Below are 120,240 nucleotides of genomic sequence, written 5' to 3'. Positions count from 1 at the left end.
TGTACTTTACCGCATAGTGCGAAGATGAAATACGAGCCTTAAGTTGACTAACTGAATGTCTACTACAATGTACTGTACACACACACTCATGGTCTCATGTCGGCCTTCACTTTTTATTTTATCCACCATAAATAATAAGTCAATGCCACAGGAAGTCACACGATGAGGTGTGAGAAACATCCAGCAAATACTTCATCCAGCAACTCAAGTCTTTAGCACATAAGAGGTGGGGGAAAGGTGTCTTTGTGTTTGTTTCTGACCTTGAACAGAGCTCAGGTCAGACTTGTCCTGGATCTCCAACAGGGTCCCCATCTATTGGCTCCCTCTCCTGCTTCACTGCCCCCTGCTACTAGCCTGACATTGTCATACTCATAATGCTAGTCAGAATATGAGTCTGATAACTCTCCATTGGGCTGTGACTATGGGGCGTGTTTCAACCGAACACATAAAAACAAATGCCTCTTCGCTCAATTGGATAACCTACAACCCATCATAGCAACGTAATATGTTGTTTGTTGAAAACAAATTCAACCCAAGCGCTCTTTCGTGACGTTGTTGATTACGTTACTGTTGATCATCTGTCCATCATCTTATAAAGCTACCCTGGCAATTTCATTGGTCCGACCAGCTCCTGGTTTTATATAGTTTGTCCCCAATACGACCCCCTTCAGACCCAACTTCCCGACCAAATTTTTGTTGTGGGCGGGGTTAAATTGGGCTGGAAGCCAGGCTACCCTGCTACAGCATAGTCTAGTATCCTTCCACTGGGCACTTTCAGAGGATTGGCTCAGAGTGGGAAGACTCCATACGTGTCACACGTAGACACAAAGGTCAAATACCAGCTATTTCTATGATGCTTAGAATGTAGAAGATGTGATGTGAATGCTGGGTAGGGTTGTGTCTGTCATAGCCCGGTCTAATGGTGTAAAGGTTTCACCTGTATATTGGACTCACACATAATTCACATGGATATTAAATGAGTTGGAATAGCATGCCATTTTCGTCAATGACCTTATAACCTGTGTAGTTGAGAATGGTATCGTTTCCTGTGTTTCCACGCAATTTTCATGAGCAGATTGTGAGGTCAGGTCACAAGCCCCCTTAAGCTGAGATCATATAAGTATCACACAGTGTGCAGTGTCCCAGCCAAAACCTGGGAAAACCAGGCTTGTTCTGAGCAACAAACAGATGTTGGGAACAAAAGTGTCATTAATAATTTGGTCTGGATTCAAGTTAATGATTGCTTCATTGTTTAAATCAACCCTTCAAAGATTGAGTCTGGGCTTTTGTGAAATTGTTCAGTTCAGTTGTTCATTGTTGGCTTTTTCCAAATAGTCCCTGTTCATCCACTCAATTTAAAATACTGAGAAGGAACTGGGTTTTTAGATGCGTTAAATCACTATAAGAACACGCTGGCACATACAGTATAAAAATGCAATCTCATACTCTTTTGTCCACTGTCAGTACTGATCCCCCTCACCAGACAGAACTGAGACTTTGTTCCGAAGCCTCCATCAGTGAAACCTTTAATGGAACAATCAAACAGATTATAGTGGGTCAGACTAAACTAGACTGCAGTCTGTAGGAACAAAGACATCAGTGTGAATGTCTCGATTGAGAAACTAGGCCACAAATGCCCAATCTTCTCCGCATGGATTCTCCTTCACAGCCAGGAACCCGCCTGTCCGGTTCTGACCAGAGAAATGCACGCGCTCTAGAGCAACTGTACAGGAGCAACACCAGGGTGCGAATTACGGGGGGGGGGGGGGGGGGGGGTTGGGGGGTCTTACCCCCCTAATTTAGACTTGGACCCCCCCAAAAGATGTAAAAAGAACAGGTCGGGGGGGTCGATACACGCCCTGGAGAAGAAGTTGACCCCCCCGATTGTCAGTGTATAATTCACACTGAACGACACTGAGAATAAATAAAACTTGTCATGGAAACGGAAGCTTAATTTACTGTAGTGGAGTTTGGAGCGGTAGTCTCTAATGGTCTTCCATTGTTGCATGTGTTAATGTTATTAGTTTACGTGCACAAAAGGATTCATGTGAATGCCAACTTAATAGTTTATTTGTCAAAACGGATTTGACTGGCCATATGTGCCTGTTTGGTTGTTAGAAGATCACAGCATTACCATGCGCTCTGAGAGCTGTTAATCAACAGATCTATAAAGCCAGTTTTTTCATGCCACTGGACAAAGATTTCTAATATTGACCCAAAAGCCTGAGGCTGGACATTCATTCGCCTGTGGTCTTTGTTTAGATATTGCCCTCTACATACTGTAGACATAAAGAGGGTTGAACACAGAAACTAAGCTAGTCGTTTAGGAATTTAGGAACTTGTCTTGTGAGATCTTGATTAGCAATTAGGTAAACAATTATTTAAAGACCCCAATCCATGCTTCCCATTCATGTACCATGAAAATGCTCCATGTCTGTGAATTTATCTGTAAGATATTATCCTTCTCACTATTTATAAATCATTTGCTGCAATCATGACAATGCAATCTTTCACACTCAGCATGTTATTGCTATCCACATCTCGACAACACTCGAAAACAATATCAAATCAGAGCTAAATATAATAATCAGTCATCACATCAATTCCAGAGCTCTCAGCCTGGACAGGGTAGTGTAGTGTAGATGGTATCAGAGCCAGGGTTCTCTAGTGTAGACGGTATCAGAGCCAGGGTTCTCTAGTGTAGATGGTATCAGAGCCAGGGTTCTCTAGTGTAGATGGTATCAGAGCCAGGGTTCTCTAGTGTAGACGGTATCAGAGCCAGGGTTCTCTAGTGTAGACGGTATCAGAGCCAGGGTTCTCTAGTGTAGACGGTATCAAAGCCAGGGTTCTCTAGTGTAGACGGTATCAGAGCCAGGGTTCTCTAGTGTAGACGGTATCAGAGCCAGGGTTCTCTAGTGTAGACGGTATCAGAGCCAGGGTTCTCTAGTGTAGACGGTATCAGAGCCAGGGTTCTCTAGTGTAGATGGTATCACAGCCAGGGTTGTCCAGTGTAGATGGCATTAATCGCAGGATTATTGTGTCCTGTCTCTTTTGGGCACCAGGTCAATCACTCCAGCCCCAGGCATGCGCCAGATGGGTTTCTGGGTAATCCCTGTAAGTGTGAGATCAGGAGACATTTAGGGTGTGTGTGTGTGTGTGTGTGTGTGTGTGTGTGTGTGTGTGTGTGTGTGTGTGTGTGTGTGTGTGTGCGTGTGTGCGTGTGTGTGTGTTTGAGGGAGTTTGGGGGGGTGGGGGACGAGAGGCTGCATTGTTTTCAGTCAAATCTGAAAAACATGTTGTAAGGCTGTCAAATACATGACACAGACACAAGCAATGCAGCCAGACAGATTGATGTGGCTGATTGGTCAAGACTTCTCATTACAACAACTTTCATATGGATTATCCACCTGCAAAGATGATGATTGTAGCTTGTTCAAGCTTGTTCAAGTTTATGATTAAAAGTGAAATATTGGCCGCTGTAAATCCCACATACGACACTTAGGATAAGCACAGCAAGTGAAGCCTAGCGTCTGAGTAAATAACCTCATCAGTTTATGGCCTGAGGTTTCTGTGTCTTTGGGACCTCTTTCTCTTTCCTTCCTGCCCACTCACTGTTCGCGTCTCCTCTCACAGAAGAATGACTGACAGTTTGATGGACCTTTGGGAAAGAAGCTATAGGATCTGATCTGGAGGAAAGGGCCCCTCATTCCATTGCTCTTCCAGAGGTTTCTTCTATTTTTTCTCTCTGAGGTTTATGGAGAGATTTACTTCTTCTTCGTCTTCTTTGAGGGTTTAGTTTGGTTATAGGTGCTGATGGGCATCTGTGAAGCCTGATCTTCTGATATTACCTCTTAAAAGGGGCTGCACAAGTAATATTTATTTGATTTAACGCTATGCTAGTATATGTGGCTAAGTTCTGAACAGCAGTGTTTCACAGTTTTCTCCTGGAAACACCTTCAATTGCTTGGTCCAAGTCTCTTACACACGCTTCCTATCACATGATCGAAAGTGTGCTGCAATGTCAGCAATGTTATCTTGGCCCTAATTCCCTTCAGTAAAAGGGGAGATGTTTTCTCACCGATTTAGACCCATATTATCAGAGGCTGTGAGGAGAAAGTATTAGTATTGATCAGAGCTGCTCTCTAATCCTCCATGCCCTCTGGGTAACCTCCACTGAAATCCAACCACAAAAGCATATTAACCCTTACCGCTGACCTCTTAGGTCACCGATTTACTGAACTGCCTGACGGTTGCCGTGGTGATTGGTAATTGAGTCCGGGGCCTGTAAGGGTGTCTTGAGGGGGCCATTCCAAAGTATTACTGCCTTGCTGCACCAGTCATTACCTAAATGAAGGCAACCAACCAAGTGAAATAGCATAAAAAAACGAAAACCAACAATAAATGCTAATCATGCTTGAATATAATTGTCTTCCGATCAATACACACCACTGGTGGATACCAGCTCAAGCGATTGATTCTGTCTCATTTCCAGGTTAACATGAGACACCAATGCCTAGATATCTTAATCTTGCTAGTGAAAATAATCCTTCAGATCAATGTATTTCAATGTAAAATGCGGTGATTTACTGCAGCATCTCTGTAACAAGTCAACAAAGACACTCAAAGCCTATATGTTGAGCTTGTGTGTGTAAATAGTAGAATTGAAGATTACTGGTAACTCAGAGTAACAGTAGGAACACCAGAGAGGGGTTCTGTCTGGTAATAAACCACAGTACCAGGCGTGCTTCATGAATCTAGGGATGCATCTGTTGGAGGGAGATTCCCTGTACGATCTCTCATAACTAGACAGGGAAATACACTGTGTGTGTGTGTGTGTGTGTTTGCGTGCGTGTCAGGGACAGGTGCTAAGATCCACCCCAGGATTCCTTCATCTAAGCATGTCACCAATGTAGCAAGCCCTTTAAGTGTGGTGTTTACTGTAAACACGATAGAACATCCCTGAAGGAGCATGAACCTGCAGTCAGTTATCGCATGGGTCACCAAATGAGTATTCATATTCTCTCTTAGGTGATTGATAGCCCCCATTGCCGAATAATATGTGTTAACTTAGCAGTTTCTCCTTATGATGGTAATTAATTCAAGCTACCAGCTGCTCTGTCAAGATGAGTCCGCAAAGTTACCCTCGAAAGTTTTAATGAGCAGGTTGACATGCATAATGGGGAAGGTGAGATCGTAGAGGTTGCAATCCTGGTGTGTTTTCCTCTCTGGAGGGGCTGCAACACCATAGTCTGCAGTGGCGATTAAAGTCAAGCTAGCGTTGGATGTCCTTGTAATTCAGCAATGCATGACTCATTACCTGTCACATTGTCTCAGAGCCGCATATTGTGTCCTTGGAATACCAACTGACACCCTACCCTGAAACAATGCATGGAATCTAAATTGTTGTTGTGCAAAGGGTAGCGTGTAATCATTGCATAACATCATATTTGGAGTTTAACTAATGAGCGATGGGCTTGTGTTATGGTATCTGAGACAGATCAAAAATGGGATAATTGTAATCTACTGTAAGTAGAAAAACAAAGATGGATTAATGACAAAAAGCATTGGATTGTTTGTAGTCCTGGTGGAATAAGCATTGCTTGATTTCCTTTTCTCGAAATCGGCAGGTGGTGTAGAAACAGACTCGAGCATTCGAACGCTCCAAATTACTTTCAAAACCATTAATTACTTGCAGATAGAACAGATAGACGTGCCCAATGTTCCAACTGCCACATGGATTCGTCTGCGGTTGAGTGCACTCAAACAACAACAACAAAACAGACTGTGGAGAGCGGGACCTGACGAAATGAAGCACATCCTAAACCCAATAACATTTTACATAAGACAACGGATGAATGCATGTTGTAAAAGTAGACATGCATATGAAATCTTCTATGCTGACTACACTGACAGCAGTGTGTGTGTTGGTTGGTTGGTTGGTCGGGGCTCTTCTGAGTTGTATTAACTTTGTATTAACTAATGCTCTCAGCAGATCGTCTTACAAGATCACTTTTAATACATAGATCCTTTCAATACCACCAAAGATCACTGTCCCCTGATTGATCAAGGCCATTTGGCTGTGTCATGATTGACCGTGCCATGCAGTGATTGATGTATCCTGGTCCTGGAACAGTCAGATCGTTTTTTCTATTATTGACCAATCAAAATACATTAGGTGACTTCTTCCCTCAGGCTTCCTGGTTAACAGTTATGTTTTTGTGTGACCATGAGTGATGCTGTCAAAACTTAACTAACTAACCGCACTACTGGATAAACCAGATGTCCCCGGATGTGTTGCTAACAGTTGCACACATCAACTCATGTTTATCATTCCCCCCCAGCTGTGATCCTGTTCACAAGCATGCCACTAATTGATCTGAATACTGATAAGTCAGCAGCTGGCAGAATGGGAGGTGGACGTCAAAGTAAATGGATTTTGAGGGGTTGTGGGTGTGGTTGGGGGGGGGGGGGGATTTCCATATTGTCCCGTTTGCTGACTTAGCAATGATTTGGAGTGAAGGAGACATCAGATACAAAACGGCCCTTTAATATGTTTATAATCTTAACACGAAGCAAGGTGAAGCACAATATAGAAACACTGATCAGGAGCAGCATGGCTCCTCATGTCATGATGTCCTAATAGCCATGTCAATACATCAATGTGTCATTGTTCAGTTTTCTCTGTCCACTAGGAATCATAGCCTCTCATACTGTATACAACTGTTCTTTACTGAATCCTATATGTCATCAACGGTATATGTGATAACACGTTTTTACTGTGCTGGCTCAACTGCTGAAGAACTTTTCATTTGCTCATGCAGTGACTGTTGTGAGGTGATTCCTGCTCAGGGGAAAGCTAGGCCAAGTTCAGTTGATTACCCGAGGGCAGGATTTGGTTTTTGAATAACTTATCTATCACATGGTGCACTAAATACAGCTAACTCAAATTGGATTTCCCCCCAAATGGGTGCTTTGCCATATCCTTAAAAAATCCATTGCCATTTTCTAGTCTATCTAATAAGGGTTCACAGGAATATTGCACCTACAAGCACAAATTTAAAAATCATTATAATCAGATTTCACCTTAATCCGTGTCCAATAATATTGACTTGAGAGAAGAGAGTCGATGAATATTCAATACAGTGTTTAAATTTATTCATTCTTTACAAAAATGTACAACTTGTAGAAACACAATGTTACTGGAACTTCTGCCTCTGTGGTATGAGGGGAATGCACTTAGGATTGTTATTCCAAAGCTAACAAAATAAATAACACTTCAACTGCCTTGGCATTCCATCGTAAGCCAATACCATTCCACTTCATTCATAAAGTAGTTGTTTTCCTACACAAAAACTAGAGTTAAAAGTTCAATTAAATATAATATTTTGTTACGGGATAGTGAGTTGAACTTAGGATCATATCTGTGGCACCTTCATCCTACTTGTCCCATCACATTGTCCTCGGACACAAAGGGCAACTGCACGGCTAGCACAAGTATGAAAGACAGCGTATCAATACTTCATGTCACATTAAGGTCAAATCCATTTCTCCTGACCCCTAGGGGCCATCTGGAATTGGAAGTGGTCCTTTGTTGCCCTAAAATGCCTCCCCTCCTCCATTAAAGGGACCTTGGCTCAAAGTTTCTCAGGAAAAGATCAATCTCCTTAGAGGCCACTGGATGGAGAGCTCATCTTTTCCGGTTTTTGCTGTGTTTCACCGTCTTCTTCCTTTTCAGGATCATCTCGTAGAGTTTCTCCAGACCTGTCTGAAGGCCCTGTCCGTCCACTGCGCTACAGCTCTGAACATGGCGCAGTGTGGAGGCGTTCAGTTCGTGGACAGACAGAACTTTCTCCACCTCGCCCACAGAGAGGGCCGAGGCCAAGTCCTGCTTGTTGGCCAGCACCAACACGGGCACGCCCTGGTTCTCTGAGGTGCGAGTGATCTTGTGGAGCTCCACTTTGGCCTCCTCCATGCGCTCCACCTCGGTGGAGTCCACCACAAACACCATGCCGTCAGTTCGCCTGGTGTAGGACTTCCACAAGGGCCGCAGCTTCTCCTGACCTCCTACATCCCACACCTGAAAGCTGATGGCTCGGGAACTGCCAACCGCCACTTTAATCTTCTCCGTGTTGAAGCCCTTGGTTGGAATCGTCTTGACAAACTCCTTCAGCTTCAGCCTGTAGAGTAAGGAGGTCTTGCCAGCCGAGTCGAGGCCGATGACCACCACATGCAGGGACTGGAAGCCAGGCAGGAAGGAAGTGTTGGGAGCCATCTCGGTCAGCTGGTTCCCCATGGCGAAGGGCAGTTACTCACCTGCTCAGACGAGGTAGCAGATTCAAAGGGTAGTCCCTTTTAATGGTTGTGGCATTTGCACTTTCTTAAAATTTGGAGGTCAGCAGGCTTGAACACACCTTGAACACCCTACACCTTATACCTTAAAACACAAATAGAAAGCTTAGTTAACGTTTCTGAGGAAGACAAGGGGGGGGGGGGGGGCTCCTCCATTAAACTGCACTTGGGGGCTTTGACATGCTATCATTATAGGTGGTCAACTTTAGATAGATAAACCAATATGTCAACACAGATTAATGACTACTGATCAAGACACTGCTCAACACACTGAAACAACTGTGTTTTTAGTCTCATCAGAATAGTCCATGTGAATTCCTCCTTGCAATTAAAGTCCCATTAATACGAGTAGTTATCTACAGATTATATATATCTTGCACATGAAACTGACAACACAGTTGTCAGACTCATTTAATAAATGTATATCTGTATACATGAGTGTTGGTTTTAGTAGCCATCAGGTGTAAGCTCAGTCATGACAGGGATATCATTTTTTAATTAAAAATAAGGAACAGAAATGCTCTGGGTCAGTAATATGAAGCTTCAGTTCACAGCAGCTAATTGGGTGGCCGGACTAGGTTGCTCTCCTTGCACGTTTCCTTCTACAGCATCTAATCCTCTTAAGACTGCTAAACCAAAATGGGCTTCTCAAGGCAGATTGATTTCCAGTATAATATTGTACACGCCATATCTATTCAGTATGTATATATATAGAACGGTATGGGAATTGCTAGAGCAATATGATCCCGTTGATGTGACACAAAAATACAGAAATACGCAGCACATAATTTGGCAAACATAAGACAGCTGCAAGTAAAATCTTGACATGCACTGTTGAAGCCAAAGACTGGTTTTTAATTATCATTCACCCCATAAAAAAGTGACGACCCGATATTTTCTGATATATTTCACTATTATTCTCAAATAAAATGCAGATTATTTCTGCATGAGTTAGCTGTACAATTTCCAACGTCGCACATACCTTTTAGAATGGGTTTTGCATAGACGATAACGGCATCACGCCACTGAAATACAGCGAAACATACTTGCAAAAATAAATGGTTATCCCAGCACGCGAGGGTTCTGTCCGCTGCTGTTGGCCGCACTGACGGAGCATTAGAGTGAGATAGATGCGCACAGGACCTAGAACAACAACTCTTGGTGACGTCACTCAGCAACCCACAAATATTGGCTACTCCCTCTGCTGGTATCGTGCTGGTAGAGTATTTGTCTACAAGGCGCTGTCCAGCCGCCTTTATCGTGCGCGTGAAAGTAGAATAGAGAACTCAGTTAACATCTTACCATGGCAGATGCAATCGACTGATCTTGATATGAAACAGCAAACCAACGAATTTCAAATGTAACTCTTAGATCTTACATAAAAATGTCATCCGTTGATTACCTTGCAACTAATGGTGTTACCAATTATTGAGAGTAATATAATATGTTAAACTATTACTGTGTTAGTCTGTCCTGAATTTCTGAAAGTGACGTAAGAAAAAGTTAACTAATCGACAAAAGCAGTTTTATTCTACACATCACTGATGACCAAGACAAAGCTTGACCAATTAAGCCACCTTCAGCCGCAACTCCATTTGGTTTACAAGACTATGGCGACACTCTGTGGCAGATAACGCATAGGCCTACTCTTGTTGCAGACAACTTGAATTAATCAGCATAAGGCCGTAGCCATGGAGTCAACATGGGACGAAATCTGATGGGGAGTTTGAGGTCCGCCATGAAAACGTTTTACGTTCAGTTATGAATATGATTAAATGTTTTATGATAATTTCGCACAGTGTGCGTGGTTGCCTTTCGTAGAGTAGCACATTTATATTTTATTCAGATTTTTATATCAATATATGGGGGCGGGGGGGGGGGCTATATAATATGATTACGGCCCTGAATCAGCATAACAAAAATCAATCGTGTATTTCGACAAAAAGTCGCAATTCTGTGATGTCACAATCGGTGTTGCAACTGTCTAGACTTGTTTAGACTTGTAACGTGTTCACATGTCTGCGCGAGGCCGGCTGCTGCTTACTGTCTTGTTGAAGCGTGGAGACGCTCACACTTTGGCAAGTACCACCCATTTCTACAGAATAGTACCAAAAAAAACCATCAACTTCGTTTTACAATTTCTTTATTAACAAAGAAGTACTTTCAGTCATAAACATTTATTTTAATAAACTTCATTTCACATGACAAGAAGTCGATTGTCACAGGTCAGATGCAATACTTTTGACCCAGTATAGGATTATCTGACAATTGATACTGTTATGCGGCACCCTTAGCCTCTGTCAAGCATTGTTGCATTACAACGGGCACCGAGGGGTGTGGGCATGATCAATGACTGTGTGGTACCCCCCCCCCAGGGTCTGAGGTCACATCCTGTTCTCTCCACCAGGGGGGGCACAATGACAGCCATGCACTGGGAGGCACGCCGGAGATGGAATCTTGGAGGGCGACGTGAACCCACCAGTCACGAGGTAGGGTAGGTGTTAGGCTACTTCTGCATCATCAGCTATGACATGTGGAAAAGGGGGCGACTGGGACCTCTGATGACTATTGAAGAGACGCTCTCCCACCGCTCTAAATGACACAGCCTAGAAACTCCGATTTTACAGCAGCCAATTCATTCACCCCTAATTCAACAGCGGAAAAAACACATGGTAAAACGAGACGCATCACAAAGCGGTTTGTAGAGGTGGTTGATGAGAACTGTCTTATCAACATACAGGAGACAGCAACACCAGCCACTGTAGAGGAGAGGAAAGCAGTGGTGCCAACTGCGACAGTCTTGCCCCCTAAACCCATAAACTCAGGTAGGACTCATTCATTAACTGGGTAGACTGGGGATTCTTTCATTCATATTCTTTACTAGTAAGTTTTTAATATCAATTCTACAGAGTTCAGGCACATTTATCTAACTTGTCTTTCTAGAAGCAGATAAGGAGGTCAAGTGCTCATGTCAGCATAACATCAAAAAGTCGTACAAAGCCAAGATTGACAACAGATACTCTGTGAGTATTTTTTTATTTATTACACTGAATACTCAATTATAACAATTAAACAAGATTGGTATTTGCATCCGCTTCAATGATTTAAATCAAAAACACAGAAAGTTACCATTGCATAGTAGGCCTATAGCCTAACCAGTTAAACCGGTTCCAAAAGTAATTTGGCAAACAGAAAGTGCAAATGTCTTGGAGACAATCTCATATACTATTCACGTATGTTTGTATCTGTTTCAGTCCATTCAGTACAACCAGCAGTGGTGAGGCCTGTCCAAAACCCTAATACCTCATGACCACACGCTACCTTGTCGTGAACGACTCTCCATGACAATGAAATGCTTACTCTGATTTGTCCGTTGTTTTCTGCCTCACTGACAGGCAGAAAGAATGCCCTCATCAAAGGACAAAATTAAACAACAATGGAAGAAATCTAAACAATGATATTCTTTGGTAAAGAGTCTTCCTCTCACTGATGTGGATATTTCTTGTATCAAGTCAAATTAGACCTAATTTCTTTACCATGTTACAGAGATATTTTCACTGTTATCAGCTTCAAAGAATATGTGGATGTTACCCGCCTATTTTGGTGCTCATTGCACCTGGTCATGAAAATAAAGTGACAGCATTGAAGTGTGCAAAAATACATCATAGACCCAGTTACTCAAAAACGACCCCAAAATGACTGCTAGTGCAAAGTTTAGGCACATCATTTGCTTTTTACCAGAAGCACATCATTGTACATTTAAAACTATTACCTTTAAACTGTATGAAGAACAGTAGTTCAGTAAACATTGGCAAACAGTAAACAATCATTAAGAAAGCATTAAAAAAAATACAGCATTCATTGAAAAAAGTCTAAAACAATATGTTAAAGAGTGGCACACAGGATATAAACTTGGCATAATTGAAAATGCACTGCCTCTCCAATAATACAAATCCAAAGTGCAAAGGGGGCTTCCATTATTATTGCATCCCTTCAACACAACAAATTCCTTTCAGTAGAACACTCAAATAGTTTCACAGTTTGGCATGAAATAAAACTGACATATTTACTCAAAGCTCTGGTTTGTCATTGGATTAGACAATTGATACATTGGGTACACCGCTGACGCAAGACACTAGTTGACAGCTTTCAGTTTCATCAGCTCATTATGGGATGGGGTGTGGTGGTATTGGCTCCACAGTCTACGTACTCGAACGTATCCCTTGACAACTGCTCTGAGTGGGCTAGGTAAGAAACATTCATGGTCATTCTGTGGATGGCAGAGAAAAACAACATGTTAAAGACTTACAATGACCAATGAAACAATAGTTTTACTGCCTGGACCAGGTCAATGTCTGATCCCTATCTAGGGTTAAAAGTATAAACCTGTGAATTGAGTTGGTTTATGGTTAAGATTGGAGGATGTGTCACATTGTGACTAGTTTTACTGCATAGGAATGGCACAGTGCGTCAAAGGGGCGTGATATGTGTGGGATGTAGTACAATGCTCAATAGTACAATAGTACAATAGTTGGTACAACCGATAGCTGCTCAGTTTTGTTTAAATTGTGTGATCAAGTTATAAGAAAATTAGAGCCCAAGAATGTGAAATACTTACTGCAAATGCAAAAACAATGTGTGGATCTTGAAGGAGCTGGACTTGCAGTAATTACTGAAACAGAGATTCATATTATGCATATCATTCTTAAGAGTATTTTGATTTATTCAGTTGGTAGTACTAAAGCAGTCCACTTCTTTTACTGTTGTCGCAGCCAAAAAAAAGCTGTTCATGTCATGGTTATGCGTTTACAATTCTTAGTTTTAGTCAGCTAAATATAATTATATCGATAACTATATTACTATATAGTTAAAATGCAAAAGTGTTCTTACTTCATGCCTGCGTCATCAAGCACAACAGGTATGGTAATTGTATACTGTAGGATAAAATATGGAAATGACAATCTTTTCATCAGAGGTTATAAAGAAAATAATTTCCATAATCTAACGTCCAACTGTTCTTTATTGTTTTTGTTGTGAACATTTATTTGATCTAAACTACTTAGCAATGGTTCAAACGAACCGCTCTTTGTGAAGATGGTTTAAGCGATGTCATGTTAGATATCTTGATCCTTCCCTGAATCATTTTATTAATCAGCACTTGAACGTCAAAGTCAAGGATTTTAACTTCAAGAAAGTTATTGTTGCTGATGTTGAGGACATTCTAGAAAAAAAACATGTTGTTTAGTCACATGATCTTAAGACAAGTAAATACGTTATTCAATTACATCATGCATTAAGGGCTGTGTCCGGAACTTACAGTAACCTGCATTTCCACTGTGTCTGGCGTGAAGTAGACCATCACTGATTTCACAGACACAGGCAGAATGGTTATACTCCGAGGGAAGAGGAAGAAGAGGATCAAAAAACTGAAGAAGATACTCAAGGCCACTGAGATGAACACGTATAGTTTCCTAGGATAGGAGATAAACAAAATAAACAGCTTTTTAACAATAAGCCATATAACACAACTGGCTAAACACACATATGATTTGAATTCGGAGTTGATGTAGACATTGGTGGCAGGCGGTCTCTCACGTGTGTCTTGGTTTCAGTCTTTGGTCACTGCATGAGATGACGGCGACCAACTGGTCCTGATGTCCTGCAAGCACAGTGCAGAAATTGTCAAACATTCTGGGGTTACTTACCAACAAAGAAGTGAAAGTGGTCCACTTTCACTTCTCAATCTGGTTGAAACGCATTCTAGTGCGACGGATGCATCAGACTTAAAAGTAAATAAATAAATAAAAACATTTCAGGAAAATAATACTCAAATCAATTTGAACTAAAACATATAAATACTATTAATCTATACTGAGCATATGCTTTGTGTGATACAGTGTTAAAGTGCTTGCCAGTCTTGTGGATACCACACCTCTTGGAATGCGTCCAATGCCACGACAAGTTGGGCAGGTGTCCCCCGTAATGTCACCATTGATGGCTCCATACGAAGTCTGGTGTCCCATGATGTTCTTCTCCGCATCATGGTCCTCCATATTCCCTGTGTTTCTGGATGAGCTGACACAAACACACCATTATGGGCAACCAAGTACTACAACCTGCCTAACCGTTCTCCTCCAAGAAGAACACTACTTTGCAAAATGCCTTTTTCCTCTTGAAGATCAACGGCAGTTGGCTCAATACCTTATGTTGGAGTAGAAGTCTATCTCCTAACCATGCACAGTTGGTGTGATGTAATCCACTGTAATTGTATATCCATTGACTGGGTCAAAGGGAAGGCGTATCTGCTTTGCTCTAATGTGAGGGTATTGCCCTGCTCTTTATGACGGTCCATCAACCAGCGAGAGAAATCCCTTTTCTGCATTGTGGAAACAGAAGGAGGGCAAACGAAGTAAGATCCACAGACGTAGACAGTTTTGACGGAAGGATGTTGCTTATAATTCATGTAGGCTTGACCCACGGAACAGCTCAGGAATTAGCCGCTAAAATGTATTCCTTAAAATATGTCACTGAAATATTTAGCACATGTATAGGCCATTGTAGCCCTAGGCAATTAGGGAATACGTGTGTTACACTATATTTAGAAAAGACCAACCCGTACCTAAATGTAAAACGTTGACAACATTTTCATGTACAGCATCGACTGCTAAAATACATGGCTGGGTTGAATAATCGATGACACAATAATCGGAAAATCTGCTGACTGAATAAAACTATCGGCCAATGCTTTTGGGATCTGTTCGAAAGTGCGCACTTACCTTCCTTTTGATTCTGGCATCAGGTCTTTATCACAATGACAACATGCATAACAAATGTAGCCTACCATGAAATGACTAAAGTCGGAATAATATACCCGCGCCAATACGAAAACAAACAGTATTTCACATTCGCAACAATTGGAAATGTGCGGATATGGTCACTTCCTACTTCTGATTGTTTTGCGTTTGCATTCCTCAAATAGTTTGTGCTGCCACTTGGTGGTAGTCTTAATAAAATATAGTAATGGCATAAAAATAACCGTTTACATGTTTATTTTACGTCTATATCTAGTATAATCAACAATTTGGTAATTTTGATGCTCTGGTCCACATACATTATTCTGAAACATTTAATTAATATCTCCATTGATTAAGGTTTCAGTCAAACTGTTGATTATATTCTCTGCAAATGCACAAACCTATTTATCCGTCTTCTCAAATTCAGACATTCATCTTACCACTCTCCAACAGTTCTAGTTTTTGCTGATAACGTAAACTAGCTTGTAATATCTTCTTTCAGATCTCATATTCTGTATACATTAACAGGAAACAAGCCAATTCCTTCAAGTACAGAATGTACAGGACCCTATGCAATAAAAACAACTGTGACGGTCATGTAATTTCAGTCATAGAGAAAGCTGTGCAATCATTTTATTGGCTGATTGACAAATGCAGTGTACTTTGACAATCAAAGGAGATCCACTACCAAGCTATGTAAATAAATTCAGCATTTCTCTTAAGCATGATCCTATGAGTGTACTATGACAACAGACAAACAATCACATGTTCCCACTTACAAACCTCCAGTTTCTCTTGAAGCAAGACACACAAACACACACAGGATAATGGAACATAACAGGCATAAAATGGATATAATCGATACACTCACGATTACCAATGCAAAATCACCATACACATTTTTAGTAAGTTTTAATCAGTGACTATATTTTTTAAAAAAAAGAAAAAAAATGACATACATAAAGAAAAACTTGGTTCCTTTAAGAAATTGAGGAATGTCTCTTAAAAGAGGTCTGTGTAGGATTTTAGTGTGGTATCTAAAACATGATTGACTTGAAAAGGTGTATGAAAGATGCAAGCAGACATTACCACCCAGGACTCCAATCCTCCTGACACAACAGGAACATGAATAGTCTCTGTACTTGTACCTGACATGCAGGCGTTTCCTAAAAAGCTGTAGAAAACTTCAGTCAGTGTCAACAGTCAGTTTCTTTTCCTCGTCTGAAGCCACTGTTCCTGATACATTCCACAAGTCGACATCTACGATAACAGTACTTTGATAGATACAAGATTGCATTGTTTAGGCAGATTCACCACTATAGCTATCTAAGAGAGTAATCACAGGAATCAGAAATATCAGTAAATTTCTCATCCCACCTACGTGCTTTCCCTTGAGTCTATCAATCAGAAAACAGAAGTATAGAAGAAGAGACTGTATAAAGCATTTCAGTATAACATTCACCCCCGCTCTCTCTCGAGGAGAGAAGCTAGCTTAGCCCTGTCAACAGGGAGGACAGACACGACACACAAAACTTTGACTTCCTACACACTTCAGCCGAACTATCAGTAAACCCTTCACTGCTACACAGATTTGCCTCCGTGTTCCTTAACAACCTCTATGACCTAAAGCCACAAAAATAAATTTCTATTGAATGCCAACGCTAGTTTGTAGATGTTAGGCCTAAATGAGTGTCCAGATAAGGGGCTGCAGCAGCTGGGTTAGTTTCAGGGGGAGAGGGAGTGTTGGAGGGGGGACCCCCTCAGTACTGCGTGGCTCCTCCCCCCTGGTTCTCCTCAGCCTCGGCCAGCTGGACCAGCGCGTTGACGGTGTGCAGCAGATTGTAGCGGTGCTTCCTCAGGAGACGCTGGTTAAGCCTCTGGTCTCTGAAGCCCATCTCTTGTAGCACAGCCATCATGGAGGGGCTCTGGCTGGCGGGGTCAATGCCGCGCTGGGGAGCAGGAGACGAGCAGTTACAGACACCCCTCTGGGTTATTTACATGTAGTCATTTAGCAGACGCTCTTATCCAGAGCAATTTACGGTAAGTACAGGGACATTCCCCCCGAGGCAAGTAGGGTGAAGTGCCTTGACACAACGTCATTTGGCATGGCGGGGTTCAATCCGGCAACCCTCTGATTACTAGCCCAACTCCCTCACCGCTCAGCCATCTGACTCCCTTATTGCACACTAAAGACTCCTGAACCCATGGGGGATTCAAACGGCTCATTGGTTTCAGAGTGCGGCATGTTGTAAGCAGCATACCAGCTCATTCTCAAATGGCTGAGCGGTTAGGGAATCGGGCTATTAAGCAGAAGGTTGCCGGTTCGATTCCTGGCCGTCCTAAATGACGTTGTGTCCTTGGGCAAGGCACTTCACCCTACTTGCCTCGGGGGGGAATGTCCCTGTACTTACTGTAAGTCTGGATAAGAGCGTCTGCTAAGTGACTAAATGTAAATGTAATTCTTGTCAAATTCACCTCGCCAACACTGACACACGTGACAAGAACACAGTTCATACCTGGGTGGAGCAGCTTGGCCCAGTGAAGAGAGCTTTGTATGCGGACGCAGCCACAGAGAGGGCCCCCTTGACCAGTCCTTCTGTGATTCCCCCCTGACCCCTGCCAAAACACAGGAGGATGTGCTTAACCGCTGTTTCGCACAACAGTAGCTGCAACATGTGATGTCAAATATGTTTATTTCGGAATGCATATCCCCACTGAAGCAAGTGTGTGTTTTGGTTTTGGTTTTGAAGACTGTTTTGGGGAACCAGGGACATGTCAGTGGATTCATACCTAGGTTGCAGGGAGTTGCAGGCCCTGGGGTTGTATGTTTGAAATGCACTGACTGAGCCTGCTGGTCTGGTTGGACCTGATACTGACATTAGGAAAGAAAAGAGACAGAACACACACACACACACACACACACACAGCAGTGAGCAAAGATGTTTTTCTGCGGCAACCATTCTTTAAAGTACAGTGAGTTCCTCTCTACACAAAAAGGATGAACATAGGTTTCATCCTTTGATGCACGCAAAACTGAAAGTACACTGTAAGCTAAATGTAGAAACCGCAAAGAATATGACTTTATTTTACAGTAGGTTGAGGTTCTATTACAGTGGTCAGCTGTTTACATTTTACATTACATTTATTCATTTAGCAGACGCTTTTATCAAAAGCGACTTTCAAGAGAGAACTTTAGAAAGAGCATAGGTCACTGATAATAACAACAAGATAGCCCCAAAGCATTGCGGGTAGCCAAAACAAGAAGCACACATTTCCTTCAGTAAAACTTCCTGTGAGAGGCTTCCTGTGGTCAAACCAAGGCCAACACTCACCATGCAAGTGTACGGCTGGTTGGCATGGCTCAATAGGCCCAGACACTGGCGGACTGGGCCCTGCAACGTACAACTCCTCCGACCTGAGACCAAAAAAACAACATGGCATGACACAAGGCACATGTGCAGGAAGTTATTGAGACTTTAGATTCATGGTTCTAATGGTGAACTCGATCAAAATAAACCCCCCCCGGACTTGACTGTATGACAGTTGTGTCATGATGCCCGTCTTGCAGAACTGACCTGGGTGAGTAGAGGACAGCAGGGGGCAGTAGAGAGACAGGCGGAGGCGCCACCTCAGGGGTGAGGGGAACAGCATCCAGGGTCTGGGAGGCACACAGCATCTGGTTGACGCTGTCGTCCACAGCCGGCGCCGTCGCGGCAACCTCTGACCCCTCCTGCCCCTCCCCCTCCGGCGTGGCCCTATCCAGCTCCTCAGGCTCAGGCTCCTCCCCTTCGGTGGTGGCTGCGGCCAATCCAGAGAGGGAGAGGGCGGAGCTGTACATGGACTCGCCCAATGGCCTGCTGGTGTCGAAGCAGTCGGGCAGGACGATGATGTAGCTGTCGCAGGAGGACGCGGACGAGGCCTGGCTGCTCACCTCGTCCCAGTCCTCAGCCTCCTCCTCCTCCTCCTCTTCTCTCTTTCCTTCTCTTGCCTCCTTCTCTTCTTTTCGCTCTCCTTTCCCCAAAACCTTCTCCTCCTTCTTCAGTGCACTGAGGTCTTTGCGTGCGTCAATCTCTGGGATTAAATGCGCCTCTAACGAAAACAGAACAAGAAAAACCCGGAAGGTTTGATACAGTCGGAACGTCATGTTTTCCAAGTGGTCGACTGTCTTTGTTAACAGCATACACAAGACGTTTCAAGACCAAAGACTCCAAAATAGATGAATACTGTGTCTACATATATAGATGGGTACAATGTGAGGCAGGGGTGGTGTTGTTCTCCCCTACCTGGGACAGTCTCCTGCAGCAGTTGGATCTGAGGAAGCCTCCGAGCTGGCTTCTGGCCTCTCATCTCCCCATCCACCTCCGCCCCGTTCTCCTTCCTCTCCACCACTTTCCTCATGAAGCCTGTCCCCTGTGTTATAGCTGCGAGAGCTTTTCAAAATAAAAGACACTGTATGTTGAGTCTGCCGATGAAACGACAATCACGGCACACAACTCCACCGAATGATCTCTCTGATCTCTGACATAGGTCCGCCGGACAGAAGGTGGGCGTCTGACCTTTGGGCATGCGGAGGCTGGGCTGGACCCTCCGCAGGGGCTTGTGGTCTGGAGCCTCCTCCAGGGTCAGAGAACGGATGATGGTCTCGCAGAGGAACTGGGCTCCGCTGATGTCCTCGTCGACCTCCTCGTGGTTACCAGGCTCACTCTGGGGCCCTGCTTTGGCTCCTGAACACACAGCACAGCCAGGGGGGTAACTGCCGGTTAGAGTTCGGTTGATACTGTTGAAATATAGGGCTTCAACAGGTCATGTTTATTTTGCCAAGTGTATTGGGCTGTCGCCTGCCATCTTACCAAGTAAGTGCTGGACCTCAGAGTCAGCTGTCATCAGTGCAGGGGCTGGTCTCTCCAGCGCAGGGCCATCGTGAGGGAGAGGGGACATGCAGGGGGTCAAATCTAACAATCACACAAACAGACACCATGTTACAAGTTGAAAAACATAGTCAAATGTGTTTATAGCTAAACATATATATATATTGCAGGCATGTATTATGTATTTATATTATTGTGTATTATGTGTGGTATACAGTATCTCACCGACTGGAGTGTTGGTTGGAACCTTCTCCAATTCTTGCACAATATTTATATCCAGTAACTCAAAGGACAGCAGATCCTGAAAATACAATAAACAACACAGTGAGACAGTGAGCGCAGCACTAAAAAACTGCTGTGTATTTCACCATACAGATGATGTTTTGTGTTATTAGTATCTAGTTATGTTTTCAGATAAAACAAACATTTCTGACATAAAAAATCTAAAAACATAACTTGGGTTGACATGGTCAGGGACGGCACCCCTCTCACCTGTGCAGTGAGCAGGTCCACAGAAGGAAAGTAGTAGTCTCTCTGGAGGTTTCCAGACCGGCCCGTACCACTGTCTCTGGAGCTAAGGAGGGGCATGTCTGTCTCCGCAGGTCTCAGGTCCTCCTTCTAGATCACACAACAGCATCTCATGAGCATGTCTGTCACAAAATATGTTACATGCTCATGTAACCCAGGGCTACCCAAACCTGTTTCAGGAGGGCTACAGTCCATTAGCTTTTTGCTACAATCCTAGTAACTATCTGATTCATCTGATTCATCTTATATGTCGTGGTGACCGGCATAAATTATCCCGGTTCAATGTTAACCCCATTTACATTAGAAAAAAAAAAACAAGTAAAAAAAATAAACACTGATTATTTTTTGTGTATCTGAAAAGAAAATGGTTGACTTGCCAGCCTTTTGCTCTGAGGACCGTAGCTGTTGCTACAGCAGGTGCTGGGGTCCACCACGATACTGCACCACACTCTGGGACCAAACTGGCCCCCACAGTGCACTAGACGCCAGTGGGAAGTGTAGGTGCCCTCCATCACTGGGGCGAGAAAGGTCACACTGACCACGCCCATCTGACCTGGCTGCAGCAGGGGCACTGCCACCTCACGCTTTTCCTCTGATGCCAGGCCCAGGTTACCCCACATGAACTTCAGCTAGAGACACACACACAGTACAGATAAACATGCACAAAACAAACACACACACAATGACACAGGCACAAGGACATCGAGCCAAACAGCGGCACTTGAAGAGAGCACTTGGGACTAACATTCTGAAAATGTGTCGGAAAGCGCAAGTGGCGATAGGTAAATAGAATCCTTCAGATTTAGGTGTTAACTTCTAGTATTCAGGTGAGGTGGTAGTGAGGTAGAGACTGACACTGGAGGAACAGTATCGGTTGAAGGGACAGCCTGTCTTCCTGGAAGGTACCTTGGTCTCTGAGGTCCAGCTGATGGTGCCAGAGTTCCTCATCTTCCAGTACTTGATGAACTTGGTGCCAGGCTCAAGACGGGTCCCGTCGGGCAGATTTTCATCCAGAAACAAGGCAGCCATTGTGGGCACCAAGGTGGAGTGGGAGACCTCGGGACCCCTAGTTTCAAGTGTACAGAGCATTGTTGAAAACAGCCCTGGCTTCACACCCACCTCTTTGTTTCGCTACGAATCAAAAAAGCAGGATCCTTTTTTTTGCAGCTCAAAAGCAATTAGAAAATCTATGAAGCAGCAGCAGTTTCAAATGAGGTAGTTCCAAAATCCACCATCAGCCAGCGATAAACTCATACAGACTATTACAAAGATCAGATGGCATTTTTTTTTTTTTTTTTCTTGAGAAAAGACTTTGTCTCCATGCTGGGTCTAGAGCACCCAGCACTCTCAGACGCCTTCCCGAGGTGGCGCTTACTCTGGGCTGGAGGGCTGGGGGTCTGGTGCTGGGCCTGGAGCTGGCTCTGGGGCAGGGTCAAGGGCTGGAGCCTGGGTAGAGGCTGCCATGCTGGGCCTGCTTGTGGAGGTGGTGGGGCCGCTCCACTGCAGGCCCCTCTTCTCCAGCCTCAGTTTCTTCTTGATCTCCTTCACTTCCGCCTTGAGCTGCCTCCTCTCAGCTTTGAGGCGCTGTCGCTCTGCCTTGCGTACTGTCCTGTCTCCTCGCCTAGGGAACCTGGGCCAAAACAAAAGATGTTACAGGAATGGTGAACTCTTTAATTAAAAATAGGGTTCAAGAATGGTTATTGAATAAGGCTGAATGTTGAATAAAGGGATAGATTATCCAATTGTTTTACCTAAATTCTCCTGACATCCCGTGCTCAGGAATGGAAAGCGGGGTCTTGGTTCTCACCAGGTTGTGGCTGGGGTCATGGCTATGTCTACACAACTCGCATAGAATGCAGGATGGACAAACACTGAGGTAAAAAAAGACAAACATGGCAAATACAGATTAGAGACAACGTGAAACACATCACAAATTACATTTTCATGAAAAACATTTCCCTTTTTATTTTTTTATTTTTTATAAAGTATGGTTTGTCTTGATGACAGCATAGTGCAATTTTCTTCTGGCAGCGCAGTGAGCCCTGGTGCTGTGATGCTGTCCTCACCTGCACTTATACGCTCCCTCTGAGGTTAGCTTCTTGCAGCTGCTGCAGGCAGGGGTGTAGCCACAGGCCCCGTTAGTGGACGAGCCAACTTTTAACCCCTGGGCGACATCGCCTCCCACCGCCCCGAGCTCTTCTGAAGGCCCATCAGGGACTTTGTGGGTGCAGCACTGGCCCGAGAAGTCATTACACATCCTCTCCACCACCTCTTTCACCACCTCGTCTTTGAACTGTCAGGGAGGGGACCAGAAACCATGTCACTGACTACACTGACGTGTAGTCGCAGAGCAGATTTTTGTTTACCGCTTCTCAACACATGACTCACCTTCTCCATGTAGGATCTGAACCACACTGGTGGAGGTTCGTCCTCTGGTTTGGTGACCTTGCTGTCCTTTACAGCAACCTAAACAACCAGAAAGTGTTCTCACTCATCTACACGACACAAAAATCCCCCCGAATAATCATTTAATAGCAATTTATCCTCCAACCCCCAAAAATAACTGACCGCATCTTTCTCAGGGGTGACTTGTGTTCCCTTGTCCACTGTCTTGACTCTGGAGGGGTACGGTGGCGCAGGCCGGAGATCCCCCTTGAGCTCCTTCACCTCAGTCTTCGGAGGCCCACCGCAAGCCTGGCCCTTCATCTTGTAAATGTTCATGTGCAACTGGTTCCCCTGCTTCTCAGCACTCTGCAACGATCATGTGCAACATGCCAATGACAGGTCATTTGCAGGTAACCTTCAGGAAAACATCTCATGTATGTTTGCTCTTTTGTGATGTGACTACCTTGACAGCCTCTTCATATTCCTCTGGAGAAAAAATAGACAATCACAAACATAAGTTCTTCTGATTGAGTGAACGTTCCTCTTGGATAAAACCCCATTAAAAAAAACGAATTGTGTAAAGGGAGTGAATACACTGTACACATACCTTGACTGTTAATGGAAATCTGAAAAAGACAATGTTTATTTCAAGACATTATTACAGAATATCTTACGTTGTATCTTAAATGAACAAACTTGACGTTTGAATTTAAAAGTACTTTGTTGTCCCATGCATTTGTATTATAGTTAATACTGTACAAGTGATCTGTCCAAGAGGTGAGAAAACAGTTATGGCAGTTTCATCCATAAACCAGACACTCACCTCCTCGTTGTCTTCATCAAAATATTTCACTTGAAAGTGGCTGATGCCATATGACGCTTTAATCTGAAGATTTAATGATATGTAAACGGTTTTACAGTCCCTCATGCATACCGTATGAGTGGGTCAACAAAAAGAGCAGCAAATACGAGCATACAATATAGCTAGCTAGCTACTAGGTTACGGACTCGAGTAAAGTCGAGATTGGTAAACCGTAAGTTACATCGTTGACCTAGATTGCAAAAGTTTATAAACAGAGATGGATTGTATTGAAATCCGGCAATGTGTGGAAAATGTGACAACAAATAAAATAAAAATTCGAGACACGTCCTTCAATGTTTCTATAGCTTGGGCCTACATGCAGACAACCAAGAGAAAGGCAAGCGTCAAACTGCGCCAGCTCTGCTTACCCAGGCTTCCACCGACTCCCACTCCGATTTGTCCAGATCAGGTGCCACAAATCTTTTTACAATTCCCCTGAAATTTACTTTAATAGTAACGGGAAGCCCCATGTCTGATTGAGGCGCCTAATTAATAGCAATCATTAACGAAAACGGGACAGTTCGATTTTTAACCCACGTCTATCTTTTTGTTTACATCGTCAGCTGCGTTTGAGAAAAATACGATGACGCGATTATTGCACATGGGTGCGCATGCGCATTGATCTCTTGTTTTGTCGCTTATTGATTGTGTCATCTTTAAGCTCACACAAGTGTGGCTGACAAAGTGGGAAAGCCACACACGTTTAGTCCTAGAATTGAATGTTGTGAGGACAATCGTACTTTCCTCGTTTCTGAATATATAAAATGTCTTCTCTTCTTAAGGTGGACAATGAAATCAAAACCAAGGTAAAGGTCTAAACTCACCAGCTCTACAAGGGGTGCGATAGATGTTGGAGGCAGTTGGATAGCAAGCTAGCTACTGTCTGGGAGCCACACTTAAATTAATCAGTTTAAGGCCAGCTAGCTAGCTTGCTAATTTGAGTGACTCAGGATAGCCCTTTTCCCGCCCTCCCCGTCAGAGCTAAGCATGTCAAACTGCCAAATATGTTTCTCACTGAATAAAAGAAACATGTAGTTACTGATTTATTTAAATATAATTTTTCAAAAGCAAGCATGAGAGGAAGCACCCAGCATGAAAACGGCACCATGTTTTAGGCCACATTATTACCTAGCTAGCTAGTAGTAGAACCATATGTAGCTTGCCAATTTAAGAGCCGTTTAGGAGTAGCTGGGACAGGTTATCAAAGCTAGAGCTAGCTAGCTAAGTGTTCTGGTCAGTCTAGACGAGGGTGAGGTGATATCTTGGTGTGTGATATTGTCATCTAACGCTACATACTGTAGATCATTGCTGGTTTTATTATTTGGTGTCAAATGATGCCAATTGTTATTGCAGGTTGACGCTTTCAGGGAGCGAATCACTGGAGAAGTGAGTTTACGTTGTTTTATTTTGTGGAATTGTGTGCTTTTTGGTTGTGTTCACACGGAACCATGATGAGCAGTGGTCTTAACCTAGTTCTACATTTTATACCTCCTCTAAACGGCATCAACCTGAAAACTGTATTTTCCTACAGGCAGAGAACCTAGTTGCAAATTTCTTCCCCAAAAAATTACTGGAACTCGACCATTTCCTTAAGGTGAGCTTGTCCTCCACAACACATTAGTAGCTAAACACTTTTAACAACCTCTATGTAGATCTTTCTTGCACTGTGTTGTAGTTTTGCTTTTCTGGCTTCCTTGGTTTCTGTCCAGCTGGCCACTCACATGTTGTCCTGACCAAAAGGAATTAAATGGAATATGTAATAGTTTGTTGTGTCGTCTTCCAGGATCCCATCTTAAACATCTGTGAGCTAAAGGAGATCCACTCTGAGATTAACCTCACAGTGCCAGACCCTATTCTACTGTCAGACCTTCACGATGGACTTGAAGAGGTGAGAACGGAAATCTGCATTTTTGAAAGCACCCTAGTCATAACATGTGTAAATTGCCTGCGTCCATCAGGGTTGTGAAATTGGAAAACTATTACTGTCCTTGTAGCAAAATGCCAAGAAAAGAAAGATGGGGGATGGACCTGGAGATATGGGTGAGACAACCTTACAGCCATCTGATCATGTTTCCCACACAGACACACCGACGTAATATGCAAAGTTAGCAAATAACTGATTCTAGACTAACACCGTTCTTCTTCCCCCTCCTTGTGTTTAGTGTCTGGTACTAAGGTGTTTGTCATGCCTGGCGGCATGATGAAGAGTAACGCGAAGCTTGTGGACCTGATTGAGAAGGTGAAACCAGAGATCAGGACCCTCATAGAGAAGTGTAATACAGTAAGTATATCTCCCACATTGACGGAGCTCGTATCTGTATGCAAGGTCTGGGTGTGTGCGCACCACATGCCACTTCCTTCCATCATTCCAACAGATTTGTATTTGTTCTTCAGGTCAAAATGTGGGTTCAGTTGCTTATCCCAAGAATAGAAGATGGCAACAACTTTGGAGTCTCAATTCAGGTGCTCCATGCAGCCTTTTGCCTCCGTCAGTTTGTCTGGACTAGATTTCAAACCAGCAACCTCACAGTAATGTCTTTCCCCTCAGGAGGAGACGGTAGCTGAGCTGAGGACTGTGGAGGGAGAGGCAGCGTCTTACCTCGACCAGATATCTAGGTAGCTATGAGACGAGGCAGGCCATGCTAGGCCTGCTAACCAAGCCATCCTTGGCGGACACAGCCTTGCACTCTGCACACAATCCATGGCTTTTAAGACAATTCCTTTTCTCTTCTCCATAGATACTATATTACAAGGGCAAAGCTAGTGTCCAAAATAGCCAAATATCCACACGTGGTGAGTATTGCCTGTGTAATTTCCTTTGTCTTCAGAGAAAAGGTCAGTGTTGGCGTAGTGTGTTTCTTCTGGCTCCTCACCCTTGTGTCTTGCCTCCACGCAGGAGGATTATCGGCGCACAGTAACGGAGATAGACGAGAAGGAGTACATCAGCCTCAAGATCATAGTTTCAGAGCTCAGAAATCAATATGTAAGTGAACGGCATACAATAGTCTCGTGAACCTGTGATGGCATGAAAATGCAAATCCATGAGACGGCAACTCAATTCCGATTTCTTGTCTGACGCAGGTAACGTTACACGACATGATTCTGAAGAACATTGAGAAGATCAAGAGGCCAAGGAGCAGTAACACAGATGCATTATATTAAGACTTATTGGCCCCTCCCACCACCACGATCACACCTTCTCCCTATCCTCTACCTCTCCCTGCCATGCTGTTAAACAAGTGGTCGAAAGGAGCATAGAGCTAGACTTGACTCTTAACTGTTCAGTACAATCCAGAAACCATTGCCTCAGTAGAAGTTAACCCTGACCCTTTCCTTTGTTTGAATTGTAAAATATTGTCCTTGTTTTAAACCCCTATGAAGAATACTCTTAAGGAACTGAGAGGCTCTAGAAAAGCGCTATGTGTTTTTTAAATTTAATTAAAAACATTTTGTCCATTGGACTCCGTTCACTCATTTGTGAAAAATATTTATTCGTATGGTTCTGTTACTGAGTAATCCGATTCTTTGTTAGATTTCTGCATTCATTGGAAGTGTTTTGCAGTCATCTGTGGAGAATTTTTAAGAAACGTTTCTTTGTCAGTTAGTGTTCAAAATGAGCCGTCTGCTGCACCTGGGCTCTCCAGACAGAACATGTCGTGACAGTTTTAGCAGCAGCACCATTCTACCTGAGGCCTATGAAATGCTTGGAATTAATTTACTGATTTGAAGTACATAATTGGTAGACGTTATGCTGGGTGCGAGTAACGTCAGTCTTCACACAGTGCTGTTTATGAAGCAAAGCCTTCACTTCCAGCCAGCAGGGGTCACACTTCTTGGTCAGCTGTACTGCGTACAAGCTGCACAGATGACGTCACCCAATATTCAAAATACCCGTGGTGAAAAGGACACACTTTGAACATTGACTAATGTTCTTGGCAAAGTGTGTCGCTATAGATCTTGGGTAGGACTCTGAAGAGAGATGACCCTTGGATGGGGTGGACACACCTCCTGTCATCCCAAGTCCACGCTCTGGAAGAATGCGGGTGGTAGACTCTCCCCTCATTACAGACTCATGGCAGTCACCTCCCTGGCGTGCAGAACATTCTACCCACAGCGATGTGGATATACTTATTAGATTTGGTGGTTTTATGAGATAAGCACAGGAAGACAAATGCAGGGGAACTTGGATAAGATAAAGGAGACGGGAATTTGATTATTATTATTTTTATTTTTTTTACAATTCATATCATGTATGATAATAGAGTTTTAAGTACATTTAAACTAGTCAAATTGTTTCATAGAATTTGCAGTTGTTTCATTGGTCACCAGTTTGACTAGTGTACATATTTTTTTGCTTGATTAAGGACTTACTCATGACCATTTGCCCATGAAGTACATTTATAGATTTCCCCTTGCAATGCTCACCTCACAAACCACCAATTCAATGAACAGGAGGTGAAAGAGTTTATGAACTGGGGAAAACATGTCAGTCTAGTTAATGTTTAGTAGTTGTCCCAGTAGTTGAATTAATGAGTTTATCATTTTCAACATTTCTGAGAACACCAAACTTTTAAAAAGCGTGGACAGGAATCTTGAAGATATCCTTTGAGAAAAACACCAGACATGGCAGTCTTTATTTATAAATACTTATAATAAGACTATGCTTTTTCAGCCTTTCTGACAGAAATGTTTCACATCTGCTCATGAGCAGACATTTGTATTCTATTGATATCGCCATCAAAATGTACAAATCTTTGATGAGTCAACATTCTTTCATCCTTGCTGGTACTGTACAGTACACTCAGTGGGTATTATATCCATGCTGAGTACATAGTTCAAGACCTGATAGATGACCTTTGTTACAATGTTGTCATTGAAAGAGCCACACAAGCATAATGTGCTGAACACTGTTAACCTCTTTCAGAGATGTACTGATATGAGATGCAAGAGAGTTGACAACAGTAAAAGAAAAGTACAAACGTATAGTACAACCAATGCAACTGGCATGCCAAAAAAGAAACCTCAGTTCCAGAATGTAGGAGATTATGTCTTTCAGAACATTTGGAAACGGCAGAAACTACTTACTCGCGTTCTCAACCTTCTATCAACCAATCATGCGTTCTTCTCAATTCTTCTTCCAAGGAAAGCCCAATGGAGAGCTCCAGGTAAAAGAGCAGTGGTGATGAAGATAGCAGCGGCGCTCTTGCTGAACGACAGCAGGTAAAACTGTATTTGGTTTTTGGAGGAGAAGGTCAACCCATCCAGACACTGGAGGAGCAGCAAGGAACCAACCATACATCCAGTCCTGAAGGTGGCGCTGGTGCTCCTCTTGCTCTCGGTGTAGAGGGGTGAGTGCAGACCCAGTCCCAGGCCAAACAGGGTACCCATGTTGCGGAGGAGGCTGGCAAAGGGGGTGCTGTCCAGGTGGACCCACTCGGCCCTCACGCACCACTTCTGGGCTCTCTCCAGGGTCCACAGCAGGTCCACACCCAGAGCCTTGAGCAGCACGTAGAAGCCCACAGCGAAGGAGAGCAGGAAGAGGGTGGTGAACAAGTACTTCTTAAGGCTGGCGCTGTAGATCCACCGCACTCTTGAAAACATCTCTGCCACAATGATGCCTACCATAACCAGAGAAAATATCCAGGGTGTGTCAGCACCTTGCGATGTGATTCATCACAGTAAAAGCAAGGTCTGCGAGTCAAGAATTTGACAATTAACTAATTCCATTCCCATGGTTGCTATCATGTTTCACATTTATTTTTCAGAACCCGACTCTCCCTTTGCTCAGGTAATCTCAGGTCTGACTGTGGGGCACCTACCTATGATGACCCCACTGATGACCTGGTGGGGGAAGTGGGCAGCCATGAAGACTCTGGACATGCAGACCAGCAGCACCACCAGGCCCAGCATTGACCACAGCGCCACCTGGAGGAACCTGGGGAGAACCATAGGGGTGCAGGGTGGTCGGAATGTCTCAAAGCCTTTAACAGATGACTGAGAGACTGCGGTACTTTTACTACATTGAAATCTTACTTGTGAATTTGCTTTGTAGTACAACTACTGATAACGCACATAGAAAGAATGAAGAATAGTATAAAGATCAAGGATTAGGATTCTTGTGGTCAGTGTCAAGAAGCTAACTGCTGTTCTTCTGCAGTTAGCTGGGGTCTAATTGTTTTGGCTGTCCTACCCACCTGTACAGGAGAGGAGGACTTCTCTCAGCTGCCATTGACAGGAGGGTGGTTACCATCACATACCACACGCCTGCTGCTCCCATTGCATGACCAGAAGGGCTTCCTTAGAAACAACATAAACTCACCCCAATAAGTCGCTGAACCCTGAGATAGAGGGGGGAAATACTTTTGGTGCTGTTACAGTGTAATGGATGGATCTAGTTTGTGGGTCTTTATCTGCTTGCATAATGTTCTCCAGTTTCATTTTGTGCAATTGCTCCTCCATATTTTCTGGTACAATTTGGACACACCCTAAGGTAAGTGCAGTCACCAAAACATTCCTAATCCTGACCTGCTTCCCTTAGCAACTCTGCAGAATGCATGTGGATCATGTTGTGCCCTGTGTAATGGTGTAATCAATAAAGTGATTCCAAAGTTTCTACTTCGGGACATCATTATGATGTCAGGAAATAAAGTCTTGCCTTTTGCTGATTTATTAATCTATAAGTGGGGTCAAATAGCATCTGACTGGATCATTACCTGGCCCAGTTTCACATGTGATGGGAAACTGCTTTAGGGCAGGGGCTTGGGCTGGTCCTATATTGTAAAACCTGGTCTCATGGACCCACCAATAGGGCCTCTCTCCAAAAAGCACCCTGTCAAAAGTAGAAAAAGAAAAGGCATTTTAATATTTTAAGTACATGGACATACATCAAGGATGACAAAAAGGCTATTGAATCCATTCCTCACCACTTCAGAACAAGGTTAAGCCAGTCTCCAATGGTGGCCACCCAAATTAGCTGGACTCCTACATCCCTGCGCAGATGGAACCAGACAGGGAAGAAGCAGAAGAAAGTGGTATGGAAATCAGCCACGGTGGAAGCTAGGCTGAAGCAGCTCTCATACTGGCCATACTGAGTCTGCAGGTGAACCGCCAGCTCTACACCCCAACTGTGGAAGAGATCCATGGCAGCACGGTGAAGTCCTGGCCTGTCCCCAGTAATAAAGCACCAAACCTGGGGAAAAAAGATCAGAGGGTGAACTGGGGGTGAAGTCTGTCAACCAGACTTCAGTCTCTTAGACTCGACTGGTCTGGGCTGATCCAGCTGGATTTTAATCAAGGCTGTCGGATTTGTTTGTTTTTGGGACGTTGCATGTTACGTAAACTTTTCACCCCTGATACTTTATCCTGAAAAGGGATAAAATGTCCGTGAGGTTAGACCTTCAGAGGGGGTTGTGATGTCACTGATGACACCTTCGTTCGACTGAAGTGAATAACATCACATTTATCCTTTGAACTTTGAATGTCACCTTGCAATAGGACAACCTTTTGATCATGATAACCAGTTTCCTCAAAGGTGGTAAAACATTTAGTAATGGGGCTTCTTTTTGGTTCTTTTATTGGTCAGTTATCTTCACAGCTTCTCTTTAGAAAGTCCCAGCTCTTTTTAATGATTGACAATCTTATGTTGCAGGCAAGGACTGGACAAGCAAGAAACTTAAAAATAGATTACGTAAGGGGTAGACTGTTATCCACAGCAAGTCCAAGGCATGCTCTGGTTCTACGTTTTCAATTGGTTTAGCCTGCATATTTGTAGCCTGTTATGTGATGGTTTGAAAATCTCCTATCTTATCGGTGCTGGTCTTGCGAGGATGGAGTTAACTTACCGTACTGTGTTCTAATGAACATAAAACCAACTGTAGGATATAATTTATTTAATCAATAAATCCAGTGCACTGTGCAACATTTGCATTTCAATAGTATACACATTCCAGAACCATGGCAACATTGTTGGCCTTTGGTGACATTTCGAAATTCTTATGTCACAAACTTCTATCCTGTTGGGTTGAATGTGACGCCCAGATGTAAGAAGAAAAGAAAAACACAGTCTGTGGGCTGCTTTGAAGGGCGAGAGACACTCACTGACAGTTCCCTATCATTTCTCTTGTTTGTGTGGTCTCCCCTGTTCCTGGGACAAACCTCCTAAACTCCCCTGTTCCTCTGTGTTTTATTACACATGCAAGGTCCAAAGATCGTCCAGAGCATGCGTTTTGGTGGTGGGTCCCACTGGTATAAAAACAAGGGGTGGCTCTTGTGGACAGTGTTCTACTCACCAACCATATCTCACACAGACCAACAACTACTCACAGGCTTAACAGGGACCAAGTGCAACAATGAACTCGGTCATGGATGTCATGCAGGGCTATGGGGTGAGCACCACCCACTACCTGCAAACCAACTACAAGGATGCCCAAGGTTTGTTCCTGTGGGTGTCCTGGGCAGCTGACCTGAGGAACACCTTCTTCTTCTTTTTCCCACTGTGGTTCCACCTGCGGGCATCGGTGGGCATCAAGCTGATCTGGGTGGCAGTGATTGGGGACTGGCTCAACCTGGTATTCAAGTGGTGAGTCACTATATACCTACGTCCGTAGGCTAGATTCACGGGATTGGAGCAACTGGAATTGGACAAACAATTGATAACTACTTGTTGGGGTTGTTGTAATAAAATCACATTGAATCATATCTAATAAGTAAAGGGGGCAATTTAACATATGATTTAATACAAATCCCATTAGAACATGAGCAACGTTGCTGAACGAGTGTGTAAATGGAGTGTGTCTTCTCTGCTCAGGATTCTGTTTGGGGAGCGACCCTATTGGTGGGTGCACGAGACCCCATACTACAGCAACATCACAGCACCTCAAATTGAGCAGTACCCCATGACCTGCGAGACTGGCCCAGGTACGACAAGCTCTAAACACAGCTCTCTGCCCCTTCACCTACTTCACATAAAGTCTTCTGTTATGATTTGAGATGAGATCAAGTCAATATAACTTACAACCCATTGTGATGTCATTATAAATGAAGATATGCTGGTGAGGATGCGTTTGACTGTCAGTCAGGCTTTGTTGAGTGAAGGCATGCCTGGAATAAGAGAAGGATCATTCAAGCCTGCTTTGTGTTGTTGTGTTTGGCAGGCAGTCCTTCTGGTCATGCCATGGGAGCAGCGGGTGTTTACTACACGCTGGTCACCTCCGTGCTGGCCCTCGTGCTGAGCAAAAAGAAGAAAGCAGCTTCCAAAAACTGGTACGTTGTTCTCTCTATTCATCACAAACTGTACGGGACTGACATACATCAGAAATATAGGACTCTGCCAAGTGTCAACGCATTAAGGGCTATCCATAGGTGAATAGGACATCATGATCAATAGGTAACACAGCACAAAATAAGAGAACTTACATTATTTTTCATCCCCCCTACAACTTGTGATAGATACAGTAGATACCTTATTTTATTTGACAGATATGTACAATTAAAGAAGAAAACCAGATATACCAACACAAATATTCAAAAAGGTTTAGCAGCAGTTCAGATATATACAGGTGTTGTGTACAAGCTTTCTGGTAATATTTCTGTATTAGTATTATTATTTTTTATTACATTTAGTTCACGGGCAGTGCAATGTCAGCAGGCCTTGCGAAAGCAGATGAATTGTTTAGTGTGATGGTGGCAGAAGGATTAACCCTCTGTGTCGCTCCTGTGTCGCTCCTGTGTCGCTCCTGTACACGCTGGTGTTGACTGAGTCTGTTACCTAAGCTGCTCTTCAGCTTGGCTGACATATTGTGTACTGGGTGGGATACGCGTCGTTTACCATTAACTAAGTGCATATCAATATTGCCTTCCTATCTCTGAAAGACTGAGTAAATAATTTACCTTTAGAAACTAGTCAACACTGCAGGATTTAGGTAGTTACAAAGTGGAGTTGTTGAAGAACATAACCAACAATTGATAAGATATGGATAACGGCATGGAAACAGGATGCAGTTAACTGCAATAAACTAGCATTGGGCCACTGGTAGCCAGGGAAAAAGCCCTTCTTAAACAGACATACATCTGCAGCTGTGTCTGTGTTTATGTATCGCCAACCAGATTTAAAAGCATGAAGATCTATTTGCTCATGGCATCTCTTCCGTTGCAGGTACCTGAAGACGACTCTGTGGACTGTCTTCTGGGGGGTCCAGGTGTGTGTCTGTCTTTCCAGAGTATTCATTGCTGCCCACTTTCCCCACCAGGTCATCACAGGGGTCATCACAGGTCAGTAGCCCCTCAAACATGACATGGCGCTCAAACCTTTAATGATTGACTGTATTGCACCCCAGGATGGCCACATTATTGGAAGTATGGGTAAAGTGTGAGTTTTTCCCGTTTGGTTTCCAGGTATGATTGTGGCAGAGTGTTTTAACAGAACCCAGTGGATATACGGCGCCAGCCTTAAGAAGTACTTGTTCACCACCCTCTTCCTGCTCTCCTTCGCTGTGGGCTTCTACGTGCTGCTCAAGGCTCTGGGTGTGGACCTGCTGTGGACCCTGGAGAGAGCCCAGAAGTGGTGCGTGAGGGCCGAGTGGGTCCACCTGGACAGCACCCCCTTTGCCAGCCTCCTCCGCAACATGGGCACCCTGTTTGGCCTGGGACTGGGTCTGCACTCACCCCTCAACACCGAAAGCCGGAAAAGCACCAGCGCCACCTTCAGGACTGGATGTATAGTCTCCTCTCTGCTCCTGCTGCACCTCTTTGACTCCTTCAAACCTCCCACCCACACCGTGTCTCTCTTCTACCTGCTCTCCTTCTGCAAGAGCGCCACTGTTCCTCTGGCAACCGTCAGTATCATCCCCTTTTGTGTGTCCGGAGCCCTGAGCATAAACAACAAGAAGGATCTGTGAGCTGAGCTCTCGCACACAATCTCTAGAGACTCGCAGAACTGTGAACTATGGATGCTTACTCTACTGTACATTCTCGTGTCACTGACTATCCCTCTAAGAGCTCAAGAGATCAACAAGCATTCGTTTCTTTGTCGCACATAAATGTTTTCTTGTTGATGATGAACACTTTGGACACGATGTAAGCACTATCAGGTGTGCACTGAGACTTGTCTTTCCCTGTCATTTAATTGTTTTAATGATCATTTAAAAGCAGTTCTCCGGAGAATCCAGGGTTTGTTCACCTAAAGGGTCAGTTGTTTTAGTCAAGTTTATTTTGACAAATGTTTATGTTAACAGCAATTCTCACTCAGGATTTTTTGTTTGTTGTCCACAAAAATGGTGTTTCAACCATGTTATTGTTTGTTTTGTAATGTTATTTTTCTGGTATATACTATATTTTAACTTCTGTCAGATATTTATAATAAAAACCTAAAAATAGTTAAATTACCATGAGTATTTTATTTTCAACACAAAATGTCTCATCATAAAGGCATTGTTCAAATCTTACATTCAACAAACCTTTCCATTATCAGACAACTGTATATGTATATATTAAAATGTGTTCCACAACTACATAAATATAACTTCAGTCGTTTCCTAACCTGCTGCCTTGTGCAGACGTCACGTGCACTTGTAAAACAGAACACAAACAAGATAAAAAAAGATATTTTTCACGTAAACAGAGCCAAGTTAGAAGTCAAACATAATGATTAACTGTGTAGTGAAGCCCTGGCCTTCAACCTAATGTAGACTTACGACAGATACACACGTCACAAAATTGTCACTTTTACAGATTAACGGTACCTAGTTGACATAAAGCGGGTGAAATACGTATTGAACACGTCACCATTTTTCTCAGTAAATATATTTCCAAAAGTTCTATTGACATTTTCACCAGATGTTGGTTACAACCCAAGCAATCCATAGATACAAAGAAACCAAAACAAATAAGTTCAGAAATTAAGTTATGTGTAATAATGTGAAAAGACACAGGGGAAAAGTATTAAACAAGCTTTCTGATATTTATTTAGTTCTTTGTACAAAAGCTTTTGTTGGTAATGATAGCTTCAAAACGCCTCTTGTATGGAGAAACTAGTCGCATGCATTGCTCTGGTGTGATTTTGTCCCATTCTTTCACACAAACAGTCATTCAAATCTTGAAGGTTCTGAGGGCCTCTTTTAAGAATCTTGATATTCAGTTATTTCCATAGATTTTCATGGGATTTAAGTCAGGTGATTGGCTGGGCCAGCCCAGCTCTCTTTTCTTTCTTTGAAACCTGTCCTTGGCTGTGTGTTTGGGATCTGAAATGTCCACCATCGATTCATCTTCATCATCCTAGTAGATGGAAGCAGATTTTTGTCAAGAATGTCTCTGTAAATTTGCCCATTAATCCTCCCTTCAATTATATGAAGTTTGCCAGTACCATTTGCTGAGTCCCACACCATGATGTTCCTACCTCCAAACTTCACTGTTGGTATGGTGTTTTCTAGGGTGTGTGTGTATTGTTTTTTTTACATGGTGTGTTAAGGCATCCAGACAGTTCAATTTTGCTCTCATCTGACAACACTATATTCTCCCAGTAGCCCATTTCCCTGGCTTTTCCAAATGTTGTGCAGCAAAGTTCAAAATGCTTTTTTCAGCAATGGAGTCTTACGTGGTGAGAGTGCATACAGGTCATGGCTGTATTACTTACTGTTTTCTTTGAGACAACAGTACCTGATAATGGTATTTGAGTGTTTTTTTATACAGTGTCCCAATACTCATTTGGTTAAGAACTGAACGTCATGTTCTGTGCATCAGGGGGAGTATTCCAGAACGCAGGTTCAACAAACTGTGAACCTAACCTTGAACTCTGAGTTGATTTACCCTAAAATGTGAAACTCAGTTCTAGAAAAGCTGGGATCAGATGGCTGAGCAGTTAGGGAGTTGGGATATTAATCAGAAGGTTGCTGGTTCGATTCCTGGCCGCGCAAAATGACGTTGTGTCCTTGGGCAAGGCACTTCACCCTACTTGCCTTGGGGAGAATGTCCCTGTACTTACTGTAAGTTGTTCTGGATGTAAATGTGAAAGTTGATTTGAATTTGTTTAATCAACTCGGAGTACGTCCACTGAGTTTTATGCGGGCATGAGAACTACTGAAAGCCAACATCAAAGGAGCTCCAATACTAGGATTCAACATGGCACCTGGCGACAAAAAAAAACTGTTGTCCCACTGCACAACACTTCAGATAGAAGTGTTAACATGTGTTTATGGTTACCTAGTTGACAAATGTGGTTGGACATTCAATATTTGACTGTTTTTCACTGTGTCCTGATCCTCATTTGGTTTAGAACTTCATGTTCTGAGCAACAGATCGACTGAAAATGATGGGGGGAACATAACTGTTATGCAATTAACAAACAACACAACGTAAAAGAAGAATTTAAGTAGAAATGAAGAATGAAGAGCGGCGCAGAGAACAACTTATAAAATTGTCTTATTTTTACAGTCTGAAGCAGTACATACACAATATACATACCTGACATCAAGAACAAATATTTCCCCTTTTCAATTTTTTTACATATTTCCATTTCGCTACATTACATTTTGTGGTCACCACAAAAACCTTAAAATTTTAACTTTTAAAATCCAAGGTAAGTTAGGCACAGCAGCGTTTTAGCCTTCCAATGATCTCATATTTGATTCTTGGTCGGAACAGGTGGTTGTGCCCTCTCTGGTCCTCCATGACAGGTCACTCCTCCCCTGCAGCATGCTGTCTGCAGCGCTCCTGTAACAGGGCCTCCACATCCCCTCTCCCTGCCAGGCTGGTGGCTTTGCCCTGGAAGCGGCCGTTCTTCCCTGCTCCTTTACCCTGGAGCATCTCCAGCACCCTACAGTGGCCACACAAAGTATGACACCCATCTGATTATGACAGCACTTGACAGATGCTAGGACATAAAGTAATTGTGTGTCAAATGAATGTATTTGATGTTCATGTCTCGTTTCCAATTAGTTGCATTTTCATCCACATTTGTTAGTGTCATATAAATATAATTTGTAAACCAAACATTATACATCCTTTAGTTGTGTGGGTTTACCTTGCTCCCATCTCAGTCACCATGTCATTGGGTCCAGCCAGAAGAAACAACCCTGGTCCTTTCTCCTCTCCAACAGTCAGGAACACCAATGTATCCTGCAGGGCCCAGATGGGACAGGACAAGGCCTAATTTTTGATCCTATTCAATGTAATGTTGGATTGGGTTGTACACTACACATGTGTGGTCTCACCTCAGTGCCTATTTCATTGGCTATGATGTTCATAAACTCATTGTCACCCTCTTTCCTGTAAGTAAGAACAGTAACTATGACTGTATGAAAAGACTGGAATGGTACAGTGTTCTTCCAGTATATAAAAGTCAGGAGTCGCTCACTTGTGTAGGGTGAAGAAGTTGCTTCTCTGTGGGTTGCTCTTGAAGTTCTGGGCTATGAGGACAGCCATGTCCCGCAGCAGGCCCAAGTTACCCTGTCCAAGACACAAGATAGTATAGCTAGTTAGACAACGAAGCGGACCATGGAGGTTCAGACAGTATACAGTTGACAGCTTACTTTCTGGAGCATCTTGACAGACTTCTGCAGCTTTTCAACTGCCTCCACGTGGTCTTCGGGCCCTGTCCTGTCAAAACACACCGGAAGGATCCGTTTGAAAACATCAACTTTAGAAAGAACAAAGAGATCTTGAAGGAACTGAACCTACTTTAGAAGCGATACAAGCGAGCGCTCTGTGCTGTAGCTTTTCTCAGCATACTTCAGAACACGGTTTCCTGCCAGGAAAATCAAGTTTGTTTTGTTCTTTTTTCCTTTTTCCGTCCCCAGCAGTTTAATAACCTGAAACACAACAGGAGTTTACTAAATGCAACACATCACATAAAACAAAATTATTGAATGTAATAAATCCAATTAATAGATGTAAAAACTGGATCAGTCAAGACATTGGGCTGCACTCTAGACACAACTTCAAATATTATACTCCACGCAAATTCAACAGTGTGTTCTGGGTGTATTGTACAGTCTGTGTTCTGGGTGTATTGTACAGTCTGGGGATTTCACCTGCAGGTGACTGAGGTTGGACACATGGGTGCCACAGCACATGTTGGCATCAACACCCTGGATGTCAATGATCCTGACAGGTCCCGCATGGTCGTCAGGGAGACCACGACTCCTCACCTGTAACATTCCGATTCAAATAACGTTCTACACCCACAAAACTCCAAAGTTACTATATCCATTTCTGGTCCAGAAAATGTGGTTGGTTCAACAGTGAGGAGTTACTGTTCCACAGTGAGGAGTTAAAGTTACTGTAGGTTATGGTTGTTGTGAAGGTTATGGTTGTGGTGAAGGTAATGGTTGTTGTGAAGGTTATGGTTGTGGTGAAGGTTACACCTGCTCCACAGCAGGGTCGTCTAGGGACAGCAGCTGCACGGTGACGGGGACTTGGGCACGGATCTTGTCGTTCACTGCAGCCTCCAGGGCCTCCACCTGGGCTGGCTTCATACAGGGAGTGTCCAGCTCTATGGAGCTACGCTGGCGGCCCAACTCCCTGCAACAAGGCAGAGTGAACATTCTGGAAAAACACATAAAACAGTTTTATTGAAGTGAAAACCTTACTTAAGGAATTCAATGACCATACCAGGATGTGGTTTTGAATCCAAACATGGAGTCTGCCATGGCTGTGACCAGATGCTGGCCTGTGAATTGACAGATGAAAGGCACATCAGTAAAAGCTGAAGACATGTAATTTAAATGTATACCATACCATGCCACACGTATGTCACGTTTGTATCTGTGTATCTAAATCACGCAGTTCAGAGATGTATGCATAGATAGTCTACTCAGTCTAATCCCTTACCTGAGTGTTGCTGCATGTGGTCAAACCTCCGCTCCCAATCCACTTTCAGAAGCACTTCCTTTCCCACCTCCAGGGCAGAGCCCACAAAATGCACCGCTTCCGCCCCCTGTCTGGTCACCCGCAACACTGCCACATCCCCTATCAACCCGTGGTCATCTGGCTGGAGAAAATACAATAAGAGTAAACTGTTCTGCACCAAGTTACTTAGTAGGTAAGAACTATAATGAACAAGTCAAATGGTAATCCTCACAGCAATCTTTGTTCATGGTATTTCATATTGAGTGAGTTTATGTTTTTACAAGCCTCCTGTGTGCAGTTCTTACCTGACCACCTCCCTCTGGAAATAGTATGGTGTCTTGGAGTTTGACATTGAAGCCTTTGATGGATTCTTTTTTTCCACTGACTTCCTGTTTCAGTTCTCCAGGTGAGCAGGATACCACTGAGGTAACAAACTGGAAACCAGAACATGACCATAAGGCATTTCTAATTAATTGCTAACCACAGGGAGCACCGAATGAAGTTCCTAGTATTGCATTTAATTACAATGACTCAATATAGTCTGCATTTCAATTATTGTCTTATTTTAGAAGGTTAGGCTCATAAATCAGATATGTACTACTTCACGTCATTCTATACAGTTAATCCTTGTTAAAGTTACGCATGAGTTGTACTATTGGGTTAGTCATGTATGGCGTTCTTGTAGTTAGAGTACCACTAGCTTATAGTAGTAACGAAAACAAATGCATTTCGTTATGTGTTACCGTTAGCTTATGTGTTAGCTAGTCTAGCTACTAACTACCAAGCTAGTAGTAGAACACTATCAAAGTATCAAAGTTGTGCGGTGCTCCTTGGCTGTTTAAACTAGTCTGAGGTTCAATTCTCATACCTCTTGCATGTAGCAATCCCGCTGACACTGAAAAGCCATGTTAACAAGTATTTAGTTCAATCACGGAATTAAAGACAGTCTCGCTTTGCTTTTTGAACAGGCTGTCAGAGTACTACGGATAGTGAAGTGGGACAGATCCAATCGGCTGGATGGTTTTCCCATAGGTCCACATGGGACCGGGTGGTCCACATAAAGGTGTTAAGAATTAAATTATATACAACATTTTACATTATTATTATTATTATTATTACTACATATTACATCATTTTTTCTAATTATAAAAAACAATTTAAAAGATAATTCTCAAAACACCTCTGGTCTGCTATATATATATTATTTTTTTGTGTTGTTTGAATTTAGTATAATTATGCAGGGACAGATTAGAAAATACATGATTTTATTTATTTAATAAATAATATATCATAGAAAATGATACACACACATTAAACAATACATCTACAGATAGGCAGTGTCAAGCAGGGCTTCACTTCACTTTAAGCAATTATTGTCCAAAATAATAAAAATAAATAAACATATGAAACTTTTGTAAGTTCTCCTGAGGAATCTTCTTTTAGTCGTTCTATTCGTTTTGCCAAACGGAAAAATCAAAAAGACGCCTCAGATGATCAGTCATCCTGTGGAAAAATATCAAATCAATTGTTTCAATTGTTGTCCTTTACGATAAAGTTATTGTACATTATCAAGTCACATTATTCAGAAATAATTTGAGCAGTTCAGATAGGCTACGAACATCCAAATCGAAAAGATCATCCATGGCTGGCGGTCCACTTTTGTTTTTGCTGGTCATCTCTTGCATCATCTGTTAGAAAAAAAAAGAAAAAAAGAAATATTGGAATAACATCTCAGAAAGTAATGAATAATGTACAATAGCAATAAGATTAATTTCTCCGAAACCTTTACATCACTGCCCTCAAAAATCGGTTTTACTTACGTCAGCATATTGCTCGAACTCAGCCATTCCCTCATCCTCTTCATGTTCCCAGTCTCTCCAGTTATCAAAGTCCACATTTATCCAACTTGGCTTAACAGAAAACAAACCCATTTTCACATTTTAAAAGGAGGAAAATATTATGCATTTCACTTCCTAACATTATGGTTTAGCCTACATTACCCCCCAAAATTCAAATATTTGGTACTTTGGCAGTATCTTTCTGAAGTCGAGGCCAGGCAACATCTGGTTTCATCTTCCTCAGAAGTACGTTTATGCTGCGATCGTAGACTTTCTCTCTAGAGTCCTGTTTCAAAGATCAGAAAGGCTGTTCTGTGTTGTACTCTACGTTACTTTGTGCACTTCTAATGGAAGTTGTATAAAGAAATGTCAAGCTTCAAATGACTGGAAATTGGGGAATTACTTACGAATCTTTGCACCTCATCATAAAAGTAAATCTCATTGTAGATGGTGTCATCATCTGATTTACAACTGTCAAATCGAGAAATACAAAGACACGTATACAGATACATATGTATACGATAGCCTATACAATACGATTCAAATGTCTTTCTCATACCTTGTATTCTTTCTTTATCTCTTTCTCTCGTTCATTCACAATCACAAACAATATATATATATACAGACTACTAATGTGTTTGAGCTTACCATAAAACCATTTTGTTATTCAGAATTTCAACCTGAACATCCCTTGGTTTCTGCACCATGAAGTTGATAGTGACATATTTCTTCCTGTCGTACCATAGTGCATGTGCTGGCTGACTATAATGGATTTAAAAAAAAACAATATTGAGTAGAATTCGTAGAAATTCATAGAACCAAATCACAGACCAATATTATTATTATAAACTATGAAAAGTGTCATCTCAACACACATCAACGTCACCTCTTTAGAGACTAAAAGCGTGCAGAGAATAGCGTTCAATTCAACATAATTAAGTCTATTACAAATCAAAAATACTCTTAAAAATCACAACACTTACCAATCCTCAGGTCTGACAATCTTTGGCATGTTGAAATCGTCTTAACAATACTTTTGTGTCAAACTGTGAGGACGCAAGAGAACTACAGTCTGGTCTACAAGGCCTTGCGCTATTTTTAGGATGGCCGGTATCAGCTGCTAGGGGTACATATAGCACTCTCAGCCCCCTTCCTTTTTATAGGCAGGGCTGTCTATGGAACTCTCGGGAAAACGGAGGCATTTTCTGTTTCTACCCCACTACCTCAACCAGCTCCACCTCCTGTGACCTAAAGGGTGGGGCGTAAGGAGATACCAGAAGGATAACAGCTGTGGCATACACTGAAGAGCAGGGCAACTAATTTTGTTGGTTCGTTTATCATAGCCTACTCCATATTTCATGCATGCTATAAGTGACGAATCAACATCAAATTTAATTCAGTGTTTGAGGGCAGTTTGATTCGAAATGTTGGAAATATTTTGGAATTGTATCTATCTGCACATGCACTTAATCCATCAACATAATATAATACAATTTAGATCAAGTTCAAGTCTTTTATTTGTCAGGTACACAGAACAACACAAGGTCAGACTGGGCATTTAGTGTGCCCACAACTGGTTTATTTGACTTCAATATGCATGATTAATATATAAACGCATGTTCCCCTCTCCCCCTCATACAGTACCAGTCAAAAGTTTTGACTGGTACTGTATATCTCAGTGATCCCTTCATCCAACTAAATTATTATGACACGATCCTTGTTTCATGGCGCCCAGTGGTGAATGTCTCATACTACAACAAACCTACCAATTTTCCAATCTCCGGAAGTGCTAGGCTATCTGTGTGGAAAATGTGGCGCGAGACGTAGCACGGCAGATATTGTGTGTACTTACAAACTTTAAAGGAAAAGAACGAATCTAAACCTGTTCTTTCCATAGAAGTTTTAAGGATTGGCGCTCTACCCTGCTTAATGAGATAAGGGCATAGGAACTTGCCTTCTTAAAGGGAAAAATGCCCCGTAGACGACAGGTAAGAAAATGTAGGTCGCAGCCTAGTCGGCTAGCTGCCTAGCTAACAAGCTACAGTAACAAGGCTAAATTCACAGGCTAAGCTGGTAGGCTAACGCTAACACTGTTCTCTATCGCTAATGCTAAAGCTAATACAACGTTGTTGTTTGTAAGATAGCGTTATTGACAGCTAACGTTATGTTAAATATCTCGGTGATTGAATATCGCCCAGACATTACTTGTACTGTAAGGGATGCTGTAGCATAAGTATTTAGTTTAAATTGAATCATAAAATACTGTACTTGCGGGCGTTAGCTAGATATTTAGCTAGCGAGAGACAGATGGGAATGTGCTTGGTTGTTTTTAGCTACATTAGCTAGCCAACGTGAGCCATATAACATTCTGTCATTTTACACTACTCTAGCAAATTTGCTAGCTTTCCAATCAGTCAGAAGCTAGCACATCACCAGCTCACTGACTTTGACTGCAGCCTGTGTAATGCATAAGTGGAATGATTTTATCCCGTTCTTTTAGCAGAGGCATGTTGGAAGCGGCTCAGATGGCACCGAAGACTCGGACTCGTCTGCTGAGAGAGAGCAGACCAACAGCTCTGAGAGCGATGGAAACATGCCCAAAAGAACACGCCTTACAAGAGCATCACTACGCCTCAGTCAAAGTTCCCAAGGTATAGCTGCAGCCATACCCTTTACTAAGGACCACAATATATAACAACAATGGGCGTCTTATCTAATGGTTAATCAGCCAATTGACTTCTTGTTCTCGCCTCCCTCTTGTCCATGTAGATACCCCAGACCTGAAGCGATCAGGTGACCATGACGAGTCCCCTCCGTTGACCCCTACAGGCAACGCTCCGTCGTCAGAGTCCGAGCTAGACATCTCCAGCCCCAACGCCTCTCACGATGAGAGCCAGTCAAAGGACCCGGCCCACAGAGACTCCGACAAGGACCTTTCTCACCGGCCCAAACGCAGGCGTTGCCACGAGACCTACAATTTCAACATGAAGTGTCCCACCCCAGGATGCAACTCTCTGGGTAACCTGAATAATGTCTCCTTGTGTGGCTAGTCTAGACACAAGCTTACTTGTGGATGATGTCAGTCACACCCTCCCTCCAAACTCAGTCGTTCTGTGTGTGTGTGTGTCTCCTTTGCTCCTTTAGGTCACCTCACAGGAAAACATGAACGCCATTTTGCTGTATCAGGGTGTCCGCTATATCACAACCTCTCAGCCGATGAGTGCAAGGTAAGTACACAGAAGCATAGAGCAGGCATGCAAACTCCTCACCTTTAGGTGACACTCACCTTTTTGAAACCCAAACGGGTCACCTACGTGATTTGTGCCGATCCAATGAGAAAATATTTGGAGGGGGGGGGGGGAATATTTGGAGCGTGGGGCTCTGGAACCAATCGTCACTCCTAATGCCCAAACCTCACAGCCAATTAGGGACAGAGGTTTTTCTACATTGATCTAGCCTTTTAATTTTACACTCAAAGTGCACTAGATTGGTGTGTTTAACTTAAAAATTTAAGACATTTTCTTCTGGGGGACCATGCCCCGGAAGGGGGGTTCGTCGTATCTTTCTCACCTTTTTTTACCCCTGACCTGTGTGCCTACCGATGGAGGTGTAAATGCATTTGATCAATGTTGTAAGAGATGATTACAATGATTCAGAATATGTTTTATGTTGTGCTGCATGCACAGGTAAAAGCCACCAGTCGAGAGAAACAGGAAGAAGAGGTGAAGGTTCCAGATGAAGGCAACAACAGACATGCTACCCGTCACCAGGTACATTACACCCTCTGTGTCTAATTCTTAAAGGTACGGGTCAACAGTAACACAACAATTTGTGAGCTTGAGTGATGCATTCATTCGCTGTTTCCTTCTCCTAACCCAGACCCCCACATCGAGACAGACTCGATACAAGGAGCAGGTGACAGAACTGAGGAAAGGGAGGAACTCAGGACTGCAGAAGGAACAAAAGGAGAAGCACATGGTGAGTCAGGACTGGGCCCCCTGTTAGTCACATCAACACACCTGATAACGGCTTCAGCTGCTCTCAATGAACACGATGAATGATCACAATCAGTAGACAGCCACCAGTGCTTCGTGCAGTCTCTGTCTCTGTATCACCTGGGTGCGTGTGTCTGTGTGTGTCGTCGACAGGAGCATCGTCAGAGCTACGGCAACACCAGAGAGCCCCTGTTGGAGAACATCACCAGCGACTATGACCTGGAGCTCTTCAGGAAAGCTCAGGCGCGAGCTTCAGAGGATATGGTTAGAGAGAGATCCCTTAACGCATCTCCCCTGGCCTCTTCCTCCTCCTCCTCCTCCTCTACACTGAATGTAGATCCCAAATATATGGATGTTCTGGATGACATTGTGTTGATGATTTGTCACATATTACTACCACCCCACCATCTTTCTTTTTCCTTGTTTTGTGACCATGCCCATCTCCTGTCTGTCCAGGAGAAGCTGCGTATCCAGGGCCAGATCACCGAGGGCAGCAACATGATCAAGACCATCCTGTTTGGCCGCTACGAGCTGGACACCTGGTACCACTCTCCATACCCCGAGGAGTACGCCCGCCTGGGTCGCCTCTACGTCTGCGAGTTCTGCCTTAAGTACATGAAGAGCCAGACCATCCTCAGGCGACACATGGTGACAAAGCACTGCCAATATTTGGTCGTTTCCCTATTTTACACCTTCCAATGCCGTGGAAGAAATATATAGGAATTTGAAGGTGATGGTTAGTTGTGTGTTTATCTGTGTTTTCACCAGGCCAAGTGTGTGTGGAAGCATCCCCCTGGAGATGAAGTGTACAGGAAGGGAGCCATATCTGTGTTTGAAGTCGACGGCAAGAAGAACAAGATCTACTGCCAGAACCTGTGTTTGCTGGCCAAGCTGTTCCTCGACCACAAGACGCTGTACTACGACGTGGAGCCCTTCCTGTTCTACGTCATGACTGAGGCAGACAACACGGGCTGCCACCTCGTGGGATACTTCTCCAAGGTAGCAACACATGAAAGGGATTCTCTCCTCCACAATGCTAGATGTGACGCTCTCTTTTTGACTCGAGCTTTTTAAACGTTTTCAAACGCTATTCAAACGACAACCCCCCCCCCCAAAAAAAAAAAAACCCCAATGTCGTTATAAGTGTCGGACATTTTGTGTCTCCAGGAGAAGAACTCCTTCCTCAACTACAACGTGTCCTGCATCCTGACGATGCCTCAGTACATGAGGCAGGGCTACGGCAAGATGCTGATCGACTTCAGTACGTAGAACTCTGCCTCTGCCCCCTCGTCAATGCTAAGGTTTGAGGAGAAAGGGGAAGACTGTAAATGTGTGGACAGCGACGGATCTTGAAGTGTGGATTCCCCCCCTCCCCCTCCCTGTAGGCTACCTGCTGTCCAAGGTGGAGGAGAAGGTGGGCTCTCCTGAGAGGCCACTGTCAGACCTGGGCCTCATCAGCTACCGCAGCTACTGGAAGGAGGTGCTGCTGCGGTACATGTACAACTTCCAGGGCAAGGAGATCTCCATCAAAGGTACCTGAGGCCCTTTAATCACAGGAGATATTCAGTAATAATTACACTTGTTGGAATTACACTTGTTGGAAACACCTAGATGGAGATCAAAGACGAGAACACCTTTACACAATCGAGAACACGATTAGCGTCAGGGTAATATTTGAAAAATATGAAGGAAAAGAGAAGCAGTTGGCTTTATTTGGTTTTTACTGAGTCTGTGTGTGTGTGTGTGCAGAGATCAGCCAGGAGACTGCAGTAAACCCCGTGGATATCGTCAGCACTCTGCAGTCCCTGCAGATGCTCAAGTACTGGAAGGGGAAACACCTGGTCCTGAAGAGACAGGTAAGACCTGAGCAAGGTTTTTCAACCAGGAGTTCATCAGATGTAAGGCAGCAAAAAACTGCTTTGATGAACTGTTTGATGAAATTCCCCATCACACTGTTCATCAGACAGCTCCTAAGTTCAATGTCCTGACGTCTTCTCACAGGACCTGATCGATGAGTGGAAGAGCAAGGAGACTAAGCAAGGCAACAACAACAAAACAATCGACCCCAGTTCGTTAAAATGGACCCCGCCCAAAGGGAGTTAGGAGGCAGCAGCTGTGGGGCTGCTGAATTGAATAAACTATACCACACCTGCCAGAAGTAGCCTAGACGTACCAACTATCAACACCACAGTGTTCTTCACCCAGTCTCCACCCTCCCTGATTGCCCAAAGGATCGTTCCCCTATTGCTTTACATTTTGACTGTTATTTAAAAACAAAATTGCACAATGTGAAAACAATTTCAAACTTTTCTTGACTGAAATATCATAACACAATAACAATTTGTTGCTGTGTTATTGAGTAATTGGTTAATTTTCGTTCAACAAGATCTATGTAGGTTAAGCTTTGAATGTCTTTTCATTTGTGAGAACTCGAGTATTGGGTTTTCCAATCTGGTGGATCAAATGAATGTCTCGCTTTGCCCATAAAAATACATACTTCTTACTTCCCGCAGCATTTTCTTTTATTTCATTCAACAGAAGTGCAGTTTGCAGATGCTAATGAACTATTTGGATGGATACAGTAATCATTGGCATGAACTTTGATATCTAAACGTGTTTTCTTACAAGTATCAGACTGCTGTTATGTTTTGTATTGTAGTTATTTGGAGTTGACGTATTTGTATAGATCATGTAAACATTTAATGATTTTAGTAGCTTTAGTAATATTGGAGTTTGTCCCATTCCTCTTGCGAATCTGCCAAATGAAGAAATAAAGATGAATACCAGCATATTGTTTGGTCTGATTTTGCATTCAGTTAATTGGCAGTGATTTTACAAAACATTGCAGTAAAAAAAAAAGTGGAAAGGAAGGCTCTCAGGTTATTGTTGTGACTGAGTTATGGAAAACGTACCTTGTGGCTTGTGTGAATCCTCTGAAACATAATTTATTGTGCTTGTTTCAGCTGGAGTTATTCTTGTGAGTGAATCTACATACACAAAAAAGCATTTTGTCACTACACTTGACAGGGATTGTTCAAACCTGTGTGTAGTTTTAACTTTTGCAAATGAAAGCTGTGTTGTTTTATTTTTCACAAATAAAGATGCCTTGAGATGTATTTTAATAGTCTGGATTTAACTCTTACCTTTACTTAAAGCTCTTCTGCCCATCAATCCGACAAACATGTCTCCTTTATTTCCTGTTAATGACACAAATTAAATGTGGTCATAAGCATCAAACCGGTTTTTCTTGTTCAGTAAATCACAGCTGTTGGCTTAACTTGGTACTCACTTCGTCTATACACTTTAATAGGCTGCTTCATATCTGCCCCCACCCAAAAAATAATTGAGTAAATGCAGCAATGACAATACACATACAATGCATTTAATTGTTTCCATATGTGATTTTTCTATTCATTAGTATTTTGTGTGTGTACATCACAGAAGGTCTTTAAAAGTAAGCTCTACAGTTTATAGACAACAGAGAATGTCCCAGTGCCTACCTGATCGTTTGCCCATGAGTCCATAGAACTGGCGAGATTTAGATCTCTTTATGAGATTCGGCACTTGGCTGGCCGGTCTCTCCTCCGGCGCTTCATCCTAGAGAAAAGCACATACATTTTACTCAGCTGGTTCCTTTTTATGGCAATATTGATATGAACAAAATACTACCAAATGCTTTTTCAGTCTGTTTTCTACTAGCCATCTACCTGCCAGTTTTTGGATATCCAGTGTTGCTGATCAACACTAAAAGACAGTCCTTCGTAAGTATACACCATGGCAAAAAGTGTAACCACTACAAGCTGTAATTTCCAAATCTCCATTTATGTTTAAGAGCAATTGCAAAAGAGAAAATAATATTGGAACAATCCTCTAGGAATTTAGAGAGAATTTGTTTTTTGTATGTTCTGTCAAGCTCTCAGATCTTCAGTCAGTCTCAGCGGTGTTTGGGAGGTTATTATACCAAGTGCTCTACCTCCAATTCTAAGGCTCCTCCCCCATGGTCACAGTCAAAAGGATGATGCATTTTCACATGGTGAGAAATACTGTTAAAACTTTTCATTCAATAACCCTGTAAAGGGATAACTATTTGTACAGTGAATGATCACACACACAGAAAGTGCAGAACGTAAGCAGGAAGGATTCTGAGGCCATAATTTGTATTCTCATCAGTTTATTTTCTTTTTGCCCTTAATTCACGTTTTGTGAATTCAAATGACATTTTGGTGACCTTTATGAACCTCATAATTTACTGAAGCATGCCAGGAGCTTCCAGGAAGTCATACAGTATAAAGATGTTTGCATAGCAATATTTGCCTTGGAGATTGCCTCTTTCATGTTTATCAAACATTTGACCCGAAAAACTAAACTGACTACGTAAATTACATCAGTGTTTGTGTTCCCTCATTTGTGACTTCTGATGTTTTCTCTTTGATACAACGAGGAGACGCCAGATGAACGACAAGAGCAGACTCTTGGGTCTTTGAACATTGTCTGGCAAATGTTAGTTACTGTTCTGCATTCTCTCCTCATCCTGTTAGCCTATTAACTTGTAAGACATACTTGACAATAGTAACGTGGTGGTTGGAGAACCCAATAACTACCTGTTTAAAAGGTAAACAGTAAAGGGAAATAAAGAATGGACATTTTGATGTGTACATGTGTATATATACATGACATGACACCAAGTCATATTCATATTAAAGACAAAACGTAAGACGTTTTGAGCTGTTGAATGGGATGAATGAATGAATTAACTGTAGGCTTTATTTAAAATGTTCCCTTACAGAGTTTGATTGAACAGGAACCTGAAGCTTCACTAGCATCAAGCATTCCCATTGCACCAGCATGTATGTTGATCAATAGGGGTGAATACAGAGCAGTGACAGAGACTCAGGATGGTCAAAGTGTCTTCAGCTTAGACGAAAGTGCACAGAAAGCTTTGAAGAACCTTTCTGTATGGATGAACCTAAGGCCTGAGCACTATTTCGAAGTGTCACTCTCTCTTTCTGTGCTTGAGATCTGTGGTGGATATGTACTACATACGACCCCTCATACAATTTATAGGAGCCCTTGGTATTATGTGAACATATTTATATCACTAAATAATGTTCAGCTGCAGTTCAGCAGTACTTGTTATCCTTGACTTGTTTTTAAGATCTAAAGACATACATAACACCCCCTCCAGAAATCTAATAGAATTGTAAGTGAATGTATTTCTCTGGCCGAAAAACACAAACAAAAAATATCTTCACAGTGATATTAATTATGTAGGAAGAGTTTCGTCTGATGTTATTTTGATATATTAAATTCAAATTCGATGAACGCCATTTCAATTACACAATGACAAAAAGAAAGAGGGACTCCAATCAACTTGTTTTGGCAAGCCCGATTCATTTTAATCCCCATGGCAATTACTGTGTTTCAAATCATTTGTTGTTGCTTAGTAATTTAAAGGCTCAGTTTTTACTTTAATCATTTAAGCTATTATTAAAGGTAGCGAGTGAGATGTTTTTTATCCAGCACAATAACGGTCATAGAAAGTTTTGGAGTGCCAATTACTCGTCAATTGGGTGTTCTGAGGACACCCACTCCAAACATGGCTGACACGCACATACAATGCTTTGATCCCTACACAGGTGCTTCACAAAGCAACAAAAACGTAGGGCAATTTGAGTTGAAAGGCAATTACACCTGAACAGTTCTCATGTGCGTACAAACTAACGGGCGGCTAATGCGGAGGGGCGAATCAAAAGGAATCAGAGGTTCTTCATTTGCATATGAATCGGCCTCACGACAAAGGGATTCATATTTCCACTCATCCGCATTTGGACCATCCTATTGGTGGAGCCCTGCGTGAACACAGGGTGCTTCGATAGACAAGGATCAATGAGTCACCACAACGCATGTCATCCATCCAGTCTAATATGGTCATAGAAAAATCGAGACACAAGGTGTGTCATGCGTGGTCCAGTCTTCAGACAGGTGCACCAGGATGTGCACCGCAGGACCGCAGCATGCTAACGACACCTCTCTCTCAGGGCGCCCACTGTGCTCCTCGTGGCTTATTCTTCCAAACCCTCCTGAGGGCTTTCAATACAACTCAGTGAGAGACTTTCTCTTCTCTATTCACAGGTGCAGAGCTAGGATTGCTGAATAGAGATGCGGAGGTTTTTGAAGACTGTCCGTAAGATGAGTGTCTCCGGGCACCTGTGAAACTGCATGATTCCAGTGACAATGTCTTTCCAGCTAGAGAAAGATACTTCTTGTACAAAATACCTCAGATAATTTGTGGCTTTCACTTTGTCCATTTCTATGGATTCACCCGTCAAAGACACGTGGTAGTGTAGTCACTGCAGTAGCCCAGTGGCAGCCAAAGAACAGCGTGTGCTCTCCTGAAATTGGTTTGAAATGAAAGAATATTTCAGAAGCATGGTGTCATCTGCCATGGACTGTGACATTAATGTAACATGAGTTCAACACAACACATCTTCAGGCGCTCGAGTCGAGTCTTCTGAGCGAAATATTAAAGGGGATCACTCAAAAAATGTCTGACTCATGAGTTGTATTACTTTTATTCCTATTAAATAATTGGATGTTAAGCTCCTGGATTTTCTTCCATCTGTATACTAATGCCGTGTTGAAGTCGACATGTAACGTTAAACTGTGATATTTGGATTGTGATTTTGTGACCCAGCTCAGCATGTCTTTATGAACCCTAAACTTGATTAGCGTGGGTCCAAATGTCCAATATCACTTTAGATCAGGGTCTAGTGCAACGTGCATGCTAAATTGACATGCATCAGGGGTGCATTTCGAGAAACTGCTTCTTAAGTTGTGTATTATGATTATGAGTGAAACTAACAATGGCTATATTTATTTATTATTTTTTAAACACAAACTAGTAATTTCATTCATTATTCAATCAATCATTATTGCTGGCAATAGGCCAAATTTTAGAAGGAACTCCCCATTGTTCACAAATCGAATGTATCATTTATTTCCATGGAGATGGAATGATTGGTTTTAAAGTATTGAGATGGAATGTTGTGTTTCGCAGAATTTATTCATTTGCGCCAAACTCAAAACGTTTACCTTGATTTGCACTCAGTTATAGCATTAATTACACACTAATATAGATTTGCCATGGGCAACACAAGATCCGTGATCGATCCTGCATGCTTACAGGTAAGCGTTTTCGATAAATTGATTTTAGTATTTATCTGTAGGCAGAATAAAAAATTAAAAACGAATCAATTTTTTCTCCAAAATCAAGATGTTCAGTTTGAGCGCGGAATATAAACGCAATGTAAAGTTGTGCTGGAATGACATCTACTTCAACCAGCAGGTATTAAACTAATATAACACTCAGCCTACGACTTGATGTACTTACACATCTAACAAATCATTGTATGTGTCAAAGTATTTCAATTATCGTGTGACACATCACGTGTCTCATCTTCAAAATGCAGTTAAGATAAATTCCTCGTTGGTTCTGACTTGCCCTGCAGAAAAAGCTGGTGAAGCAGTTTTTGGTGCTCCAGATTCAGAGTGCGGCTGGGCTTGCTTCTCCCTACATCACCGTGGAGGACATGAGCGACTATCTCGTGCTTCAAAGAAGCAAGAACCTCGAGAGGTCAGTGTACAAAGCCTCGTGCAGACCTACTATCTTTCCTGAACTGCAAATCAGTTTAAATTGTCGAGGCATTTCGTTTTTCTTTTCTTTTTTTTTTTTTACTTGAAGATTCAGAAAGGCACCATCAAAGAAAGGGAACAACCTTGCTTATGTGGTACGACTAAAGCAGAGACAGAATAACAGAGACACAGTGATTATATGGCCTCCATGTATCAGATTGTGTAATTGTGCCTCTTGAGTTTTCATCGTTCATCTCAGCTGTAGGCTCCTCACATTGTCCTATCTGTTTTTTTCCAGACGTGGCGGGTGAATACCAATCTCATGATGCGAGACATTGAGTTCCAGGCTGCCAGAGAGCTGATGAATGACCTCAGCATGCCTGTCGAGTCACTAGGCTCCACTGACCTCTCCTACCTGTGAGTCTCTTTCACTTGATGGGCTGGGCGCATGTCCTGTATGTTATTCAACGTTATTTCACACAGCAGTCTTTCTAGATTTCTCTTGCTCTGTTCATTCCACACACTGGTGTTGTGACGCCTGACTGCATGTGTTCCTAACTTACAGCTGTGTGACGTGTAATGGTTTGTTTGTTTGTGCATACTGATATGACTCGTGTCTTACTCTAGCAACCCGGAGATCCATGATGAGGCTCAGAGAGCTCTGAGGAACATCTCTCGTAGTCTGACCTTCCAGCCGAGCTCAAACCTGAGCAGCACTTCTGAGGTGGTGCTGGACTTGGTCCCCCGACTGCTCCAGGCCTTGTGGCCCCCGCTGGCTGAGGATCCCTGTGATAGACCCTGCATTGGTCTGAGTGACACGTGCGTGAGCATAGTGCTGGCTGTGCTAGAGAGGCTGTCGGCAGCTCTGAAGAGCCCCGCCTCCCAGGTTCACTACTCCCGGGCCACAGGGCTCCGTCTGGCTCACTCCCTCCTCACCAAGCTCCGACGGCTGAGCACCCCGAAGGAGCTGAGGAGAGCCAAGTCCGCCACATGCTCCAAACTGATCCGCACCATCGCTGGAGCTGTGACGGTCGAGGTCCAGAGGCTGTTTGAAGCCCCTCCAGACCTCATCTCAGTGGGCTCTGTCTACAGTTGGCTGTCCGAGACCAGAGCCAATAGGAGCAGAGCTGCTCCCAGAAAGCCTGAGGTGCTGGTGGTGCACTCAGACACCCTGAAGAATATCCTGGGTCTGGCCGTCATCCAGGCGTACGATGGAAAGATGGGGAAAGAGGTCATAGACCTGCATGACTGGCCCCTGCTGGACGACGTGGTGAACCAGCTGACTCAGTCTGGGGTCAAGGTCACAAAGAACAAGAAAGAGGTCACCTGGGACCTGGACCTCGAGGATATCCTCACCATGGTGACCAACATCCACAACTGTGCTCACCAGTTCTCAGGAACCAAGACCATCCTGCAGTTTGCCTTTTCTGCCAGAGCCAACCTGCTGTCCAGGCAGATCGCCCAACAGTTGGTCAAGGAGCTCCTGCAGGTGAAGGACAAACTGAACCAGGATGACGAGGAGGAAGAATCCCCCGAGCGGTGTCAGTTCAGCAGAGACCCTGACATGGTCCTCAAACACATCATCATCAGGTTCCTGGAGAAGCTCTACCCAGCCTCTGAGGAGCTGGGAGAAGATCTGGTGACCAGGTTCCTCTCTCTGGCTGGTCAGCTTTGCACATTAGTCCAGAACATCGTGGCCAGATCTCACAAGAGCCGAACCTTCCGTCAGGAGCTGGCGAAGCAGAAGAACTCTGCTGACAAGAGTGCCATGGCTGAGAAGATCTATGCGGAGTACTGCAAGAAGTTCTCAGGTCAGTCCCTGGGGATTGTGGCCTTCTCCCAGGATCAGGACAGATGTCTGGTGGTGGCCAACATGGTGTCTAACCTCCTGGGGCACCTCCAGCCTCGGCTGTCCCGCTCAGCCACCCAGTTTGACCTGAGCTCCTCCTTCGAGTCCCTGGGCGGGGCCAAGCCTGAGGGAGGAGGCTGGGGGAGACTGAGGTGGCTGGCCTGCTGCTGCAACGTGTCCAATGAGGACATGGAGGTCAACACCATCTCATCTCCACTCAGGAAGGACATCTGAGCTCCTTGATTTATTCTTCATTTGACATTTTAATAAAATCATTAGCAGTAATATACTTTCATGTTTTTTTCTTTATAGACATTTTTTCGTATTGCAAGATAATTACGTTATTCAGCCATTATCTCTATTACCAACAGTTGCAGTAATTGTTGATGAACACAGCTGAACTTCTGCCTTTATCCACTTGAGGGCAGTCTTGTCAAACATTTAAAACTTTGAAAAGCCGCTCAGTAGTGTTTTTTCCTCTGATTTGAGTTTTCTAGATCAAATATGTCTTGCATCTTTTAATCTCTTTCAGCTGTTATTTCTACATGTTTGTTATTGAAACGACCATTGTAGTGTTAAGCAATTTATCTGTTACTATTATCTAAAAGTATGCAGTTTATCGGACTCAGGTAACAACATTTAGTAAGGGATGTCTTGGTCAGTAACAAAGTATATATATATTGTATTTCATATTTGTGTTTGAATGTGGCTGTTCCAGCTGATTATTTGGGTTGAAGACTGGAGTATGTTGGAAGATGATCATTTCCAGACTCTACTGTCTAAAGATTTAAGAGACATCTTCTAGTTTTATACCTGGACTTGTTGAGTAAGTGTGTGCTACTGGACACAATCAATAGAAACAATGACCCTGTCCCTGATATTGCTGATACAAATCGGAATGCATGTGGCTCATTGATTACAGGTATCCATTACATAACCATCACCAAACATTAATTTCCCTCTTGCTTATGGTCCAATACAACCCAGACATTTAGCATGAGAAGTATCTCTCCTTTACAATGGTGGGCGTTGCGACCAGTCTGCACAGGGCCATAAATTATCCTAGTAGGTTTTCACTCTCTGAGTTGATTCCGATGCCTCGATCTCTTGTTCCTCAAGTTGTTTTTCTCGTTTGGTGCCCTCCGGCACTTCTTCGTGGTTCCTTTGGAGAGCCATAAATGAGTCTCTTTGAGGTTCCGAGATTCAGAGAGAAGTCCTGTTGTTGGGCTCTGCAGGCTGGCTGGGCCTGGGCTGTGCCATGCCCCTGGTGCTGCTTCTCCCATGTGGCTCTCGTTGGGGGAAAGAGCTGGCCAGACGTGGTGTAGACCGCCGCAGGCCTTGCCACCCCTGGGAAAGACCGGGGCGGGCACTGCATGGGAGAATGTTCTGGAAGTGACTTACTGCGTGACAAGTACTAGATATTTTTGTGTCTTCACAGACTGGCCCGTGCACTTGTAAAGTCGATGTCGTTGTACTGAAAACATAAACAAACACATTCATGCAGACGTAACCTTTCAAAAAGAATATTGTTATCTCATCAACCGATGTTATCTGCTTTATGCTGTGTCGCTCTGAGGGAAATTGTGGTGTTTTGTTACGCTCAATGACACAACTTTACACAGCCAGCAGTGTGACTCAGCAGAAGTGCAAACACACCGTAAGGACTGTCTGTCATCACCAAAAGACAGTGAAGGTATTACCCAGCAGTACATGCCTTATCACTGCCCATGCTATGAGTTACACCATCAAGCCAAGGTTCTCTGGAGCGTCACAAACACAAACATTGTTGTCTTTTGTTATTTGACTTGTTGAGGTAAGATAAGATCAAACAGACTAAGAAATATCAAGTTTTTGCTTTTTGTAAGAAGTGCAAATAGAGGTACTCTTTGGTCATGCTCCTCGTGACTGTTATTTCAGTCCTGAATGGTTTTAACCCTTGTGTTCTTTTCGGGTCATTCTGACCCATCAGTCATTGTGACCCACCGTCGTTTGCAACAACTTTACCGTATACAAAAAACAAAGTGAAGCATTTTCTTTTAACCGTTGGGCTGTCTCAGACCCTCCACATTGTGAAGGTTAAAAGAAAATTATTTTTATTTTCTTTTGTATTGGGTAAAATTGGGAAAACACAATGATGGTTCATTATGAACCTTTTGGTCATGTGACCCGAAGGCAGCACAGGGATTAAATATGAAGTCCATGATTATTTACATAGATGACATGCTGTATATGTAAAATATATATATATATATATATATATATATATATAAATACATACAATACAACAACCGGCACCCCACACCACATGTCTATTGCTGTCCAAAAGCCAACATCAAAAATGTAATAATCACATGGTTTGATCCCAGGCCGACAGTATGATGTGTGGCACGAAGGAGTGTTTGCCGCAGATGGGCCTACACTGAGGGTCTCATCAGGGAAGCAGCAGACTGAGAGTAGAATTGTTGAATTGTTTTGGCTCCAATGCCTTTTAAATGTGCACCACCACATGTGACAACTTGATTCCACAAAGAACTCACAAGGATCGTAGTATCAGTCAGCTAACCTAATGTGTAATGTGATTTCAGTCTTTTGTGTCACTGTCAACCATATTCAGAACTCTGCTTTGGTTGGTCCTTTGCCTTGGTTTAAACTCCCTCAGTCTCTGAAGGCCCGTGATTGGACCAGCTAGGGATGTGCTTGTTGCTGGCTCGTGGCTCAACGTAGTTTGGTCCCAAATATGCTTTTTTTGTCCCTGGGCCAATCACCAATTCATTCCCAAAGCCTCAGGAGTTCAAAAGCCAAGTGCATAATTGCACCTCAGATCAATCTACAAATTTAGTGGTATCCCAGCAGCAAGCATTCTGCCTCAAGTCATCTATTCATAAGGCAGAGCCATCCACTGTATACAGACTGACAATAAACACTGTACAGTGTCTGTGCAGGGCTGATGCAAGGCTGACTCAAACAATTGCAGGCTTTAAGATTCATTACAATTGCATTATTTTCATTACAAATTATATCATTCCATTTGTTCAACTTTGAAAGATGTGATATTGAAGGGGTATCGGGCCCCACATTCAGTCCTGTGTCTCCCCTTCCCGTGTCCTTCGTACTGTAAACACCAGTCAGCTGCTTGGAGTCTGTTAGAGAGCCAGAGAAACTGGAGCCAGCATGTGTTTGAGGCGGTGTCACAAACCCAGACCGGGCTCATCTCTCTCCTCTCGTATCTCCACCTTAATAACAGCTTCTCTCCACACATACTCTGATGCCCTCGGCTTGATGGGGCCTTGTTTCATACACACACCATCTCCATCTCTCTCTCTCTCTCTCTCTCTCTCTCTCTCTCTCTCTCTCTCTCTCTCTCTCTCTCTCTCTCTCTCTCTCTCTCTCTTATTCTCTTCTCCTGTATTCTATATCTGCCTCTCGCACTAAACACAAACTTTTGTACACTGTAACACATTCATTGCCCCCTCCCTTGTCTCTCTCTCTCTCTCTCTCTCTCTCTCTCTCTCTCTCTCTCTCTCTCTCTCTCTTTCTATCTCTTGCTTTTCTCTTTTCTCTCTCTGTCTCACTCTATCTCTTTCTCTCTCTCCTCCCTCCTCCTCCACCTCCTCCTCTCCCTGCTGTATTTGCAGGCAGCTTTAGTGCCAGACACCCTGAGGCAGCGGTAGCGCCAGTGAGTCTTCCCACCTCTGTTTTTGTGGTGAGAGATGACATGTCGAAGCTTTGAAGGGCAGGAGGAGGGAGGGAGAGGGGGAGGAACACATCACTCCACGCAGAGGAGAGCAGAGGGACCCAGAATGTCATGTGGCCTGCAGTCCGCCCATGGTTCCCTCCTCTGGCTATGTGGGCAGGGAAGGAATGGCGACAGGAAGCGACCCCCCCCCTTCCCCTCCTCCTTCACTCACTCACTCCTCTCTTCCTCCTCCTTTCTTCTTCTCCTCCTCCCCCTCCTCCCCCTCCTCCCTGCTGTCTCTCCTCTCTCCCTTCCGGATCTGGGCCAAAGTTTTGCACAGCAAATTCCTATTTTAGCCATAGTAAAAGCCTTTTTTATGTTTGTTTGACATGGGCGTGGCAGTCTGTCAGCTGTAACTCACTGTGAAGGTGTGGATGCGTGCCGTGGATAGGCACAGACCAAACATGTTAGAATGCAGACCCTTAGGCATTACTCACCCGAGAGAACCAGAGTGAAGAAATCCACAACACCTTTCCAAACTGTATAGCAAGCATGTGTTCAGTCGTGGCACACCTAAAACAATGCAGCAGTAACTGAACAAAAGTTTGCTGCCATGGAAGCCCATTTGTCACGACACCAGAGCGCTATCAATCACCCGACTGTACGACACAGGACTGCAAGTCCTTTTAAAAGTTGATCCTGTTGTATATATTTTTCGAGGAGAGCGCTTATGAGTGTTTTGCACACGGCTGTGGGGATTAGACTAGAGGCAGACAGGATGGAGGCCCACAGACAATCAAACACAGTTGCTGCCATGCTGCCATGCTCGGCTGGGCGTAGGTAAAAGGGGTCTATTTAGGGAGAGGTGGCGGTAGTGGTGGTGGGGGTGGTTCAGTACACACACCATGAGGCACCTTGATATCTCATGGAAATAGAATAATGAAAGGCAAACGAGATTCCGCTGTGGTAAACATCTTTTTTTTTTCTGCTTTGATCCTGTGGCCTCTGAAGAATGGTACAGTTGGTCTTTATGTTACAGTCGTTCAACCATACCTGGGTGCCTTTGGATTGCGCTTGAAGAGCTGTATTCCACAGTGGTATGATGTCATGGAGCCTCGTTCCCACAATGTCAGGTAGTTAGATAGATATTCCCTCAAAGAGAGAATGGATGAGAAAACCCCTCTCAAGACCAAGAGACTAGTGACTTTCATCCATGACCGTAATTAGTGTGTGTGTGTCTAGGTCAACTCATTGCATTCATTTGAACATTCCCAGACAAAGTCTACTCACTCTAACAGCCTCAAGAAAAAATCCATTTTTTTTACCATGTTTATGTCAGAAAAAGATTTAACCATTCAACAGAAGCTAGACGATCTCATTGGCTACTGTCTTAAAAAGGCAAAACATTTTAACAAAAAAGTTTCGAAAAGGTTTGAAAAAAAAAAAAAAAAGTGTCAACGTTTTTGTGTCGTGTTAAGGAAGTTTCTGTTTATAGAAAGATTGAATAATTATTTAAAATGAAAGTTGAATTTGACATCTACTTGCGTGAAGGATGTGTGTACTTTTGCCATGTCTGCACTGTTGTTACACTGTCATTACACTGTTATTGTGTTACAACACTGTGATTACACTGTTATTGTGTTATAACACTGTCATTACACTGTTATTGTGTTATAACACTGTGGTTAAACTTTTGTTACACTGTTGTTACACTGTTATTGTGTTATTACACTGTGATTACACTTTTGTTACACTGTAATTACACTTTTGTTACACTGTTATTACCCTGTTGTTACATTGTTATTACACTGTTGTTACACTTGTTACACTGTTACATTGTTATTGTGTTATTACACTGTTGTTACACTGTTGTTACACTGTTGTTACACTGTTGTTATACTGTTGTTACACTGTCGTTACACTGTTGTTACACTGTTGTTACATTGTTATTACACTGTGGCAGAGATGGGAAGTAATGAAGTACAGATACTTCATTGCTGTGTGATTCTTTTAGTCTCAGTATTTCACTATTTTTCTGACAACCTTTTTCTAAAATAATTAAAACAGGTGGTAGTAATGACTCCTTTTTACTTAAGTACATGTGAAAGCCCATACATCTTTACTTTGATTTGAGTGAAAAGGTGTAGTCAGTACTTCAACTTTTACCAGAGTCTTTTCAAACATGAGTACCTGTACTCCTACTTGAGTGAAGGATGTGTCCATCTCTGTAATGCAGTCATTACCACAGGCAGAGAGAGAATAGATTACAGGGCAAGGGAACCATTACACACACCATTAGTAAGACAAGGTGTTATTATAGTGGAGGAGTCAGGTGAGATGCCAGAGCCGTTATCGTCTGTGCCATTCACTGTGCCATTCACTGTGTCATTCACTGTGTCATTCATTGTGTCATTCACTGTGCCATTCACTGTGTCATTCACTGTGCCATTCACTGTGCCATTCACTGTGTCATTCACTGTGCCATTCACTGTGCCATTCACTGTGTCATTCACTGTGCCATTCACTGTGCCATTCACTGTGTCATTCACTGTGCCATTCACTGTGCCATTCACTGTGTCATTCACTGTGCCATTCACTGTGTCATTCACTGTGTCATTCACTGTGCCATTCACTGTGTCATTCACTGTGCCATTCACTGTGCCATTCACTGTGTCATTCACTGTGCCATTCACTGTGCCATTCACTGTGTCATTCACTGTGCCATTCACTGTGCCATTCACTGTGTCATTCACTGTGCCATTCACTGTGCCATTCACTGTGTCATTCACTGTGCCATTCACTGTGTCATTCACTGTCACATTCACTGTGCCATTCACTGTGTCATTCACTGTGTCATTCACTGTGCCATTCCCTGTGTCATTTACTGGACTGCTTCTTCCCCATACTTACCTGGGTGAGATATTATATGTAGATGTAAGAAAAAGATGTAACTTTCCTGTGGGGCCACACAGGTGACAGTGCTGCACTGGATTAGTGCTTCTAGCATCATGTTTGACTCCCTCAGCGAGGCAGAGAGGTGAAAAAAAGAGCCTCAACAATATTTTAACACTGTGAATGACCGAAAATGAAACGTCTTTCCAATGCACAGCACTGTTGACATTTCTTCATCTAAGCTATGCTTTCACTTTCACATTTGACAATTCATCTCTCGCAGCAACTGTATTTCAGCCATCAAGAAAAATACACGTCAGCGTCATCAATGTGAACGAGCACATCAATGACACCCCCTGCGTTTTTTCCTCATCTTTCTAGTTGGCTCTACATTTTCCATGGCTGGCCTCCCCGTTGCTGAGAGTGCTGTTCCTTGAAGCCACAGTGTATTTTGAAGCAAGGTCGACAGTAAGCCAAGGGCTCCAAATGCAGGCACAAGCCTCCCAGTGTTCCAGTGTTTGGCTGGGGCTTGGCACCGGCCCTGACCAGAGAGCCCCGGCAGTCAGTGGTGTATGTGTGTCAGTGCGTGTGTGTGTGTGTGTGTGTGCGTGTGTGTGTGTGTGTGTGTGCGTGCAAACACTAGTGTCTGCTTGCTTGTTTAAGTTTAAAGATACCGTTGGTTGACTCACTGGGAGTAAACAGTACTGCATAAAACGCCTAGGTGTGAGTCAGTCTCGGGGTTGGTTTCTGTTTGGTGGTTTGAGGGTTCTCAGTTTTTGTTATAAAGCCTACCCCCCCCCCCTCCCACCCCTCCTTCATCCTCCGTGGTGGAGTCTACTAGTGACTGAACTGGAGGCAGGCCCAGATGTGCTGGAGGTGGACTGAACCAAACTGAAAGAACAGGGGGGGGGGGGGTGAAAGCTTGGTTAATGAGTTCCATACCTTGTCTGACAGTGGTGAACTCATGATAGTGTGCTAGTGATGCTGACGGCTCTCAGGTTTCATTGCTGGTCTACAGCTGTCATTGGGACCTCATAGAAACCATTCGCTACATCGGGCTATACAGTAGCTGGTCTTAAACTTTATAAATGAACTATAAAAGATGTAGACCTTCAACGCGTCAGCAAAGAAGGGGACCACACATAAAATCCCTGAGTCGGATTATTAACACAGATGGATATGACATTAATCCGGAAAGTTGCGCTAAGTATGTCATTCGGTCTTCAGCGGAAGCCTATTCATCCTTCTTCGGTCTTAGTTGGAATATCCTCCTGGGGTCTAGAAGTCTAGGACGCAACACAAAAAAACCACACAAAATATAAATATAAATGGCTATATATCTTGGTCTTTTGTCTGGTCAGGATACTCCGCTGAGAACATGCCAAGTTGAGCATCTACATTTGGGTTTGGCTGTTCCCTACTCCCGACTGCCTGGGTCTTCCAAACCACAGGAAAAGGAAGCAAAGGCCCTCTGAAGGTTCGAAAAAATATTGTCCTGGGTGAAAATGGCCGCTCTCAACGGCAACAGTTATCCCCTCCACTACAAACAAAAGGGTCTTTGAGAGAGAGAGAAGTGGTCTAGTCACTGTTTGTTTTTGCTTTCTTGAGCCCGTGTCTCTTTTCTGGCACTTTACAGTTCCAGTAAGTTTCTGGCTGGGCTCCGAGTTACTGTGTGATTGATTTTCCCGTTTGGATGCAGATTGTCTTGAATGGACTGGACGTCGCAGAACCGCAGAACCGCATGGAAACACAGGCTAATGCACATGGAATAGGGTCAGAGGAATCCTGCTGTACCTGCCAAAAGAATGCTGTCCGTGAAATGGACTCGAAATGTGGGGGGAAACACTCACCTCTTTCCATAACTGTCTTTTTCCAAACTTCTCTAATGGAGCAGAGCGACTCCAGCAAACACACAAGCGTGCACACCCACGTCACAGACACCCACACTCAAACACACAAACATAAACAGCCACAATAATAACATCCCCCTATAACACCCACACCTTTGTGGACGGATATGTTGATAGAGCGTGGGCGCATGTGTATGTGTGTCTACAGGCGTGCGATCTATAATGCATGTGTGTGTGTGTGTGTGTGTGTGTGTGGGTGGGTGCCAGAAGCTCGTGTTTGTTTGTGTGGCCGTGCGTGTGCGTGTGCGCACGTGTGTCTGTGAGTGCTCTCTCCCTGGCGTACAGGGCCAGCTGGTCAGCCCACCATGCCGTGGTCCCTGTGAAGTACCGTCGGCGTGGCCGCTGTGGTCTCTCATGGCGACGGAAGGCTTGCTGCACAGCACTTCCAGCCCGGACTGCAACCTCAGAAAAGGAAATTTGGGTCGCCGAAATGGAGGGCTTGCTCCTGAGCTATTTACAGAGCCCTCTACCGGTCCAGCGCCACCCACGATAATCCATATGAGAACCAGTGTGTGTGTGTGGTGTGTGTGGTGTGTGTGTGTTGGTGGGGAGGAGGGGAAGGGAGCGCCAATTCTTTATGTGAAAGAATGAGAAATAATGCATAACGGTGAGGCTGTGTGTGCGTGTGTGTGTGTGTGTGAATTTGTGTATGTGCATGCCATCGTGTTCTAAGAAATTGCATCATTTTCACATTACTGAAATGTGGCTTTAGAATAATTAGCTTCACAAAGAGATCAGTTACTCAAACACTAATTCCATTCTGAATAATAATAATAGTTAAAGGGGTAAAGTCTGATTTATAGACTGTCAAAGACAACATGAACCGTTACAATGACCAAACCACCAACTCTGATTGTCTTAATTATACAACAGAAAGGCACAAGTCACTGTCAAACCTTTCACTGCAACATTTAAAGAGTGAATACCTCTGCAAAGATTTTGTTAGTCTCCTCTCACCTTGTCTGGGTAAACTATGGTGCTATGGAAGGCTGTGTGTGTGTTTGTACTGTGTGTGGTGTGTGTGTGTTAGAACCAGACTGTGGTTCATGGAAAGGAACCTGATGAGGAGGCAGCAGAAGCAGAATCCTAGATGAATGAGAGCGCTGCCTGTAGGAAACTTTGGTTCAAGTGAGATCATTTCTCCTTCAATGCCCATCAATCGGATTTAGTGGTCAACTGCTGCCACAGCTTTTCATAAGTAATATAGCTGAAACGCGGCCTTGTGGATTCACTCGCTTTCAAGTGCTGCGTCTTCCCTCTGCCCCGGGTGACTACCGCAAATACACAGTCATAAATGTTAACATCGCACATAAAACAATTAAGGAAATAACATTCAATCGTACAGGCTCAAACCAGTTTGCACACACAGTCAGCTCTCCCTCGACACGCAGGGCCCTGTCGCGTGTTTTGGACGTGTTGTCCAGAGATAAAGCAGGTAAAAAGACGCTTGTAAACGCCCACGAGGCTGAAACCAACTGGAGCCGCCACCCAAGGGGGGACCTCCGGCGTCTCTCTGGAGGTCGTGAATATTACGTTCAGGTTATTTTAGGCTGCCCTACTCAAAGAGGAAATTACAGTTCAGGGGAGGAAGGGGGGATAGTGGGAGAGAGAGAGAGAGAGAGAGAGAGGGGGGGGGGTAGAGAGAGAGAGTGAGAGAGAGAGAGAGAGAGAGAAAGAGAGAGCGAGAGAGAGAGAGAGAGAGAGAGAGAGAGAGAGAGAGAGAGAGAGAGAGAGAGAAAGCCGAGTGGGCTGTCCGGTGTGTAATTTTCCAGTTTCTCTTTCAAAGGATGAGGTATTCCTCGAGGAAGCCCTGTCACATTTACGAGTCCCCTGGTCAGACCAATGACCCCACATCAACGGGCCGGAGGCTGGTCTTTTAAGCGCCAAGGAGAGGAGAGGAGAGGAGAGGAGAGGAGAGGAGAGGAGAGGAGAGGAGAGGAGGGGAGAGGAGAGGAGAGGAGAGGAAAGGAGAGGAGAGGATAGGAGGGGAGAGGAGAGGAAAGGAAAGGAAAGGAGAGGAGAGGAAAGGAAAGGAGAGGAGAGGAGAGGAGAGGAGAGGAGAGGAAAGGAGAGGAGAGGAGAGGAGAGGAGAGGAGGGGAGAGGAGAGGAAAGGAGAGGAGAGGAGAGGAGAGGAAAGGAGAGGAGAGGAGAGGAGGGGAGAGGAGAGGAAAGGAGAGGAGAGGAGAGGAGAGGAAAGGAAAGGAAAGGAGAGGAGAGGAGAGGAAAGGAGGGGAGGGGAGAGGAGAGGAGAGGAAAGGAGAGGAGAGGAAAGGAGAGGAGAGGAGAGGAGAGGAGGGGAGAGGAGAGGAGAGGAGAGGAAAGGAGAGGAGGGGAGAGGAGAGGAGAGGAAAGGAGAGGAGAGGAGAAGAGAGGAGAGGAGAGGAGGGGAGGGGAGGGGAGAGGAGAGGAGAGGAGAGGAGGGGAGAGGAGGGGAGGGGAGGGGAGGGGAGGGGAGGGGAGGGGAGGGGAGGGGAGGGGAGGGGAGGGGAGGGGAGGGGAGGGGAGGGGAGGGGAGAGGAGAGGAGAGGAGAGGAGGGGAGGGGAGAGGAGAGGAGAGGAGGGGAGGGGAGGGGAGGGGAGGGGAGGGGAGGGGAGGGGAGGGGAGGAGAGGAGAGGAGGGGAGGGGAGAGGAGAGGAGAGGAGAGGAGAGGAGAGGAGAGGAGAGGAGAGGAGGGGAGGGGAGAGGAGAGGAGGGGAGGGGAGGGGAGGGGAGGGGAGGGGAGGGGAGGGGAGGGGAGGGGAGGGGAGAGGAGAGGAGAGGAGAGGAGGGGAGGGGAGAGGAGAGGAGAGGAGAGGAGGGGAGGGGAGGGGAGGGGAGGGGAGGGGAGAGGGAGGGGAAGGGAGATGAGAGGGGTCTGAGCTCTCTGTCTAGCGCCTGATGCAGATGTGTGCTAGTCATAACCCTTCAGGGTTAGCACAGCATTCATCATCATGTCCAATCAGACAGCGCGGGCCAGCTGGAAGACAAGACAGGTATTGGTCTCAGTGGACAGAAAAAAATATTATTTCCTGTTTTCGTGTGTGATTTTAGGTACCTTTTTTTCATTCAGTAATTGGTTTGCAATGAATACAACTTTTCATGTGTTTTGCTACCTCACAAAATATATTTGAAAACTCCCCGACAACGGTTTTGATCGATTTTTGAAAAAGGCCTCTACCTGGTTCAATAACAGTCTCACCAGTTAGGTGTGAGAAGATAAATACCAGAGGAGAACAGAGATGATCCCTGCTTGTTCTTCAGGAGATACCTGCTGTCACATAATCATGTCAGTCTGGAAGACTTCCAGGTATCCTGGCATTACTTGTGTCGATACACACCCATACACACCCATACACACCCACAAGCACACACACACACCCCTACCTCTAAACAGACACCGTCCTTCTCTCTCATGTTCAGAGTTCATAAACTCCTCTTGAAACCATTCGGTTTTATACTGGCGCTTTGATGTCTGCTAAAAAGCCCTGCCCGCTATAATTACGTGCTAAAAGTCACATGCTAAAATACGACCGGGCAATTCATTACACTTGAAAGTAGATGTGTTGTGTTGACATGTGATACCAGTTAAACACACATTCATCAACGTCCAACAAATCACCAATACATTACTCAGTAACAAACTGTCCACATCCGATCACATCCTTTTCAAGTCAAGGCCCTTGCATATGGAAGTCAGCATGTCTCGGTAGTAACTGTAGTGGATGGTGGTCCGGGTGCTGTGCGGTACAGGCAGTATCCAGGCTTGCAGGGGCCCCATCAGTGGTGAGGGGATGGAGCAGGGCTTGCTGCTGTGCGGCCTGCTGGTTAATTATGGGTGGCGGGCTGCAGCTGGGCTGGCCTGGGCGGGTGGAGGAGTCAGTGGGTCTGGCACAGGGAGGTCTGGCCACAGAGACCGGCGGTGACGGCATGAAGTCTGGGACGAGTCAGAACAGCAGCCCGGGGTTTGGAGAATTCCTCACATTCCCCTCCTCCTCTCCTGGCTGCCCGCCTCCTCCCCTCCCTTTCTCGCTCTGCCTCTCCTCTCCTCATTCATCCTCCCTCCCTCCCTCCCTCCCTCCCTCCCTCCCTCCCTCCCTCCCTCCCTCCCTCCCTCCCTCCCTCCCTCCCTCCCTCCCTCCCTCCCTCCCTCCCTCCCTCCCTCCCTCCCTCCCTCCCTCCCTCCCTCCCTCCCTCCCTCCCTCCCTCCCTCTTTCTCTCTCTCTCTCTCTTTCTCTCTCTCTCTCTCTGTCTCTCTCTCTTTTCCTTCTCGTTTTGCGCTGCCTCTGCTTCTCAGGAAGAGCCGGGGCTTGTGTGTATGTGTGTGTGTTTGGGGGAGTGTGTGTGTTTGGGGGAGTGTGTGTGTTTGGGGGAGTGTGTATGTGTGTGTGTGTCGGTGCTCTGATCTCTGCATAATTCATATTCAAGGCTAAAATGAAGGAGGGCATGAATCCAGCCCAGTCCAACACTATCAGTCCCGAGGTTTGGGTGTGTGGGTGTGTACAGTGTGCAGGCCATGCAGTCCTGTGTAACAGGAAGACAGTGACCTAAATCACATCTGAACTCCCTGGTTTTGACTCATCATGCAAATACATTGATGTTTAGACAATGATTGTGCAAGATTTTGATACTGCGTGGATACCATCACCAGGTTTAATATCTGACCGGCTACGTTCTTTCCAATCCACGGGTCGTGCTCGGATATGTCAAACATCTTCTGTTCCCCTGCTGTCTGTGTTGAGTGAGGGAAGTCTGTCTGTGTTTGCCCTTGGCACGGGTGAGAAAGGCAGCACTCCAGGGTGTAACTCGCGTGTTTCAAAACACGACACACTCTGACACGCTGACACAGACAGGCGTGGGGGCCGAGAGGAACGCGAGAGGAACACGAGGCGTGGCGACTTTTGACACGCTAAAAACATAGATCAAAGCCGGGAATGTCTCCGTGTTCTTGTGGCCGAGAGAACAGCTTCCCAAGATCACCTCTGACCTTTCAACCCCGTGTTCACGTCACCATGGACACACACATCACATTAATTTGTTAACGTGTAACCATAAAAGAGTTGTGCTGTTATTGTATCAAAAGGTTACCGGATCGATTCCCCGCCGTGCCAAATGACGTTGTGTCCTTGGGCAAGGCACTTCACCCTACTTGCCTTGGGGGGAATGTCCCTGTACTTACTGTAAGTCGCTCTGGATAAGAGCGTCTGCTAAATGACTAAATATAAATGTAAATGTTTAGTCGTTTGGGTTGGCCTGTTGTGTGTGCAAGTTCAAAATGAGCCCATGGCGGTGTTGACGCTGACATGCTAATGCTCCTTAGGGAGAGTCACCCACTCCAAGCACACGTCTCCATGAATCACGTTTTTGGGCTCCACAGATTCGACCCAGGTACCACCAAGCTCAAAATACACCCCCGCCCCGGAGACCAAAGCAAGGGGCAAGGGCCACCGTAAAGACTTATTTCTTTTCCCCACACAACCTTTATTTTGACAAGGCAGGGAGAAGTGGGTATTTATATATGGGGCTGTGTGCTGTGGTTTCTCCACAATTACAGAGTGGAGCTGCTCAGACTAGGAGGCGTGCTGGGGCTTTATAGAGGGGACTGATCTAGGACATGAGGGGACCAGCCCTCTAGTAACAGTTTGACATATAGCACAGGACTCCTTCTGAACATACACACACACACACACACACACACACTCAAACATACAATCTAAAACATGCACCTTAATAATTCAGGGCCACACAAAGAACATTCACAGTGAGCCAGACACTTAGGCAACACAAACATGGTACCACACAAACACTGTTATACCACTTCCAGCATAAACCAACAAACTAACCCTCAAGGAAATGAAGGAGAACATTCAGGCCCTCATAGGGACAGTTGTGTCTCAGCAGCTTCAGAGTACCATACAACGGTATCCATGCAGCAGTCACAACGGTAGAATTCCATAATGGAACACATCTGATCTTGTGTTATTTGGCAGGTGCTGTGTGTATCTTGCGGCTCTCTCATTCTCTTTGACGGGTTTGCTTTGTAGCTAGATGGTGCTCTCCTCCTGATGTAAACAAGGATTCTCTAGCTGAGGTCTTTCACAACGCCTGTGAGCCACGTAGAAGGGAGCAGTGGGAGTTTGTGTTTGTTTCTGGGATGCTCTGTTGAATCTGGCGCTGGTCACAGAGGGGAGTGGGGAGGGGGGGGGGGGGAGTTGTGGTTATGTGGGGGTGCCTGGATGTCAGTCAGGGCGGAGGCTCCACAAGCCAACATCCACCCTACCCCCCAAACATGCACACACAGTCAGACACACACAGACATCCGCATAAAGGACAGAGACAGACAAAGTCACGTTCATAGACGCACACACATTGAAACACGTAGACACGCTCACAGATGCACACGCACACACACACACACACACTCACACACACACACAGCCACAGATGCATGCATACACAGACACACACATCAACATTCACAGATGCACACACATACACACAAGGACACCGACCTTACATTACTCTCCTACACACACAAGCACACATGCATGCACACATTCCACCCCCCCCCACCCCCCTTCCCCCACACACACCCAAACACACACACCTTCAGTCAGAGTGGTAGTGTAACTCAGACTCCAGGGGGGTTGCGTGCTAGGCAGGTAACAGGAAATACTAGCTGGCCTTGTTTATGAGGATGATGTGTCCCTGCGCTGCTCTGAAACACTGGTGCCACAAGACCAGAACACATTAAACATACAGCTGCCAACAGTGTCAGGTGTACCATTTAAGTTCATTTCATTACTTCATTTCATATTTAAATATAAGAAATTATGATTTTGTAATGAAATATTTTTGTTGTTAATTCACATAAATAATAATAATAAGATGAACATATATTTTAAAGACCTGTCTAATATTTACGTGGCGGAGCCAATGTTCTTGTGCTGCAGTGGTTATTGTTGTTTCATGCTATGTGTAACTGGAGAGAAAAGGATGTGTCCTGCAAAGGGAGAAGGTTGAGCTTGTTTAAGTTTGAGTCAAACTTCATGTTTGAGTTAATGAAGATTTAAGAAGACTTGTAAATTGTGAAGTTTCCTTTCTACCCATTGAGTTAACGCGGCCAATGAGGTATGCAATGTTATCTTTATGTTTTACGTAACAGCTTGTAGCCTACAAAGTTAATGTAAGATATATTTTATGTTTGTGCAATCTGTTTATTGTAATGCTCTGTATTGTACTGTACTCATTGTATGTTTTTGTGTATTTTTATGTAGTTCTCACTGCATTTTTGACGGCAAATTTGACGGCATGGATGTGCAAAATAAATGCCTGTAATCAAAGAACGCCTTGTGTTCGTAAAAAACTGGAGGGTAGTTACAAAACACCTCACTAACAATATCCCTAAATACCCTGAGCCAATCAGCTAAGTTGTATCACTCAACTGTCGCTCTGCTGTGTTCATGGTTGCGTTGACCTTAACTGTAAGATCAATGCTGATAGGTCGCTTTGTAGTGCACACATCTCTTCCTTTATGTCAAGGCTGACTTTGAAATGCAATATGTCTGTTGGACTGTGAGCAAGCTAGACGTGGCTTGTTGTGACTCCTGTGCTGACTGACAGCTACCTGCGAATGCAAAGCAAACACCTAGAGCTCACGCTGACAGAAATCTCTGCGTACTTCCTCAAATGACTGGCGGAAAGTCTAGTCAAATATTTTTTCATGACATAAAAAAAAAGAAAAAAACCTGTCCGTTTGTTTGGTCTGACAGAGCGACAGCAGTACTCCCTGTACTGGGTTAGGCCAGGGTTCCTCTTGCGCTCACTCTGTCACCATAGCCACATAACAAACACCAGAACCTACTGTTTGATGGAAGAACCTGTATTTTTCATCGCCCACAGTAAAGGTATCTAGATTTCACAAGGAGACAATGGTGGATGAAGGCCCAATGAATGTTCTCCAGGCATGGGACGCGGCAAGCAGAGCGAGCTGAATTGTAATGTACACGTTGTGGTTTTGAAACACAAAAAATGGCTGAAATAAATGACTCACAGCTAAACCACAAGTAGCTTTTAGCTTAGCAACAGAATATGTGACAGTAACACGATCGGTGTGTCTCCATAGACACCGAAACATTTTTCAGTAGGCTGGTTGAAAAATGATTATACAGGCCTACAAAAATAATCCAATATGTCTTTCTTTAAACACAACTAGGAACACACATCCTTCAAACATGAGCACTGCCAACTGCCTCCATCACGGCAACACATTTATGAAGTGCCGGTGAGGCCTTCACGAGTGGTTTATGGGATCAATATTATCCCAGCCCCCAGTACCTTAACCAACACAGTCTAGGCAGCTACCGTGGAGTTAGTGACGGCTGGTGTTCTGAAGGAGGGGGGGGTCTTCACCTCCGACAGCCCCACGGACACCCCGCTCTCTGGGGCTCTTCCTCTTCTCTCGGCACCCTGCAGCACATCAGATGGGAGCTGCTCCAGCCAGCTGCCGGAGGAATGCTCCATCAGCAGCGTCCGTCAGCAGATGCCCCAGAGCAGGGCTCTGCAGCGGCCTGCCAGGCCCCCCCTCCGCCCGGCCACCCCCACGGCCGGGCCTCCACTGAGCCACTTCTCCTGCTGCTCAAGGTGTTTTTTGTTTTTTCGTTTTTTTTTTGGGTGGGGGTGGTGGGGTGGTGGGGGAGTTGGCTAGTGTGTGTGAGAGGAAGGGAAAGATGGAATTATGTGCGTCAGTGTGTGTGCGTCAGTACATATGCAGTGTTCTAAGCGCAAATAAACCCCCCCTCCCCGCCCCCCCTCGGCGCCCCACTAACACACACACATACACACACACACACTCAAACACACACAAACACGCATGTTTGTGTGGCCGGGAGCCAGCGGTGGTACCGCGTGACCTAAACAAGTCTCACTCTGCTCAGCAGCCGGTGTCGGTGCGTCTCAAGTCTGCGGTTGCGACTGGGCGTTGCTCAGCGCTTGCGAGAACCTGGTCTGTAGCGGAGAAAGAGAGGGATTTGGCATGTGTCAACAGGCATACCTGTAACCTGGGAGATCCAGCCCTGAGGCACCTGGTGATTTTCTCATGATTGTCACGGCCAAACGCAGACAACAAGCCTTGGAAAAGTCGTCTCCTCAGCGGGGCTAAGGTGGCTTAGTCTGGCGTCAGACACCAACACCACCTCATTCCACTGGCAGCTCCGTTTGTTCTGTTGACCTGTGTGTGTTTGAGTGTGTAGGTGTGTTTAAGTGTGTATGTGCGTTGGTGGTTAGTGTTTCTGTGTGAGTGTGTGTGTGCGTAAGCATCTCTGCCTCTGTGTGTGTGTGTGCGAGCGTCTCTGCCTCTCTCTCTCTGTGTGTGTGTGTGTTGATGTGTGTGTGCCTGTGCAGTTCTGCCTCCGTGTTTGTACGTGCAAATGTGTGCCTATGCATCTCTGTGTGTGTCAGAAGTCAGAATGACTGTTTGCGTCGAGGCCAGCGTGTGGGAGCGCTCCATGGCTGTGTGCAGAGCTCCCACGCAGACACTTAGCCATGGGAACGTGAACAGCGCCCTTCAGAGTCTCGCCCAGACACACCGGGGCTTAGGTCTGTCCCGCCACACACACACCAAGCGGCTCTGTGGTCTCCAGCGCTGTGTACTAAAAAACAACAGCTTTGCCTGCAGACACGGGACATCTGCGTCCCACGACTCCCATGGAGCTGTCGACCTCCTGTTTGTTTTAGGCTTGGCGCCGTGTTGATGTCAGCCCAGATCCATCCAGAACTCCCCACTCCGTGGTTCCTCGAGCGCGGGGATGGGGACGGGGGGAAAGCTCTCCCTCCCCGCGGGCTGCCGGCGCGGCTCCTTCGGTCCAGGCCCGCGCTCGGAGGCTGGCAGGTGTGGATCACAGGCCTCCCTGTCCGTCCCCTGACAAAAGAAGAAAAACGTGCGTGTCAAAGTGTGGAGAGGGGGGTGGGGGAGAGTGGGGAGGGGGGTGGGGAGGGTGGGGAGGGGGGTGGGGAGGGTGGGGAGGGGGGTGGGGAGGGTGGGGAGGGTGGGGAGGGTGGGGAATGGGGTGGGGAGGGTGGGGAGGGTGGGGAGGGTGGGGAGGGTGGGGAATGGGGTGGGGAGGGTGGGGAGGGTGGGGAGGGTGGGGAGGGTGGGGAGGGTGGGGAGGGTGGGGAGGGTGGGGAGGGGGGACACAGTTTGACACTGCGTGACAAACAGTCGTAGATTACGGTCATCTGTCAGGGAACAAAGCGTGTTGTGGATGCAAGCCGACTGACAGGTGGAGTTTGAAGGTGCTCGCACATCATCGACGCTAAAAACACCCTGCGCTTTGGCTGTGCTGTCGTGTTCCGCGGGGAACCGCCGCCCTCGGCGAGGCGAACAGCTCGAAAGTGCCACTGAGGAGTGAGCTCTTCGCTTTCATTTCAACTTTGACCTCGGGCGCCGCCGTCCGTTCAAGGCGCAACCAATGAGATAGAAGCTGTGCGTGACGTAGTGACGTTAGCGTAGCTGTTTGTGATCGTAGCCTTGGCAACACACCGAATGTCTGCGCAGTGATCTGAGCCCGACAGTGAGCGGAGAGTTCATTTATCATCAAACATTCCTGGCATTGGTCACTTTTACAGTACACTGACTTCCTCTTGACTAGAAGTGTGTCTAGAAGACAGACCAAGTGTGTTTTTCACATCGAGAGACTCAAAGAGAACGAAAGCGTGTGTGTTTCGGTGGCTTGTGCGTCCGTGTGTCTGCGGAGCGTGGGCCAATAAGCATGAGGTTACCTGCATATTCATCCCTCCTCACAATAACAGTCATTACATCCTAATTACTCGTAACACTTGTCAATAGTTGACATGGACTGGTCCCTGTGCTCAGATTGGGTGTGGAGTTCACATCCCAGACAAAAGCCTGATGGTCGAGTGTTGATCTGATCTGATTCCGTTCATCTGCTGGCACGGACTCTGAGGTGGCTCTTTCTAGCATGGGTATTGTTGTGTAATGACAGTAATAGATGGTTCCTTCTGGAACACAGATAGCAGGGGAATCTCTAATTGCCTTAATTATCAAGGGAAACCTGCATTCCACCAGCCTGCAGTCAAGTGAAAGCTAATGTGTTGAATGTTATGACATTTAATGTATACAGTATGTCATTTCCGACCTATTAGTTTAAACAATCAAAAACATGTTGAGCTTAATACACTTGTCGCAGTATGTCTAAACAGGTCAGACTGCTTTATCCCAGACAGACACAACGTTCCGCTAAAACCAGACCTTAATTAAGCCAGGTTACAGTGTGCTAAGACAAATATAGTTAACGCTTCATCAAACGTTTGAAGGTTGTTTTGTGGTTTAGGGTGGGGCACCATGTTGTTACCTTTGCTGAACAGTGAGGCGTCCAACTTGCCACGCTTGCCAACAGCAGGGAACATTGTGTCACTGAGGTCATAATTGGAATACTTTGATACAATGTGCCAAGGACATCACCCTGTCTGAACTCTGCATTTAGATCATTGTATTCTCATGGTATTTCTATTTGTCGAATGCCAACCCCTGTGTTCCTGTGCCAGCTCATTACTGAAGACGGAGAAAACGAACCTCATATCACATACTGTACACACTGTGTGCTGCACCCAAGGTGACACACACACACACACACACACACACACATATACACACACCTCATCCCCCCACAGCCAACTGTACACCTTCACACACACCCTCTCTCTCACACACCCCCTCTCTCTCACACACCCTCTCTCTCTCACACACCCTCTCTCTCCCGCACACCTTTTCTTGCGCACACATACCCTGAGTGGAGCGGAGGAGGTTAAGTTGGCAGCAGCAGGAGGGCTGATGTTCGGCCTAGCCCTCAGCCTCTCGTGTCAAGAGGCCATGTCATATGCTGGGATTAGTCATGCTCCAAGGTAACTGTCCATTATTAATCACCCACCCCACCCCACCCCACCCCACCTCCACCCTGGTCGCATACCCCCCCCCCCCCCCCCCCCCCCCATCACCCTGCCATCTCACAGGATTTCTGCTGGGGCCAGAGACACACACCCAAGACTTAATTAAGGAAATGGAGACAAATTGCAACTGGACCGCACTGACATCCACTTTATCCTCCTGCAGATCAGGTGACCTCTCCCATCCAATCACCATCTATCATCTTCTTCCGAGACAATAGAGGTTCACTGAGCAGGGTTTAATGTGAGGCTGTGAGGCCGGCAGGTTTGCTGTGTAAGTATATCTGTGCCCACAGAGAGAGGGAGAGAGAGTGATAGAGAGAGAGATCGAGAGAGAGAGAGGGAAAAACTCTGTGGTCTTGAAGTGACTAAGTAGCGTGAGGCCAGAGGTCTTAGAGGAACTAATAGGGAGAGGTGAAGGAGTTTCAGTGTTGCTGTGAATTATTGAATATGATCAGGTTTCCTGATCTCTCCAAGACACAGACTAACACCAACGCACACACACACACACACACTTAGATGGAGGACGGCCCTGTAGGTTCCACTTGCACGATGGAAAGAAAACCAACACCAGTAATCCCTACAAGGTGTACAGTATTGTCTGTGTGTGTGTGTGTGTGTGTGTGAATGTGTGTGCGTAATGTGTACGCGTGTGTATTGCATGTGTGTGTGCACATCCAACATTTGTTTTCGAACATTTCTGGACATGAGCTTATTTCCAGGCTCGTGGGTCGAGGGGGGGGGGGGGGGCAGCAGACCATCCGTCCTACAGTGAATTATTCAGGCCTCTCCCAGTAACTCAGGTGTGTCTCCCCCAGGTGTGCTGCCTCTTCTCACAGCTCCTGTTTCCCCTATACAGCTAATTACCCTTGCAAGCGCTACCCTGACTTCTCATGAGGAGCCCCTAATGAACGCCTCTCTATTAGGATAACAGGAGATGATGATGTACCAAAGCACTTTTGGGACACAAACGCTTTGGTAATCTGCCCCCAAATGACTCTGAGGTCTAATAAGACTAAGATTGTGGTCCGAACACCTCCGTCTGGAGAGGAGGGGTGGAAGGAAATGCCATAAACAGAGCATGTTCTGTAGAGTTAAATCCCTGTAGGAAGAAGTCAAATAGGTTCTTAGAGCTGACTAGGTAGGTAAATATTCTTCTGTGGTTGATCTTTCACTAGTTGTATACATTTTCACAAAACCTACTCTCGATACATCATTCTCACATGAAATAAGTGCCACATGGTCATTAGGATCTGTAATTCTCCATAAAAGTAAGTCTAATTTTATATGAAGTATAAATAAACGAATAAAAACATTGATATTGAAAATAACAAAAACAACAACTGTAAAACCTTCAGAGCAATTCGATTTAAACGTGTCTAACTTTGTCCAACACTTGTTCTTATGAACTGGAGGGGCAGAAAAGGGGTCTGGCCAAACTCCTTCCAGGATGCAATGGAAAATCCCATCCCGTCCCGTACTTCCCTTCTTCTGAGGTCATCCTGTCAGCCTAACCACAGCTCTGCTGCTTGCCTGCCTGCCTCTCTGCCTCACTCCCTCAGGGTCTCAGTGGGCTGTGCTTTCATCTCCCCCTGAATCCAAACACTAGGTGGCAATGTTGAGCCAGTGTGGATGAAGCTGGATGGGGGGTTGAGAACAGACCACGAGTCCAAAACTCTAAAAAGAAATCTGGCTGAGTGATGCTTTACACGTCTGAACAAACGATTCAACGGATTCCAAAAAAGGCTGAATTGAGGATGTATACTCTGTCACAGTTATGGAGAAATTCAAAACCTTCAGGTTAAAAAAAATCCCTCAACAGAAGAGCAAGGCAGTTGACGGTACAAGTTTCCTGGTTCCTCAGGAGTTTGGGTGCCCTCAGAACATGCGAGGATCTCGTGGACCTTCACCCAGCACGCTTTCCCCCCCCCCGCCCGCCCGCCCCCCCGCCCCCCCGCCCCCCCCCCGCCCGCCCTCCAGCCAGGTCTCAGGTGTAAAGACCCTCACAGGGAGACTAGGCGTGCCCCACACCCTGACCTCTACCCCCTCTCCTCTAACTGAGCGAGCTCTTTGTTCCCCAATGGGGCCTCAGAGACTGGGGGTATTGTCCCCTGGAGATGTGGGCGAGGGGACACACCTGTCATCAGACGTCTCGGGGGGGGGGGGACATCGGCCTGTGGCCCTCCTTGTCAGCGCCGACGGCGACAGGCAGAACCTTCCAAGGAGAGCTTGTTCTGGATGGTCAGATGATGACAAGGGGATCCATCCTGGACCCTCTGGTGGTAATGGTGGACGTCCTCACTCGGTGACTGTCTCGGATGAAAGACAATAAAGTGGCACGTGAATTTAAGGAGAGAGAGAAAGAGGGCAAACCTTTGGGCCATGTTTTGTTACACAAGCATGATTGAGGAATTAAGTATCTGAATGACATTGGACTAAAGCCCTGATGTTTTGCAGTCTTTGCCCTCCACTTCGTCCGTGGTCAAAGTGCTTTGTAACCTTGTTATGGAAACGTGTGCCATGCACTTGACAGATTGAGTAAAAACATTTGAACCAGTCCTGTCCATTGTTTTCTCCAGGGCACCAACGATGGACACTTCACGTGAACCTCCTCTCTGTTTTAGTGGTGACAGCCTGGCTCCACGTTCTCTTTAATGGCCTTTTGTTCAACCTGCAGGCCCACAGGTCAGAGGTCAACTGCACCTGAGGCCGGTTCCCACCAACAAAAGGTTCCCTGTCCAGGCACACAGACGCACTCACGCACACACACTCACTCACGCACACACACCCTCACGCACACACACACACACGTGTGCACACACTCAGCAGGTCTCCAATCTCCCTGTCTGGTGCCGCAGAGTGGAGGGAAACAGAGACAGCCTTTCTCCTCAGCATACACTGACACCTCCACACAACTTAGTACACTGTCTCTGTCTCTGTCTCTTTCTGTTCTGTTTGTCTTTCTTTCTTATCTCTCTCTCTCTCTCTCTCTCTCTCTCTCTCTCTCTCTCTCTCTCTCTCTCTCTCTCTCTCTCTCTCTCTCTCTCTTTCTCTCTCTCTTTCTCTCTTTCTCTCTTTCTTTCTCCCTCTCTTTCTCTATCACTCTCCCTCTCTCTCTCTCTCTTTCTTTCTTTCTTTCTTCTTTCTGTCTCACTTTACTTCTCCTTCCCTCTGTCTCTGTCTCTGTCTCTCTCTGTCTCTCTGTCTCTCTCTCTCTCTCTCTCTCTCTCTCTCTCTCTCTCTCTCTCTCTGTCTCTCTCTAATGGACATGCTGTACATGTCAGGGTTGTCTCAGTGAAGATCGTGTAAGGTTAGACTGCTGTGGAGACCATGTCTGCATCATATTTCACAGGCTGTCAAGGTCAGCAGATGGGAACCTGCGCGTCTAAAGTGTTCTGGAGGCAGACGAGATGTCGGACTGAGACCAGGTACCTGTACATGTGTGTGTACTGACCAGATTGGCCCTGGGGCTGTGTGTGTGTGTGTGTGTTTGTGACCCTTGTGTATTATGTATAATGTGTGTGTGTGTACACCCAGCAGGGGGTTGGAACAGCTTCATCCTCCATCATGTTCCCCTCTGTCTCCCCCTGTCACCCTGTCACCTGGGGTTGGACTCTCCAGGGAGGTTCCTCCCACCTCTTTCTCTCCCTCCTTCCATCTCGCTCTCCACCCCTCCCATCCTTCCCCTCCTCCCCCTCCCCCAAGCGTCGTACACACTCTCCCTACACACACCTTGTTCTCCCCCGAGCCCCTCTACGACCCCCGCAAACTCGCAATCTTCCCCTTTTTTCTCCTAGCAGAATCCACACAGCCTTTCCGCTTGGCATTTTTACCCAACTACATGTTGTGTCCCTCTCTTCCCCTGAACAAGGTGACCTCATCTTAACGCCCATGACTCTGTAGGAAGCATACACACTGGTCAAAAGCGTCATGGTGGTTCTGGGCTGTATTTTAGTCACCAGGGTCCAGTATAACAGTTACCTCCACCTAACTGACGTCACACTTCTGAAATGACTGAGAGCCGTTGGACTCCACCGTTAAACCCACTGCCTCGTTTGATCTCTGCCACAATGTTTCCCAAGGTTGTGATCTGCAAATCCGGAAAATGTAAATATATTGACCTTTTAAGATACACTTTGAGAAAATGTCAGATTCATGTCACAGATTGGGAGTAGTAAGCTGGTATCAGGGTCTGGCTCTGCCGCTTGAGGGGCTTGCTGTTTAACATGGCTCTTTAAAGGAGCTTTCTGGGTTTAGAACAGGGTTGCTGGAGCACACACACACGGCTGCTATTACCCTGAGGCAGGACAGGAACCTTTCGACTGCATACTCCTCTCTAGTCACGCAACCCGTCAGGGGAACACAGGTATGCACACACACACACACACACACTTGTGCGTGCATTAACACACCGACACATACACATTACACGCAAACACACAGACACACAGTTTATGACTCAGAAAGGCTAGTCACAAGCATGGGTAAATCCCATGTTGTGTAATGTATGATGTGGCTTTGCCCCATTGACTGTGATACAATTTGGTTACTGTGCTAGGAAAAGTCCATAAGCATGTTTGTATCCCCTATTTTCGGATCCCCTGTTGTACTATAGTATATCTGGACATGGCAGAAGATGTCAGTGTGAAATCAAACTCAGCCAGTGTCAACAAACCCAGTATCTGAGGAATGTAATGCTGCCTGAAACCATGAACACTCGCAGACAAGGGGTATGGCTGATCGTGGCTGCACCAACGATCCTCCAAAAGTATTAGATAGAAGCACCGGTCTGTCTGTGCATGTGTGTGTGTGTGTGTGTGTGTGTGTGTGTGTGTGTGTGTGTGTGTGCATGTGTGTGTGTGTGTGGGAACAAGCTGCAGGGCATCACTGAGTGATGGATAGGATAGACGTTAACTTTTTCAACACAGCAACATAACACACAAACAGACACACACACACACACATGCTGCTCTGTACTAACTCGCACACATACCAAAAACATGTTGACAAACAAAAACGAATGTGAACGTACAGCATCAGTGGACACGCATGATCTGCATGTTCACGTGCAGGTTTACCAGTTCCAGCCATGACCAAGTTTAAATGCGTTTGTTCATCCGCTCTCCTCACTTGCACCCACAGGCACATACTGTAATAGGCTTGCGCCGTGCCAAGTACCAGAGCCAGCATCACGCTATGACAGTCTTGTCAATGACGAATGCCTCTTGTTGTTCCTGGCATGGGGTCATGTTGGCCAAGTCTGGCAGGGCCTCTGGCTGGTGCAGTGATGTCACAGAGGTTGTGTTTCGAGGTCTGGGGCCACAGCCTGTTCATTTAACCCTGGAAGGTCTTGGTTTTAGGCCTCATTTCATCTGCCAGGTGCGTGGCTTCACCCCCTTGCAAAATGCTAAAACTGTGTAAATGCTCTCAAAGGCTCAATTCAAGATGGTGCTAGCTTTAGTTCTTTAGACAAGGAACAGTGGATGTATGTCTGTGTGTGTGCTGCATGTGGCTGAGAATCTTTGCTGAAGTGGGGCATTTCCTGGGTTGAAGCGACAAAAGACAGCCATTAAAGTCCTGTCATGGTTGAGAACTAAGAGCCCGAGGACATAGATGCATACCAAGCCGTAGTAGCTATGCTAAGTTCACACCACACCACCACGTAAACTACCACAGTAGAAATCACTGTCCTATTTGGGGATATTACAATTTGCAACTTTGGCAAATTTGTTAAAATGTTTGACAAAAAAAATCCTCAGGTGTAGTTGTAACCAGCATCAAGTCACCAGCCAACGTCTGATGGCCAGCCCTTCTGACCACTTGCCTAAACTGACAGGCGGAGCTCTGTGGATACTGATATGTGTGTTCCAGCCATTTTCACATTTGTATTTTTATCTCCGGCATGACTGTGTTTAGCTTGTGGTCGGCACCTCTCTGTGTCTCTGTCCGTCTCTGGAGGAGGACATCCCTCACTGGGTTTTACTGTTTTTTTCCCCTTGTCTTCTGTGAGGGTTTGAGGTTGGTTTAGACGCAGTTATATGGGCATGTGAGAAAGCCTCTCTGACAATGCTAGTAAAAATATTATTTAAAAAAAATATCTTGGATATTTTTTATTTTATTATAATTGTTTTTATTGATGTTGAGTCACTAAAGAAAACTGTCCTGATCAACCCAAACCTCTGTGAACCCTGGTCATGGTCCTCCCATCACTCTCCTCTCAGCTTAGCTCCGATCACTTGATAACAGTGGGGCACTGTGTGTAACATGGTGAGAAAACAAGATGGCCTTGCCTCTTTTCTCCTGTGTCACAGTGCTGCAGTTCATGTACAGTATGCAGGAAGTGATTAAGAGGAAAAGATCAAAGGCGCTGGACAGGATGAACGTGCCTCGGTGGACCGGCTCCTCCAGGCTACAGCTTCACTTCCTCCTGGAACAGACGGCACCACCACAGCGCACACATTGTCACCACATGAGGCACGACTAGCCCCCGCCAACACTGTTCACGTCTGAGCGTGCGTTGTTTTTGCTTGCTGGACGATGACACGGAGAGAGAATCTCACAAATAAGACGTCGCTTCAACTGGTGAATGTGTCTTGTTGTTGCGGGTTCCACAGTGCAGTTTATTAACGTTAGCGTTACAGCACTGGGGCTAATGCTAATGCTAGTTCCTGCCATGCTTCTCTCATTGGTGCACAGCTGGCAGGTTAACTGACTGCCATTGAGTTGATTACCTGACCAGCTGCAGGTGTGCCTACAGGAAGTGGAAATGCAGGGGAGGGAACCCTCACCAGTCAACGCAAATTATTTTCTCACACAACACATTTTTCAAGAGGCAGTAGTGTTTGTGTGCGTGCGTGTGTGGGTGTGTGGATATGTGTGCGTGAGAGCGTAAATGTTTTTACACAAGGGCATGTACATCCTATGTGAACATAATCCATCTCTACACAAACTAAAGTGAAAGAGGATGTGCTGTATTTGAATATCATCATTTGAACTTTAATGAATGTGTCGAATGTGCCTCGACCTGAAAACTTGCATAACTGAACCCTATGAACCTGCTGTAACATACTACCATACTGTCTAGAGATGTTGGCAGTGGATGACTGGATTATCCAGTGACACAAACATTTAGAATTTTAATCTATAGAGTCTTAATCTACCAATCTATCCCTGTCTCAGAAAGACATTACCTCCTTCAATGGATGGGAGATCACAGAGCCTTAAAGATCTGAAAGAGACAATTATCCTCAATTGAAGGCTGCCAGGAAGAACAAACATGGAGTAAGTGGAGATTGGGGTCTGCTAGTCTTCAGAGGGGTCTGGGTCCACAGACACGACAATGAGTGACCAGGTCACCCCCTATCCGGGGTGCAGACTCCCCCTGGAACCCCACACCCTCCCCCGTGAATAATTGGGCCGTGCCTGGGGGATCACAGAGCGGTTGCTGGTGTGTGTTGTTCTTCTTGGAGTCCCTCTTTAAAAATCAGTTTGAGACTGAAGGTTGTCCCACCAGATTTAGTCCAACCAAAGCTCTAAATGCAGAACTTGACCTCGCTGCTGCTTGAAGCCCCAGCCCAGTGAAGAACTCTTTGTAATGGTTTATAACGTTGCCCAAACTTGCTTTTGCTGTGGCTAGCACCAAGCTCTCAAAGTCTAAGTTGGTTTTAAATAGCTAGGCTGGGACTGTGTGGTTATGTCTTTCTGTTTGTCTTGAAGAGTTGAGGTCACAGTGGATGGCTCTGCCTCCTGCTAAGGAAATATTATGATTCTTTATCACTGAAAACCCACAGTCAATTACTCAATTCTCAATGACAAAGCATTATTTGTCTTCAATAGGAAATGCTCTATTTTCTTTGAGGTTTGATCGCAGAGTACCCGAGGTACCAAAAACTATTTTCCTCACTGGTTTATCCAGTGCCTAACCTTCTCTTTACAAATAGGCTACAAATTAGTGTAATTTGGAGGGATAATCATAGAAATGCACATATTGCTTCCAGCAAAACTCATAGCTGCTCTCTCTGTCTACCATTAAAAAACATTTAATATGATCGAATCATTTGTCTTTGTGTCTGGGCCAAGGCAAATCCAAGGGCAGGCTCGAGCCCTCTGATTGGCTCAGAGCATGCATTGACATCACCACAGGTGAAAGGTCAGCCTAGGACAACCTTGCAGGTTCTTTCGTGCCAAGTTGTGTTGAGAGCTGCCAGGTGTGAAACGGTCTCCTTGTTGTTCTTGGACATATTTGAACATTTGGGTCGGACGGTGAGTCTGCTCAGAGGAATAAGGCTGAAGCTGAACTTGGCTCGGAATTCCACTCAAACAAGACGATAATTTAGCTTTTGGGCGAGGAAAGGGATTGGGAATTGAATGTCTCAGTGTTATGAATTGAGGGTTTTGGGTTCCAAGAGCGACCTCACTATCTGAAACAAGTCTTGGATGTTATTTCACTCTTGTTTTTAAGACAATTGTGTATTATTTTGGAGGCCCACCAAATACATTGAGAGGAAACATCCTTTTCATTCAGAGGACACGTGACTATAATCCAGCAGGGAGTCTATTGTTCCAGAATGTCCAAGTTCCAACTCATCATATTCCAGGTTTCAAAGGAAAGCACCTGGGATGAATGCACGTGTATAAATAGAACCAAGTATGGTACTCCTTTCCATATAAACACAACGCACGCACACTTTCCTTACAATGGCCTGTCTCTGTGCCCTAACCCCCAGTATAAACACAACATGGTTCCAGTCCCCTGTGACTAGAAGGGGGGTAGCTGGCCCCCTCACGGACACCTCTATGGGCAATGACCAGGGTCAAAGTTTAGGCTCCTAAAATGACGGGCTTCCTTGCATTCCCTAATTGCCCTGTTTATTTTTAGTCTAAGCAGGGCCATGTTGAGCTATTAAAAGAAACATGAACATGAGGCTGTCCTCTAATTACTCTCTGTAGGCAGACCTCTGTCTTTTCCCCTCCGATTGGTCCCATATGCTAACGCCAAGAGTAGAGAGTGACTCCTGTCCACCACGCTGCCTCACACTCACACTACATCTTACTAACCATCAACCTCCAGTTTTCTGTTGGTTTCTTTTTGAAAACGTTTTTTTTTTTTTTTTTTTTGACTTCTGATGAGTACCACCTAGGTGGTACTCATCAGAAGTCAAAAAAACCTAGGGGTGGAATTCAAATCAGCATTATTACTCTTGAAATAAAATTGTGTTCTGTTGGTTTTACATGTCTAAAGAAGGAGACTGTCATATCAATGACTTCTTTCAAATCCATCTCTGAAACGTCTAATAGCAATGCTCTTCATTGTCTCTGAGATGGTGTTTTGTCAAACACGTCAATCAGAGAAAACTCTGTGACAAAACAGGAAGACAATGAGATAAACAAACAAAGCGCTTATCACCGGCCCGTTGCGTTGGAGTATCTACAGATCTGAGTAAGAACGTTTAGGGAAGCAGTAAGTAATTGGGTCGATTTGGGCCTATTTGTGGTCAGAGAGGGAAGGTTGAAATAAAGCAGCAAAGAAGACCATCTTGTTAAAGTTTACAAAGGTTCGATTGCAGTAGGAAGCGGGTTGAGGATTAAGGGATGGTGCTGTTCAAAGCATATGCACCTTTCTGTTTAGTCTGTGGAAGAATTAGAGGTGTTACAGACATTTGATCTGACTATTAAAGATCTTCGTAGGGACTTGTGAGAATGTGCGCTAAAGAACGGTGCCGATAATTACTTCAAACTGTCCAATGTTCCTTTCAACAGTACTGAGCACTTTATTTGGTATTGGGTAAAGTATGTTACTGTAATTGTCAGCTTTGAACTCAAATAGCCGTGTTTACATTTATAAACTATTTAAACTATGTCTCAAATGATTTGGTTTGCATTACTTTAAAATGTACTCTAACAATGAGTGACTATCTTTTTTTAAAAGGGGAAATGCTGCTACGAACAGTATCTATGTACTGAATCTTTTATTCTCAGTGTGAGTTTCTGCTGTTGTAACACTTGCCTCAGTAAAGAAGCCTGGCCTGTCGTGTGTGTGTCTGGAAACTGTCAGACACCTGAGGCCCACCCAGCTCGCTCCAACCTGATGGAGAAGGTTGTCTCCCCCTCAAAGATGCACAGAAAGATGAAGCCTACTCGACCAGAAGCATTGTGGTCATAGCTTTATTTCAGCTAACCCAAGAGATAGCACTGACATAATTTGCACGTTGGGGTTCTTTCTCAATGGATGAAAAAAAAGGAATGTTTTTATACTTGTCAAAATACATCGCAGATATTTTGTAGCAAGAGAACCCCCACTATGAAAACCCTGACGCGTGTCTTTACTGACGCGTAGATCTATTTTCACAGGTGTAACAGAAACCATGAGCCGGGATGCTAACTAAGCTCAATACATTATGAAAGCAGAGATGGTGTTGCCTTCTACGGTCCTACCTAAATACTTTATTAACTATTAACTACGACTACAGTAATGGTTCATGAGCTGCTTTCATAAACAAGCTACTAAACACCCCTGGCCAAAGTCTGGGCCCTCAGCATAAATGATTAAAATACTGTTAAATGACATCTTGACTTGACACCCATGGCTAAAAACAGTATTATTATATTCATAAAAAATGTATAATACACTATAAAATAAAATAAATAATGCTTAGCTTGTTGCACAAAAAACAGCTAGTGGCCTCTCTTCTGACAGCTTAAGGAATGGGGAGGCAGGGGGGGGTGGGGGGGGTGAGGGGGTGTAGGGAGGAGGGGAGGAGGGGGGGTGAAGGGGGGAGAGGGGGGTTGAAGGGAACCTCGAGGCTGGCTGTTCTTCCCCTGCTTCAGGCTCTGTGGTTCCCCCACCCAACTGTCAGTCAGGATGATAGAACCAAGCCGTCCCATTGGACACTGTGTCACTCATACATGTGACCTCCATCCAACTAGCTGTGACCAGAACCTGCTCCTTGAACTGCGTTAATAATACTGCTACCCTGCTAGGTTCCTGGATCCTGAGGAGCACATGTCCCATTTCCAATATCACACAGTGCCCAATTCTCAAAGTTAGTAAGGACACAGACACACACAGACACACATACAAAGATTCCAGGAATTATAGTTAGATTAATTTCCAAAGAAAATATCCTGCCATGATCATTGTGCCGATTTTTTCCTCGAACCTAGAAAGGTTCAATAAAAAAAGTGGGTTCAATAAATTATATTTCACACAAAAATAAACCCCAAATTTCATTGACAGAAATTGACATGGATGTCCATTGGAGGTAATGGCACATTGGGGAAATGTGATATGTGGAAAATAAAGCAAGCGCAAAGATTCGATAAACCCAACCAGTGACCATGCTTTTGAAGCATATGGTAACACTTCAGAATAATGACTGCTAACCTTGGTTATCTGTCCTTCGAATTCTCTTTTATCTTTAGGTTGGAATTTCAAACATTCTTCCATTTAAAGGCCTTAATTGCGGAAAATTCAGTTTTTGTTTTTTTCTGTTGGGGTAACACCCAAATGTTGCACAGACTTAATTTCCTGCATGTTTTTCTTTGAAAGACATTCTTTGTTGTGACTTTTGTTGAAGTTTTTTGGGTTGCTTTGGCTTTGCAACTTGGTCTAATTTTATGGTTTGGGTAAGCTTAAAAACATGCTGTGCACATGTATCTATACAGCATATTAGACAACTCCAGAATTTCTTTACACTAATTTACCTTTTCTCAGTGTCAGTTGTTTGGACGTGGATTTATATAGCATATTTATGTTTGTATGTTTATTGGAAAATAAACCTGCAGAAACTTGCCCCTTTACAATGAATTTATTATTAAACTTGGCAGCACAGGAAATAATTGTGTTAGCATATAAATGTTAAAATGAATGATAGAGACATTATGTTTTCATAATTTGTCGCTCAAGTTTGTCAAAACAAGATTTCTTTTCAATGTATTTTCTGTATGTAATTAATTGACAACACACTTAAATGATTTTCAGGTTTTACATTCGACTGTCTGTGTGGCTTTGTGAATGTGTTCAGACCACGTCAGATATCGTTATTTTTGCTTTAAATTCGGTACTTTCATGCCAACAGCTGATATTCAATAGCCTCATTCTTTGGTGCAATAAAGTATGGAGTTTTTCTTCTTTCTGATGTCACGGGCTGGTGGTCCGCTCATCCCACCCATACAGCTGTTAGGGAGAGCTTGGGTGGCAGTGACTGGCACTCATCCATGAAACACACACACACACACCTGATGGCACACCTTAGACAGAACCTGTGGCCGAATACCACTGGGACACGTGCCAGCAAGTCACATCCAGGACGTTGGCCACACTCCAATAACAACAGGACAATCAACGAAGAAAGAGAGAGAAAAAGTCCCAAAGCACATAATAAACTTACCAATCACACTTTAATGTTTGCTGACAGTACTGCTGCTGCTGAGCAAAATGTCTTTGTTTTTTATTAGACTGTATTGAGTTTTTCAGACGGGAACCCCAGAAATATAAAACGGCTGTACCGTTGGACGGTTTCACATGTTTGACTAATAGCCAAACCAGTGAAAATGAGAAACTCTACAACGTTTCTGCAATCCAGCATGAAATTCTAGCCACGTGCCAAACTCGGCATCTGGCTCTCCTCTGGAGCTTCCCATGTCTCGGGGCCCTTTACCGGGATCCCCTCCAACTGTGCTGGGTTCAGCTAGCTTCCCCAGACACTCCCCTTCCAGACCCTAATCTTTCTCAGAATCCAAGGTGGTATACAGGCATTATTCCCTCTGCAGGGTGTCCAGGGTTGGTCCAGAATGGAGGGTGGACTGAGACACTGAGCGGTTGCATTGTGTGACCAGGGGCGGTAACTCCACTGGGCTTGGCCCTTCTCCTTTTGTTTTTGTTGTCATTGTCACCCAGGCTTAATACACATTCCTTCTGGCGGTAGCTCCTTGGAACAAGGGGAGCCAGGTAGCCAAGGTGCAGAGAGCCATTTGCTGTTGTTTTTTAGGCTTTGAGGGGGACAATGAAGTATGGTCCTCGGAGCCACCTGGGGCCTGCATGACAATGACCCAGTCAAAAGACAGTGAGGCTAGCCTTGGGAGTGTGTCTGTATTTGACAGAAAGATTGCGCTCAAATGAATTATCATGACAATCTGTGACAGAACAGAGCGTGAAAAGAAATACTTGTGTGTGGTGAGTGGAGAAAAAAAAATGGATGTAATTATGGATGTTCAGTGAGTACGTACTTCTGTGTGTCTAAATATAGAATTAACTTTTTAAACTGTGTAAAAGTATTTTGGGGCTCTTTGTGTGATTTATTTGTGACCTGCTTCAGGATGGATTTCTTCTCTGTAATGGTTTGTGTAAACCAAGGAACCTGTACACCAGCATAGAGTGGCAAAATCCACCTGCATGTTTGAATAACCTACATTCAAATCAAAACTCCATCATGGAGCCACAGGTGACTTGGTTAGGGGAAGGTCAACCACAGGTCAAGTCGAGCTTCACCTGTCCTTTCCTGGTTACTTCATCACAGTCATTGTCTCTCTAAACGGATTGCTTCTGACCTACTTCCCCATACTTCTGTTCATCCCCATGTCGTCTCAGGCCTTTTAAGGCAGATTACAGGTAAACGGGTTGTTTTACCCTGGAGCTTCAGTCACTGAAATATGAACGTGTTTGAAGTACCAGCTCTTACACAGCCGACGCTGAGATAGTGTGTTTGGGGTAGGAGTGAGATCAGTCAATTATTCCGCTGGCGTTATCACCCTCAGTCCATCATGTCTGCCAAAGCTTAGCAGAATTCCTCTGCTGAGATTGCTGTCCTCGGGTCATTGCCTGAAACCCCCCGCCCCCACCCTCCACCACCACCACCCTGTTTTTCACTGTCTTGAAAAAGTTGTGTCAAATGTGCAGTCATGAATCAGCAGAAATATCTACTGGTCTTTGGGGGGGGCACACTCATACTATCGCACTGTTAGACTCATGCAGGGTTAGATCGTAAACCGCACAGTTGTTAGCGATCTGAGGCAAGCATAAAACCACAGAAATAATCCATTTAGCATGACACATGGCAAATGTGTGGACAGTGGCGTTTCTTGTAGCTATTTTTGATATCTGTAGTTCCACTTTGGTAGAGTTGCTTTCTTCTCCGCCTCATTCAGCCGAGTCGAATCAGATAAGAGTTTGTTTTTGCACGTAGCAGTTTCTCTTCTAAGCACTTTGCAGTTGCCATGCAGGGTTTCCCAAGGCTGGCCCAGGGGACCCGATTATGACTAATGGGGCCATGTTAACTTGACCAGTGGAGGCAGCTGGCAGGGAGCTAAGGCAGGAGCAGGCCTAACAGTTTATCACTGGATCTCCCCATCGCCAGACTGGGCGGGGGCAAGGGAGCAGGGCAAGGAAACAAGCTCACAGGAAGTACCTCAGCTCTGACCCTGGTCACGTCCACCATCAACTGTTTGAGGCTTTAAGTGACAAATAAGGACATGTTTGCAGTGGGTTATCCGATGAATGGGATGGCTTCGTCTGACGTCAATTTCAGTGCTGGTTGAATCTTTAAAAAAGACCAACTGAGATATAGACAGCAGAGAAACACAGCTGTCTGAGGTGCCATCAATTTGCCACAATTGAGCAAGGAAAAGCACACCTGTTCCAAAGTCCCTTGGGATTCTCCACTGATTGGTTTGGAGGTTAGTGTACATGTGTTGTACGCTGCACAATATAGTTTATTTTGAACAATTTACCACCTTTCCAGCTGTGTTCTCACTGGTCCTGCACTAATTTTCCCTTCTGGTATCCTTGAACTCAGGGGTGGTGTGGCTGACAGACAGAACTAAGTCATTTGTAATTGTTTTGTGGTTCAGAGTACCTGTCACTATTATTATGCTTCCCCGACAATAATTTCCTTTGGTGATTTCAACACTGGCTCCCACTTGGTTAGTCATCAAGGCTAATTGAGACCTGGGGAGGCCTGTGGAACTCTCCCAGGACAGAGTGGTTTGCAAGTGATTTGTGATGGTGGGCTATTGTTGGTGGTTTCATCAACGGCAATCACATTGTCTGTTGTTAGTGAGGTGAGGGTATCATATATACAGTTATATTTATATGTACTGTGTTTACATGCAGTAGGTTGTATAGTACGTGTTTTTTTTATGTCATCTAGACACTAAAATCTGAGCATTTTGCTTCACAAAAATGAGCCCTTTTCTCATAGACTCACCCACTTCCGATCTGATCACACCTGTCCAAGAGCAACCCACCTGTCCATAAACGGATTCGTCCCATTCCATTCTGCGTCGCTCCCTCAAAAACATGACAAACCATCAGTACCACAACCCCAGAGCATCGAGTCCCCGGTGGTAGCTCCAGACGAACATGACCTCGGTACCAGTGTGAGAACAGCAGGTGTGGGAGTTAAGTCACCACCCTCCCAGTGTGCCTGGCCCCTATTCACAGTCTGCGCAAGCTGCTGGTCCTTTGTGTGCTTCTAGCTGTGGAACTGCAGAGCAGTGTCCCTGAGCCATTAAGACATTAGGCCTGGGTGGGTGCACAGCAGTCCCCCAGCTGGTGAGAAAGACCAGTGGTGGAAGCAGAAGACTGGGATAGGCTGTTCCCACAGGAAAGCAATCCAGCACAGAGAGACCATGTTCATCTGGCATTTACTCTCAGGCTCTCATCTGCTCATGTAGTTTATGCACACAAACAATTCCCTTGTTAGCAGACACACTGGGATATTCATTATAAGGGAGGGCTTTATAGAAAATCCCTGTTTTTGAGCTGGTTATTGTTGTGGTGCAGGTAAACATGCACTAGCCTATCACAGAACAGGATGTGGATGGAGAATGTGTCAGCCCTGTCTCGTTCTGAGCAGGGAGGCCGTGTCGTACGACCCCCTTCTGCGACATGTTAAGTTCATCTTCTCATGTTGTTGTCTTCTCACTTAAAATTCCACAGATTCCATACTGCGTCTTCCCTCGAAGCAGTCCCACTCTTCCATCCTCTCTATCCAGGTGTACAGGCCTTCTGTCTCAAAGGCGTCCAGGCCAAATAGCCCAGACCTGGCCGCTCGAAGATCAAAGCGCCGGGAGGGGGTGTGTGTGTGTGTGGGGGGGGGGTGTTCCCACTCAGGACTGGGTGTCATGGGAGACTGACCCCACGAGAGGCCAATTTGGCTCCAGGACAACCTGGAGCCACCAGAGAGGAGTGGTCAGTGCATTCCTCAAGGCTTCACCGCTGGACAGGCCGGGTCTGCGGAGGGGACAGAGGCAGCCGTGTATGAGGAGTCTGGTCCTCCGGTCAGTCACGCAGACTGTGGCTGTGCCGGTCTGTGGGGGGGGGGGGCGCAACAGGTGGCAGCAGCAGACTTCTTGGGGGTTGGTTTGCCGTTCATGTTGGCCGTCCCAAGTGGATTGCAGACTATCAATCTACGGGGGTCGTTAATGCTGGTCATTAATGCTGGTTGTTAATGCTAACGGGGTCGTTAATGCTGGCTCTTATACTGTCATCACCACCAAAAGTTTTAAAGTTAGCATACATCTCTGTGTCTACAAAGGGAATATTGATTACTTAAGTAGATTCCCAGTTATGGCAACAGGCATCTTCAATTGGATCGTTGTTTCATTCTGTGTTCAGACCACCCTTCTGACAGACCACGTAGTCTGCCCTCTGCCCTGTCCAGTTACATACCTGAACCGAAGGTGCAGGTAATAAAGAGAGACTTCCTTTGATGTGATGCCCCACCCAGGACCTTCTCCTCTTCTCCCTCCGTGCAGACAATACACTAATTCATTATTGGACCTGCCTCTTCAAAGCTGAGGCACTCTGTGCTGGGAAACTCTAAACTCAGGCTCCAGACAGGCCCTTAACTCCCACTCACCCCGAGGGCCATGGGCTGGTAGTTGGATGAGTCCAAATAAGTTACGGTAGCCTGCACATATCCCCTCCCCTCTCCTCCTGTCCCCTGCCCTCCTCTCTCCTCCTGCCCCCTCTCCTCCTGTCCCCTCCCCTCTCCCCTCTCCTCCTGTCCCCTCCCCTCTCCTCTAGCCCCCTCCCCTCTCCTCCTGTCCCCTCCCCTCTCCTCCTGTCCCCTCCCCTCCCCTCTCCTCCTGTCCCCTCCCCTCCCCTCTCCTCCTGTCCCCTCCCCTCCCCTCTCCTCCTGTCCCCTCCCCTCTCCTCCTGTCCCCTCCCCTCTCCTCTCCTCCTGTCCCCTCCCCTCCCCTCTCCTCCTGTCCCCTCCCCTCCCCTCTCCTCCTGTCCCCTCCCCTCTCCTCCTGTCCCCTCCCCTCCCCTCTCCTCCTGTCCCCTCCCCTCCCCTCTCCTCCTGTCCCCTCCCCTCCCCTCTCCTCCTGTCCCCTCCCCTCTCCTCCTGTCCCCTCCCCTCTCCTCCCTTCCAATGCCCTGCAGCACCACACCTATCCCCCTCAGGTTGGTTGTGGGATTATTGTGCCTTGGTATTTCTGCATTCTCCTACCTTGACAGTTGCCTGTAGCCATCTACCTTAACACCCTCTGGACCTGCGGGAACATTTCACTTCTAAATAGATTCTTTGTGGGCTAGAGGTGATGCAATTTGCTATCGGTTTCAGGTGGTGAAGTTGTTTAGTGATTCATGAATTAATTCAATTTATGTTTGTGTACATGTCACTGAATGCAAATGGGGAAATCTGATCTGAATGGAGCTAGTGTCTGTAACATCACAAAACTCATTGCAATGTCTGATAAATCAAAATCACAGCTAGCATTACCCAGAACTTTGCAATCTATTATTGGGTTGTTTTTCAAAGCTTTCTTTGACATGGGCATACGTTTGTTGTTGCTTTCGTAATCCTTTGTTATGGTCTCAAGTGAAGAGAATGGCTGCTTGGGTGCAAAAGAGGCAGTTAACCCACTTGAGGAATGATTGGGAGACAAAAGTGAGGTTAAGTGACTAGTTAGGAAACGCGTCATCGATAAAGGGCTTTTCCACAAACACATCCCTGAGACCTTTCCCCTTTTAACATGGAGATCATTAGGCTTTGGTCTTATTCATAATGACAGCACACCATCTATGGCATTCTTTCATTTCACCTCTAAAAAATATGGAACAGGTTTTTGTTATTTTATATATTTTCAGTGAAGCTCATCATTAATGTACGTAATGATTCTGGTTTTGTATCCTTTTGTATTTTCGGAGACAGACAGGGCTTAGTATCTCAGCTAGTAGGGGTACCTCCAGAACCTTCCCATCTCAGTATCTCATCTTTCCCACTCTCTCCCACTGGGCCAGTTCGCCAAGTGCTCGCCAAGTCTGACGTCAGGGTCTCCCTGAACACAGAGTCCCCGTGCGAGGATAAGGTTTCTGTTTTGACACCGCTCCTAATTACAGATGTAAATGATTGATTACCAGGACTTGGCAGGAGAGGCTGAGATGGAAGTCCTTCAGCCTGTCGCATGTCTGTCGTGTCCAAGTTTACAGAGTGTACAGTGGGAGTAGGGAACGAAAACAGATACCTGCATGAAAGCTGGGAGATTAAGTTCCGAGCACCTGCAAATTGGACCAAAGGCCTTCCCTATTAGTGCTCCTCCATGAGACGGATGCCCAGGTGTCGAGGGATAGTGTGGTTCTTTGTTAGCTTAATCCCACGCCATTCTTCGGCCTAGGCCCACAGCCTCCAGGTCTAAGCCAACTCTTTGACACCCGAATGGGCCAGGCATCAGGAGGGCCAACCTCAGCTACTTTTGTGAAATGTGATTTGGCTAATTGACTCTGGAGTGGCCAGTCTGGAGTGCCCTGGGGAGTGTAAGCTCAGACAAATTGCGATGGTAGGAAGGTACTCTGCTTTCTTTCACCCGGCGATACAGGTGGCTAAAACAACCCCTCTAGAAACACCGCCAGGTGTTTTCTCTTCTAGGGTCCAGCGGAGATGTTTACCGAGAGCCTGGGCCTGAATGTATAATGATTGATACAGAACACAGTCCGTCTTAACCCCCAAATAGTTAAGAAAACAAATACTGCAGCGGCCAGGACCAGGTAGTGCTTTCACAGATGGGGTGAGAACTCTGTTTCCGTATTCTGCCTGGCAACAGCTGTTGGTTCCCCCTTTCCTGGCAGGTATGGAGCCAATCTGAAGGCCAGAAGGGGTTTAACCCCAATCTTCTACCATGTCTGCCTGGCACACATGGACTGCACAGCTGCAACTCCCATTGATCTGCTGGCTGGCCGGCCTACTGGCTGACGGACTGGCTTGCTGGCTGGAGGGAGATAGATTGGAGGGGAAATGGCTTAATTGCCCTCACTCTCACTGCTGGAATGCAAATAGCACCACAGGCCTCCAGTGTGAAGCGAGCCTGATGTTGAAAACCCCAGAAAATTGATCTTTGAATCAGTCATGGTGTCCATGCAGCTATGAGTTCTATAGTCTACTTCCTTGTCTATTCTATTTTGTGGATTCTGGAATATATTCCAAAAAATTATTGTTTGTGCTTTATTGGAAAAGTCTTTAACATTTGATAGCATCCAAACAAGTTCACAGGTGCCGTGCCCCTTTATGGAAGGTGAGTAGAACAGATAGCCAGGTAAAGGGTCGCAAACTCATGTTAGATGGGATGATATGATAAGAGTTCAACTCTGAGACATACGTATCCTGTCTGACTTTGATCTTTCCCTCGGGTGGCTCTTTCGTTAACTATCAATCGTGGCTGTCAGCAGAAGGAACGGTAGCTGTCTCCACTCAGAAGACGTGATCAGTTCTACCTCGACCGCTGCCGCACTGAGTACACTTTAACTTGTCTCCATAAAAATCTCTAAAATAAATATTGCCTAAATCATTTACATTGACGTTTTGCCCCTCTTTGCAGTGCTGGGCGTGGTATCACTGCAATGTGTGTCTTTTCGCCCAAAAGACCCCAAACAATACTTGTTACTTGAACACACTTTACTTGAATCTAAAACATTTCATGTTCAAAAGCAAAGAAGAAGAAAAGGAAAAAAACTAACACAACACGATGTGGGGCAAGAATGCAGAGAGGGAAAGAGGGCGTGTTGGTGAGGTTCAAAGATTGTATGAGCGCGTCACTGAGCCTTTGATGTCTTCTGGAAGACTTCAGACAGCCATAGACAATCTGACAATCAGGAATAGAACAGCACTGCCTTTAAAAAATCCCTCGCCCATCCTGGCCCCAGTAGTCTAGCCCTCCAGTGACAAGCACTTTAATGTGACAAGGTTAAACTCCCGAGGCCTTTCTGCAAAATGGAGGCTGTGGAGCAGAGGATCAGTTTACAAAACTCAGCCCAACACGCACACCGGTCCTCATGGATGAGTGAGTGTTTATGAATATGATTGGAAGGAACGGGGTTCACTGTTGATGGGTCAAACGTGATGATCGGACAACTTCCATTGGGTTACAGAGACATGTGATGTGTCCACACTGATGTTTATGTATAGTTTCTTAAATTACAATATTCAATAGTGAACATTTCACGTGAAATATGCAGCCAGTCTGCGTAACAATTGCAATTGAGGATTTAGTATTTTATAGAGACTTTTACCGAATTTGAATTTTGTCTGGCAAGTGTTTATGTAACAAAGTTTTTCCACTATCAATGTGTATGTGACAAATGAGGAAGAAACCATTTCGATATCAATGTGATATATTTATCTATTATTGCGTAAGGGACAGGCCCTATGCTGTGAAGACCTTTGTGTACTATTGTAGGTCACAATGGAACTTAACACTTGACAGAGCCAGTTCTTGTTGTCAGCAGCTGAACTTGATCCTGTTGGTTTGTTCCTGGCAAAGAGCTGTAAAGAGATGGATTTGACCCTGTGGCAGTCAGCACCTATATTCTCCTCAAATCAGCATCTGAAAAGACAGATGGTTGTATAGATGTCAGGACCCATGTTTTTTAATCATTTTTTTAAATGACTGAACATGTTCAAAACTGTTTTCAACATCGTTGCATACAAAGTCATATTTATGAACCAAAGCTCCTATGCATGAGTTCTCTTTAAGATTCAGACTTAAACAAGCATCAATGAACAAATACATGTTGGGAAATGTTTCAGGAAAAAATGATGCACCCCTAAATGCTGATACCTATCGTCAAACCTGGCAACCCTAATCTCAGACGTGACAGGTTGACCGGTCCCACTCAACCGCACACATGTCACATCCTGCAAGACCCGTCACACCAGACGTTTAAACCGGCGCTTATCGAGCGCTATGTTGCCCACAAAAGAGGGGTCATGTTACCAGAGGGGCAGGTAACTTCAGGAGGATAATCCCTAGACCTGGTGAACCGGTCTTTCACAAGCCCTACTGTCTCAAACTGGCATCCCCAGGCCTTGAGTCATTGTTTGTTGATTGGGTTTGCATGTGCTTCCTTCAACTCCCCTGGGTAAATCATTGTTCTGCTGGCTCAGTATTTCCATCCCCTTCTGTTGTCTCAACCGATCTCTGAAAAGGCTCAAGCTGGTTGCGAGGGAAAGGGATAATGAGAAATGTTGGCGCAAAAACAATAGCTTGGGATACACTGTATGTCAATGCAAGATGCTCCAGCTTGGACCTACACTGTCCTCTGAACATCGCCATCCTATCAGTCCATCTTTCCCGCATTTCAGTGAAGTATTATACTTAGGCGCAGATACCAGCTAGGGTTGATATTGTTACGAGTGACTTTGTTTGCCTTCTTGTCATTGTCCTTTGAGGAAGATGACTCATCAGTTGAGTTGTCTGTGCGCTTCTTCAGATGCTTGTAAAACCAGACGTCCCATTGTGGCCCAGAGGTTTGTCTCAAGGCAGCCTCGCCCCCTTCACCCCCCCCCCCCCCCGGAGTGTCCTCAGCTGAACTGCGTTCCACCTCCGTCACTGCAGGGTCCCCAGACAGAAGACAGACGTGTCAGCCAGGACTCTCCAGGCCACTGCCACACTCCGACGCCCCGCTCTGATTCGAGCCAGACTCGCAGATTCCCATGTTTTTTAAGGTTCTCTGGCAAACCGAGGCTGGATTTACAGTGGAAAAATATCGTATATGTCCCCCCCCCCCCATGTTGAGCTGGAGAGGCTGGAATGCGTGTGGGGCTGTAGTTTGTGAGGAGCGTGAGAAAACAACAGTGCTGTAAACACTGAGGGTAGCCCCAGACGTGGCTTCTTTGTTCCAGATGTTCAAGGCGGGCAGGCAGGCTGAGCTGGGACTGGTTAGGAGCCTGCTGTAACCCTGCCCATGTACCTCAGTGTCACTTTGACTGTCTGTCACTTTACTAAGATTTATTGCAGAATGTTGATCTATGGAGACAGATGTCAACCTTAGGGTCTGTCTGATCATTATTTATGCATTCTGTGAGGATGTGACCGTGTTTTAATTAAGTTCTTAACCAAGGATGAGTATTTTCTACCCTCAATATGCATGCAAGTCTTGCAGAGAATAAATAAGATTACTCTTAGCCCTATCTGACATACGCACTCAGCATGTGGCCATGCACAAGAATAAGGTAGATAATGAATAAATCAATCAATCAATATGAAAGTAAATTAAAAAATGTTACTGTCAAAATCATAATAACTCTTGAAGCCTAATAAATAATAGCATAGGATTACGCAAGCTAAAGGATCGGAAGTTGAGTGTAAAAGGTCTGAGTGTGTCAATAAAAATCTAATAAGTGGCGGAGCAGGCACATTCTTTTCTTGCCACATTTCTGGCATCAATTATTCCAATGATTCATTTAAATTGGTTTGGGTCTATTAGCTTGGTTTTATTTCTTCAGATACAGGTGTTTGGTGGACGGTTTTGCTGGTAAATCCCAGCAGGAGTGTGACTTTGGTAATACATTTTAAAAAGCATAATAATTACTTGAATAATTACATTCAATGGATAACGGAAACTTTTTGAATTCAAATACCTATAATGAACAGGAAAATTGGATATTGAATGTTCAAAAATGTAAATGTAACACAAAATAGTAAAATATGGAAGGTAACTTCCTAGCCTATGTGCAAATGTTGCACACCCTATTAGTAACATTTACAAAACCTACACAAAAAATTAAAAAAATGACACAGTTTAAGTAGCTAAACAAGTAGGTGTAAACAATATCAAGACTTTGGAAGGTTGTACATTTTGTGGAAAAACAATGAAAGAATGTAAATGAATTACACAATCGTCATTAATCTGAAAATGCAGTCTATTAGTTAAATATTGCATGCTCCAACCCTTGGCATTTTGAGGTCTGTGTTAGACATGTTATAATTAAAAACAATAACAAAGGACAATATTTTTTTTCTAAAGAATTACAATAATAAGAATTTTCAGTTTGGTCAATTTATTAAACAAAATCCAGATCAATAGTGTGTAACCATTTCACAACATTATAAGACTTAATTTTGAAAACTTTTAAGCGGTAAAAACTTTGCGAGGGGGGGGGGAGGAGATACACACATTTTTATCATACACAAATTATATATAAATTACCTTACTAGTTTGCAAAAAGCCCTTAGAGGACACAAGTAACCAAAAGGCCACATTAGAGACAACAAGAACTGGTGGAATGATACCGCAGTGTCCCTCCTTAGAGCTCAATCTCTTCTCCTGTTTGCCTTTCTTCCCCAAGGCCAAAACATAGAAGAGGAACCTTAATCATTGTATTTGCGTTGCATCACAGTATACACAATCCTGTTCATATTCTGATCATCACGCCTTCAAAATCATTTAGAAAATTGGGTAAAAGCCACTTTATAATCATCGATAGACAAAGACTTGGATGGGTTACCTTGTGTTCAGCATCAATTTCAGTATGCAGTCATATATAAAACATGAGTCCTTCTTTTCATACCCTTAGATATAAATAGTAGGCCTAATAGAATAGAGTTTTACTTTGTGAGTAGAGGCCTGATAATGCAGTCTGGCATACCTGCGTCAGCAGTGGACTGTCAGTCAGTCAGGCGCCCTGCCTCACCTCCGCCCTAACAGAGCCATGCTTGTAAAACATGACGTGCCAACGGCCATTATCACAGCCACCGCAGTTGCATGAGAACGTGTTCTTCATTTCTACACGAGGAAGGCTGTCACTCTGCATCAGTGTACAGTGTGATGGACTAAATGGCCCGACGGGCATAGGTTGGGCCACACACCCAAACACATACACAAACACACACGCACACACACACACAGACACACACAGTGATCCATGGTCACACACACCTAGCTAGTAGGTACTCACACACATGCCCATGCGCACCATGTGGGGCGGGAGACGCCAGTGAGTCTGGGCCACGCTCAGGAGTATTGTTATTAACATTTTCCCTTGCGTGTATTAAGTCAGCCACTGTGAGGACCCATCCCAGAGCCATGACTGCAGGGCTCCTCTTTGTTCTTCTCCCATAATGCAGACATAATTACAAGCCTTAAAGAGCCTCTACCTTCTCTCTCTCTCTCCCTCTCTCTCTCTCTCTCTCTCTCTCTCAGTCTCTCTCCTTCCCTCTCTCTCTCCTTCCCTCTCTCTCCTTCTCTCTCTCTCTCTCTCTCTCTCTCTCTCTCTCTCTCTCTCTCTCAATCTCGCCCTCTCTCTCTTTCCTTCTTTTTCTCGATCTGTTTCACACATCTGCCAATCCCACACCCTGGGTCTTACCCTGTTTGGACATGACGTCCTCTTCAGGGCTCAGCCCATTCAGTGACTAAGTGTCTATTGATCCCTTTTCATCAGTCTGACTGTCACTGTTACACACATGTCCATCATGGGTGATGTGCTGTTGATACAACAGTTTGACTGTCCCATGGTTCGATTCAAACTTAAATCAGCAAGCTGGCTCTTTAGCACAGTGTCAAGCTGTGTACTACATGTGATTATTTATGTATTATTCACATATCACACATTTTTCGTCGTAGAAATTGTTGCATATTATTGAATAAATTCTAATATGAAAGTGATTTTTACTTTCACATATTCAGATCCCAACCTTAACACCAAGCTTGTTTTTCATCCAAGCAAATGTTCCCTTTCTGTCATTTACTGTAACTGTGAGAATAATTTGTGGCTTGGTTGTGGCTGGGTGGGTGAAAGCTGTACAGTGCTGCAAGGGTGTAGCAAGGTGGAGGCGGAGGCGGGGCCAGGCCCGGGGCTAGGGCCAGGGCCGGGGCCGGGGCTTGGAGGCTGGTGAAAGCTGGGCTAATGGTCCAGTCAAGGCCAACCTAGCGATGAGTCCTCCTAGCAGCCGGGGTGAGTGGACTCATAGGAAAGCACATGACCAAAATGAATGGATTGTGCACCAACACAAGACTCAATTTTGTTTACAATTTACAATTTCTTTTCAATTTGGCCAGAGTGATCTATGTAATTATGTTGAAGTATGCAAGTCACTGTCAATGTGTGGCAACTGTCCAAGTCTCACTTGAAAATCGAACATATTTACTTGTCACAAAGGTTACAGTATTCTTTTCGCCGATCATAAACTTTCACCTGTAGAATTATCTATTTATTTTCATGAGGGTGGGTGATTGCCTTCGGATGTCTGTAGTTGAACTCATAATGATGCAACCCTCCATCCTGACAAATCATATGAAACATGTTTTTTTATTGTTTGTGAATCTTTAAACATTTGTATCCTTATCTGATGTCTTAGAATTATTTTTTTGAAAATGTTCTAGTGTACATGTCTTGAAAGAAGTATGAAACAAATGTGTCTAATTTAAAGGAAGACTTGATCAAACAAAACGTTCACTCGCTCAAATTAAGACCCGGCCCTCAGCGAAGAACCCTTCCCCTGGCAACACAAACTGTTCTGAGATGCGTCAGACTATCAGACATAGGCCCAATTGGCCCTATAGGCTTTCTGCTAATCATTTATCCGCTAATTTTGCCACCATGCCTTGTGTCCCGTTAATGTGACTTGCGTTTCGATTGAAGCATCTACAATGTAAGACAACAAGGATTCTTATGACAAACGGATAGTCGTATTGATAAAGAGGTTTGCTTGCAATGCGGCTCATCAATCTTTGAGCAGTATAGTATACATGTGAATGAATACAAAGTTATTTTCACTGTAAACTTTAAAAATGCTTAGGTAAGTCTCTTTTTTTCCCGAGTAATACTGGCGCCAATGTGAGAAATACACTGGACACTAGTTCGTTTTGTCCAAGAGCTGTCAAACTGTTCAAAAATGGTTTAGGAACTGTTTTGGCCGGAGGCACAAAATGAATCAAGATCCGAAATGTAGGCTATAGGCCTATTGTCCGTCTGAAATTGTTTCTTAATGGCAATAGGGCCGTATTAGGGTTTTTCTGCTATGTAAAGTTATAGTTATTTTCAAATAGCCAAGTGCGTACAGCATTTTGCAGCCAACTATTTGTTTACATTTTCATGCGTAATTCATTAGGCTAAATATTCTCTATTTCGTAAAAACCTAATAGCATTTTCGAACACAAGTGTTCACAAATGTTCTCAAGTGAACATTAAGTTAGCCAACATAATAAATATTCTCTTAGGCAGGCTACATGCATCTTACGTCGGTTTGAATCAGTTTTGAAATCCAATTGCCACGCATTCAACCGCAATCAGAACCCACAATTGTTCAGCATAACGGCCGCTCAAGAAAAACAAAATCCAAGAGCCTATTTAAGGATCATATTACCAATTACAATAGCCCACATTTTACCGCAGCCTACCTCTGAACTTGCATTTGTGATAATGCCTAATTTCCTTTTTATTGCCAACAATTAAATCCCGCACATCTTTAAACAGGCTACTATTTTTTAAATGCAACAATTGAGTTGGTTGGGGGTTAGACTATTTTTTTCTGTAATATAATTACGTATAACCTATAGGCCTACAATCTAAATATATAGCCTATATAACTTTATCTAGGTTCCATTCAGAATATATGCATTACAAGAATATGCTAAATTTGATATATTCGGTTGCAAATACTTGCAGCCTACTCTTATCAAATCCTTTGATGAACTTGGAGTTGTCAGCGGTCGCTGAAGGACTGCATTAATGAACTTAATCATCCTTTCCCGCAGGCTCGAAAGACAGCCTATGTGCCTCAGACCAATCAGCACGCGCCCTGATGGAAGGCAGTGAGTTTGAGGCGCACTGCTGGATCCACAAGCAAGAGGTGTCTGGACAATATTGAGAGCTTTACCCAAGATGTAGAGAAGGAAGGATTCTTAAATTTCGCATTCAGATTCATTAGCACGAGTCGGATGCAAGATTTCCCCGGTTTGGATTTTTTTTGAGGCGATGTTGTTGACTTGATGCTGGATTCGTTCCAACTTGTACTCGTTATTCAACCTATGTCAATGAATCCCCCTTTGGACCGACGGGTTTATGGACTTCTGTATTAGCTAATTATGTCTATGGGGTTTTTGCCTGACAGTTTGAATTCAGATCCCTCCAAATCGGCGTTTTTAGAGTTTGGGCACGGGCACCCGGCGCACCAGCAGCATTCCCCGGGACTCTCTCACATTTACCCCGTCCATGGCTTGCACGCTGCTGGCCACTCTCAACAGGATAATCCCTTTAGCCCGGCTGCGTCTACCTATGGCCGCTCTCTGGGCTACGCCTACCCCAGCGCAGTGAACACTCATCCCCCGAGTGTTTACATGCCCTACCAGCACAACAACCACAACAGTTTGGGACTCTCAAGATTAGAGGAGACAGGTATGTGTAAAATACTCGGCTATTGGATTTATGTTGTTAATACAATCCCCTTTTCCGTTATGTAAGCAATCTATGAATTGCCAGCACAAGATTAAATGAAAGGAGTTCGCCTACCGTGTACAACTTCCAAATGTTAACACGAGGAACTATAGCTGAACTCCGTGAACTATGATGATAAATGAATAACGTATCATTGTTAAATGAGCCTACAGTATACTTTTCTGTCTTATTGAATTGAGGTCCAATTAGCTGAATTTAGGTCAACATCTTAAAACGTTTGGTGAATGACAGACAACTTCTGATGAGCAATGAATTAACATCGTGAACAAAACTGCAAATGGCAAAACATGTGCTGTAGACTACTAATTATATTCTACAATGAACGCAGATGGTATCATAATTTTTTATTGACCATAACGTTATGGGGTAGGGGTCAATTATGAGCAAGGCCTAGCCTACCTCGGAAAACGTCATTCAGCCTCGTAAACTAATTGTTAGATAACAAGTTTATTTTATTTGATGACAGCCATCGGGTGTAAACTTTCAGACGTTTATAATATAGGCCCAATACAGTTTGACATCAGCATGTATAGGCCTTATTTGCATGGATTTATATATGTATATATACACATACACTCATAGCCTACATTTTAAAGGCCCGAACAGGATTCACACGTTTGTATCATTTCAATTGAACATATGCTATCGGACTAACCTTTATGAGAGATGATTTGTGAACCACAGTTGAATATCCACATGTACTTTATTTGAGCGAACTGTTTTTGCCTCAATTCGAGAATCCAAAGACTATGGGGCCATGGAAGGTTTGAAACACACCCAATCCTAACCCATATCCCAGACAAAAATCCTATTACTCACTCATTATCTGTCAGTGATTTAGGAAGATCAACTACGCTAATACCTGTAAATCTACCCTGTCTTAGGCTCGGTTAAGTGACAACATTGTAGCCTATAAGCTACAATAATTAAATCACTAACCACAAATCAAAATAATTTTGAGACAACTAAACTAACATCTTAACTGATGTTCTCTGCTCCAACCTAAAGATCGTGAGAAGTCTACAATGATCGAGAACGGGGAAATTCGCTTGAATGGCAAAGGAAAGAAAATACGCAAGCCTCGGACCATCTACTCAAGTCTTCAGCTGCAGGCTCTACATCAAAGATTTCAGCAAACCCAGTACCTGGCTTTACCAGAACGTGCGGATTTGGCGGCAAAATTAGGGCTGACCCAAACACAGGTGAGGACCATTATAAAAAAACTGGACACTTGATGTACCCTATTGAAAGCGTGATTTAATCACACAATTGCAGAGATTGAGAAATGGGCTACCTGCAGCCTATTTTTTTTTCTTCGTTCGACTGACTTTTACAATTCACCACAATAACACAGGTTATTTTACAGCAAAAAATAGGCCTATATCTAATAGATCTTAATGTTGCACAATAGTATACTCTACAGTTAAAACAGTGACAAGATCCCAACTGCTACAAAGCAATGGGAGTGTTTTCGTTGTGTCCATTTTAAATCCATCAAGCATAGGCCTAGGCTTTGCAAAAATATTTTGACGAGAGGATTGATCTTCAAACGTTTATTATTGCCGGCAGACGCACAAATGAATAACCTATAGGAGAGATTTGCTCAGTCAATCATTTTCTATAACATTATTCTACCTTATTCTCATATTACCATTGTGAGTTAATCCTTTACTAAGTGTATCTCACGAGCAAACAGCATACCGTTTGATTAACTAGATAACAATGGGAAATACATGTAAACATTATCTTAAGGCCTACGTGTTGTCTTTATAAATTTGTGTCGTGATGTATTTTGACCTAATTATAGAGCTAATCGTATCCAATAGAAAGCTCGAGGAAAAAGGCAAGTCACAATATTGGACGGATGGATATAAACACATGCGCGCGGACGCACACACACACACACACATACTCACAACCATACATGCACACACATACAAGCACACAGTCCTTTGGTATAATCATTCATTTGTGTCAAAAATAATTTTTTGAGTATGAAAAAGGTAATATGGCAACCATTTGGATGTTGGATCTGTAAACATTTTGGAACAGGTGGCAAAGAGCATACTTGGGTTTCTTATGGAATCAGTTATTCAAGTTATCCATGCTGTTTCACCAAATATGTGTTCCCTCTTATATAGTTGAACTGAATATATATCAAAGACAATCTGTATCATATATTTTGTTCTCTCCAACGATAAACAGTCCCGATCGCAGATAATTAAACATTCATATGCACATTGGCACATATCTTGCTAAAATCTTCATAAATCTTAAGACCCTATTCAACCATGTGCATGTTTTTACTTGAGGACATGTGGCGTTTAACGAATATTTTTTATTAACCATTGTAAAACTTAAAATAAGTAATCTTATTCTGAGTCAGCAAAAGTACATCATAAACGCAAATTCATTATGACTTATCAACTTGTTTACAGCTAAATCTCTATGTGCCTTGTATACATCTTTTGTCTCTTATTGTTGATGTCAGACTCATGCATCACTGGCCTCGTAAAATGTTTAAACAATGGCAAAGCAAGAAATGAATATACTGTAGTCTAAGTGTCGCTTATCAATTTTCTCAAGAGTAATTCTCCACAGACCGACAGTTTTATCAGCCGTCGAAAGTAGGGCTCTAAACGGAGAACGAAAAAGGCAGCAAGCCACTTTGACACGAAGCCACGTTCCTTTCAAGTCAAAGCATAATTACTCTATTTTCGATGTAATTTTTTTTTTTCCTCCGTTCTTTTCATTTAAGGCTGCATGGGCCATAACATGCATTTTGTTTATAAGATAATTGTTTTAATAGGATGATGACTTTGATTACACATAGGCATATGTTTGATGCCTGGAAACTCAGTAAAATACAAATTTATTTCCTTTTAGGTGAAAATATGGTTTCAGAATAAGCGTTCGAAATACAAGAAGATTATGAAGCATGGCAGTGGACCGGAAGGAGAACATCTCCACAGCACGTCATCCATCTCGCCCTGCTCACCTGGGATGCCCCAACTGTGGGAGGTGTCAATGGCAAATAAAGGGACCCCTATGCATACCAACAACTACATGAACAATTTTGGGCACTGGTACCCAAATCCCCATCCAGATACAATGTCCAGACCTCAAATGATGTGAGTGGACAATCTTGTCTCTGTGCAAGCAAGTGCTAACTACCGTACAGCCATGGACGAGATGTTAGGCAACTTTACACTCGAATGCATATCATGCAACAAGTTTGAATAGTGTGTTGACGCGTGTTTAAATATGAATTGTGTTCTTATCATTGTATGCAATTTATGTATTTGGACGATGCTATAGGCCCTATGTCCAAAATATTATTTGTCTATTTAGTTAAAACCTAACTTCGTTTATTGGAGAAAGCTACAACATTGAGGCAACAACTTTATGAGTTTACATAAAGTGTGCCATTCTGATAGGTATTGTGTATGTTATGTGTAGTCCGTCGTTTTGGTTACGATGTTATGACCGTGTTGAGCTTTCCACTGCAGGAGTGCCACGACACAATGTTGCCGTATGTCACATAACTGACTCGTGTCTCTGCAAACACGTCAAATAAACACCGGTTTCTTTTGATAGATAATGGGATAGGCTGTAAGAGTGTTCATTAATGAGTTGGTGAATTTCATGTGTCGGCTAACGTCTTTGAATTTGAGCAATGAAAAATTGATGAAGGGAGGATTTACACCACAAATTCCTAATCTGATGTTGCCAAATTAAGGTTTAGCCTATATATGCATACACATTTTCGGTACGCACGCCTCATGTAGAAGCCTACCTGTAATGCTTCAGTTTTAGAGAAAGAAAGCATTGGCCTGCTTAAATACTATAGACTACGGAAACTATAATCGGAAAATACATTCTAAATGCAACAGCACTTGGGTCTGTACGGATGTAGGCCTACATGATGCCCTTGTAGTTTTGGACAGGCCTGTGTGGGAACTAGCCTGTAGTCTACCATGTGTGTTCCCTTGCTGGACATTTAGGGGCATGGTCTGACAATAAAGTATTACTAAAACATCTGGAACTGATAATATGCTTGAAGAAATAAACCCGTTTAATTTCAACATGTTTGTTGAAAATTCGAGAGGTTTAATAGCATCGCTAGTTTTTCAGCCTGCAATTCTGCACAGGTGTTCGAATGTAGCTTACAGGACCAGCTCAATCAAGTTAACGGCTGTGTCTCTTTTGATGTGGAAACTTGTCATGTTTGTCACATTTGTTCTGTAAATCAAACTACGTCTAGTGTCACACGCATGCAAGACACAACTAGAAAACGTGACCATGCCTAAGAGAATCGGAGCGTTCAGTCATTTTTTTCTCAGCATCGTACATTTAAACTTTGGTGTGGGTATAAAAGATCACTTTACAGGTTCGCGTTCTGCAAAGGACGAATCAGTGGATATTTTTCTAACCCCTTCGTTCATGTTTTTTTCTTTCTCTTTTACATTAATGAGACGAATACAGGGCTTGAATGGGATTCTAACGACACAAGTGTAACAGTATTTTCCTTTTTCCTTTCTTCGAGTAAACCCAGGAAGAAATTCAGTTGTCATAATAAACTGATAAATGACTGCATTTTCGATCTCGAAGCTGTACCTGATTAATAGTAGTCTATACTGATTTTTACATTCTGGTGTTCAAAATGTTTAAACACTACTAACAATCTATTTATATTACTGTAAACAGTGCGCCGCTGGAACAAGTTAATGCTAATTCAGTGTGGTGCAAATTGAGTCTGGGTAAACGTTGATTAATGATACCGAATAGGCCTCCTATGTGAACTGAAGAAGAAAACATCCATTTTGTTCGTCCGTGTTTCATGCAGCTCTGTAGTGGCTTGGCAAACATGTATGTTAGTCCATAGCCAATCAATCATTCAACGATTGCAAAGCTTTCATTGAAATGTAGCTATAGTTCAAATATGTTATTGGAAACAGACGGTTATCGATTCCAGTGAACAAGGACAACATCAAGGACCTTAGGGCTGTTTGAAAATATCAATTGACAAAGCTCGTGGGGTCCAGTGACCTGCTCTTGACATCACAGAGCTCACACTGTTTCATAGGTCTCGCGCAACGTAAAGTTTAGCCTATACGTTTCTGTTGTAACCAAGCATGTTAACACCGTGCTAAACACATACTTAGCCTACATTTACTGAGATATCATTATTGGCCATCACATACCACTTGTAGGCTTACATTTATCTTAGTTTTATAACTAACTTTTTAAATAAAAACATAAGATGCTAATTATTTATTAAAAGTAATATTCTTAACTATAATAAGAATACAGATTTTTGATGCTGTACTGCTTACTCTTTACAATGCAGATAGTGCATAGTATATACTGCAGATAAAACTATTAGCTTAAAACCTGGTCTATTTTCCTTTTGATATAACTGTCTCCTCGCAGTCTTGAACATGTCGACAATATGAATCATTAATTGCACCATATTAAGATAGACACACTCCTGCCTCACCTGAAACGTTACCGTATTCTTTAGATGCCTTGGATTAGAAGCAAGAGACAACCCTGGATGCAACGCAAAGCTCTGAACTCCGACGTCTTCACTCTTCCAACTAGACTTCTTGGATAAATGCAACCAATTGTGTCCCATTTTATATTTCCGTGCTCTGTGTTCTTTATACATACCTCCTTTCCCTTCTTCCTCTCTGTGGTGATTATGGGCCTTGTTAACACGCAAGCTCTGGGAAGAAGAGGCAAGTGTTGCTGAATGAAGTGTCGAGGCATCAGCGGAAATTATAGGCAATTTTACATCTCAAGATTAGAATAATGGGTGCTGGAGTTAGACAGACAGAGTAAGGCCCTTTCAAACAGGCCAATTATCAGGCCGGCAGATTCAGTGAAACTGAAAGGCCTGCTCCTGTGACGGACGGGTGAAAGAAGCGGAATGGAGAGTGGGAGATGGGTGATGATATAGATTCAAAGTTTGAATAGATCTGTGCTTTTCAGGGTCTGGATTTTTGGATCGGGGGTGTCTGGTGAAGTTTAATTTCGGGATAGCAATGAGGGACTAAATAGGATGTGATTAGATTGCAGTGGTGGAAGAATGACAAATATACTCTTGGTTGATTATTGGTATTAACTTGAGTGATCTGACATCTTGTGTGTAATTATCTGCATCTTCCTGGTTTGAAAGAATGCAAGATTTGGTTTCATTTTTAAAGGATGGTTGACTCAAGGGCATGATGCACACTTTGGAGGGATTAGCAAATGACATGCTCACACACAAACAGACAAAGAAAGAGATAGAAAGAGACAAAGCGAGGAGTTGAGAGAACCAAGAGGGAGATCTATGATTAAACTAAGGGTTATGACGCTAAAGAGGGCCAAAACAAATACAATTACATTTTAGACATTTAGCAGACACTCTTATCATGAGTGACTTACAGTAAGTACAGGGACATTCCCTTGAGGCAAGTAGGGTGAAGTGCCTTGCCCAAGGACACAATGTCATTTGGCACGCCGGGAATCGAACCAGCAACATTCTGATTAATAGCCCGATTCCCTAACTGCTCAGCCATCTAACTCCCTAAATACATACACACATACAAGGAAAATACATATTGTTTTCAAAGTCAAGCTAAGCCGGCATCAGACCAAATTGTGAGGGTTGACGTGAGGGTTTATCAAATCCCTTTACAGTTCAGCAGTGCATGGCCTAAGCTTCACCACCCACCACAGCCTTGAGGTCATGTGGGGTTCACCAATCCTCAGCTGTCTAGAAAGCCTTTCTCATTTAATTTCATTTATATGTTTACTGTGAAATGGTGGTAGTGAGTGATCCAAATGCATGGAGGAATCAGACTCTGAATGAGAGTTAGACAGCTGCTAGCTGTCTTTCCATTGCTACACTTGCCATCCCAACTACACTTCCCGACCCCTAGTTCACCCCATGGCCCAGAACCCCAGAGACCAACGCTGACACCATTTGTTGACGGTTTACATGCTATGGGAGGAGGAGAGCTTAGAAGTCTTGGCACAATCTTTATTTAGGGTCTTCTAATGTGCTGCCATATCGTATCACATTCAAGTTCAACAGTTCATGCCAACGCGATAAGTTGCGCTTGCTAATGTTAGGAGATTATGGGTATGGGTCTGTATGACCTCCCGCACCACACATGCACCAACCAGGCCCATGGCCAGAACATTTGTCCTCAGTACAAATATATCCCCCGACGACGTATGGGCAGCTAGCAATGAGCAGGCCACACATGGTGAAGCCACCATGGGAAGGTCAAATGTCTATGAGATTTCTTTGTAAGAAGAATGGCCCACTTAGTGCCATGTGAGAGTTTCATGTGGCCACAAAGTAGAGTCGGGCGTGTGTCTGACCGTGATCTTTTAGGACTGTTACAATGCTTCACTGGAAATCACATTTTTAATTTCAGAAAAGTGTAGGCTATTTCTAAAGTGTAAATATCACAAACTTTTGTGATCGTATTTTTAGCGTGATTTTATCTAAATATATGAAAATGATATGACGTTTTGAGGGGTGGAAATGCTAATGCATAAACATAAAAAATAAAATAATTGTATTTACGTCTTTACCTTTGTTGTGATTTAATGCCATCGAACCACAATCATAAATTCAGTTATGATGTGGTCATTTGAATGTCCCTTTAACCAACTGCCAGGAAAAGACACCTTTGTGTTTAAAAAAACAACAACACATAAAACGTGTTGTACACATACAACATTTCTCTCACATGTTGTCATATGGCGATAAATTATGAACACATTGCATATTCACAAGTGCACAGCCTGAGGATGCTCAGTGGGAACTGTGCGCAGTGCGTCCATTTTCTCCGTGCACAATAGCGCTTCTTTACATGCTGCGCAGTAGCGGCGCGTTGCGTTGGTGGTCCATCTGGTTATGTGAACCTATGAATATATCGTACGTTTTTAGCAAGATACTTAATAATATGTTTTTTTTTGTGGCCAGTAAAAGGGCATGCCGTTGTTTCGGTTTATGTGTATCGTAATGAGTCCATGTTCTAACATCATAACTGTCTATTTGGTATGCCATTGGCCTACTCTATATTTTCTGTCAAATTTCTCTTTCCTCAAAATCTCAGTGTTTTAGCTTTTCTCATTAATACGTATTATCATAGATAAATAACATTTTGATTTGAGTTTAACTTCATTCAGAACCTTCCATTTCAATCAAATGTGTTCAATTTAAATAGACATTACTATCAATATAAATAAGTATTTGAGATATGTATTAAGTAAGCCTTTGTAGGACATTCAGCCACTCGGAAAACGTTTTCACTTTGAATTGCTCGCAATTACGACATGTCGATTCTGAGAAATACCTGGTTCAGCTCCTCTAGTGTGTGCGCGTGTGTGTCCATTTGTCAACAGTAAGTGTGTCCCTGCAGGCTACGGCCTTCCCGTTCCTTCTTCCCTGTTATGGAGAAAAACTAATAAAAGTCCAGTGACTCCAAAGTGTCTAGCTGCCTGTAGTCACTGCCTACCTGCATACAACCCCGGATAGTAAAACATGTAAAAGTGGACTGTTGCTGACGGCATGAAGCCTCGTCGAAGTACATTGGATTACTTAACCCTTCCCCTATCCTGTACTTTAGTTTACAGCCCCAGTGTTGTTTTTACAATAAATCCTCGAGTACTGCACTAATCAGAGTGAAACGACCATTCAACAGGAAATTTACGAGACGGCTAGCCCTTTAAACAAATCCTGCTTTTAAATCTTTACCCTCAGTACAGTAACGGTTGGAATATCAAGCCTCTTGAGAAAGCAAGAGAACAAAATAGCCTTCCGTTTAATCAAAGGAATGTTGCTTACTAATAAACATGCTGTTGTATTTCCTTTTGTGAATACGAGGACGAAAGACACAATATTTAGTTGATAACTTTATTCATTTTGACAGAAACGCAATAAAAGTATACTAATTACATGAATATAAAAGGTCTGGAGGCACCACAGTGCAGTATTTCCATTTTAAACTAATATGATCTTAGTGGTTCTGCTTTTATAAACACATATGTACAGCCTTCGACATTTTGTACAAATCTATAAATATGACCTGAGTTTCTGACGCACTTTGCAAATCCTTATCCATGATAGAAATGTTCGCATAATGGATCAGCTGCACAGTTCTGTCATCGGTTTCGGTTGGTAACTTGTAAAACATGATTTGTATTACCTCTTACAAAAGAAAATAAAAGAAGTACAACGGAAGCGATAAATAATTTAAAACCACGCCAGACGTCCTTTAAATACAACAAGTGATTCGACATCCCTTATGTGCTTTTGAATCTGATTTTGAGTTCTGAAATATTTCCGCAGTACAGAGGTTTACCAGCGTTTCAGGGACATGTTACGATGAACATTTAATCCAGCAGAGCCAAGGTTTCCCTTCTGTCAGGCCTAGTACTCCCAGTCATGTCAGTTTATAGCGCGTGCTACTCTTTCGGAGCTCAGAGATGTCAATGGAAGGAGTTGGGCCTGCTGTTCAAACTCTAGGTACAGTCTTTGTTAGTAAACGGCTCCAACGCTTTGCTGTGGAACTGGATGGTGCACTGCCGCCGGGTGCTGTAGGTGGGATCCTTGTTGGTACCAGTGATTGTTATAATCCTCCAGGTAGGGCGGCGATGAACTATGGGTTGCCGGCGGGACCTGAGGCCTGCTGGTAGGGGTACTGTGAGTGTTATTGTCCCACACTGTTGGAGATGGAGGGGAGTTGCAGGCCATCGAGTCACTTGCGTTTGGACTGTGGTCAAGAGGAACCTCGCCATTCTTGTACAGCTTCTTGAATTTGGATCTTCGGTTTTGGAACCAGATCTTGACCTGTAGCAAAAATATTAGAAATTAACAATTTATATAAATATGATTTTAAAATATGATTGCACTAGATCACAAAGAGCCTAAATATGCATTAATGCGTGAATTATTTTAGCCCCCCAACAATAAAAACAAAGTGTAATTTTTTTTAATGTTAGTTTGAATTGTAAATAATTGCAATAATGGAAATTGGATTACAATTTCATATGTGTAAATGCAAAAAATAATCTTCTGGTACAGGCCTTTAGATCAATGAAGGCGGAAAAACGGATGTTTACCTGTGTCTGAGTCAAGCCAAGTTGAGCAGCAAGCTCGGCTCTTTCCGGGAGTGCGAGGTATTGTGCTTTCTGAAAGCGCCTCTGCAACGCGGCGAGCTGGTAGCTGGAATAAATGGTCCTCGGTTTGCGGATCTTTTTCGGCTTCCCATTCACCATACGAACTTCTGGTTCTGGTTCTTCTTTAACTAAAAATAACAAAATAAATAGGATACGTTTTCAATTGAAAAGACCACAAATAACAGCAGTGACAATTATAAGAGGAAATAACAAAACTCATAAAAAAACCAGTTATATAAGCCTAATACCATCACAATGGTTTGGTCAAGCTGTCAATGATAGTTACTTTAGCTTATCAAAATATAGCTGTTTAACAAATACGACTTTAGCTCACCCAACACAATATAAGCACAATATATAGCCTACTATATTCTAAGTATTTGATAGGTCTATGCATGTTAGTGGCAAGATAATTAATACAAAATTGGAAAAAAAAATAGGGTATGGGAACATCCTTAAGTGTTTTACACAAACTTCAGAGACATGTCTTCTAGTGGTGTCTTGTTCAATACCATAACCAAATGAATCCTTTAGGTAAATCTCCCAAACACATTTCATGTTTGGATCTCTTCCACAGAATCAAGATGCAAGCAGGAAAATGATTCAGTCTTACCTGAACCTTGGGGTGAGGCTTGGATGTCTCTGTTATAGTGTCCGTATTGTCTGTAGGCATTTGTGTAGGAGTATTCAGATTTGGTGGGGTATGCACCCGCACCTCCCATTGCATTCAAATTGAATTGATGATGGTAAGAATTCATGGGTTGACCGTAGGCTTGACTTTGGTAATATTCGTGATGGCTATGGGCCGCTTGTCCACTATAGTAGCCCATGTCCGTGACTGAAGACTCGGGGAGAGTTGGCGAGTCTTTGGAGTTAGGATGGCAACTCATAGATCCGGGTAAATCGGTCAAAATGCTCGCAATTTTCTTCTCATAAGTCTGTCCGGCGCTCATCATGGGTCGCAGCCCTCCAGAGAACGCGAGGAAGTCCACCTTAATTCAGTTCTGTTCCTATAGTCAACGAAATTGTGATAAACAGATGCGATGGGTTCTGAAGGCACGTCCGTGGAGTGCTTCTTCCTCACAAACTCTTCCAGTTGCAGTAACTTGGTTGTGGCGTCGCTCTACCTCTGAGAAACTGAGTTATAGAGAACTGGGGTGGATACTACGTTCTCATTGGCTCAAGTAGACACATTTCTCTCCCTCTTTTTTGCCCTCAGGGCGAAATGGTGGCACGAAATGCCAAAGTGCCTCTGCACGCATGCCTTTTGGCGCGCCACGTCTGGTGTTTGGAGACGAGTTATTGTTATTTACCTGTTGACAGCATGTGCTTCAAACTTAAATGCACATCAAAAAAGAATACAATAAAAAAACAAAAATTGGCCTACCCAGAAAAAGTTAACTTTTAAACCAAACCAACCTATTCAGTGCCTGCGCCCTAAACTCGATGCAGACAGAACGGCTACTATGTAGTGTGCTCTTGATAGGATCTTAACTGTTTCTATTCAGTGTAGTCAACCATGCCAGGGCCCAGTGTATTGATATTCAAATATGTTGTCCGACTGTCAGCATTGTGAAAGCGATCAAGATGATAAAGGTATACCCTTATCCATCCATTGATTGCCCTTAGGGAAATTCTTTTGTGTCAGTGTGTGTGTCCGTACGCCCATTGGCGTTGCAACCATGTTTTGATATAAGACTTGAAGATGCCTTATTTTATCAATGTTAACCTGCATGGAACTTTACTATCCAAGTAGAATACTTCCCAAAATCTACCTTCTGACCGTATCAATTCTAATGCAATGAGTGTTCGATCAACGGTCAACACTGCTCCCTTGTGGACACCATTATTCTTGTAGTAAAATGGCTATGTAGACCTATACAAACCCTAACTCAAGCCAATGTGGGTTCATTATTTTATTTTTTTATTACTATTTTATATAAAAATATTTTCGTCATGTCATGGAGGCTAGTGCATGGCATTTTACGCAAAAACGCACCAACAGAATGCGGCTAATACAATCCTAATGTTTCAAGCGTGGGGCTCTACTGCGCCCTACCGGTATGGGGAAGTACTACAAACATCTTCAATGACATCAATGTCAAACGGTATTAGCGTCATCTCAAATAGTAGGTTAGGTTTCAAAATATAATATAATACTAGCCTATGTAAGATAAACATACTGTAGAGTTGGTTGACAATTATATTAACCAAGGTGGGGGGAGGTGGGAGGAAGGAGTGGGCCTATTTGATCCTTATTATATTATTATAGTAGTTTACCTGTAGTAGATGGTTGTCGTCATCTGGTGAACAAGTCTTTATGTTGCAGGGCACCGATGCTTTCCTTCGTCGTGTCGATTGCAGTGCCATTGTTTAGCCGTTAGGTGGCGTACATGGAACACAATTTCAATTTAGCCATTGAAGACTGTTCAACATCGCGTGAAGAATGGCACACACGCACAAATGTAACTACTGTCATTTTGTAATTTGAGTAATATCTCAATACTGTAGTGCACGGACTCCATCTGAATGTGTAAAAGCTTGGAGCATCACAACATAAATCAATGGCTGCCTGGATTGATCACCTCTTGTGAGGAACAATAAAGAAGGAGCCATGTTCCCTCCAGGAGAGTCCCTTACTGCCCCATACCTCTCAAATCCTACTGAGAGCCAGCTGTGGGATTATGAAGCCCCCTGCAGGGATTAAAGGAGATTTTGTCCCACTACTGAGACTGAGCAACAGACGAAGGCTTGTCGGAGTATCAGACCAACCAACACAGCAAAAAAGAAGCTTGGTGATTTCCACAAAACACTGATGATGTGACAATGGTCACATTTATCAAAAAGGTTGTTGGATAGGTCAAAAGGTTATGTCGGTGTTGTATTCCGCCTTCCTCTTACTGACTGTTGTAGTTTATCTTACAATGTACCTATTAGTCTATAGGACTCTCTCCCACCCACCCACGCACACACGCACACACGCACACACGCACACACGCACGCACAGAGAAGATGTTTTGAATGTAATTACTGTGAGACAGGACATGATGCAACACAAACAAACCCTGTTGTCACTTCCTGCGCCCCCGCAATCAGTGATGCCATTTAATTTCCTTTTGAAAACTCCAAGGCTAGGGGTCTTAGATAATCAAGGGCTCCTGGCTCCTTTACTTTGAACTGGTCAGATGGAGTAGGCAGCTTGGGCAGGGAGTCAGAGCATGCTGATGAGAGGGAGATCTGCTAGCTAATTATCTTTCTCCTCTCTCTCTCCCCCTCTCTCTCTTTCTCTCTCCGTCTTCTGAAGAACACTCAGACATCTGTGAAGTGTTTGAAGTGTTAGATATCGTACTTCAAGTCATCTCTTCCTTCTCCAAACTGGCTCTAGTTTCGAGGCATCATTAAGTGTATGTTTAAACTTCCTGCTGGCCCATAGTGGGATTATTCATCCCACTATGAGCATATGGATCAGCCTCAAAGTGGCGGTGTGTGTGGTTTGAAAAGCAGTTTTTTAGGGCCCCAGTACTGTGTTCCTGAGTTAGGGCCCCAGTACTGTGTTCCTGAGTTAGGGCCCCAGTACTGTGTTCCTGAGTTAGGGCCCCAGTACTGTGTTCCTGAGTTAGGGCCCCAGTACTGTGTTCCTGAGTTAGGGCCCCAGTACTGTGTTCCTGAGTTAGGGCCCCAGTACTGTGTTCCTGAGTTAGGGCCCCAGTACTGTGTTCCTGAGTTAGGGCCCCAGTACTGTGTTCCTGAGTTAGGGCCCCAGTACTGTGTTCCTGAGTTAGGGCCCCAGTACTGTGTTCCTGAGTTAGGGCCCCAGTACTGTGTTCCTGAGTTAGGGCCCCAGTACTGTGTTCCTGAGTTAGGGCCCCAGTACTGTGTTCCTGAGTTAGGGCCTTAGTATTGTGTTCCCAAGAGCCCACAGCTGCAGAAGCAGATTAAGAGCTAATGGGAGTCAGATGTGCATAGATGTTAGAGGGGGACTTTAACCCCTCGACACACACACACACACACCTGCATGTGAAGCTGTGGGAACCCCTGTTTCCCCCCCCCCACCCCCCCCCCCCACAGTTCCACCCACCCACCCACCCACTTCTAGAAGTCACCAGAAACAATGGCCCAGTCGTACTGGCCATCTGCTGGACATGTTTGATACGCCTCTAATGACATTCCCCTCTCCGTGGTCAAGCTCAAGAGACAGCTCACTTCCGCTCGCAGTGTCGACTCATGCCCTCATCCAGTCTCCTGCAGTGCAGTGCACTGAAGGCAGGAGTGATCCTGTGGTGTGTGTGTTTGTGTGTGTGGTGTGTGTGGTGTGTGCTGAAGAGAGTGTGTGTGTTTGTGTGTGGTGTGTGCTGAAGAGAGTGTGTGTGTTTGTATGTCTGTGCCAGGTGCATCTCTCCGGGATCACCAGAGTGGTAAAGTCAGTGTCCTACTTCCAGATGCTTTTGACTAGACTTTCCCAATACTTTAAAAGCAAGACAATAAAGAGGCAATATTACAGACTAAACCACTGTGAATTTCAACGGAGGAAGACAAGATCGATGTCTTTCAAATAAATAAATTAAAAAAGAATAAATAAACTCCAAGAATGGACCTTCTCTATACTCATTCGCCAAAAAGATAATCAAAGAAGTGAACACACTGAGAGTGTTTTTACAGCTGTGGGATAAAACAAACTGCCCTCTGGGAATGAGAATGGGGCTCTGACCCAGCACCATCCCCTGCCAATCAACCTTTGTAACAGTGTTCTGGACTAATTGACTCGACTGTGCCAACTCGCTTTGACAGTGCCAGCCAACAAAGTGGGACATTGGTCCCCTGCCAAGGATCCAGCCCTCTTTGTAGGCCAAGTAATGTGTGCTCTGTCTGTGCCCAGGCTGCCACACCAGCATCTTCTCCCTGCAGTTTGGCTGCATTTGCCCCTCTAGTCAGAATAGACCCAGTAGAACCATTTGAGTTAAATGGTTACCTCCCTCCTACTCTCTCTCTCTCTCTCTCACTCTCTCTCTCTCTCTCTCTCTCTCTCTCTCTCTCTCTCTCTCTCTCTCTCTCTCTCTCTCTCTCTCTCTCTCTCTCTCTCTCTGTGTCTCTCTTTCACTCCTCCAGTTATCCACCACTTTAGCCTGAGAGTCCTATTTGAGAGAGTGAGGCCTCTGGTATCCCAGCTGGCTTCAGCCTCACAGGGTCAGAGGATACCAAGCATCCACTTCCTGGCAACTTCAACCCTGTCAACAAGAATGCCCTCTATTCTAGAGCCCCTCTTATCCAAGACTGGATGTGTAAGGCTGGCTAGAAACAGCTGTTGAGGGCCTGATCAAAAGACAGACAGGATTTTCTCTCTCCCCCTCTCTTTGTCCCTGCAAGTACTGAAGTCTCTTCCAGGCTGGGGCCTCTTTCTGAGTGGGACTTGCTCCCAAGTGAGAGCTATGCAAGGAAATGAGAAGACTCAAAGATTTCTTGATCAGTTGGATTAAACTGTGCTCCTTGCCGATGTGTCTGACAAAATGACATTCCTGAGTTTCTCTAAAAGCACTTTTAGAATTGGTAAAGCTATGAATGTTGACATCAACTCCTCGTCATTTACAACCTTTCATCTTTCCCAATTTAATCAAGTTGGAAGACAGCTATTTTTTCAGTCTCAGACCATTTGAGTTTGACAGTTTGTGCTCCCACTGTTTTACAATTGACTGTAACCCCTCACCTCTATAGGCATGCCCTCATTGGTTATTAGAGAATGTGTGAGCGTGTAGTCTTGGTTACGGCAGGTGCTTCAGCCTGGATGGTGGACATGTCCTGTGTGTGAGGGACCAGGAAGCCCCACCCTGATCCACACTTTGTTTAGGGCTCAGCTTAAAACACAAAGGGGTCACATGACACGCTGCCCTACTCTCTGCTATCGCCATGGCACCCACGTGGTCGGTGGATCCTTCAGCAGTGTTTCCCCATACATTTACGTATTTGTGGCATGCAACTCTTGATTCGCTCAGCCCCTTCTTGACCCGCTCACGTTCTCTCTTTCTCTCATTGTTTCCCGGGATGTTGCAATCTGAATTTTATTGAATTGACTCCAAATAACTCCCAAATCAAATTTGCCTCAAATTTGTATTCAACTTAATATTGAAATGTTTACCCTAAAAATGTATGTCAGATAAGAAACTAACTTTATAAATCTGAGTGTTATTGACAAAAGAACAAAATTGATTATAGTTTTTACCGAATACCCGACAGTACCTGTCATTGAAAGTCAGCCATGCGTTTGTGTTCAAGAACTCAGACAGAACGACTGTGCCTGTAAGAAAAAGTACAGCACATTTTTGTGTAAGATCTTTGACATCCACCGTGTTAATTGCTGTGCTTGTTAACATTGTAGAGAGCTGTCATTTCTCCAGGCATGTCCTAGCAGGGAGCATTCTGGGAGTTCCCAGTATCATTCCATCCCCTGCTCCACCTCACTTTAAAAACCAAACCCAACCTTACACATACACAGGCAACCTTCCCTGTGTCAGGAAATTCGAGCTATGTCAAGCGATAGTTCCTCTGTCAGGAAGCCTGCCTAATCCACTCTACAATTCAGCTGTAAGTTCTTGCTTTGGCTGCAGGGAGTTAAACAAAGTGAGTGACCCTGTCCCTCCTCTCTTGCCCAGTCTTGTACTGTCCCTGGAACCCCCAGGGGAATTCTTGACATGATGAAAGCCTGCTCATTGACAAGAAATAGTTCCATATATTCTCAATACTCAATACTCAATTTCAGAAAGCTATGCGAAAATAGGCTGATGAGCTCCCAGTGTGTTGAGCTCAATAACAACATACTTCTTCATTTTTCCGTTACTTGTTGTAGGAGTCTTGGTCGATTTCAAAGCAGCGTGCTGTAGTTATGTGTGCTATGGCAGAACTCACAGTGTGCAGTAGTTATGTGTGCTATAGCAGAACTCACAGTGTGCAGTAGTTATGTGTGCTATAGCAGAACTCACAGTGTGCAGTAGTTAGGTGTGTTATAGCAGAACTCGCAGTGTGCAGTAGT

The 120,240-nt window shown here is 44.3% G+C and overlaps 14 protein-coding genes and 1 long non-coding RNA gene across 25 annotated transcripts; 7 read left to right on the top strand and 8 right to left on the bottom strand.

Moving 5' to 3' along the window:
* Positions 1-7,122: 7,122 nt before the first annotated feature.
* arl4d (ADP-ribosylation factor-like 4D) lies at positions 7,123-9,446 on the bottom strand. The gene is made up of 2 exons (XM_084669814.1): positions 9,332-9,446; positions 7,123-8,434 (listed from the first exon to the last, which is right to left on the bottom strand). Exon 2 carries the CDS (start codon positions 8,291-8,293, stop codon positions 7,688-7,690), a length of 606 nt encoding a protein of 201 aa, XP_084525940.1. The 5' UTR covers positions 8,294-8,434; positions 9,332-9,446; the 3' UTR covers positions 7,123-7,687.
* A 902-nt stretch (positions 9,447-10,348) lies between these two features.
* On the top strand, positions 10,349-11,807 carry LOC146259541 (uncharacterized). 3 transcript variants are annotated; one of them, XM_084671047.1, is made up of 5 exons: positions 10,349-10,427; positions 10,757-10,838; positions 11,090-11,174; positions 11,293-11,372; positions 11,604-11,807. In XM_084671047.1, the coding sequence occupies exons 2-5, from the start codon at positions 10,767-10,769 to the stop codon at positions 11,628-11,630; spliced, it is 264 nt and encodes an 87-aa protein (XP_084527173.1). In that variant the 5' UTR covers positions 10,349-10,427; positions 10,757-10,766; the 3' UTR covers positions 11,631-11,807. The 3 variants fall into 3 exon arrangements, with proteins under 3 accessions (XP_084527173.1, XP_084527172.1, XP_084527171.1); XM_084671046.1 differs by having other exon boundaries at positions 10,725-10,838; positions 11,299-11,372; XM_084671045.1 differs by having other exon boundaries at positions 10,725-10,838.
* tmem106a (transmembrane protein 106A) lies at positions 11,356-15,310 on the bottom strand. Of its 3 annotated transcripts, none has more exons than XM_084671044.1 (8): positions 14,551-15,309; positions 14,282-14,424; positions 13,945-14,008; positions 13,667-13,820; positions 13,430-13,570; positions 13,240-13,283; positions 12,968-13,021; positions 11,356-12,619 (listed from the first exon to the last, which is right to left on the bottom strand). In XM_084671044.1, the coding sequence occupies exons 2-8, from the start codon at positions 14,400-14,402 to the stop codon at positions 12,508-12,510; spliced, it is 690 nt and encodes a 229-aa protein (XP_084527170.1). In that variant the 5' UTR covers positions 14,403-14,424; positions 14,551-15,309; the 3' UTR covers positions 11,356-12,507. The 3 variants fall into 3 exon arrangements, with proteins under 3 accessions (XP_084527170.1, XP_084527169.1, XP_084527168.1); XM_084671043.1 differs by having other exon boundaries at positions 14,282-14,725; positions 15,126-15,309; XM_084671042.1 differs by having other exon boundaries at positions 12,059-12,619; positions 15,126-15,310.
* Positions 15,311-15,742: 432 nt separating this feature from the next.
* nbr1a (NBR1 autophagy cargo receptor a) lies at positions 15,743-24,370 on the bottom strand. The gene is made up of 21 exons (XM_084669964.1): positions 24,155-24,370; positions 23,748-23,810; positions 23,532-23,550; positions 23,388-23,410; positions 23,108-23,290; positions 22,928-23,005; positions 22,606-22,832; positions 22,291-22,410; positions 21,915-22,169; positions 21,446-21,605; positions 20,917-21,168; positions 20,504-20,629; positions 20,237-20,312; positions 19,994-20,095; positions 19,700-19,867; positions 19,427-19,573; positions 18,719-19,232; positions 18,476-18,558; positions 17,934-18,015; positions 17,660-17,759; positions 15,743-17,092 (listed from the first exon to the last, which is right to left on the bottom strand). Exons 1-21 carry the CDS (start codon positions 24,254-24,256, stop codon positions 16,904-16,906), a joined length of 3,069 nt encoding a protein of 1,022 aa, XP_084526090.1. The 5' UTR covers positions 24,257-24,370; the 3' UTR covers positions 15,743-16,903.
* Positions 24,371-24,435: 65 nt separating this feature from the next.
* psme3 (proteasome activator subunit 3) lies at positions 24,436-27,256 on the top strand. Its single transcript, XM_084669965.1, has 11 exons — positions 24,436-24,592; positions 25,140-25,172; positions 25,318-25,380; positions 25,570-25,674; positions 25,781-25,826; positions 25,949-26,067; positions 26,181-26,249; positions 26,335-26,402; positions 26,525-26,579; positions 26,683-26,769; positions 26,868-27,256. The coding sequence occupies exons 1-11, from the start codon at positions 24,551-24,553 to the stop codon at positions 26,946-26,948; spliced, it is 768 nt and encodes a 255-aa protein (XP_084526091.1). The 5' UTR covers positions 24,436-24,550; the 3' UTR covers positions 26,949-27,256.
* A 1,134-nt stretch (positions 27,257-28,390) lies between these two features.
* Positions 28,391-31,067, bottom strand: g6pc1a.1 (glucose-6-phosphatase catalytic subunit 1a, tandem duplicate 1). 2 transcript variants are annotated; one of them, XM_084670858.1, is made up of 6 exons: positions 30,875-31,067; positions 30,710-30,775; positions 30,500-30,615; positions 29,981-30,083; positions 29,606-29,721; positions 28,391-29,404 (listed from the first exon to the last, which is right to left on the bottom strand). In XM_084670858.1, the coding sequence occupies exons 1-6, from the start codon at positions 30,925-30,927 to the stop codon at positions 28,899-28,901; spliced, it is 960 nt and encodes a 319-aa protein (XP_084526984.1). In that variant the 5' UTR covers positions 30,928-31,067; the 3' UTR covers positions 28,391-28,898. The 2 variants fall into 2 exon arrangements, with proteins under 2 accessions (XP_084526984.1, XP_084526983.1); XM_084670857.1 differs by having other exon boundaries at positions 30,710-31,067.
* A 992-nt stretch (positions 31,068-32,059) lies between these two features.
* Positions 32,060-35,164, top strand: g6pc1a.2 (glucose-6-phosphatase catalytic subunit 1a, tandem duplicate 2). Its single transcript, XM_084670856.1, has 5 exons — positions 32,060-32,364; positions 32,593-32,702; positions 32,939-33,047; positions 33,940-34,055; positions 34,179-35,164. The coding sequence occupies exons 1-5, from the start codon at positions 32,135-32,137 to the stop codon at positions 34,679-34,681; spliced, it is 1,068 nt and encodes a 355-aa protein (XP_084526982.1). The 5' UTR covers positions 32,060-32,134; the 3' UTR covers positions 34,682-35,164.
* Positions 35,165-35,716: 552 nt separating this feature from the next.
* On the bottom strand, positions 35,717-40,631 carry aarsd1 (alanyl-tRNA synthetase domain containing 1). Its single transcript, XM_084670855.1, has 14 exons — positions 40,495-40,631; positions 39,932-40,060; positions 39,609-39,768; positions 39,390-39,447; positions 39,143-39,299; positions 38,810-38,926; positions 38,457-38,587; positions 38,309-38,375; positions 38,134-38,225; positions 37,991-38,045; positions 37,801-37,895; positions 37,242-37,593; positions 36,981-37,080; positions 35,717-36,056 (listed from the first exon to the last, which is right to left on the bottom strand). Exons 1-12 carry the CDS (start codon positions 40,531-40,533, stop codon positions 37,455-37,457), a joined length of 1,239 nt encoding a protein of 412 aa, XP_084526981.1. The 5' UTR covers positions 40,534-40,631; the 3' UTR covers positions 35,717-36,056; positions 36,981-37,080; positions 37,242-37,454.
* On the top strand, positions 36,600-41,039 carry LOC146259534 (uncharacterized). Of its 4 annotated transcripts, none has more exons than XR_014729593.1 (6): positions 36,600-36,763; positions 37,422-39,099; positions 39,136-39,493; positions 39,682-39,819; positions 40,025-40,052; positions 40,595-41,039. It is a non-coding gene; the product is annotated as an uncharacterized LOC146259534 (long non-coding RNA). The 4 variants fall into 4 exon arrangements; XR_014729591.1 differs by having other exon boundaries at positions 39,925-40,032; XR_014729590.1 differs by having other exon boundaries at positions 39,911-40,032.
* Positions 40,875-42,637, bottom strand: ptges3l (prostaglandin E synthase 3 like). Its single transcript, XM_084670859.1, has 7 exons — positions 42,448-42,637; positions 42,113-42,226; positions 41,872-41,935; positions 41,652-41,750; positions 41,447-41,536; positions 41,246-41,314; positions 40,875-41,129 (listed from the first exon to the last, which is right to left on the bottom strand). Exons 1-7 carry the CDS (start codon positions 42,474-42,476, stop codon positions 41,121-41,123), a joined length of 474 nt encoding a protein of 157 aa, XP_084526985.1. The 5' UTR covers positions 42,477-42,637; the 3' UTR covers positions 40,875-41,120.
* A 622-nt stretch (positions 42,638-43,259) lies between these two features.
* kat7b (K(lysine) acetyltransferase 7b) lies at positions 43,260-48,575 on the top strand. Of its 3 annotated transcripts, none has more exons than XM_084670980.1 (13): positions 43,260-43,452; positions 43,968-44,115; positions 44,234-44,482; positions 44,609-44,691; positions 45,151-45,234; positions 45,344-45,442; positions 45,613-45,723; positions 45,916-46,107; positions 46,228-46,458; positions 46,627-46,720; positions 46,845-46,991; positions 47,209-47,315; positions 47,461-48,575. In XM_084670980.1, exons 1-13 carry the CDS (start codon positions 43,435-43,437, stop codon positions 47,560-47,562), a joined length of 1,665 nt encoding a protein of 554 aa, XP_084527106.1. In that variant the 5' UTR covers positions 43,260-43,434; the 3' UTR covers positions 47,563-48,575. The 3 variants fall into 3 exon arrangements, with proteins under 3 accessions (XP_084527106.1, XP_084527105.1, XP_084527104.1); XM_084670979.1 differs by having other exon boundaries at positions 43,965-44,115; XM_084670978.1 differs by having other exon boundaries at positions 43,965-44,115; positions 45,613-45,792.
* On the bottom strand, positions 48,035-49,280 carry LOC146259531 (uncharacterized). The gene is made up of 6 exons (XM_084670981.1): positions 49,167-49,280; positions 48,960-49,056; positions 48,749-48,781; positions 48,603-48,656; positions 48,372-48,446; positions 48,035-48,214 (listed from the first exon to the last, which is right to left on the bottom strand). The coding sequence occupies exons 1-6, from the start codon at positions 49,278-49,280 to the stop codon at positions 48,177-48,179; spliced, it is 411 nt and encodes a 136-aa protein (XP_084527107.1). The 3' UTR covers positions 48,035-48,176.
* Positions 49,281-52,505: 3,225 nt separating this feature from the next.
* LOC146259530 (uncharacterized) lies at positions 52,506-55,195 on the top strand. Its single transcript, XM_084670782.1, has 6 exons — positions 52,506-52,644; positions 52,733-52,804; positions 52,968-53,092; positions 53,201-53,246; positions 53,390-53,508; positions 53,719-55,195. Exons 1-6 carry the CDS (start codon positions 52,603-52,605, stop codon positions 55,172-55,174), a joined length of 1,860 nt encoding a protein of 619 aa, XP_084526908.1. The 5' UTR covers positions 52,506-52,602; the 3' UTR covers positions 55,175-55,195.
* Positions 55,196-102,437: 47,242 nt separating this feature from the next.
* Positions 102,438-106,632, top strand: dlx4b (distal-less homeobox 4b). Its single transcript, XM_084670179.1, has 3 exons — positions 102,438-102,974; positions 104,043-104,236; positions 105,921-106,632. Exons 1-3 carry the CDS (start codon positions 102,665-102,667, stop codon positions 106,167-106,169), a joined length of 753 nt encoding a protein of 250 aa, XP_084526305.1. The 5' UTR covers positions 102,438-102,664; the 3' UTR covers positions 106,170-106,632.
* A 5,308-nt stretch (positions 106,633-111,940) lies between these two features.
* dlx3b (distal-less homeobox 3b) lies at positions 111,941-114,355 on the bottom strand. The gene is made up of 3 exons (XM_084669963.1): positions 113,833-114,355; positions 113,163-113,347; positions 111,941-112,890 (listed from the first exon to the last, which is right to left on the bottom strand). The coding sequence occupies exons 1-3, from the start codon at positions 114,173-114,175 to the stop codon at positions 112,579-112,581; spliced, it is 840 nt and encodes a 279-aa protein (XP_084526089.1). The 5' UTR covers positions 114,176-114,355; the 3' UTR covers positions 111,941-112,578.
* Between the last annotated feature and the right edge of the window lie 5,885 nt (positions 114,356-120,240).

This window comes from Hypomesus nipponensis, chromosome 13, assembly GCF_054491055.1.
Source record: "Hypomesus nipponensis isolate SF chromosome 13, ASM5449105v1, whole genome shotgun sequence".
NCBI lineage: Eukaryota > Metazoa > Chordata > Actinopteri > Osmeriformes > Osmeridae > Hypomesus > Hypomesus nipponensis.
This window is presented reverse-complemented; position numbering and strand designations above follow the sequence as displayed.

What these genes read in the sequence shown, in the direction of transcription:
- ptges3l (XM_084670859.1), bottom strand. Translation starts at nt 42,476, where the DNA reads ATGCCAAAGATTGTCAGACCTGAGGATTG. An exon ending in ATTGTCAGACCTGAGGATTG is followed by an intron (nt 42,227 to 42,447) that starts GTAAGTGTTGTG and finishes AATCCATTATAG; the next exon opens with TCAGCCAGCACATGCACTAT. An exon ending in ATGATGAGGTGCAAAGATTC is followed by an intron (nt 41,751 to 41,871) that starts GTAAGTAATTCC and finishes TCTTTGAAACAG; the next exon opens with GACTCTAGAGAGAAAGTCTA.
- g6pc1a.2 (XM_084670856.1), top strand. Translation starts at nt 32,135, where the DNA reads ATGAACTCGGTCATGGATGTCATGCAGGGCTATGGGGTGAGCACCACC. An exon ending in AAAGCAGCTTCCAAAAACTG is followed by an intron (nt 33,048 to 33,939) that starts GTACGTTGTTCT and finishes CTTCCGTTGCAG; the next exon opens with GTACCTGAAGACGACTCTGT. An exon ending in CATCACAGGGGTCATCACAG is followed by an intron (nt 34,056 to 34,178) that starts GTCAGTAGCCCC and finishes TTTGGTTTCCAG; the next exon opens with GTATGATTGTGGCAGAGTGT.
- LOC146259541 (XM_084671045.1), top strand. Translation starts at nt 10,365, where the DNA reads ATGTCTGCGCGAGGCCGGCTGCTGCTTACTGTCTTGTTGAAGCGTGGA. An exon ending in CCCTAAACCCATAAACTCAG is followed by an intron (nt 11,175 to 11,292) that starts GTAGGACTCATT and finishes TTGTCTTTCTAG; the next exon opens with AAGCAGATAAGGAGGTCAAG. An exon ending in AGATTGACAACAGATACTCT is followed by an intron (nt 11,373 to 11,603) that starts GTGAGTATTTTT and finishes TATCTGTTTCAG; the next exon opens with TCCATTCAGTACAACCAGCA.
- kat7b (XM_084670978.1), top strand. An exon ending in GACATGCTACCCGTCACCAG is followed by an intron (nt 45,235 to 45,343) that starts GTACATTACACC and finishes CTCCTAACCCAG; the next exon opens with ACCCCCACATCGAGACAGAC. An exon ending in CCTCCTCCTCTACACTGAAT is followed by an intron (nt 45,793 to 45,915) that starts GTAGATCCCAAA and finishes CTGTCTGTCCAG; the next exon opens with GAGAAGCTGCGTATCCAGGG.
- nbr1a (XM_084669964.1), bottom strand. Translation starts at nt 24,256, where the DNA reads ATGGGGCTTCCCGTTACTATTAAAGTAAATTTCAGGGGAATTGTAAAA. An exon ending in GGGAGTCGGTGGAAGCCTGG is followed by an intron (nt 23,811 to 24,154) that starts GTAAGCAGAGCT and finishes TTAAATCTTCAG; the next exon opens with ATTAAAGCGTCATATGGCAT. An exon ending in TGAGGTCCAGCACTTACTTG is followed by an intron (nt 19,868 to 19,993) that starts GTAAGATGGCAG and finishes CTGTGTGTTCAG; the next exon opens with GAGCCAAAGCAGGGCCCCAG.
- g6pc1a.1 (XM_084670857.1), bottom strand. Translation starts at nt 30,927, where the DNA reads ATGGATCTCTTCCACAGTTGGGGTGTAGAGCTGGCGGTTCACCTGCAG. An exon ending in CTTAACCTTGTTCTGAAGTG is followed by an intron (nt 30,616 to 30,709) that starts GTGAGGAATGGA and finishes TACTTTTGACAG; the next exon opens with GGTGCTTTTTGGAGAGAGGC. An exon ending in AGTCCTCCTCTCCTGTACAG is followed by an intron (nt 29,722 to 29,980) that starts GTGGGTAGGACA and finishes GGTTCTCCCCAG; the next exon opens with GTTCCTCCAGGTGGCGCTGT.
- LOC146259531 (XM_084670981.1), bottom strand. Translation starts at nt 49,280, where the DNA reads ATGGAGATTTGGAAATTACAGCTTGTAGTGGTTACACTTTTTGCCATG. An exon ending in TATTAAAGTGTATAGACGAA is followed by an intron (nt 48,657 to 48,748) that starts GTGAGTACCAAG and finishes TGTCATTAACAG; the next exon opens with GAAATAAAGGAGACATGTTT. An exon ending in GGATTCACACAAGCCACAAG is followed by an intron (nt 48,215 to 48,371) that starts GTACGTTTTCCA and finishes TTCATTTGGCAG; the next exon opens with ATTCGCAAGAGGAATGGGAC.
- LOC146259530 (XM_084670782.1), top strand. Translation starts at nt 52,603, where the DNA reads ATGGGCAACACAAGATCCGTGATCGATCCTGCATGCTTACAG. An exon ending in TCGATCCTGCATGCTTACAG is followed by an intron (nt 52,645 to 52,732) that starts GTAAGCGTTTTC and finishes TCCAAAATCAAG; the next exon opens with ATGTTCAGTTTGAGCGCGGA. An exon ending in GGAACAACCTTGCTTATGTG is followed by an intron (nt 53,247 to 53,389) that starts GTACGACTAAAG and finishes GTTTTTTTCCAG; the next exon opens with ACGTGGCGGGTGAATACCAA.
- arl4d (XM_084669814.1), bottom strand. Translation starts at nt 8,293, where the DNA reads ATGGGGAACCAGCTGACCGAGATGGCTCCCAACACTTCCTTCCTGCCT.
- dlx3b (XM_084669963.1), bottom strand. Translation starts at nt 114,175, where the DNA reads ATGATGAGCGCCGGACAGACTTATGAGAAGAAAATTGCGAGCATTTTG. An exon ending in AGCCTCACCCCAAGGTTCAG is followed by an intron (nt 113,348 to 113,832) that starts GTAAGACTGAAT and finishes TGTTATTTTTAG; the next exon opens with TTAAAGAAGAACCAGAACCA. An exon ending in TTGGCTTGACTCAGACACAG is followed by an intron (nt 112,891 to 113,162) that starts GTAAACATCCGT and finishes TTTTTGCTACAG; the next exon opens with GTCAAGATCTGGTTCCAAAA.
- dlx4b (XM_084670179.1), top strand. Translation starts at nt 102,665, where the DNA reads ATGTCTATGGGGTTTTTGCCTGACAGTTTGAATTCAGATCCCTCCAAA. An exon ending in CTCAAGATTAGAGGAGACAG is followed by an intron (nt 102,975 to 104,042) that starts GTATGTGTAAAA and finishes TCCAACCTAAAG; the next exon opens with ATCGTGAGAAGTCTACAATG. An exon ending in TAGGGCTGACCCAAACACAG is followed by an intron (nt 104,237 to 105,920) that starts GTGAGGACCATT and finishes ATTTCCTTTTAG; the next exon opens with GTGAAAATATGGTTTCAGAA.
- aarsd1 (XM_084670855.1), bottom strand. Translation starts at nt 40,533, where the DNA reads ATGGCTTTTCAGTGTCAGCGGGATTGCTACATGCAAGAG. An exon ending in ACGACCCTGCTGTGGAGCAG is followed by an intron (nt 38,927 to 39,142) that starts GTGTAACCTTCA and finishes GGAATGTTACAG; the next exon opens with GTGAGGAGTCGTGGTCTCCC. An exon ending in CCAATGAAATAGGCACTGAG is followed by an intron (nt 37,896 to 37,990) that starts GTGAGACCACAC and finishes TGGGCCCTGCAG; the next exon opens with GATACATTGGTGTTCCTGAC.
- tmem106a (XM_084671042.1), bottom strand. Translation starts at nt 15,193, where the DNA reads ATGGTAGGCTACATTTGTTATGCATGTTGTCATTGTGATAAAGACCTG. An exon ending in CAGTGGAAATGCAGGTTACT is followed by an intron (nt 13,571 to 13,666) that starts GTAAGTTCCGGA and finishes TTTTTTTTCTAG; the next exon opens with AATGTCCTCAACATCAGCAA. An exon ending in CTTGATGACGCAGGCATGAA is followed by an intron (nt 13,022 to 13,239) that starts GTAAGAACACTT and finishes TCTCTGTTTCAG; the next exon opens with TAATTACTGCAAGTCCAGCT.
- psme3 (XM_084669965.1), top strand. Translation starts at nt 24,551, where the DNA reads ATGTCTTCTCTTCTTAAGGTGGACAATGAAATCAAAACCAAG. An exon ending in GGGAGCGAATCACTGGAGAA is followed by an intron (nt 25,173 to 25,317) that starts GTGAGTTTACGT and finishes ATTTTCCTACAG; the next exon opens with GCAGAGAACCTAGTTGCAAA. An exon ending in ACTTTGGAGTCTCAATTCAG is followed by an intron (nt 26,250 to 26,334) that starts GTGCTCCATGCA and finishes CTTTCCCCTCAG; the next exon opens with GAGGAGACGGTAGCTGAGCT.